The sequence below is a fragment of the Glycine soja genome, chromosome 13 (assembly GCF_004193775.1).
Source record: "Glycine soja cultivar W05 chromosome 13, ASM419377v2, whole genome shotgun sequence".
NCBI classification, from domain to species: domain Eukaryota; kingdom Viridiplantae; phylum Streptophyta; class Magnoliopsida; order Fabales; family Fabaceae; genus Glycine; species Glycine soja.
This window is the reverse complement of record NC_041014.1, coordinates 21191348-21298421: the sequence shown is the minus strand read 5'-3', so window position 1 is coordinate 21298421 and position 107074 is coordinate 21191348. Positions and strand designations below refer to the sequence as shown.

Genomic DNA, 107074 nt, shown 5'->3' with positions numbered 1-107074 from the left:
TATCTCAGATCAGGGATATTACTCATCAGTGTCTTAATTAAGCATTGATTAAGAAATTAATAATATTTTTTATTTCACATAATATCAGAGGATATTTATTAAAAATAAATAAATAAAAACCTAGTTTCCTTCAATCCCCATATACAAACAGGCTATTAATTGGTAGTTTGGTGAGATGTTTTCTTTTTTTCATTTTTTCAAAACTTCATTAATTCCTACACCGAACTCCTTTTGGGATGTTTTCGTTGAATAACCCATAAATAACCTAAACCACCTTTTTCGCTTCTATTTTACTACTAATAACTTCCAAGTAAACCACGGTTTTGGTGTTAGAAGATAAACTCTGCATGATTAAAGAAGAGTCCTAGATTTCAACTTGCAAATTGCAATAGCTAGTAACTTCTTCAAATTGGATCTGAGGAAAGCACGCGTTGTAGCCCCACCAAGGCACAAGTCGTAAAAGAAGTAGACCCACCACCACACTTATCCACATGTCTTTTAATTTCACTTCATTTCTGGATTTGTATTCTCCCCACAAGTGTCACTTACTTTATTGTAGCAACACATTGACCAATGTCAGAATTATATACATTGACCATTATGAGACGCAAGATGCATCAAAGTATTTTTAACCTTTTATAATAATTGGATGTAAATGTTATCTTGTTATTGTTGAATGTTGAGACAGGACCGCTACGTACTGAGGATCAAACAGATTTAACTCTACTTATATATCATCACTCTCTACATTAGTAATAGTAGTAGTAGTTGTACTCACACTTCTTTTATTTATTAAAAAATAGTTATCTCTCAATTCTCATCAATCATGATCATACAAACCCATAATAGATTCCTTTCTCGAGATAAATCCAAATAAGCGCACAGTCACTTGTCGCATAAGCCTTCTCATCACCAAATTGCTGTTTTGTTCTCTTATTTTTCTTTTCTTGGCTTCTATCTGTATTAGTTCATGATTCTTAATACCTTTAAGTCTTGTCAATTTCTATATATAAATAATACTCAACTATTGGGCCATTATCGTACCCAGAGGCGGGTCCTTGTCTGCCTTGTACTTGTCCCCCATCCGTATATGTATAAATTTAATTTCTCATATCTACGAGAAGAACATGCTTAAAAAAATTACATTAACTAATATAGCTAAAGGTGCACACAATCCCATTATAATAATCTTTAATAGGATCTTAATCTTGAGCATATTTTCATTCTCAGGATGCATTAGGTGGGCCCCATCGTTTAAAAAACCAAGTGTGAATATAATTGGTCACTTCAAATTAGTTACTTGAGTTTCAACAAATGGCTGCCATATTAAGTGCCGTCATGATCCATAGATTCATAAGAATGTAACATTCACAGACATGGCTTGTGATAAGGTATGGCCAGAAAATGTTGTGTGGTATGGGGTCCAAGAAGTACGGTGGTAGTGACACTTGTAAGTCGCCCATCCATGCAAAATGGTTCTTATCACTCTTATGTTGTTTCTAAGTTCCATCGATTGGAGAGGATCTAATGGTCACTTTGTGATTTAACCTGTTTTGGGATCACTAGCTAACAGGCCTTTAGTTTGCTGATTTATAAAGCAATTGACTGTAGATTGAGCTTTTCATTCAAGCATGTTAGGTTAAAGCCTATTTTTCCTTTTCATTAATTAATTGATTAAGGCCGAAGGAGCTCATTGCTTCGTATTGATGAATCCGATAAGCTTCATGACAACTATATTAATCTCGTATAATTAATAGTGGTTAAATAAAGACATGCCACACTTGTGCACACATGTCTCACCTTTTTTTCTAAATAATAATCTATTTGTTTTCAATTTTAAATAAAACATATATTAAGTTATTAACTATATTTTAATTTGAATAATACATAAAAAATTAATAAAATAAGATCTTAAAAATAAATAAATAAATAAAAACTATATTTTAAAATTTATATTGTTTAATTATTATAATTTAAATTATTTAAATTTTATAATAATTAATTTTAATAATTATAAAAAATATTGTTGTAAAGATAAAAATTTATAATCTCTTTTAATAACTTAATATATTGCAAGTTGGATTAGAACACAAGTGTTTATATTCCTAAAATCTGTTTATATATTCAATAAAACCTCACATAAATTTTCTTAAAATCTATAATAAAAAAAATCAGACGCGATTCTGCTAAAAATAATATATTTACTGTTACTTATCGTTAAAAAGTTTAGTAATTTTACACTCAATTATCACAGGAAAGTTTTATTCCTTCTTATAAAGTTGGTGAGAAAGTCTTATTCTCACTTATTTATAAATTATAACTAGTAGAAATATATTATTCTCAAACAATATTTTTATTCTTTTCTACTAAATATGAAAAAAATATTCTCATATCACTTTTTCAAGAATATTAAAACTTTTCTTGTATTAAAATTTCTTAAGAATTTTAAAACATTTTTTATACCTAAAGATGGAAGTTACAAAATTAATAATTAATTTTTTTTATTAAAAATGTATTTATAAATATTATATTTTAAATTTAACTTTTGTTACCTTTTAACTCCTTAATTATATTCCTTTCCTTTTTCTACTTAGCAAAACCCTATAAATAAATAAAAATATTAACACTAACCCAATTTCAGGAAATTCAAAATTATTTTATTACAAAAAAATATTCGTTACACAATTTTAGATTTTTAAAGTAAAAGATTATTTCTTTATTGAGAAAAGATTACTATTTTTATTGATATATTTAACATCAGAGCAAATGCTAACAAATAATTTAGAAATATTATCTAAATGATTAAAAATAAAAATTTTATATTAAAATTTTTATTGTTATTTCTAATGCAAATTTTAATATAAAAAATATACTAATTAGCAAACTAAAATTCATTCATTCACAATCCATTAGGAACGACCTAAAGCGTTTTTTGTCAGTTTAGATGAGATCTTAGTTTTTAATCTTAACATTGTAAGGAAAAAAAAAAACTCAATCTTTTTCTGATGAATAAAAACTCTAAAATTAATTATTAAAACTGATGCCAATTAATAAAAACAATAAATAAAACATTGTTTTCAAGAGAGTAATTTTATATATCTTTGCATATATTTTTATTATTTTATAAAAATATTAAATAAAAATAAATATATTTAATACTGTTTGAGAAACAAAAACATTTTTGATATTTTTATATTTAACAAATAAAAGTTACTACTAGAAAAGAAAAGTTTTAAAATTACTATTCTTTCTCAAAAACTGAGGAGGCAAAAAAAAGATTGCATCCGATTCAGTTCTGACATTCAATGCATCAGATTCTCAGCATTAATTGTGTGTGTGTGTGTGTTTGCGACTTCCTGACCAATAAGATAAGAGGAAAATAAAACATGAAATGGATATTTAAATATCAAAAGGAACGACCATGAAAATAAAGTCAAAAAGGGGGAAAAGATTTTCTTTTGGTATAGGACAGGATTGTTTTTCCTCGGTCTAAAATATATCTGTTAAAAGTCTTCTTCCGTTAGATTATCCAGTGCACAAGTGTACACATTTCGATAAAATTTTCAAAAAATATATTTTATGATACAGTGTTTTACTTTTTCTTTCAAAATCTTATCTAATTATTTTAACCTTTTCAAAACATATCTTAGTTAAGAATACTATTATTTCTTTTACAAAGATAGCGTGAAGCAGTCCCTAATTGGAAATGTGATAGAGAAGTGAGAAAGTAGAATAAGAGTGGAGGGTAGGTCCGTAATTGTGCTTCAGAGGAAATGCACTACTACTATTTGATTTTGATGTAAATCACTCACTTGGTTGGTTGGTTAGTTGTTGTGGCAAACCCCAGTGCGTGAGGGGGCTTTTTTACCAATTGGGGGTAAAAAAATTTACAATTTTGTATTTGGGGTATATTTCAAAAAATTATCCAAAATGAGTTAAGTCGTAACAATTGTTATGACTTCTAAAGTCAGAAGTCGTAACAAATGTTACGACTTTTTAATTTTTTAGTTGAAGTCGTAAAAATATTTACAATTTCAATTTAAATATAATTTTTTTTCGACGTACTTTAAAGAAAATAAAAACTTTAAAGTCGTAAAACTGCATTTTAAAAAAAAGCTGAGGTATACAACTTCAAAGTTGTAACCTCCCTTTTTTAAAATAAAAACGCTATTTTACTATTTGCAGTCTATTTTTACTTTGTTAATCTTCTTTTTTTCATAAATTTGTTTTTTTAATTTAATAATGTTAACGATTTTATTTTTTTAAATAAATTTTTTTAAAAAATATATTTATATAACTAAACCGTAAATTAATAATAACTAAACATTAATATTCTAAAACACAAAATAATAATTTAACAAAATTAGTTTAACATGTATAATAATTTATCTATCTAAACCGAAAAATTATTAATAACTAAACATTAATATTGTAAAATACTAAACCATAAATTAATAATAACTAAGTAATATTTTTTAAATTTTCTATTTTTAAAAAATTAAATCGTATTAAATTTAAAAAAAAAACAGATTTACAAAAAAAAATGTTAACAAATTAAAAAGAGACTGCAAATAGTAAAACAGCTTTCTAAAAAAAAAAAATAAAAGAGGTTACGACTTTGAAGCCATAAACCTCAAATTTTTTTTAAAAATACATTTTGCGACTTTAAAGTCGTAAAATAAAATACGACTTTTTTTTTAAGTACAAATTTAAAGTCATAAAAAAAATTATGTTTACATTGAAGTTATAAATATTGTTACGACTTCACTTAAAAAAAATAAATTAAAAAGTCGTAACAGGTGTTACGATTTCTGACTTTAAAAGTCGTAACAACTGTTACGACTTATCCCATTTTGAGTAATTTTTTTAAATATATTTCCAAATGTAAAATTATGAATTTTTTTGTCCCCAATTGGTAAAAAAGCCGCGTGAGGGAATGAAGAGTGTTCAATGGCTGAGTGCTCCACATTCACGCCACCCTCAACTCTTATTTGTAAACTCTCTTCATCTCATTTAATTCTTTGAAAAACATTTCAAATTGATTTATGTTTTAATTTTTTAATCAGACATTCAAACATCTATTTCAACTTTATCTTGTAATAAGTAATATTGTCTTGAAAAACTTAATAATATATTTATTGAAATTAAGAAAAATAACAACTATATTTTAGTAAAATTATTCCTTAATAAATATTAATTTTTTTAGAATACTTACTTTATTGATTTATGCAAAAATACCTTAAACATAAGATATTTTGGGAGGATGAGAGTATTATTAAGAGTGTATTGAATAATAATTTGAATTTTACGTTTATATTATTAAATTTTAATAATATATGCATAGAGTTAAGCTATTTTTTTATAAATTAGTATCGTGGAAAACTTATTTTTAATAAGACGAATACAACTTATCATTTTATAAGTTGTTGCAAATATTTATACAATGTTTATCACTTCAACTGCCATTTTAACTATTGGACTTTAATTACTTCATGCGCAATTACTAATTTACTATCTTTCTTACCAAAAAATCTTTGTTTTTGTTTTTATTAGAGTGCACTGTCCTCACAGAGTTTCCGTTTCATTATTCATGTATTATAGATTTATAGTATATTGTTATATTTCATCATAAGTTCATAATGGCCGACATGGTTTGTATAGCAACATAAAATCAAGAGCAAAATAAGTCCAGGGAAATGGCCCAAAGAAGTTGTCATGGCCTAGTACCATCAAAGCCCAAACTCTCAGCAATTCAGAAAGCCCTCGTTTGTGTCTATAATGAATTTTCAACCAGAAATATAATCAGATAAATAATTATGGGAAGTAAAATTCCTGAGTGTTTAATATACATATTTAGAGTAAAAACTCAAAATTACTAATTAAACTGAAATAACCTAATGTTATTGATCCATGTGTTTGGTAATTTTGCTTCTATAATTTCTTAGGCCTTTTTGTTTTTAACTGGTTATTTATGAAATAGTTTAGTTACAACCACCTTTATGCGTACAAATTATAATAGGTAGCATAATAGGCGTGGCCTTTTCAAAATGTTTAAACATTCAAAACTTATTTACAAGTCATATGCATGTTATGCTGCAACCCATAGCTGATAGTAATTGGAAATATGACTAAGAATAGGTAACAATGCACAAGAGATTAGAGCATTTGTACCTAAACAAAAGATTGTAACAAAAAGACTAGAACATTTTATATTTATATTTTTTTATTTAATGAAATATATATGTAATTTCTTATTCGATATCCAACTAATTCTCTCTTATTAGGTCAATTTATTTTAGGATAAAGTGATACCTCTAGTTATAATTTCAAGCCAACGATCAAACCTCTTATCTTAATTAAAAGAATTCAAGTAGTGAACCACTTGTGATAACAATTTTTAACATTTTATATTTATATTTAATTGTTGTAGTTGTTGCTAATCAATAAATAACTAAACTATTTAATGAAGAGTATTTAAATTTTTTCTAATGTCCCGATCTTAAAATGCTGTGAATTTGAATTTTTAAAAACATATGTTTTCTTGATTATTTTTAAATTAGTGCAAATGGAAACTTCCCTGAACGAGTATAATGTATCTCCATTGCTTCATTACATCCTGTGTAACAAGCATGTAAACCAGTGCATTAGAAAGCACAAGATTGCTTGGTTTTCAAGTATAATATCTCAAAATACATCAAACTAATAAATTGGTCACAATGGTCACCCTTCCATTCTTCTATACATCGACTTGGCACTCTTTTTTATACCGCTAGTAGTCATCATCTTCATTTCTTGACCCAAAGAATCTCCTCACAACTGCAGCGGCAGCACCAAGAAACATAAACAGAAGAATAGTGTCAAATCCACCTCCAACGCCTACAGCTACACTGGGACCTGGTGCAAAGAATGAAAATGGAGACCATCCCCAGCCACCGTAAAATGGCACACCATAACCATAGCCATAGCCACCAACTAGCGGAGGTGCCACTCGAGGATTAATATAGATATTGGTTCTGTCAATTGTCATAAATTTCAGAAACAAGATTCCCAAGTTAAGTCATCAGGTGATATGTTACATGTTTGTATGATCCATCCAATTATAAAAGACATTTCATTTCTTTCAATATGATCCCTGATGATACTCCAGGGTATGAATATCATATATCAACCCTAGTTAAATAGAATAGATTCTATCTACTTTCAGCAGAATACTAAACATTTTTGTATTTTTATGTGGAAGCCTTCAAATGATATTCTGCTAAAGTTTCCGGGGCAAAACACATTATATGCAAAGAGAAAACACAACTTACTATAGGAATGCTGTCCAATCAAGACATAGGCATTACCAGATCAACTTTTCTCCGTATACACTTGTAAGAAAAAGAAAAGATAAAATGAATTGGGTTTCTCTTACAAGTTAAAATCAACTTAACCTTAACTTGTGAAGAAGTTAAATGGAAGAACTTTTATAAAAGTAAAATGCTTGAATTAATTTTAACTTACAAGAGGTTCAATTCATTTTACTTTCTTAATTTCTTCACTTATAAATGTTTATGGAGAAATTTATCTAAACAAGACCTTAGTCTACTACTTTACTATTTGTACATACATACTATGCAAAGCAAAAAGGAGGGGGAACCCAGTACAGTTCCATAATTTAAACATCAAAGAATTAACAGTGCATGAGACATTATGTATAATCTCATCTATCTCACGTACTTTTTATTTTCTGTGTATACACAAATCTTAAAAATACACCCCCAAAATAATCAAAGGGGACAACAAAAAAGTTGTCCCATTCTGTTGTTCACAGAAAACGTTTTAATTTCCAACCCAATATGTAATCTTAACACCTTTGTGTGGATAATATATAATTTTCAGAAGGCAACAGATTCCAGGCATGACTAATGAATCAAGCAAAGCAAAACCATGTGTGAGCTAGAATGATGATTAACAAATTCAGCCTTAATTATGGGATTAGGAAGGTGATAAACCAAAAACACAAGGTGCAAAGATGAAGCACAAGTGAAGCCAATGAAAATCAGCATTTATTAATTGATCATTACCTGGAATTGTTGATTCTTGGTGAGGAGCGCGGAGCTGCTGACTTGAAGGCCTGGCCCCCGATTCTACCACCAGTCTTGGCGGCTGATGCATCATGAACTGACCCAAGTGTTAACACACCAGCAGCAAGTGCAACTATTGCCAACTTTGCTAACTTGTTCTCATTCTTCTTCCTATAAATTAATGAGACACATCAGCAAAATTCATGAAATTCCTTTTCTCTTTAAGTACCCTAATTAAGGCTTTTGGCTCTCCCATAAGAACTAATCATTGGTACGTAGTCATGCTAAAAGTAAAAGCTCATCAGCACAAGTTATGAATTCCGTCAAATTCAAACATGAAATAGTAATAGAGAGCAGATGAAGTATTAACTGTATTGATACCTTGGAGATTGTTGCTGTTCATGTTGTGGGGAACTGCAAGAGACAGTTTTGAGTGAAGAAGGGAAAGTAACAGTGGTCCTGAACTTTGGGTTGTGCGTTAGTGGAATAAGGGCGTTGGTGAGGAAGCTTTGGTGTGAGGAAGCGATGCTAGACATTTCTGGAATCAACAAAGATTCTCTTTCCGGTAATGTTCTCCGACCAACGTTTTCTTCTCTCTAAACCAAACAAACCTTCTTCTGAGGATATTTTAGTTTCTGTCTGTTTGGTTTGTACCAATATATATCAACGCTCATCCTTTTTCGTGGTTCTCCATATGCCACGCGGCACCAACTCAACTTTATTTTTATTATTATTATTATTATTCAACTTAACTGCTACAAATAAAATTTAATTTGCAATTTTTATACTATCATATATATATTCAAGCATTGTTAACTTAATTTAATCATGGTTTCTTCAGTAATAATTAATCAAATTTTAGTTTTTTTGTATTGAAATATTCATGTATAAGAAAAATGAAATAATATCATGTTAAATTAGGTCTGGAGAAATAAGAAATGGAGACAAATAATTTCAACAAGAAATAATTAGGTCTGGAGGATAATATCATGTATTAATAAATTTAAGAAGAATACTTGGTTCTAAGGATTCCTAAAATAAAGTCTCCATTTTGAGTTTTTTTAAAAAGAAATAATGTGATATATCTAAGAAGTTTTATGAAAATATTAATCAAAATTTTTAATAAAGATTAGTTATTAATAAAATTAATAATATTTTGAACAAATAATATATTGACACAAAAAAAGTATAAGACACGGATGGAGGTCATAATTTTAAAAAATACATTGTTAACAGAGATATATGGTGGGTGACTTTCTAGAGGGGAGGTTAGTAAAATATAAAATAAAAAGTATTTATTGTAAAATATTTAATATTTGAGTTTAGTATATTTACCATGTAAGTATAAAAAAATTATACTGTCAATAATTTATAAAAATTTAATATAAATTTTATAAAAATTATTTTAAAAATCAATAAATTTATACTATGTAATAATTTGTAATCATATTATTTATTTAAAAAAATTCAACAATCTTTCATTTTTGTTATTGCTAAAGTCCTATTCTTGACAACTTGACAGTATTATTGTGTGGACCAATCATTTAGAGAATTAGTCGCTCAGCTAACATTAAAACTTTTTATACCAGTCGAGAGTGTTTATATTTTATGGGGAATTGGGGATACTTCATATGTAATGGAAAAATTACATTCAACCACGATTTGGTTATTTATTCTTAACATTTTTCGTCATTATTATATCATTATGTCATTATCTATTTTGGTGACCCAAATTAATTTTGATTGATCCCTGGCCTCGTTGTTTTCTGGTCTTTAGTTTTGATCTTTAGAGTGTTGGTGCACCCAACATTCTAAATGAAAAAATTATTTTTGTTTGGTTTTCCTATTCCGGATCAATTGATCCGGAAGTCTCTTCCTATTCAACTTGATCCGGAAGAAGAAAAATTAAAATTTTGTTAATTATACAAGATATTTAAAGATATTTATTTCATTAATTATAATATAATTAAATATATTTATTTATTTTATTAATTATAATATATTTATAAATATTGATTTATTATAAATAATTAATGCTAATCAATCATAATCATAATTCATGTTAATTAATCAATTATGCTAATCAAACATAATTCCCTAAAAGAGGATATAAATAATTTCAGAGTTAGCAATCATAATGCAGTTTTTGAAATTGTTAACTCTGAAATTATTTATATCTTCTTTTAGGGAATTATGATTGATTAGCATAATTGATTGATTAGCATGAATTATGATTATGATTGATTGATTAGCATGATTGATTGATTCTGAAAATTGCTAACTCTGAAATTATTTATATCCTCTTTTAGGGAATTATGATTGATTAACATGATTGACTGATTAATATGAATTATGATTATGATTGATTAACATTAATTATTTATAATAAATCAATATTTATAAATATATTATAATTAATAAAATAAATAAATATATTTAATTATATTATAATTAATGAAATAAATATCTTTAAATATCTTGTATAATTAAAAAAAAAATTATTTTTCCTCTTCCGGATCAACTTGATCCGAAAGAGGAAAATCAAACAAGGATAATTTTATCATTTTTTTAGAATGCTGGGTGCACCTAGCAACACTCTAATCTTTATCCATTTGTAGTGGGTCACGATATTTGGGATGGGCTTACGGCTTACTTCATTTTGGGCAATGTTAAACGCATCCCCATTTCGCTAAGCCCACTCCCCTCCTTTTAAAAAATCCTAAAATTACTTTACTACCCCTAACTCCTGTGGCTCTCACACATCCATGATTTATCTTAATGTTGTGTTTAATTTAGATGATGAAAATAAAAAAAATTATATTAAAATTAAAGTGTAAAAAATATGAGATTTACATAAAATTTATATTATTTATCCTTTATTTATTTTTGTCTGTCCTCTCAACCAAACCCAGTATAAATGTTGAAACCTGAAATAATGTCACGGAGGATGAAGGCATGAAGCTGATAGCTACTCTAAAGCAGGGAAGAAAAAGATGAGGTGCTTGGACGTGAAAAGTGATTGATAGTCGCAATCTATATAGCTAATAAGGGTTGATATTGCCTCAAAAATCAAAATATTGTGATTGGAACTTAGATATCGTATCCATGACATGATTGGGTAACGCAGAAGTTTCTTAAAAAGAAAAGGTGAAGGTTCGTGCGAGTTCGCATTCTCCAAAACAAGGGAGTATATACGTTATGTTTCATTCGGGAATTCATTAATTTATAAATTATTTAATAAAAATAGAAGGGTAAAATTACATTTGTGATTTCCTGATTATAATCCAAACATGGATTTCCTGATTGGATGCATGGGAGAGTTGGTCGTACAAGTATAGCACCAAAAAAGGAGAGAAAAACAAGAACTAAAATTACATTTATGATTTATATGCTGAATTAAAACTATTTTGGTTTTTCCTGATTGAAAAGATGTTTTTCTATTGAACTAGTTTGAAATCCAAAATGTTAGCGGTAATAAATTGAGTGGGGGCGAATGTGTGATTTTCTTACCCGTGCCGTGAGTTAAAACTTATAAATGTCTAGCTACCTTGTAAAACGTTAACCCAAAATCCAAAAGTGTAGCCCCTCAGGCTCGTTATGGAAAATTTTGTCTAGTACTTGAGTACTATATATTAATGATCTGTGTTTGTTTCTTTATTATGAGGATCTTCAGAAAATGTTGATCATTTGAGCAGCTCATGAAAAAGTTAATTAAGCCAGGTTGTATCATCATTTTTTTACCTGCTGGCAAAGGTATTAATGATGCATGACTTTGCTGGTCCTAAAAGGACACTTCGTAGAATGCGTAAACATGGCTAAAGCAACTGTTCAGATAGGTCGTAGTGGGAAAACAAAGCACAAGATTATTGAACGCAATACCTTTTTCTAGTTAACTATACCTAACCCACAAATGAAATGAATAAGTTTACCTGTCATTAGTTTAATTAACTGACAACTAAACAACCGTCTAATTGCTATACTAAAGAAAACACTCGAATTAACCAAACTGCATTTTCATCCATCTTCATTTTGTGTGAATATTGTGATTAAGGGGAGGATATTTATAAACTAAAATATCTTCGTTGCTTTGGAGATATATAATAATAATATCAGAGAAAGAACCTTTGTTTATATTAATTATATCTAGACAAAAACCATATTAAAAAAAACAACAGAAAAATGAATATAGCATATAGCTTCTTCATTCAACAACTAATATATCTTAAATTTAACATAGTTTATGGCTCAATTTGTGGACAAGACATACAAATTAATCAGCGCGTGTGTGGCAGTAGAAACTGAAGAGCGTTCACCTGCATTTGCAAACAGTTTATGTAACTCTCAAGCTCTGAAACCATTTGTTCATCATCACACATCTCTTCTCCTCCAGGTATCATCCTTCTCAGCCTCTTCCACTGGTTGTTGATGTCCTCAGCTTCCTTATCATCTTCTCTGGCTAGATCCCTTTTCATTTCTGACATGTCCTTGCACTTAGACCTTGAGCTAGGGTTTGAAGAGAAATATTCCATTGGGACAACTTCATTTTTGTCATAAACATTATTCTTCGATGAACCTTCACTAGCCTTATTTTCAAGAAACCTAGTGCTTTTAGCTGCATTGACATGAACGTCATCGCTTTGAAGCTTGACTTTAAGGCCGTTACTCCATGCAAAACCTTGTGCTGACAATACCATTGCCATGTCCACTTCATACTTGACAGCATTGTTAATATTATCATTACAATGGCTGCTGCTATCTTCTTTTATAGAACCCTTTTCCTTTATCTTCACCAACGCTGGAACCAAATGGTTCAAATAATTCCTAGTAAATATAGGTTGCACTATTTGGTTTGATTCCACGGAGTATACACGTCTGCGTTTAACTACTTGCCCTCCCATTATATTTAATCAAGGAATGAAGTTGGACAACAATGCTGCCACCCAGAGAAAGAGAAACGAGTGTAATGAAATCAGAATTGAAAGACCTTTTTGTCCTCTAAAGAAAAAGAAGAAAAGAATGTAACTAGCAAAAGGGATTAGAGAGAAGAGGGTCGATGAAGAAAGATGGTTGGTGTTAGTGGAAGAAGTTGAAGGACAAAGGGGGCAAAGACAAAGCAAAGTAATAATAATAGGGCATATGGTGAAAGTAAATGAGAGATACAAAAGAAAGCTTTCTTGTCATCAGCTATATATGCTAGAGCTGAATGAAGGTAAAATGAACAATTGAAGCAAGTTGATGAAGCTAGTTATTGGCTCAGTAACTTGATATAGGGAAGGCAACAAAATAATTGGAGTGATATTAAGGAAGTCGAATTATGATTACTAGAGGAAGCAAGAACGAAGGGAGAAGCAAGGTAGCTAGCACAAAAAGGAGTGAAGAATTTGTGTGCAAAATGTTGGTAGTGGTCTACTTATTTAGAATGGCACATGGACTCACATGGTTCTTGCTTTCCGCAGAACAGAACGGAGTCTCTCATCCCATCCCATGTGCACTAGAAAACACAGACACTAAAACCCCACTATAAATGCCCTCACATGACTCCACCTCTTTAACTGGTACTCTTTCCCTTTGCTCCTCCAGGTCAGGGTCTCCCCTACTTACAAAACCCCTTTTTCCCCTCATTTCAAATCAACCAACTCATCCTACTCCAAATACTCCTATCCAAGCACTTCAACGAAATCGATTGTTCTCTTTTCTTCTCATAATAATCATAATAATAATAATTGAATTGTTATTAATCTTTTGATATTGTATTTGATAAAAAAAATGCTGTACAATATTCATGTATATATACAAATGTTAGCACAACATTTTATTTTATTCAATTTTAATCTTTAATTGTATCGTTAAATTTTATTTGCTAGTCTCCTGATAATATAATATGTGAGAATAGTTCCTTGTATGTGATGATAATATTATAAAGCACAATGATAAAACTTGGTGTCTCATGTAAATAATAAAGCCAAAATTAATGTTGTGTCATTAGAAAAAGCGAAAACAAAAAGTTCTACAGGAAGCTTGATATCTTGATAAAATCCTTGACCTTCTTGCTTATATACTAATATATATAATCACTCGTGCTACGAGAATATGCTATACCCCATTTAAATTAATCTATATTGTTTATTCCTAAGAGGAAAGTAAAACGATAAAAAAAAACAAAACTATATACTATTAAAGATGAGAAAAGGTGAAAGAAGAAGAAGAAGAAGAAGAAGGAGAATAAAAAGACGAAGAGGAAAGTTAATTCGGAATTTTCCTTTATGCTTTCAGAGGATCCTACACTAGATAGATTCCAAGTCTAAAGTAAAACTAAATGCCAACAACCCTTTGAAGTTTGTGGGACCAGTGTGCATGTGAAGAGTCTCAGAAACTCATCAGATTATTAGTGTAAGGTACGCTTTCGATTCTCGTAGTTAATAATTGTTTACTACTTACCGGTAATATATATTAGACATATATATTAGACATATACTATTCAGTATTCTTAAAATATTAATTAAGGAATTAAGAAAAACAATTATTAAAATATATAAAGGTATGATGTTCATGATTTGTTTTATGTTTTTATATAATTTCCATAATAAATATTTTTTTAATCAATACCCTGGTGAAACTGACTAATACCTTGTATATTATATCCTACACCTGAGGCAGAAACAATGAGGGTATGGATGACAGAACGGAGTGTGTGTTTTGTTTGTTGGGTAGGGCCAATTGGCATGCCAAAGTTCAAAAGCTAGCATGCAATTAGCCGTGCTAGGAAAGAAATTATAAGGCACTAACATTAATTGAATGTTGGATTGGAGTAGTAGTACTAGACAGACTAGCTATACTAGAGATTGCATTGACAAGTCATACACAATTAACAATGTTTAAACATTTCTCCACTACGTGTAATATAATGAATTAATCCGGCTATAAATATTAGTGATATAAATAAAAAGATTTAGAAGATATGGTTGGATTTTGAAGGACAGCGCACGGGGCGTTTTGTTCTTTAGCCTAGGTGTTATAGACGTATAGTTGAACAGTAGCATCACGTGCAAACCCTACAGCATATTTTTACCTCATGTCCTCAGCACAAACCCATATCATGCATTGCTGCCTAAATCACCCTCCAAACGATAGGCACTAATTCATCCACGGCCTCCAATTCTGGATCACAAAGTTGTCTGTACGAACTCCACCTTTCTGTTTTTTTCTTTTTTGTTTAGTATTTAGGATATTTTAACTTTAGAATAAGAGATTAATTTCTTGAAACAGGAAGATTTATTTAAAGAACTATTTACTTTCAATAAATATTATTTTATACACACAAATTTAAAAATCAAATCTCTCACTACAAATCTAAAGGATTTGATTATCTACTAATAATACTATACTATGCTATATGTTGTTATTTTGGCGGGTGAGATTGAAATGGTTTGTCACAAGACCATAAAGAGGTAAAATAATATTTGCTCTGGTCAGTTTTGATTTGGCAATGACTTCATTCACATGAAGATGGTTCAAGTGGCAATATCCGCATGTGTGCGTCCTTAAATATATCTCAGATTTAACAATTGGCATGGCTCCACCTAGTTAGCTAGTTAACAACTTTGATGTGTGAGGACGACTTGTGATGTGGGATAATTGGCGTTACATTGACGCCCCACACAATGGTGCCAGACCAGTAACATGGGGTACGTTCATCATATGTTGATTATGCCTTTTATCAAGGGGAGCGTTTTGACTGAAGGAATCTTAAGGTTCTTAGTATACTTTAAGCATATATAAAATACATTTGTAACATTCTAAAAAAATTATGACTCTCACCAAAATATGGTTCTTAAGATAATAATTCTTAAGAATTAAAATGATCTTGCATTCTAAGTCTTTGTTTGGAATGTCTGAAATGTAATGGAAGGGAGATGAAATAATTGAAAAGGTGAAAAATATATTATTTCCTCAAACACCGTGTTCATACATTTAAGGCACAAGTCATCCTACAAGTTTTGTGGTATTTTTTATGTTATTTTTATAAATACATTAAAATAAGTCAAATGACTATCTCTTAATTAAGACTTTTTTCATATTAAATTAAAAGGTGACGCGTGAGTATGAAGTATACTTTTTTATTTGTTGTTTTTTTCTAATATTTGTGTTTATAAATTGGTTTTTTTTTATAAAAAAATCACTAACTCAATGTAACATATCAACACGTAATGAACATACTTGCGATAATACATACACTTAAAGATTTTTTTTTTCAACAAAATAAAATACAACCTAAAAAACAAATTATAAGGAAACCAATTGGCATATAATTATAAATTAAAATCTCTCACTCTCAATAAAAGATTTTCAACACTTGAATATTTATCATCTACAATACATAAATTAAATAGGAACTAAAAGCATGAACTTACAGAAATTATATTTATATTTAAACATTTTTTTGGATCTCATTGAAATCTCATTTTGATTCTCTATTATTTTTATTCAAGCTCCGCCCTTACATCTAAGTGAAATATAAGTCTCAACTAAATCAACTTCTGTTGGTTTCTAAAATTCTTTGTAGTACGGGTAAGTTGCTACCATATATTAAAGTCAAGATTTGATTGACTTCTACCAATGCCTCCATTATTTGCATCACACCAAAGTCATGACTCCAAACATAGAAGTCTGATCAATGTATTGTCATAAAAATGATAAAATAGAGGGGAATGGGTTTGCAATTCATAAAAATTTCTCTGGATTGTCCGATTAAAAAAAGAATTTCAGATTTGTATGTCACAACTGGTTGATGAGGTAATTTGTGAAAATAAAATAAATGAATAGCATAATCATCGTGGTGCGTACATGGCTAATTCGTCCATTATCACTTATGTGTTGCCCTTCCCTGTCTTATCCTGGTCTTGTGAGTGAGAGTTAGGTCACGACGACAGAGTGAGCGGAACCTTGTCGACTTCAGCAATCGCTCCACCTTAGATTCAGTTGCCCCCTTCCATAGTCATGCATTAGCTGATCATTGTTCCAATTGATTCCGCATGATCGTATTTTCAAGTTTGGGAATTTAAATTCAACCTTTAATCATTCTAACTTTTGGTCTTGAAGAAGACACCAAACAATCATTCACAATACTCTAACTTTAAATTCAACCTTTACTCACTCTCCCCACATAAAAATAAAAAACGAAAAACACATCATAATCCAAAACTAAGTACCATAATGTACAACATACACACAATTCTACAAACACACCTCTTTCTACCTTGACCAAAAAAATTATTGTACTCGATCACATGTGGTTTCATCACACACAGATCACAACAAAATTACAGATAACACAAAAAAATAGACCGACAAAAGGATTTCTTTACACACAACTACAGTCTCCATTCATCATGGAAACCACACAATACTCACCCAACAATACAATACTAAATACTCTACCAGACCAGTTCAACACTCTACCACATAATTCTTAGTATCCACAAAAACAAACACAGGGAATAAGCTAATGCACTACTATGGAAAGGGGCAACTGAGTCTCAAGTGGAACGACTACGGGAGTTGACAAGGTTCTGCTCACTCTATCGTCATGCCCTAACTTTCACTCGCAAGACTAGGGTAAGACAAAGAAGGGACAACCCATCAACGATAATGGGCGAATTAATCACATACGCAACCCGTGGATTATGTTATTCATTTATTTTATTTTCACAAATTACCGCACCAACCAGTTGTAACATACAGATATAAAATTCTTTTTAATTGGATGGTCAAGAGAAATTTCACACCGTGAGAAAAAACTTTATCTTTCGCATGGTAGAACACGTCTTCTTCATAGTAGATATAACCATTAATATATAGAAGCGGCAAGGCCATGCAGACGAATAAGATTTTGCAAATTAAGTTTCCAAGCCTGGTGTTGAAGTTGGACATAAAACACGTAATGAGAAAACATTGATGCAGCAAATAGAAGACATATATAGTATACTTAGCCAAACCAAACACAACTACCAAAATAGCCGCAATGCGCCTCATCACATTGACAAGTCAATTGGACAAAGAGGCCAAGCTTATCCTTTTCGCTTCACTTAATGCATATCACATTATGCATGTCAACAAGGAAAATTGTTCATCAATAGTTTCACATGGAGAGATTGATGTAGCACACAGAAAAATTCAACCAAAAGTTGAATCATATTTTTTCTGTGATTGACAATTTGATTTATTCAGTTCAACAACTGAGTGGGGTCACATTTATTTTCGTGGGAATTGGCTGGTGCCTAAGTGGTTAATTAAACTTCGCCAACATTTAGTTTGACTTTGTTAGCATAATGAAGATTGAAGAAGATTTCAATGGTCTTAATAGTGTGTTCCGTGAACTTGAATGTTCAAACATTCAAACGGAAAAGTAAAGATAATTAGATAATCCCCAACAATAAAAAATAAACAATCTTAAATTATGACCTCTAAATTACTTTCTTTTATTTTTCTTAATAACTCGAGGGGATTGGCTGAAAAAATGCATAGATTTTGCATTACATTTATACGAGTATGCTTTTTGTAGAAACATGTTTTGGCAAGCGCAATGTAAATTGCATAAACTTGTTGCACACAAATATTGAAAGATGTGGTTAAAAAGTACATGGGGCAATTGAAACTTTTTTAGTTTTTTTTTATAAAAGAAAAAGGAAAATCCTAAAGTGACCTTTGTCCTATTGTCACTTGTAAAGTAGGAGGTATAGGTGCATTTTTGTCCTAAGGAAAAGTAGTGTTTCTTTTGTTCGTGTGTGTATTAGCGTTGTAATTGTTTTTAGAAAAGAAAAACTTTCCTCAATGTAAGATTGTTTTGGATATTCGTTTGCTTTCTTTTTTTTTATATGAAACTTTAGAGTTTTTATTTTGGCGTTGTGGCCTTTCTATTTGAACGGTTTGATTTTTGTTTCTTCATTTTTGTTTTTTATAATTGTCACTGTTATATCATTTGTGTGTATTCATCGAATCGATAATTGTTGTTCTTGTTGATTTCCACTTTTTCTTGACAGTAAGAACAGTTTGTAATGTTCTTGTTGATTAGAGATACTTTGCTGTACTAATTATTTTCATGGTGAAGATTTTTCTAAACTAATTGGCGCAATTGAATTTGTGAGACTAATTCGTATATTTGTCATACTTGAAAAATCCATTTGATAATATTAAAGTCTGAGAGCCTAAAATTGCAACATTATAATACTTGAAGGAATAAAAGTATAGTTAAGTCTCATTAATTGGAGAGGAAAAAAAAATTTCAACCCAAAGATGAGTTTTCAAATAAATTTCTAATGTTATTAAATAATACAATAATTAATATAATTCAAACTAGTATAATTTCATGTTTTTTTTTCTCCATCTGTCTCTATGATCTAAAATTATAATCATCTAAATTATATCAAATAATTCAATAATTGGATTTAAAATGCCTTAATTTTAGAAATAGTTATCAATCCGGTCCCACAACTTTTTTTATGATTATCAATCCGTCCCCCCACATCTTCGAAGTATAGCTTACCGAAGGCTTGTCTGTTTATTGTTTAATTGTACAAGTAGCCCAATCAGTAAGTCATTCAATGTTTAATGAGAACCTGATTCAGAATTTGTTGGCGAAGAAGGAAAACTATACTAAACTTTTTTAATACACGAAGTGTGGTAAATTCATTGTATAACTTCCACAAACAACTGGTAAGCACATCCTATTTTCTATTAGAAAATACTATTTAATATACTTCATGGTGATTTTTTATGTACCAACAACATGATTTTTAATAATAAAAAAATATTATTAATTCTTTACTGTTTTTTATGATGAGTGTCTCCTATAAATTAGACTGAAACCAAATTCATGGTTTTAAATTTTGCATGATGCTGGAAAAGAACTTCGAGAAACTCTTATTCTCCTACCTTAAAAAATCCCAATATTGACACAATATGATCACTGCCACCTAAATGTGGCATACACAACTGAGAACACAGAAATGAGGAAGCACCCAAAGCCATATGAAGGCAGGGGAAAAGTAAGGACTAAAGAAACTAACACTACTTTGGCTCTATCATGGAAGGCATAGACATCCATTTAGCCAGCACCGAAAATACATGGAGAACAAATTGGTAAAGCCTATATATGAAAGGCAAAGACATCCTAGTCTCTTGTTGTTTCAGGCATGCAACTGAATTTGGTCACTCTTGCTATCTACAATTTTCCAGTGTTTTCTCACACCGTGTAGTGCTGCTGGATTGTATCAATGTCCAAACCCTTCAGCTTCACCACAGACTCAACATGTCCCTTCAGTGTGTGAAGCTCACGAAGCCTGAAAGAATAGGTGCAATAGAAAGAAATTCCATGCATTAGTAATAAAGACACATATAATATAGAATAAATAAATATTTCAAGAGACTAATTTATATGCATTGTCAATATAATTTGTTTGGTATTATCAATCAGAAATCATGAAGGTATAACTTTTAAAATAATATTATAAAAGTCAACTAATCATACATATCAATTTGTGATTAGATGATGGTTTAAAAGTCTTTTTTTTTTTTACGTTGAATAGACTATTTACTCATTATTTCTATAGTAATTCTTACCTTGCAACTTCAGCTCTTCTCTTGGCCTGCTCAGCAATCTCAGAGAGTTCTCTATAACTGTTCTTCTCATTGAAAATGCCAGAAGTTTCTGGTGGTTGAAGTCCATGCAGGGTTCTCTGAGCATGAGCCCATTGAGCTTCCCTCTCCTCCTTACCGTAGTCTTTCTTGGTGGTGAAGGCAGTCTGTGGCACATTTTGAAACAGTCAATTCAAATCAATGTCATGAAAATTTTCACCATTAGAAAGAGAAAGCTCATAAGCAAATACATACCTTGTTTTCTAGCATGTTTACCCAAGCCTTGCCACTCAATACATAACGGGTGGCAAACTTCATGACATCAAGTGGAATATAGAAGACAATACTGTAGAGCCAGATGACTCCTGCCCAACCCCAACCAATTCCTTTCACCTTTGCGAAGCCCCAGTCAGCATATACTGCTATGATTGTAGCAATCTGCAACAAGACAGAACATATTGTCAAAATATTATTCCTCCCTTCTCTGGTTTTGGTTGCACCCCTACAAAAAATTCAGGGAGATTAAATGGAGCATCATCCTTACCAGCTGAGCAATAACGAAAGCGCAAACTAACAGCATTCCAGGGCGTTCAATAAAGGACCAGCTTCGAGAACGGGTTACAAATATCAAAGCCTGGCTGACTATACTGACTTGTAAATACAAAGCAGACATCATCTCATCATGACTCAAGTGTCTAACTCCAAATTTGTCCTGCAAAAATAATCAAAGTGGTGTTATTTATTTGACACAAAATAAGGACTTGAAAATATGTCTGTTGAATATTTCTTACAGGGAAGAAATCGGTTTCTTTCATTGCCCAAAAGAATATGACAGTCATCAGCGCCAAGTAACTTCCAAGTACAATCCCAGTAGCAAATATTTCTTGCAGTTTCCAGCTATCAGGCAAGGGAGATGGCTTCACCCTGTCCTTTGAAATTGTCATGATTGTTCCTAATAGTATGACAATTATTGTGTCAGAATTTCATAGGCATGAAGAGAACTTGAGTGTAATTCAGAGGAATATCTGCTAAAAGCCCAAGAGCCTTACCATCATTCAGAATAGCAATGATCAAAACCATAAAAGGAGAGAAGTCAAATTTCCATATCAGTGCTATGAACATGAAGCCAAACTGCATTCAGAAAATGAGAGAAGCCAAACTGATGAGTATCCACTCATTCCTTATCATGATGAATTACATATAATCATAACATACTTGTCCACTTACCACTATACGGATAGTAATAGATACTGCATATATCTGAAATACAAAGAAAACAAAGTGAACAACGTCAATTTAGAAAAAAGCTAAAACAAAAGAAATTAGGTTTATGAAGGAAGAAGACAGCAACCAACCGTGTAGTTTTTCATTCTCTGGAAAATAGCCCTGCTAGTTAAGACTGCACTAATAATAACACTCAAACCAGGTTCTGTCAAGACAATATCAGAAGCACTTCTGGCAGCATCAGTTGCATCAGCAACAGCGATTCCAATATCAGCCTTCTTCAAAGCCGGAGCGTCATTAACACCATCTCCAGTCATTCCACAGATGTGCTTCCTCTCTTGCAACTTCTTTACAATTTCATATTTGTGTTCTGCAGGTATAAATAGGAGATAATGAGGAGAGAAGAATAACATTTAGGTGAAGGAAAGAAAGTGAAAGAAAAAATAATCATTGCCGTGAACTGGTAGAGTGTCAACCTGGAAATACTCCAGCAAAACCATCTGCCTTCTCAATCAGCTCTTCTACTGGAAGTGCAGCAATACTTGCATCTTTGTCTTGACCAAGCAAAGAAGCAGATGGGTACATATTAGTTCCCATCCCCAGTCTTCGGCCGGTCTCCTTAGCTATGGCAAGTTGATCGCCTGGAGTAGAACAGAATTCAGGATATTAAGCTGAGCATGCTTGACAATAAATTACTATTTCATTGAAGAGACTCTTTGAAAAACAAAAACTGAGGAAATGAGTTACATTACTTACCAGTAATCATCTTGACATTTACACCAAGATGGAGAGCTCTACGAATAGTTTCAGCACTGTCATGTCTAGGGGGGTCGAACAGTGACAACAAACCAACAAACTGCCATGGAGCACCAGCGCTTTCTTTTGTTTTCTCAGGAACTTCCTGCAGAAGTAGAGCAGAAAGACCAAGGGAGCTTAGTTAATGGAAATGCAAAGTTTCAAAACACAAACTTCAAACATGAAGATGCTGTAAAAACCTGTCTAGCAACAGCAAGTGAACGAAGCCCTCTCTCTGCAAACTTATCAATAATAGCATGGACCTTCCTCTTTGCATCATCCCTGAGGTTACACAAGGTCATGATCTGTTCACAAAATAAACCACATTAGCATCAAAGGATGAGGCAGAAATCTAAGTTTCTGTACAAACAGAGTCATGAGGTTACCTGCTCGGGAGCACCTTTGCTTGCCCGGTGCCAATTTCCATCAGCATCAATGTAAGTCAAAGCAGTTCTCTTGTCGACAGGATTAAATGGTAAGAAGTGCACCTCTCTTACCCCAGCCCTTGCCTACACAAAGCATAAATTTGTTCATCACAAATAGTCACATCAACATTTTTTAACAATTAACTGAACTATAGAAACTGATGCAATTGAAGACAAGTTAATACCTCTTTTGGATCGGCAAGCATTCCAACAATGGCAGCATCTATTGCATCCTGGTTTTCAGTCCTGGAAGCCCTTGCAGCAAGAAGGATCACATGATCCTTTTCCACACCCTTTGCGAAGACCTCAATCAAATTCTTGTCAACACTCAGCTTGTTAAGTGTGAGTGTACCTGTCTTGTCGCTGCAAAGGACATCCATACCAGCCATTTCTTCAATGGCAGTCATTCTCTTGGTTATAGCACCCTGCTGAGAGAGCCTATGAGAACCAATGGCCATTGTCACAGACAACACAGTGGGCATAGCAATGGGAATTCCTCCAATCAAGAGGACCAAAAGGTTGTCAATTCCATCTCTGTACTTACGGTGCTGAATTGGGTACATGACTATGATCTCAGCCAACATACCAACTGCAATGGAACAAATACAGAAGTTTCCAATTGCTGTAAGCACTTTCTGGAAATGTCCAACTTGGTTGGTACTATCCACCAGGTGAGCTGCTTTGCCGAAAAATGTGTGGACACCAGTTGCAATGACAACAGCTTCAATTTCACCTTGTTTACAAGTTGAGCCAGAGAAAACTTCTTCTCCAGGACCCCTGGTTACAGGAAGTGACTCTCCTGTCAAAGCGGATTGATCAACCTTCAAAGGATCACCCTCAAGAAGACGAGCATCAGCAGGAATGATATCTCCTAGTTTGATGCTTATGATGTCTCCAGGAACTAGAATAGCCGCTTCTTCCTCAGTCCATTTACCATCTCTAAGGACCTGCAATAATGATAATTGAGTCAGTCATTAAAGCATGCTTAAACTTGTTACCCCTAATTGCACAAACAGTTCAAAATAGTATATAACATCACAGTTCATAACCATTTTTAATTTTGTTTTTCAACAAATGTAATGTAAGAACTAAGAACTCTAGTTAAACTTCAATTTATTACCTTTGTCTTGGGAGCAAGACCAGCCATAAGAGCAGCAGCTGCATTACCAGCATTATTTTCTTCAATGAAACTGATGGTGGAGTTGATCACCAACAAGCAAACAATACCCACAAAATCTTGCCAATCTGGGGGCTTCCCATCCCCATTTGCAAGAGCAATTGCCATAACAGCTGCAGCTTCCATGACCCATGACAGAGGATTCCACATGAACCCAAGAAACTTGAGAAATTTACTTTCCTATATCATTAAAATTGTTACCAATCAGCATTTGCGTTTTAATGATTGTATCATAGTCATAGAGATATATTAGCCAATCTTGATAATGGAAGGAAAGGAACCTTTTTCTCCTCTAGCTTGTTTGGCCCAAATATTTGAAGCCGATTGGCTCCTTCGTCCGAGGACAATCCTTCTCTGGTACATTTCAATTGCTGAAACACTTCCTCAATAGGAATGCGTTCCTGTGAATTAACAAATTGATATTAGAAAAATGGATCCGTAGCACATTCCCCACCACAAGAAGTAATCCTGCAAATTGAGTCACTTCTCAAGTACTACCACCATTTAGCAGTTTCTAGTTTTTGCCTTTCAAAGATTTATGAATGCAATTATTTCATCTTATTTTATTCATTAATGTTTTTGACTTTCAAAGAGCTTTTAAGTTCTTTTATTTTTGTGCACTTATTGCTACACCCTTGGTATTTGGGTACATTAACGAGATTGAATTGAAAACTTTGAGAATTGAGAGCACTTAGCGTCATAAGATCACGTTTCTTCTTGGGGTTGAGACGTGGAGATGCGTTTCAAACTTCTACTTCTGCTACGCCAAATTACCAAATTATAATAGTAAGACCGGTAGAAAGTGATGGTACAGCCAAAGACTCAAAAGGTTAGAATGGAGGACTACTTAGGTAATATTTAAAAACTACATTTATTGCTAATGTGAAATCTATTAGACGAACTACCATAGCAAATTAAGTTAAATTGTTTCCAAAAAAAATTATTAACGGGTATCCACTTCCTAAAATTATTTATAGAAACAGAATCAAAAAAATTCATTTTGATTTTTGAGTGTCAAAACAGTAAACAAATTTATTTTTTAATTTCACTAATCTATAGTTGAAGCGGAGAACAGAGAATTAGAAAAATGTGAGCCAAACGGGGCACAACACATTAGTGGCTCACGTTCAACAGAGTCCAGCATCACAAAAGCGTTGACTGACACCACCCAAGAAAGAAAGTGTTTTTTTTTGTGTCATATGGGACAGAACAACTATCCCTCCATGCGTAACACCTTGCAACGGCCTCCACATTCAATGTTTTTTGTTCACATTTCATCAACAACAACTTGAACAAAACCAAGTTGGTCTATCTACCTAGTAACAATATGGTATTTTAAGGTATTGCAAACAAAAGTCGTAAAAAGATTAACAAAAAGATCTAATAAAATACTAACTATTACTAGTATTAAATAATTCTTACCTTTTCTAAACATTTTTTATTTTTAATTAGAGGTGCAGTACTTGTACAAGAGGACGTATCTTCATTTATATTTACTATATTTTATAATATCGTAGTATTTTATAATTATAATGGTCATGTTAAAAATTGCAAAAGAAGTCGCGGGCAATAAGTGAAAAAGTGGACCCTGAGTCAGGACTAAAAAGCATCTTTAATAATGAGAATTTGTTAATGAAGGTTCTTAAGTTATTTTTTTTATGATTTTTATAGTATTTTTTTAATCTCTATAATATCATGTGATTATAAAAAAAATTCATATTTCAATATTAAAAAATTTCAATAAATTCACTTTTTTATTTTTTTTTATTTAATTATAATATTGTTATGTTTTAGATAAATATTATTTTTTATTATTAAGAAATAATTTCTTCCAGTTTCTTGTAAAAGATATCAATTTTATTTTTAAAAAACTCTAATTGTCACATAAATTTATTCTAATAAAAAAATTATAAAAAATAATTTTTTCACTTAACAAATTCTTCAAGAAACTTCAGAAATGCTCAAAGGATCGTTAAAACATAAATGTGAAAGTTACTATGAATAGGGTTAATCAGATGGGGGCAGAATGCACAAGAAATGAAAAATAAGAAAATAAAAAGTACCACGGCAAAGTACTTAAAATTCCCTCCGACCAAACACGGTGCAGAAAGTGACAGATAGGCACAGAAAATAATTATGTACACACCCTCGACAAATAAGAAAAAATAATAGACTTAAGCAAGTTGAGCAATGGATCTCTTTTGTCTCTAAACACGTTAGATCCACTAAGAACAAAAGAGATGAGCTTTCAAAATATATTTATTGAATTTTTTTATTCTGTTTTAAATAAATTATTATGTTATTTTATATTTTTCAATATTTCAACTATTAAAACATTTATAATTTAATAAAATAATTTTTAACTATTAATTAGCAAGTAACTTTTCAACTCTTACCTAATTTTTTAACTGTTATCTAACTTTGTCGAATATAGCTATAATTATTCGAAATACTTAAAATATCACGGTATTCATTCTCTGAAATATTTCTTATTACATTAGCCTCTGAAATTTTCAAAATGTCATTATATCCTTTATACAAAAATGCTAACGCAATCCTTCAAAAAAATTACTGACATAAGATTCAGGGATAAAGTTTTTTCAAAATATTAAAATGATCTTTTGTCGTAAAACATTTTGAAAGACTAACAAAACAAAACTCCAGATATAGCTTTGAAGCAACGTAACGTAATCCTTTGCTGAATAAATTTATCCGTAATTCACGTTTTCGATAAGATTTTTTTAATATATAAAAAAAACTATAATTGCGGGTTGCTTTTGGAATCATATCGTGTCCCTTTCGGAGCATGTTGCTTCACCTAAACTCGGAGCCCTCTCTATAAGTTTATACCTTAAATTCTTTTTCTCCTCAATGAAATAGTCAGGGAGAAAAAAAAATTATATACGAAAATAATATTTTTTTTCTCTTTTATTCCTCTCATATGTTAGATCAATCTCTCTAAAAAAATTGTCGTGTTAAATTCAACATATTTTGAAAGGAAAAAAACATGGTAAAAGTAAAATGACAAAGCGGAATTCAACCTCATATTCATAAATGTACACTACCTCAGAATGAGAGAATCAGAAAGAAAGAAAGAAAGAAAGAAGACTCAAAAAAAAAGAAACAGAATAGAGCAGAACAATTATTTGAGTGGGGGGGAGGAGTGTATGCTGAACATTTTGCTAGTACGATTGAGAAATCTCAACTTCTTTCAGTGTGAGAGGTGAAAGGGAAGGGGTAATCAATGAAGCGTAAACAGAAAAATCAAAACTTTATAAGATTTAGCAATAAAAAACTTGAACACAGAGCAAAAACAGAAATTGTTGAGAAAGCATACCAGATCAACGGTCTCATTCTTGATTTCCTCGAGGCTGATTGCTGCCTTGTCAGCTGCCATGAGCAGAAGAGGTGAAAGACGGGGGAATTGTGAAGAGAGAAAATGAATCAAAGAAGGGTCATGAATGAATATTAGGTTCTTGCAATGGAGAAGGGTGAGAGCAGAAGAGATACTTTGGTGTGTGTTGGTTTTATAGTACCCGAAACGAAAGAGGGCATCACAATTAAGACTCCGATTTGATTTATGACTTCTCCTTTTCCCACACGATTATGATGTTGACCGCGCTGAGATGCGCCTTGGACTTCAAAACCCCTATACTAATTAATTTCGAGGTTATGCTTTTATTTATGCCTCACGCAAGATTCAAGATTTGGTAAAACTTTGTTACTCTTGTTTTGTAGGGATGTAAATATATTCACTAACCACCCCAAGATCTCAAAATAAATACTATATGAAAAATTATTCCCTAACAGACTCCTTTTTTAAATTAATTATAGCGAGTGTGATTTGGTTGGTTATTTTTTTATATTTTAATTTTTTTCTCGGGATAGATATTATTGGTGCCCCTCAATCCATTGGGAAAAAACTCAATCTCCCTTGCAATGCATGAAATGAATATAGTCGAATTAAGAGAATAATCTTGCACGTAAAAGAAATGAAATATGGATTTTTTTCACTAAATAGATAATTCATCAACATGTAAATGCAAAAAAAAAAATCTTACGCCATTATTTCAATCCTATGAATTTTTTCTTTTTTATACTTTTGTAAAATGTAAATGTTTTGTAAAATTTTAATTGATGAGCATTTAATATATTACATGAAATGCTAATGATTTTTAGATAAATACTAATATTCTTTCTATAAAAGATATTCTTCGTGTTGAAAGTATAAAAAATATTTAAGGCTTATTTTTAAAAGTTGATGATTTTTTCTCATTAATAAGATGTTATATGTTGAAAACTCGTTCACGGATCCTTTTAAGACATTCATTGCCAAAACCTTAAATATATTGTAACTTTTAGAAGAAGAAAAAAAATACTTTTTTCATCCCATTATAATTGTTGTATAAGAGGAAAAAAATGTCTTAAAATAATTGTTATTTTAGCCTTTTAATATAATATTAATTATATTTTATTAGATAAGTGGTCTCAATAACTTAAAAGGAATGATGAATTAAGTTTTACCATTTTTGTAATAATAGCTTGTTGTATTGCAGGATTAATCTTGAAGTAATACTTATTTTTTGAAATAACCTTTTGATTTTTCTTTGGCATCAAATTATGTATTTATACATTCACACCTTTTTTCATTTATATCTTTATAATATTAACGCTAGACAGTAAAATATATAAATAAATTAATGATGATATAAGGTTAATTTTGTAAAATTATTATTTTCTTTCATTTATTTATTATTTTTTCTTGACCTATGTAAAACAACCTAGGTTGTCAATCATTTTAGGATGGAGGAAGAATTTAAATAAAAGTAATATTTTTATGATGCATTCAAATATATAGGTCTTGTAAAAAAATATAGAGGTATTAAAAATAACAAAAATCCCTTTTGAAAATTAACAAAATTTTATATTTAAATTAAAATTAAAGTATATTAACTCATTGGATCAGCCAAGAAATGAAAATTTTAAGTAAATATTTGAATTGATTTCTTGAAGAAAAAGAAAATATTTGGTTTGGTTGTGAAATCATGGTGAACTATGGTCAATCTAGTTACTCAAATTTATAATATTTAGTTATCAAAATAAAAATTACTTTTAATTGGCAAGGCTTTTGAGAAGCTCACTAACTCATTTAACTAGTCTATAAGCTTCTCTTTTTTTTTTTATTATCAAAATTTAAGTTTATTTAGTATGAGCTTATTTTAATAGTTTATTTTTTATAAGCTAGTTCAGGTAGTTTATTGTTAGTTTCAGTTTGAGTTTTTTTTTATAAATATTATATTCACTAATTTTTTTTTATAAATACTTCTTATGTTTGAGTTTTTTTTATCTACAAATGTCAAGACTTGTATGGGGTGGTTGTAAGTTTTTTGTTTTTGGTTTTAAAATGTAATTCTCAAAACAAAATGTATTTGACGGAAAGGAAACTAAAATGATTTTTAAATCAGTTTCGAAAACACTTTTATATTCATTTTCAAAATCAAGAAAAAAATGTTTTGTTAATTTGATTTAGTTTTAAAAAAATACACATTTTTTCACATTTGACAATTGCATTTTTTTGTCATCACCATTACCATTATTATCACACCGCTCATAGCATCGTCATTGTCACCACTACAACGACCATTGTCATTGTTGTCGCTGCCACCACTATCACCACTATCTTCACCATCACCATTACTATCACACCGCTCATAGCATCGTCATTATCACCACTACAACGACCATTGTCATTGTTGCTGCCGCTGTCACTATCACCACTATTATTACTAACATTACCACCACTACTATCAACGTTAATGTCACAACCATCATTATCGTCACCATCACCATCGTTATGACCACCGACATTACTACTACCATCACCATCCTCCTGTCATTGTCACCATCACCACTGCTACCACCTCTATCACCACCATTGACTGTCATCGCCGTCGCCACCATTGACATTGTTACCATCACTTCACTTGTCACTACAGTCACCATTGGTACTTTTACTATTGTTGTTGTGATACTACTACAATCATCATTGTTATCACTTCAAACAAAAACACTCTTAAAATAATTTTAATAAAATATGAAACTTTCAAAATAAATTTATTTTTAAATTTGATTTTAATTTTTTTTAAACCAGAACTAAAAGCTGATTATTATTTTTAAATTTTTCTAAACTCAAGCCTAAAATTTACCCCTACTTAATTGTTAATTGTTGTTTTTTTTAACAAAATAATTTAAATTGAATATCTCTTTTTGATTTTTTTTTTCGAATATCAATTCAACCTTATACTTTTATTAAATTTGAGTTTAATTGTCATCTTACTTAGTTAACACATTTGTCAATAAAAGTTTATCGTATTTTAAATTAAAAGTGAAATTGTATGTTTGACTCATAGAGGTAAAAAAGTACAAAATTTTCAACGCCTGAGAATATTAGCTAATTTTAAACTTTGACAACAACAAAAAAAAGAACCATTTTCGTTTGAAAAACTAACTACCAAAGCGATAAACAGTTTTATAAATCATAAATATGTATTTTAAATATTCCCCCGAAATTAATAAATATTTTAATGACCAAAATATGACGCAAAAAGTTGTATCTCAACTACTACAAAGATACTCATTTAAAAAAAACCACTACAAAGATGCTACTAATAAATTCTTATAACTATTTTCAATAAAAAAAAAATATTGTTACCATTAATTTGTGATCCGTTTTCTTAAAATAGTTATCAACATGCAAATACAAATAAAAAACTCAACAAGATTTAGGTCTAATTTAAGTTTATAAATAAATTTAGGTCTAATTTCCGTAAAAAAATATATTCTTGAGGAAGGATAAATAACTTTAAGTGTACCTAAATTTTGATTTAAAGATTAATCTTATAATTAGCATAACAGATTAAAGTTTATGGTGATATCTAAAGATTCATTCAGGAATCAAAATCCTAATTATAAAAATATATAAATCCTAACCAATATCCCAAGAATATAAATATTTATATTGGGAGACTAAAAATTACATAGTATTATCTTTTTTACATTCTTTTATAATTTATACAATTTTTTTTATATAGTTTTTTAACCAACCTTCTAAACTAAAACCATAAAAATAAGGAGAGATGGACTTAAAATAGAGTTGGTGAGCAACTGGAATTCAATGTAGAATAACCTCACAGAGATGTTGATGACGAAGAAAATTAAATTGCAGCATAGTTCCATTTCACACTCGTCACTTAGGTCAACTCAATGCCACCTATACCACGTGACGTGGCAGCAGAAACTATCAACTTGCCATGCCACGTCATAACTATTGGTTCAGAATCAGATGCGCTAAAGCCCATCGTATGTCGCCCCCTTATTGTTATTGGCCATGGCTAACTCACAAAGAGACAGGCCTTGGTTTTTGACTGAATCATTCAAATCAAACTTTCATTTTTACAGAAAAAAAAGTATAGAATTATGTATATATTATATTTTCATAACAGTTTCTATATTTTATTTTTTATTTTCTTAGTTATATTAATTAACTTTATAACATATGAAAAAATAAAAAATAAACTAAAATTATTAATTTTCAAAAGTTAAAATATTAAATATCTTTATTTTAAAATAAAAAGATCAAAATTAAAAAAATAGATAAAATAGAAGGACTAAAGTTATTTTTTCATTAATTGTTAGTTAAATTCTTCCATGTTTACAAACCATGTAAGTAAAAAATTAAACATAAGTCCTCGTGGAAATTAAGAAGAACGCGGCATCCTCATTGCTTTAATTTAAACCTTCAACCCACGTTTGAATTTCTTTTTTACTTTGAAATTTTTTTACTGACCGTTTTCTTTGTTTCTTTTATAGATCACAATATTCTATTTATTATGAATAAAAAAATATTTAAGTTGGATAAAATTATTATAGTTAATATTTTTTTAAAGTTTCAAGTATTTAACGTAATTTTATTCTTAAAATTTTAATTCAAAATTATTCATTAAACTAAAATAGCTTTGCACCAATTAATTCATGCACCCGATGCTACTTGCCGTTTACTTTCATTGTTTATCTTTCTGCAATTTTGAGTCCGGGTTGGTAGATTAGAAGTAAAAGCATTATTTCCAACTTCACCTTTGCACGTTGGCATTAAAAATAGTCAATAGTAGGCAAATGCACATTGTCAACTAGGAGACAATATTTTATTTGAATATATTAAATAATTATTATTTTTATCCCATAAAAAAGTATTGTCTCCATAAAATAATTTATATATATAAAATAATGTAAAGATAATTAAAAAATAAATAAATGAGTACTAATTTATTAAAGAGATAAATGATAGTATATTAAGAAGTTATTTAATATTTTTTTTATAAAATTTAATAAATTAATTATATTTTTTAATATCTATCGCAAAATTTTAAACGGTCAGAAAATGATAAAGTTAATAGTATGACGCTTAAAATTTTGAATATGTATGACCTTTTTGTATTTTATCAAGCAATGAGTTTCACAATGTTGAATTGGATATATATATTTTTTAACATGTTTACTTATTTAATTTAGTACGTTAGGAATAGAAAATAATTATGTATAAGGTATTGCATCGCGTCTGTTGTTATGAATCTAACTTAAGACCTCGTTGACTATATTGTCCAAGAGTATAATTTATGTGAGAAATGAGTACGTAATTAGTTGTACTTTTTATACTTCTAAATCACACATCTAATATTTGGAATCAGCAGATCAGAACATATCTCTACTTACCCATAACGATTTTCTCCTTCCTCTTCCTCTTTCTTTAATTAAATATCAACGTGAAATCTTTAATTAATTCCATGAAAGGTAGTTTACGTATGAAATTAATTTCTTTTGCTATTTTTTTCTCAGCTGTTCATGTATTGTTGATGTAGTTGTGTTAATATTTAATTTTATAATTCAATTTTAAAATCATATGATTTTTGAAGGACAACACAGGGACAACAGAGAAACCAGATCCTCTACGCATGGAATAATAAAAAAAATCACTAAATTCCACTTTTTGAACAAGGAAGAAAGGGAGTTCACGCATAGAACAATAGAGAAGTAGTTGTAAACCTCCATTTCTGGAACAAGAAAGAAATGGAAAAAACTCCTCCCTGTTAACTTGAAAATATGCGGGTCTTACAATTTTTTTTTTTTTGTGTCTTTCTCTCATCAACCGAAAAATTCTAGTGACAACTAATAGTTCATATATATTAAAGAAATACGGGATAAACGCGGCAGCTATTAATTCATATATATTAAAGAAATTGTTTAGTAATTTTATCATGTGAACAATGTAAGAAAATACCATATTTCTGACAGTTATCCATTGACAGCCACAATATTGACAATATATAAACGGTGAACCGTGAAATTACCAATGGAAAAATTACCCTAATGGACACCATTGAATAATAATTAGTTTTAATTTATTTTTAATACACGGCATTATTTTTCAAAAGAGTGGGATTTAAAACTTGTAGGACTGACAGTCTGACACATCATTATTAAAAAAAATTATATTAAACATTTCTATTTAAACTTCTAAAAATCTCAATTTCTGGCTAATAAATTAGACATGACACAAATCAGGGGTGCATTTAGATAAACAATTTAATTGAATGTTTATTGAATCAGTACTTGTTTTTAGAGTTATCGAATCAGTACTTGTATCATATACACTAATATATAAATTATTCTTTAATTATAATTAAAGAAGAACTATAAGCATATTATTTCATACAAAATGTAAGTTATTTTCATATATTGTCATTGAAAGCTTATTGAAATATGATAAAAATAAATTCAAATAAAATATAAAAAAATCTTCAAATTAAATATACAGTGATGTTCGTAATATACATAAATATTTCTGACAAGGAGACAATGTTAGGCACCAAAAAGACGATGCTGCCACAACTCCTAAATCTATAACTAAAAGAAATAAACATAAAATTAATGTTCTTCATCGACCAATTCATTACATAGCACATACCCTATGTAAAAAGGAATTTAGAAAAAATATCAACCATACAAATGACATAATTGAGTAATTTTTTAAAAATAAAATAAAACTAAATAATATAAAATGATAATATCTAAATCTTCTAGTAGCAGAATGTTATGTTATCTGACAAACATTTATGAGATTTGTATATTACGAAAGAGGGTACTCGCCAATTAGTGGCGACTGGCTAGGATCACCAGGCCCACTTTTATATTCCATATCAAGCAATTGAAAATTTTCCCCTTCTTAATGTGTGTGTGGTTCTTAACTTATCAATCACACGACGAATAGTTATCTCTTTTAACCTGTAGGAGGAATTTTCACAACGAAAGTCTCACGCAGGCATTTACAAATATAGCTGCAATTTCTGCATAAGATATATAACGTTTTTTATTTGTGGAGTTCAGTTAGTGTCAAATTCCAAGCTTCTCTTTTATTCAGTTTTTTTTTTTTCTTGTTGGCTTTCTTACGGTCAATGTGCTGTGCTGAAATGCCCACATTTTTTCAAAAAATATATATTATGTATCCATTCCTATACAACTTTATCTTAGCCAGTTACCTCATTTTATTTATTATATATTTTTTTTGTCTTTAAGGCTTACTAGTCAAAAAGAAAACTCAACCCAATTGCGGTCCTAACAAAAAAAGAAGGTTTTCAATGAGGCGTATAAAACTAATATACGTTAGAAGATAAGATGTTCCCTTCGTCAATTTTTTTAGGTTTGGTGAAAATGTCTAAATATGTTTTATGAATATCTTTATCCTGACTGAATTTCTACGATTGGGTTTAAAAATTAAATAAATGCGTGCTCAATTGACTCAAATATACATACCATCAAAGTATTAATATAAAACAAAAATGAAGATAATTCAATTCATTTGCACACACCTAGACCAATAATAGCACCCTCTCCCTCTTCGTTGCTGATCAATGATTAGTTCCAAGTTCCAACATGACAAATTACAGCTAGCGAAATGACCATAAAAAATGTAATCATAGAGGTTCATGTACATATGTATACATATAATTTGCTAATAATTCTGTCAAACTCAAGCTTACTTGGTTTGGTAGGCTATGTATGTATTTTTCCAAATAGCTAATCATGTGCTATTGAGGTAAGCCATTGAAGTGAGTGCTTACACAAGGTCATTCTTGAACCTCTTGAGTTAACGCATATCATGTTGGAGAAATAAAACTTCCACTAGTAGTAGCAATTAGCAAAGAGAATTTTTTAGTACGTTCGTGAGAGACAAATTGACTCTTGCTAAATCTCCGAGACTTGCGCATGAAATAATGATCCAATTTTAGTGCAAACAGATAAATATGTTAGCTGGATTTCTCCACACACTAACATGTTAGCATGTGCCGAGACATGCCATTGATGAATGCCTACATTTATCTCACAAAGAATTTCATTATGAGTAATGTTATATTTTTTATATAATTTGATATAAACTTTTCTAATACTTTAAAAAAAGTATTAAATGAAAAAGTAAAAATATTTAATATATTAGAAACATAAAAAATTATATATTTAACAAGTAGAAAAATTAATGATATTATAAAAAAAATAGAATTACCCATTCATTATTTGTTAAGGTAGTATTTGATGGCTGAGTATCATTTAAATAGTAGCATGCTTTTTATTGGTAGAGAACACAGTATCATCCACTATATTATGCTATATATCTTTTTTACTCTATCTTAGTAACCACTTAAAGAATTCAACTAATTCTCAAAATACAAACTGATGTACCGTGTACGGAGTATAAGAAGGTGCCCTTATTGCAGTCTATTTATTTATTGAAAAAAAAACTCACTTCTTTTAGTAAATCCTTTTTCTAAAAATAATTAACTATATTTTGTTAATAATATAACTAACATAGATTGCCACTCTCAAAAAAATATTAGCTAAAAAGTAGTCTTAAGTTCCTTTGAAGTCCGTACGACTTTGAGGGATTTATTCTTTTTCGTGGTAATTCTTGTAGGTTTTATATGAACTTTGTTTTTCCTTTTTCTGGTGAGCAAAAAGCATGATTTTCTTGGTCCAAGTCCATGTTAATGAGCATTTACCACCAAAAGTTGATTGTCCTTTGAGTCTCCCTTAATCCCATTTACTCAAATTACTCTCAATTACCCATTGGGTAGGCGAGAAGGCAAACACGAAACAATAGCAAATGGGTTGCATATATGTATCCACAACATAAGTATGCATGCTCTTAACTCTTAGTTATGATGCACTTGGTGGATTCATCCGTGTCAATGTACTTTTGTACCTTTGTTGGATCTAATTAGTTGTCTCGGGCATCGCAAACCTAACTTAGGAAGCTATACTCCCATTAAAAAATAAAAGCATTAAAGAGAAAGCAAAGCCAAAGAGGGTGTTATTGCTGCTTAAAAGCAAAGCACGTCCAATAGGAGTTTCTAGTGATTATTGTGTACGCACTCATTTGTATCTGCCTATGCTCTTTTGTAGTCATTTCATTACCCACTTTTCATTTTGGAAGATTCCACATTCGGATATGGAACTATACATTATATCGATATAGTTTAGAATATAGGAAAATAATTTGAGGATAAAAACAGAAAAGGAAATGAATTTATTGAAGATCTAGATCATTGATTTTCTATTACTAGATACGACTTTGTAAATTTGGGGGAAAGTGAGATGAACATAGCATACACTTTTCCAAGTGGCCTATTTTCTTTCTTGTTCTCTAACGCCATATAGATATTCCACTACCCTAGCATCCACCTTGTTCATTTGCAACAGGGCCTCTCAACCATCAGTGGGAATGCAAAAACATTGTTACATAATTCATATGATCAATCCATTGAAGCACAGTTAGGTATAAATATTATTATAGATATTTGGGTCCACAAGATTTTCAAGCCTGGGAATTATTGTGGTAATGCAGCAAATGGTATACGATTAAACTCAATCTACTAGCAAGTTACAATGACATAATAGGTTGGCTTTTTTCGTTCCATTACAGGAGAAGGAAAGGAAATAAAGAATGCCCACTGGACATGCCATAAGCTAAGGCAAAGATACGTTTGATTGATTGTTGCCAACAAATAAAATAAAAAGTCAATGATATTTTTAGTTTTATAATATGCTTTTCCATGAACTCTTCATGTAAAAAGTATGTTTAACAAGATAAATAAGTTATTTTTAAAATTATTTGACTAACTTAAAAATGTATTTAATAAACTAAGATAGAAGTAAAAACTTAATTTACTACTTTGTAGTACTTTTCGATAAGATACTTTACAGTAGTGTGTGTGTTTATAAGTTTTTAGGGTTATTTTTTTTTTCATTTATATCATCACCATCTTATTAACATCTCTCTTATATCATTTTATTTGTATTTAAAAAGCTCTTTACACTCTCTCGCTCTCATAAAATATAATTTTTATAATATAAAATTATCAAAAATTAAAATTATTCATATTATCTCATTTCATTTAATAAAAGTACTAATAAATGAAAAATAAACTTAAAAAATTATTATTTTAATTTTTAAGATGATAGATAATTTAAAATAGATTAAAATATCAAAATTAATTATTTTATATATAAATATAATTGTGAAATTTCAAGTTGTTATGATAAAGTAATTAAATATATATTTTTTATATCATTTTGTATTTGTCAACTAGTCTAACACTTAATTTTATTAAATATTTTTATTCCTTTAACTACCTTATTAACTTTTAGTTTCCAATTTGTTGATAGCATTCCACTGACTTTGTCAAACACCGAACACATCCAAAATGAACTTGGCTAATTAAATCAATTTTTAACTCCTTGTCTCTAATGAGTCATGACAATCATGTGGAGGCTCCTAAGTCAGTCGTGAATTGTTCGAATCAAATTACCACACGGCTACACCAACCTCACCAGTTAAATTTTAAAAAAAATGATAAATATGAGACAATGATGACTAATTACCATTTTGTTATTACAATAAATTAAAGTATTAATATCAAAATTTTCGTTACACGTAATTTTTGTTACTAATACTTATGTTATTAAAATTTTATTGACTATTTCTTAAAAATTATATGTAAATTATTTTGTCACTCATATTTGCCTTTGTAGGACCCCAATTGAAGACCTTTCTCCATCCCCATTATGAAGTTATGCATCATGCTGATTTGGTGACATATCACATTGCTTGAACTTTTATTTTATGTCTATACAGAGCACCTTTACCAAACAAAAGGACTGCACTAAAACATATGTGTCCGATTGAACCCAATGATGCTGTCCATAATCTGGGCTAGAGTTAGGCTCAAATGGCCTTTAGTGTTTGTGCAAAGCCCACATTGGCTTATATAAGAAAAATTTGCCTGTAACGGATTATAATTTCAAATAACTTTTTTTTTTTGGTGAATATTTCAAATCACTCTAGAAACTATTTTACCCAACTAACTAACCCTCTAGATTCAACGATTGGACTCCCATGTATACTTGTTAAAATATCCAATCAAATATCTAACAAAAAATAAGAATTAAAATGTTTGATAACATAACAATTTCATTTGTTTACAAACTATTTACCGGTGCAATATCCACTACGAGTTAAATATAAATCTAAGTTCTCACTCTTAAATGAGAAGCTTTTATGAATTATTATTTTTCTCATTGAACCATTCGAGTTTTGTTAAATGATCTCATTTCTTTATTTCTTTCAAAAACTATTACTATAAATTTAATTAATCTTAATTTAAATGTAAATTAAATTTAACATTTTGAATCTTAGCATATCAAATTTTCATGATTTCTTCCTCAATCATCAGAAAATATTATTTAATTCATTTTTTCCATATAATTTTATCTTTATTATTAACAACAAATTATCTCTAATATAATTTTATTTCTTATATATTTTTATTTAAATTTAAAATTTATCCAGGAATTTGCATTGAGAACTTTTTAGTTTAATCTTTTTTTGAAGACTAGACCATTCCAAACCACATAAAAGTGCTTATACACTAAATTCAATGAGTGAGATAACTTGGTCGAAAACATCTTTCAATTAGGTCTCAGATGTAAGAGGTTATAGGTTTGAATTCTCACTCATCTTTTTGGGGTGAAATAAATATAAGTATCTCTTTGAATTTGTTGAGTTAGAAGACTTTTCCTACCTTAAACCAAGGCGTCTTGTGTGTAAAATTAAAGGCAAGCTTTGCTAAGTTTTCCTTTTTCTTATTATATTCTTTAAAACTTGTCATATGACTTAAAAGTCAATAAATCACTGATTAAATAATAATTCTCCTATATAAAGTCCATATTATAAATATTCAAAGTTATTGTATCTAGTATTGTTTTCTCAAAACACATAATCTGTTAAAAATGAAATTATCTTAGAAGTAATAATGATGCTTGAACCATTAGTTTGTTAGTGTTTTTTTTTTAAATAGTAATAGTTTGAAAAAATCATTGGAGAAACCACTGAAAACAAAGCAGTAAACAAAATTTCATCCCAAAAGAAATATATCTTCATTTAAATTAGCAATTAAAAACTTAAAACTAATGTAGCGACTCCAAGCCGGCCTGTGACAAAGGCAGCACCATTTAAACAAAACTAATTCTCAAGTCAATATTGCCGCTGCATCCTCATCTAACAAAAGGAATGAGTAAGTATTCTGCATAAAATAGCTGCAATAAGAAACAAGACAGACATCAATACAAGATAGAGCAAATAATTGAAAATATACAAATAAACTGCCAATAATTCTTGTTCCCATATGTCATGTGCTTTGAACAAAGTTGAATTTTTCACTAGAAGATAAAATTCAATCAATATTATGACTAAGTTCACCAACTTAATCATAAAAATTCATGTTCCTAAAACTAATTTCACTGTAGCTAATGCTCCCTGGTGTTATGTACTTCAATTGGAATTTGAAAGACATTAGAAATCAAACAACCATTATTTTTAAAAACGGTAAACAAAATCAGATAGTTATTTGCCTATTTCTTTTGAATAATGATCTTGATTCTAGATAATGAAATGATAAACAGTCTTTAGGGTAGGAAATTACCTTCCAAATAAACATATAGAAGGATGTTATCGAAGCTTTGCTTTTCAAATCTACAGATTTGGCATGAAACCAGAGAATTGAAGCCAGAACAGCGTGTCCCAGACCCTAACACATTGGCAGAGAATAAATTTCAAAGATTGCAAAAACAAAAAATCAAAACAAGTTTACATTCGCTTGGTATCAATCTGCACAATAATAGACCTAAGCTTTCTTCCGATAGAATGCCTCCTTTAAAGATCAATTTTTACCTAAGATTAAAAATTGGGAGTATTCTATGCAACATAGACAGCTTTCCTAAAGATATGTTTCCTTATTCCAGTATAGATATTTGCCAAATTACAAGCTGATAATATTAAACAAAATTTGAGTCTGCTAGACTCCAGTAAACTCTATGCTGAATTTGCAACAGTGAAGGAGCACCTCGGTTCCGTAATTCAGAAGACAATTGTGAAAAAGACAATTGCTAAATGGCACAAGACTACCACCTAGTGGACTCCGGGGAGGGTAGATGAAGGTAGCCTCCCCCTTGCCTACAAGTGGAAAGCCTATTTTCAAGATTTGAACCTGTTACATCCAGGTCACAAGGCAATAACCTTACTGTTGTGTTGAGGCTTTCCCTCTTGATATTATCTAACACAATAAAAAATTACAGCACAAGAAGGGAGGCAAGTTTGCTAAATATTGATACTAGTCAACTAGTATACAGTAAAAATACAGCATGAGAAGGCAGGCAAGTATATAGATCAACTTCCTTTCAACTCAGTAGTCTAAACTATTAATCAAAATCACAACCCATCCCCTAGCACCATGGCACAAAAGAAATAACTGCTTAAGTTGAAGGAGGTGTAGAGTTTCAAGTCAAAAGATAAGGTGCATGCATATTGGGAATTGAATTTTTATCACTAAGGTTTAAGTGGTTTAAATGTAAAGTAGAAGATTGCATTTTACTAGATGAAGATTATTTGAATGGATGCATTGGAAGTTATTTTTGTTTCAACTTCCAAAAAAACTTATTTATTATAGTTGGTAGCAATCTTCACTATAAATAGAGACGAGAATTAGTGGAGAAACAACACATGAAGAGAGTGTGTGAGAAGAGAGATTGTGAAACAAAGTCACTTTGTTGAGAGAAAAATGTCTGTGTGAGAGTGTTATCATTTTTTGTAACCATTGAGTGGGGTACTCGAGTTTGTAGAGTGATACACTATTTGAGGTGGGTTACAATTTTATAATCATTTTTGTGATAGTGAAATACTTTTTTAGACGGTTCTGTGGACGTAAGTAAGAGGTGCCGAACCACGTTACATTCTTGTATTTGTTATTATTTTTTCTACAGTGTAATTTTTGTTGTGTTTTCACGATCTTTTGTAGGTGTGAGTAATTTTATTTGAGGGAATATTGATTACCCAACATGAGGATACAATACACCTATAACTGCAGTATATACACGAATTGACTAATAAGCAAAATACCGTGACAATTTTGCTCCAAAGACAAGGAGATGCAGCTCCCACCAGGAGGGCGACTCCATAAGCTATTTCAAGAAGGATAACACAAGTCCAGAATACCTGGCAAAGAGTAGTTAGTAACAACCAAGGGATACAGGAGGGCACAACTAATTCTGCTGAGATGGTACATTTGAACAACATACCGGCTTCTGACCTAAACGCACTGAAAAAGATTGGATGCCAAATACTTTATCTCCTTCAATGTCAGGTATATCCTATATAAAAACCCAACATTTTACATTAGGTACACATATTGAACAAAAAAATTGATGGTGAAAACAAACACATACAAGAATTTAAAGGCCTTTACCTTAAACAGTGCTATAACTACAGAGAAGAAGCTCATGAATGCAGTAGCAAAAATCAATGATCTTGAAAAGACAGGTGGCCTCTTGTATACATGAGTCTGACATTGTTTACATGAATTAGCAACCAAAAAACATCAATTATGAAATACTAGTCAAATATCATACTGCCAACACTATTGTTGTTAAAATGCACTTGTTCCTTTAAATTTTTCATTTCGTCTTAGTTTAATACTCTGGAAGGGTTATTAGAGAATATATGCCTTTCTAGGACTAGATGGTGAAAATAGATTAATTCATACAGAGGGTGGTTTCAAATAGTTTATCATGAATCCAACAAGCAAAACATAAAAATTTGAGATAAACATTTGTTATTGCTGTTAAGTATACAAAAGCTAATGCATGCTCATCCAAAAGTAGAAGTCTTTAAAAAGAACAATTAGCTAAATGACAAAACCTGGATGTGAAGGAAAAATGCAAGTTGAACTATTACTGCCCGAACAGCTAGAATGCACATCGCTGCAAGCACTGCAAACCTCTTCCATCTCAACAGAGGCACCTGAAGACAAAAATTTGTAAATATGATACTGTCACTATTAAATAATTTTAAAAAATGAAGCTTTTGTTTTTGTCATTTAACATATGATTATGATATTGTTTGCCCTCAGGATTGAACATGTGTAGAGTAAATCTCCCCAAGGATATAGTTTCAGAAAATCATAAGTAATCAATAACAAGCAAAAATGCAACTAAATTTTTTATGAGAAAAATCAATTCAGATAGCACTGCTATTGTCCTCTTAATTTACCATTTGATTAATTGCTATTGCTAAATATGAATCTCACTGTTACACAATTTCAACTAAAAAAATCCTACCTTCAGTTTGTAAAGTTTTCTTCCAAAAGGTAAATGAAACAAAAGAAATGGATATTATTTGGCATTTATTGTCATGAAATTTGACAATGCAAGTACCACGCAGAACCAATAACAAGCATGGTTTTAAAATTAAGACATATCATAACTATGGCTTTAATAATATGAGGGGAGAAAGTATGTTTAAACACAATTCAAAATAACTCACATTGATTGAATAAGCAGTTCCTAGCACAAAGCTTACAAAAAGGGCCCAAAATAATGGCCATGAACCTACAACCCAGCCAAGCCAAAAACTCTGTTGAAAAGAATAAAACAATAAGCCTCTTACATCCTGTCAGTAAATCTTGTCTTGAAAAAAGAAATGAATCTACAAGGTACCAGAATTGAAAAAGATGCAACAATAGTGACACCAGTTTCAAAGGAATATTCCCCAGATGCTAATGGAAGATACGGCTTGTTTATCTGCAATGAAACACAAAGCACGGATCAATTATAATACAACGGTAGTTCCTCTGAAAAAAAATTAAAGCTGTAAAAGGTTGCATTTTTTTTACCACATCCAAGGCTACAACAATCGGGGAAGCTAAATAAACTAACATATAAACCAGATTTCGAAGGTCAAAATTATACAAACTATTCAAATTGTGCATGATAGCACAGGGACTCTTGTATGCACTTATATGCATCTGAATATCCAAATTTAGATAAACGAGCAATTCTTTCACTACCATTTATATATATTTTTTACTGGAACAATCGGGAAGCCTGAAAAACACTGGAAAAAGAATATTTTATTAGCTATGCAGATTTCTATTATTAAGTTTCATACCTTGTCTATTTCAACATCAGACAATTGATTCAAACCAACAATATAAATATTCATAAACAGGGCAGCAACCACAGCCTGAAACATTAAAAAAAAAGAAGTCAAAAAGTATTGGTGAAGTTAGAGGGGAAGAGCAATTGGCTATTTAAATAGAAACAACATATATTTGGGTCTCACCTCCAACACACCAGTAAAAAATAATGGAGATATATCTGATATTTTCTCAACAGCAAGGAGGGACACAGAAATTATGCTTAATGCCTGCCCAAACACAGAAAAAGAGAGCCATTTTAAAACCTTCAGAATATTACTTTCATCTAGAAAAGTGATTCGTCCAAATGAATATAAGTATTTGAGGGTTCGTTCTAAGAGTAATTATGGAAAAGCTTGAACTTAACTGTGCCAATAACTGTGTGAGGTCTGGAAAACCTGTAGAAAGCATCCAAGGAATTCTTGACAGAGTCCAAAATGCTTTTTGGATCAAAAGCTTGAGGTTCAGACTCAAAAGATTTTTCAGAGGTCGCTTTCACAACAAATTTTATATTACATTTTTTACATGTACACCCTCCTTCAATGCTTTTGTAATGGTGGTTCAAACTTGGCCACCGAAACCTCAAAAAATTATATTCTTTTTGGATTTTCCTATTGTGCCATGAAGCATTTGGCAAATAAGAACCTAGGGCACCAAGTGTTGGATGTTAGTATCAGTGACCATGCATAATAAAAAATAGAAACACTTTTGTTTTAGAATGAATCAGATTCAGAGGTAAAAAAAAAAACATATACAGGGAGAGTTTTATAATCAATGTCCCAACGTCTGGAAAGGATACAAATTATTGCAGCTCTACCAAGACATATACTGTTTTCACTATACAAGTTATTGCAGCTCTAGCAAATTATCTTGAGATAGACACAAGAGATTCAACTGATTGAGACTACTATCACCAATGCTCGCTTCTCAAAGGAAACGCAAAAATGTTGCTGCCGGGGAAATTAACATCCCAGTGTTACCAATAGATAACATAATTTTAGAGTTCTTCTCAGACCAATTTCATTTCAATAATCTTTATAGGCCATAAACCTCCAATTATCAGAGAAGTGCACTTAAGAAAGTGCATGTAAGTTTCGTCACATTCAAAATTCGAAGAAATAATAAAAATAATATATAGTAGTATAATAACTATTATAATGGGAATACCTCATTTTGCATACACTTTTTTAGTTGGACTTTTTATTTTTAATTTCTATTAAGTAACTATCAGAGTTAGGCTATGTTTGGTTTCCTCCAAAAGTATGTTTGAGGCTAAAATTTAACCAGAAAAATCAGGTACTTTAACAAACTTGTTTGGCCCAAACTTAAGTTTGCAAAGTACAATCCAAAGGTGCACTTAATAGTCCATCCCAACCTCCTTTCTTTCTCTCTCAGTTTTTTTTTTAATTTTAAAAAAATATTAATATAGAAAGGAACTTCCCCTAATAATAATAATAATAATAATAATAAAGAAATAAATTAAAAAAGGGGGGTATATGCATATTTGATAATGAGACGACATACTTGCATGGTAAATGTTGGCGAAACATTTAGTTCTGCAGAAATTTCCACCAGCCAGTGGGAATATCTGTCTCAGACGGAAAACAGATCGAGAAATTATAAGCAGACATACCAGTGGTGGCGAGAGAAGAAGCGTTGTTAATATTAGGAAAAGATCGAAGAAGCATCGAATCCATATATAACAGTAGTGCTGTGGAGGCTGAGTTTGAGTTTGAGATTTGAATTTCATGAACCCAACGCACCTCACTTTATACTTGGCCCCTGGTCTGCAATTTCATCTTCAACTTTTAGTATAGTACCAAAACAGATTTTTTCTTTTTTCTTTTTCTCAACGTTCTGTGCCGTGGCGTTGTCTATTCCTAATTTTTTTCATATACACGTCACTTTCCAAAATGAAGCCAAACAAGGGTTCCACGTGTCATTGGAATATTATAATGCCAGATTCTCTTCTCCACCCGACAATTGCTGGCTCCTCTGCTCCACCACTCCGCCAAACATGTACTATTGCTTCGCCATCTTTGCATGCTTCCTTCCTACAAATATACAAAAGATAACATCAAATATAAATAAATAACGGAAAATATATATTAAGATTTTTATTTTTCTTACAAAATTAACTTCAATTTTTTAACATATTTTATCTTTAATTTTTATGATTATGTTAATATGTCACTTAAACTCAACGATTGAAGGTAAAATTTATAATTTTTTTAAATTAAAAATAAAATATGTCAAATTAATTCATTTATTATAAGTAAAATTAGTAAAAATAAAAATAAGTAGTAATAAAAAATATAATTAAGTGTAAAATTAATTGCTTTAAGTTATGGTTGAAAGAAAACTCTTTGAATTTCTGTCTAATCGTATTCTCTCCTTTCTTTTATTTGTGTAAAGAGTATAAAAAAAATAACAAAAAGAGAAGATTTAAATTATTTTATTCATATTTATCCAAACAATGAAAAACAAACTTTTCACATAATTTTTTCTTCATTCATTTTTAATCTTCTTCTCATTTTCACGCATTCCAAACAAAATGCGTTAAATCGGATAATTTTTACTTTCATGTAATTTTTAAAACATTTTTTAATAATTGAAGAGACCATGCTTTTTTATCATTTAAGAAAAAAATAAGAAAAGAATAAGAAATACAAAATATAATAAAAAAATGTTGATTTTTATTATTATATGCATATTATTCCTGTTATTAATTTAGGGTCTTTAATCATATGTTGTTATAGTTACAGTAAAAAAAGTTAAAAGTAAAAAAATCATAGAAATTAGTTAATATTTTTTAAAATAACTTAATACTTTAAATAAGATATATTTAATGTTTTCACTTAATCTATTCATGGACTTACAATAAAAAAAAAAAATCTCATTAATTTTTATGGAGTAGTTATTTAATGTGTATAAAAAAAATTAAACATAAACACAACAAAGTTATTACACTTAGCCGAGGTATCAACCAACTATTCAACTGTCCTAGTTTGTCTCTTTATTTGTGGGCCCAAGTCACATGTTACAACAGTCAATTCTCAAACTTGACTCATGAGTCATCCCTTTGCCTCTTAGTTCTAGACTTCTAGTACTTCACTTGCATTTTAATTTGCAGTTTTAATTTTTAAAAATAATTAATAAAAGTCAAATACTGATGGTAGAGATAATGTCCTTCCACGTTATTAAAACCCTTCTTTATTACATGTACTATGTCTATCATTTGTTTTTTTTTTTGAAAAATAATTAAGGATAGTAAGTCTATCATTGCCTATATGTAGAAGTTCATGCTAAAATGGGAATACAATTATTGTCTTATTGTTAAGCCATTTAATTTCTCACTTTTAACCTCTACACCAATACACGTACGGACCCTGCTGCATGTTATCTCTATCTCTAATGAATGATACAGAAGCTCACACTTTTGATCATCAGTACACGGACCCTGGTGATCTAAATTGATTTTATTATAATGGTTGGGATGAGTTGGTTCTAGTTGCTCAATAAAAACGCACTTAACTTGAACCAAACTTAAATTAATGTTTTTAATTGGTTTAGACATTTTTCACTAAACTTGAACCAAAGTAACATAATTACACCATTACTTTGCACCAATTTTTTGCTGATTTTTTGAAGTTATACATGTTATATTATATACTAATTTCTGTTTACGTGGTTCAATTTATTTTGAAAAATTAATCATTTAGTTAATTAGGGTGTGTTTGGTTTGCATTTTCATTTTCTGAAAACTGTTTTCATTTTCAAAAAATTAGAATTCTGAAAATATGTTTGGTTTGATTTCTTATTTTCTGTTTTCATAAAATAAAAAAACTGAAAATTTATGATATATTGACTTCTTGTCTTTTTGTATTTTTAGATTTATTTAAAATTGCATTCATTGTCATCACAATTTCATTTTACCTGAAATAAGGTTTTTGTTCTCAACTAAAAATGAAAATTTATTGTTTTCATTTTCTGATTGTTTCCTGTTTTCATTTTCATTAAAAATGTTTTCAGAAATCCAACCAAACACATTTTCATCACCGTTTTCTGTTTTCGGTGAAAATGAAAACAAAAAACAATCAAATCAAACACCCCCTTAATTTTTTAAGCTAGCGATTGAAGTATCATTGTCATCCTACGTTTTTGTTTGTGTTATGATACTGGAGAAAGGATCATACCCCCTCTCGCTTTTTAGTTCGAAAGAAATTATGATCCTAAAACGTATTGTGATCACCATTAATTCACCAATAATATAAATCCCTAACGTAACCTTCTGAAACTCTTCTTCCGTGAATAACTAGTGAAGGTTTTGTAGCGACATATTTGTCCTGTTTATTACAAAAATGGCAAGAACGAACCAAATTAAAAGACGATGAAAATGACAAATTAGGGTTGTTTTTTATTTTTGAGGGAAGAGTAATTTTAATTTTTGAACATGCAAACAATTTAAACGGACGAGTAACTGCACGTGCTACTTTTTATGAAAATTAAATGAAGGAAAGGTTACCTATTACAGTAGAAACTAGGAACTTAATTTATAGTTGTCAGTTGCTATCTATCTAAATAACTAATCAAATGGATCTAATTAAGAATGCCTCAACTTGCCATAAACGTCAAGCATACATTGAAAGGAGTCGTGTTGGTTTTCTCCACGTACGAAAGCAGTGGGTTTGTATTGTTCAACAGTAATTGCATCAAACTAGCACGCAATTAAACACTGCCCAAAACTGAGTGAGAAGTCCCTCTAAGCTTAAAGTTGAACAACCTGATTGTTTAGCCTTTTATATAATTTTTCATTCTGACCCGTCACATTTATGATTTATCTTATCTTCTCTCATCTTATATTTTGACCGGTAAACAAGTCCTTAAAATGATTCCAAATTGATTGATTGTTGAACTTTCAGACTGCAAACTGCAAAGTGATTCAATCTTCAATTCTACTTGTGTGTTTGAATTGAAGAAAAAATTATGATGGAGCATATTTTTTTTTCACAGCATGGTGGAGCATGATGAGGTAGGTGTCACACCGTGGTCCAAAGATAAATAAAAAAATACAATCACTACTAATCTTTTAACCTATAATTTCCGTCATCTTTTTTTCTTTTCAAATTTTTTTTTTCTCGATATTTGTTCTTTATTCTCGTCCATGGTGCATCTTCAGGGTCACTCATCCTTTAAGGTGCTGGAGATGATTTGCAAGACTTGGGATCTGGCTTCCATCTATCTTCCTCATCATCATCTGTATCTTCGTTTATGTCTCTATTATGATCATGACAGAATTAGTCTGAATCACACTCGGAACAACATCCCACATAAAATGTCAATTTAGAATATATCACAAGGGTTAAAAAACTTTTTTTGTCTTTTGAAAACTGGTTTAAAAAAATGTTTAATTTGTAAGTTTAATTATGTTATATAATTTTTTATATTTCAAAAGGTTAACCTTTTTCAATTTAATTAAATATAGAGAATCTTTTAATATTATTTAGTGCTTATAAAAATAAACTTTTACTCAGATTAGGTTTTATTGATTTAGTCTCGTTGATTCGGTCTTATTTTATCCTTTTGACGGGTAATTTTAATTATAAATATCTTTATTTGGATGTTTTTAAATAAAGAGCTATCTTCCACATATCTTCTTTTTTCGTTTCTTTCTTTGAGTTTTCAAGTTCCTCTCACTAAAAAGTTTGTTAGTTCTATTGTCTCCAATTATTTTGGAAAGAATTTGTTATATCCTATAGAACTCGTAGATCACGCGAATAAATCATTAAAAACAGTGTAAAATTATATGTCTCAGCCTTAATTTGTTCTAGTCAGACATTTATAAATCGTGATTCGTGAATGATTGGTTTATGAATAAATCACCCTTTTATGTTTTAATTTCTTTTTTATTATATTTTTTATATCTTTTAAATATTTTTTTGCTTTCTTGATAAATAATTTATCATTTAAAAATAAAGGAAAACATTTTTTTTAAGATAACCTGTATTTATTTATTTATGTTGGTTTTTTAAGATAACCTGTCTAACTACAATTTTTTTTTAAAATATTTTTTTTTAAGATAACCTGTCTAACTACAAAATTTTCCTTTTTACTCATGGTGGGCTTTCTTTTGGGCCTAGTGTTGGTTTGTTTCATGGACCAGTAATATTATTTCTTCTTCTGTTATTTTTGTTCTGAAAATGAGAAAGCCTAAGAAACGGCTCAACCCCAAAGGCCTCCTAGCCGAGAAGCGTAGCATAGCATAAAAATAACGTTATGTATTACAGCTATTGCAAATTTGAAGTAAAGGGGCCAATGCCTAAACTACAACTACATCACTGTTTGAACTAGAGCATTGGCACCCACAATATTCATTAATTTTATATTATTATTTAATCACAAACTACTACTACTGGATTAAACATTATTATTTAATCACAAACTACTACTACTGGACTGGATTAAACTTGTTGATGATTTTTATAATGATTTTTCTAAGAGGATAATAATTATCTTTTTCTTTTGCTGTAATATAGATCTTAAAAATCTGATAAAAATTAAAGTCGCCGAACAAAAAGATGATAAAAACTAAAAATTATTTGACATCTATATCCAAAGAAAAACCATGTTTAACCACTGAATTTCCTTCTGGACATATATGCATCTATCCTTCTGATTGCATTATTGATGCCTCCAACTAACCTGGCACATGGATGAGTTACTGGACATCCATTTGTATTTTTGGAACAAGTTTTAACACTTTCAATATAATTCTCTTGAACCCTTTATTTTCTTGCAAGTTTTAGGACATGCCATACATAATATATATACCCACAACTCTGCTTGCTTTATAGTAAAGGGTTTACATGAGAAAGAGCCCTCTTACATGAGAAAGGCCACCATAAGCTTTGGTCTTCAAACGATATCCCATTTATGATTTAACTTTTGTTTGGCCCGGGAAGAGAATGAACGACATATTTTATTTTCTCTGCATTAACTTTATGTTCATCTATTATTTTCTTTTCTTTTTCTAAAAAATATGTACTAGAAATGATTTTTTTTTAATCTTTTCTTTAGGGATGGCCATTGATGGGATTGGAACATGTGTACTTAATTATAACACTTTCCTGGCAGGATATGCAGGGAAGGGTTATTCACAGAAGTAGATGAACTCATGAACATATATGATAGAGCACAATCGCAGGTCCAATGAGCTCATCTGCAGGATTGTAGTTGATGTTAATTGCAAGCATTGAAATGTAAAAAGAAAAAAACAATGGAGTTTGTGTTTAAGATTATTAATAGCTCTTTAATCTAGCTTCTCCCAGTTGTTACCTTAGAAGAAATCAAATCTAGTAAAGGCAAAAGTAGGTCCTTTTCTCACTTTACACACGTTCTGACTCCAACTTAAGCCCCCACTTTCTCACTTTTAAACATCTTGTCACTTAGAGCTAAATCCAACAAAATATCAAACTTATTGGGAAATATATAATTTTTGTATATTAGTTTTAGTCTCTACAAAGGCCGCTCAGTTTTTAATCTTCGTATGCTATATGTTGAAGCACCTATCTAGAGATTAAGTTCCCTTTTATGTGTTCTGATAATTATATAATATTGACATGATATGAAATATAAATGTAATAAAGCAAAGTGGAGAAGCTCCGTGTTATGCTCAAATTCAATCATTATATTATGGCCGTCAAAATAATATTTAGGTCAGGCATCCTAGTATGGAACACTCAAGTTCACAACAGTTTATCAGCATCAGATATCAGATTCAACATTAACAGCTTATCAGGAAAGTCCAAAACGCCATATATTGCCTAAGGAATGCTATGAATGTGATGGCGCTGTGTGATTTGTAGGTGCTCAATAGATGAAACATAATTTATGCTGGAACTTGCTCTGGCTGCTTCAATGTTCAATGCTTGATTTCCATATAAGAGGTACACAGCCTCAACATGCAAAGGATTGGTATAAGCAATTTTAGTTCTTAATCTAAGTTAGTTTGCTCTTTAAATATATACTATGAATCTCCTCATTCCAATCTTTTCAATACCAATCACCGCATTTATGTCTCTTAACAACACTTTGCTTAATGATTTCTTTAGATATAATTCGCATTCGGTTGCCAAGTTCTGACACAAAATAACACATTTCTTTGTTGTGAAACACGATAACCGTACACAACTATCAACTTTCTCTTTCCAATACTCTCATTTAGCAGTATCTACTTTCCAATTTAGTGTTGTCTTATATAAATTTCAACAAAAATTGTGTATTAGATTATTATGAAGCACGGACTTTGATACAGACACAGACATTTTGATACGGCTAATGTCTAAATGTCTAAAATATAGAATACGAGATACCGCATACACACACAAATAGAGAGATCTAAATTGATGATATATTCATCTTTTTAAATAAACTTTTTATATTTTTTTCAAGTGGATTAGTTATGCAAAAGTGATGACTTAAGTGTTTAAGCCAAGAAAAAGTAATTTTTAAATCAGACAACTAATATGAAATGTGGAACAAGTGTTCCCTTCATTAATTAGAAAAATATGTTTGAGTGTATCATTAATATTTCTCTCGCACATTACAATTTCATGATTTAGTTAGATTTCATTTTCGTGGTTGCTGGCTAAGAAGATAACTTATGACTACACAAACACAAAGACAGAGAGAGAGAGAGAGAATTTATGAACAATGGTGAGGGTAAGGATCATGATTATTGATTAACTTTAGTTAATTTTGATACTAATCTCTATCTGCCAAGTGGTACATAAAGGATAAAAGAATATGGTTCTTGACAACAAGAATCAGGATTTTTTCAACCGAAAATATAACTAAGTGAAGAACTTTATTCTTAGGTTCCATTTAGATTAAAAAAATTACTTGTTCTTTGTTTGATTGCTGTTTCTTGAATCTGTACTGAAAAATGAAGTCCATATTGAATATAATCATGAGCTTTTAGACTTATCAGCTGTTGTTTGATGTTACAGATAGCTGGTAGTTGGATTTGTTTGCACTTTGCACACATCTTGATTTAGTTTGAGCAAGAGTGGTCCTTTATGTCCGAATGTTGACACTTGACACCTGGAAGCTCCAATTCTTTTCACATGTATAGATGAGCTAAATAATACCAGCAACAGTAAAACAAGGAGTTGACCATTGGTGCTGATGTTGAAAGGAAAGAAAAAGTGTGTGAGAGAGAATTGGATAGTGATGGTAAAAGGTCCGTGAAAAAAATCTGTATCAGTAATGGGATTATAGGATACTGAGGTGGGAATAATTAAGGTGACAATTATATTTGAGGTGGGTTTAGTGAGATTATAATTCCACACAATGAAAAAAATTGTAACTGAACTTGTATTTTCTTTTTTCGGTTTTCTTTCTCAAGTAATAATTTAAACAACTTGTACTAGGTATATCACCATATTGTTCTTGATCATTACTTGCTAGAAGAGTCTGGAGAGATGCTGATCGTGCAAACTAATATCTCCTTATTTTACTGTTTCTCGAGGGAGAGGGAGAGGATATTTTTGTAAGAAAATTAATGAGAGAATAATTTTGAACTACCTGTTGGCCGTTGGTCTGTCCCATCATGCATGCGATATGGTATAGTATATGCAAGGATTAATTCAGCATTAATTTATAGGAACATGAACATGAAAAAAACTGGTCACAACTTGCGACTATGTGTTTCCCTTTTTGTAAAAAACGATCGGAGATTATATCTCTATTTATTACTATTTTCTCTCTATTTGAAATATTATGCTGCTTACGGTTATGAGTTTTAGTTTAAAATAGCATTCTAAACTTGTGTGTTAATGATCTGTGTTAATGATTTAGTCTCTATTAAAAAACTCAACGTTTTTGAGCATGTTGTTGCATGAATTCCAAGATGCTTAAGTAAGAAAATTGTTCCTTTTGGAACATCATCTGTTTGAGCCACCGCAACGGTAAAGCAAACATATAGGTTTAATGTGTGTTATGATAGAAAGTTGCAAACGTACGTTTGAGGTAAATATACGTTTGCAAAAACATTATCACCTTTGCTTTTACTTTTAACTTACTTTTATCTGTTAGATTTACATAAAATCCCGTGGACTGCATTTTCAACTTAAATCTAAACATACACTTAGTCTCTCTACGAGCATTTTTTTTAGTCTATGTCATCAATTATCATGTAACTCGTTGATTTTAGGGAGACACAATCAAAATTAATGGTGTAACCTGCTTAAAAATTGAAAGCAAAGATGATTTTGATGTGCACAGCCGCCAGAAGCACTTTTTAGTGGTAGAGCCCTTCCCCTGGTATGTCATCAAATAATATATTTAATTTGCATCTTCCATCTTTCACACTTGCATAAGCATTGACAATTAATCAGGATATAATGACATTGGATTGTGACCAGTTAATATGTGATCGATTAAGCATAAAGTAATGCACAACCTTAATTGACAATTACTATAAGTGAACATAACCTTGGTCCATGGGTCAACTCCAATTCACTATTAGAACTCTCACTTTTTTTAACCCACTTGATAAGGGAATTGAAAAGTCTCCAACCCACAGAATCCCCATGTTAAGGGGGCTAGCGACAGGATTGGAGGGATTTTTACCCACAATATAACCACTTCTCACGTACCAAGACTATGTGTAAAAAAAACGATTTCATGTTTTTTTTTTTTATAGTAGTTCAATGCATTTCATTACTGATAAATACAATAGGGAATTTGTGTGTAAACAGTAGGACTAGAATTCGAAATAGCCGATTTAGCAAGGCAATGAGCAACCATATTAGATTATCTCCTAGAAAACTCTACCTGAAAGTTTAATTGAAAAAAAAGAGATAGTTTTTGCAATTTGCGATGATAGACCCCAACTCAAGGAAATCTGGCTTGGAATCATGAATGTTGTCCACCACCACTTTACAATCCAATTCAAAGATTACATAAAAACACTTTCATGTTATGACTTTTTTAGTTTCCGATTAATTTAAAATAGTGTAGGATTGTTGGGTCATTGATGAGCGTACCAAGTTGTATGATGATTAAGTAATTAATGACTCAAATTGAATCTTTTTCATTGATTAACTATAAATATAAACTAAGTGAATTAACTACAAAGTAATGAACATGAAAGATTAAAAAAATAAACTCTATAAGTATGTGATTGGTGATGAATTTAGAACGTGTTGGGACTATACTACCAGAACTTTTTTTTTTTTTTTAACACTAATATAATTATTACCCGCATCTTCTATTCTATTCTAACCAAGATCCCTTAAGTAAAAGAACCTAAATCACTAAATATTGCTTTCAATCTCTTGACGATTAATTAGTAAATGATTTGTGTTAAGAGTATAGATGCATGAATAAGCTAAAGAAGACCACTCTATCCTTAGATATAACTCACTTTAGATGTTTTTCCCAAGTTCTTAGCATACAAACATTTTTCAATATTTATATTCTAAAATAGTGCATATGGATAATCAAACCATAAATATGTGAATAAGCATATGAATGAACAATAATAACAACATTATATTAAAAGAGTTTAGAATCATTACATCAAAGAAAGTTTAATTTGCAGAGCTCTTCACAGCGGGTGATTTTAGTCTCTCATTGTCATAAGAGACTTACAAATATAAAAATGGGATGAAAGAGAAGAAAATGAAAGAGAGATGGATTGCAATAGATTGGAAGGAGCTCTGAAACTAATTTCCTTCAACAATGAATTTTTTCATGCTCCTTTGTTCCCTTTCTTCTTATTGGTTTCTTTGTTGTTAAGGAAACAATTGTTTCATTTCTTTTTATATGTTTCACCAACCGATCGATCAATTAGAACTTTCTCGTGTACTTAGCGCAACACTCGCACTAAGCTTATATGTCCAACTAGATCAAGTGGTCACGCACTAAGTGCAAGATGCACGTTTAGCGTGCTTGCTTGTGATAACTATCTTCCAATGTGGCTTCTTGCACTAAGCAACTTGCTTGGACTGAGCAGTTTTGACTTATTAAGTGCTTTTTCATGCCTCCGCTACATTTCTATACAAAATACAACCAAAATTACTATAAATTAATCAACTTTAACACCTTCTAGATAAAAATTAAGAAGTTAAGTTCTTATTGTTTCAACACAAAATAAACAATAAAAGAAAAAAAATAAAATAATTACTATGTGATTTTAATATAGAATGATGTATACATAACATTTATGAAGGATTTAAACAAATCATATACCAAAACAAAAGTTGGACCGTGTTTAAAATGAATGTGTGGCCATCATGGATCCGAGTATGATTTTTCCAAAACTACACTAACACGTGAATTGCCATAATTCACCTATGTACTGGGTATCTAGTATTGAGTATTATGGTTCATAAAAATGATACTAGCTTTGTATCGAAAATAAAAATGGCAGTATTAGCTAGAACGGATTCCTTATGCTTCCGGGGAAAACCACACAAAGTAATGGGAAATACGTTTGGTGTTCTTGTACAACACTATTTATTATACTATATCAAACATGTTACTTTCAGCCTCACTAAGAATTACATTTTTTCAAAAAATCAAATACTTGTATTACTCAACCAGAAGAGAGGTGAGATACATTAGCAGAAACAAAAGAGGGAATTAGGTAGGGTGACTCCTCTAACCAAAATCTCTCATAAAAAAAAGTGAGCAAGCTTGGACAGCTTGTTAGCAATAACATTGCAAAGTCTATTAACATGCAGGAGATTACAAAAAGAAAAGCCTTCAGCCAAGCGCTTACAATCATAAACCAGACCTGCAAAGTAACTAAGATCAAATGCTCCCTTTGACTCGCAAATCTGCCTAATGCAAACAAAATCAGTCTAAAAAATAACCCTCCTGAAGAGCAAATCTGAAACTGATAACATGGCACATCTGAAACACAAAGCCTCTTCCTTCCAACCAGTGGCGGACCTACAATCATGTGAGAGTGTGCACTTGTACCTCCTCATTTTTTAAAATTCATCAAATTTATAAATAAAATCTTATATTTTTATATTTTATTTTATCTATATTTATATAATTGAATCAACTGATTTTATTTTTTATAATTTACCCCCATTAATTTAGGGTTTTGGATCCACCACTGATTCCTACCCTTGACCTTCTTCCAAACCCTGCTCTTGACATATTGGAAAATATCCTTCTTTGATCTACCAATCAAAGTGGGTAAACCCATAGCCCTCAAAACCATTTCCAAGAACACCCACTCCTCGTTGTCGTAGGCTTTCAACATATCAAGCTTTAGAGCCATGTAACCCTTCCTCCCTTTCCTTTTTTCATCATATAGTTGAAACATTCGAAGGCCAGAATAACATTATCATCAAAACCCAACACCTTGATCAGGTGCATAAGTGCATTTGATGGAAGGCTTGGGCCACTTCCTCTCTACGTGAAATTCAGCACTAAGAATTACATTTGTTTTACTTGAAATTTTTCACATGAACACATGGAGGGATGACTTGCCCATTGCAACTTTTTCCTTAATTTGATCCTTGTTAAATCAACACTATCAAGTTATTCAGAATCCTCACAACCTAATTACTACTTCATCGATACTAGTACTACTTTATTTAGTGAACTATCTCAGAAAGTCCCCACTCCACAAAAAAGTTACCCCATTGGTATTCAATTTCTTAGCAGGAAGACAAAAAAGAGAGCAAGAGAAAGTTAAAAACAAAAAACAAAAACCTTTGCGTACGTACCACAACGGAACGGAATGGCCCAAAAACAAAACGGCTCGAACGAAGGAACCTCGCTCCGCGCGCGCACAGTGAACTGCACCCCAATATCCAAAAGTACTAAAAAGCACATATTATTTAATCACCAATTTCATATAAAAAAAACTTTTCGTTAAAGTTATTAAATTAATTTTAATAAGAGAGGCGTGTATAAAAGAAAAAATTTAAATATTTCTCCAACTTTATAGGATTTTTTTCAAAGGAACTTTATAGGAATTAGTCATAAAATTTGATTATATAGTGTGCTAATATAATTTTTTTAGAATTGATTTACGCATGGCAATTAGTTAATTTAAAGAAAAAAAAATGCTATATTTTTATTCTTGAAAGGTGAAAAAAGGGAATAAAAAGAAAACTATAATAGAATAAGACAAATCTTATATAAATAGGTTGCAAAATTGAGCCCTTAATAATCATTTTAGGGCGAGATAATTGTAAACATTTTTATAAGCTTTATTTGAATCTATTAACCTAGCTACTTTGCTTGCCTTAGACAATTTTTTTTGTTAGATTAATATTAGAGTAAAGTATCACTAATAAATAATTTCTGCTGAAAAATTTGAAGGATGCCTTTAACTTGAAATAAGATCTTACATTAAGTTGAGTTCCTCTTGATCTAATGATATGACACATGATCCAGTGTCCTTAAATTTATAAATATCAAAAAGAAAAAAAGGAAAAAAGTGGGGGTGAGAGTATAAAAGGGTGAGTGTGGCAACCAAAATCCAAGAAACCTAACAGAAAAATTGTCCAGATTTTTTCCAACAAAGCAAAGGCGGTGAGACATGTATGTGGAAGAAAGTAGCACCTCTTCTGCTTAGCTAAACCCCCGAACGCAGCTGCGCCACTCGTTTCATGCCTCAGCCTCTCGCCTCGGCGTGATTGCTACCACCTTGTTCGATTCATTCGTGTGATGTTGTATGGGTTGAACAAGGGACAGAGATTGCTTCGGGAATGGAGTGGGACAGCAATTCCGATCTGAGCGGGGACGAAGAGGAGGAAGGGTTCGTCTTCAACGACGGCGACGACGCTGGCCCTCTCCCGTTCCCCTTCCCCGTCGTCGAAAACCTCCTCCAAACGGCTCCCTGCGGCTTCGTCGTCACCGACGCGCACGAGCCTGACAACCCTATCATTTACGTCAACACCGTCTTCGAGATCGTCACCGGATACCGCGCCGAGGACGTTCTCGGCCGGAATTGGTCAGTTTCCGCTTCGGCCTCCATTCGTTGAATTAGGTTTAGGTCTTTTCAGGCCTACTCTTTATATTCCATCCTGAGCTGCTTATAAGTCAATTGCGAATGTGTTGAATTGAAATTTGATATCAGAATACATAGTTTGTGCATTTTCGTGTTTCTACCGTGATTATTTTGTTAGAATTAAGCGTTGCTTAGATTTGTAGATATTTTAGTTTTGTCCATACGTGTAACTTCTGCTCCGGTCTGGAGTAAGTCAATTGTAAGGTTAGATAATGTTGAAATGTGCAGGAGATTAAGAAACGCTTGATGAGAAAGTTGTTGATTGGTACTATGAATGTCGTGAAAGTGTATCATGACAAATGGTGTAAATGATGATTAACTTCCTTATGGTGATTAAAGGATTAGGGAAAAATAGCCTAATAATGAACTTCATTAGATATTAAACAGTGGTAGTTTTTCACCATGTGTTTGAAGCTTTTTGACTTGGACTGAATTCTGAAACTCCACTGTTCAAGAACCATGGTTAAAAGAGATTATTGAAATACAGATGAGGCTATTCCGGATGTTTTTTCTTATGTATACTGAGTCATGTGTTGAGGGATTCTCATTATTTTTCTGGCCTTCATTAGGGTTGGGAATCCAAAGGCTTAGGCTGCTTTGTGTATTGAAAGCTTTTGATTAGCTATGGGTGTTCACTGTGCAACTTATTTTGGCAATGGAATTTAGGGTTTTAGGTCTGGCCACGTTACTGTTTTCTGATGAACTGTTAATTCTGATATTTGACCACTGATGTATTGTTTTTTGTGGGGAGGACCTCAATCCTCCAAAGAAAAGATCCTATAGCCGCAAATCTACCCAACTTTCTTGCAGCCTCTGCAGTTGGTGACGGCCCATTATGGTTTCTTAGTGATTCCTTCTTTTTTGTTATCTAAAAAGCATTATTAGTTTCATATTCTATTATGTTTCAATTTCTCCTACTGCATGCCATGATTCTCCTCGTTATACTCAATTTTTCAGACTAATTTGTTCTCATTGTATTGTTGTGGGTACTTGCAAGTTGCAACTGATTTAGGACAATCATATCTGTGATTAATTGCCTGTTTCAAAAAAAAAAATTCTTTGATGAATTGCAGTGTGATTAAAAACATAATAGTACGAGTGTGTTAAACTGTTATCTCTTTAGTACAGTCTTGAGTCTCCACTGTATTAAAATTTGTCTTTGAATCCTACTGTGTGGGATAGCTATTTGGGGATTTCCTTTGGGTTCTCCAACAGAGTGAAAGAAGCATATTTCCATGGCAACTTCTTGGACTAATGAGAACTCTAAAATTGTTATATTATTTACTAGCAATTAGAAAAGAAAAAAGGATTGAATTCCAATGCTCCATGTTAGAACAAGATTTTGGATCAGCTGAAAGTTTGTCATTTCTGCTCTGCCCTCCTTTCTTTGAGTCTTCAGGCTCTTTTTATAGGGTAATTGTCACTTTTTTTGGTGTACACTGGCGGCACTGAGGAACAGGGCAATTGTCTCTGATGTATAGGTTACCATATATCTCTAATTTACCCGAGAGAAGAAGTATTAGTTTGGAAGTCTATTTTTTAGAATGTAGAGTAATTTTTTATTGCCTTGGAGGAATAAGGGGGAAAAAATTAAGCAGAAGAGCATTTTAATAAGCAAACAAACAATATTTGTTGGCCCTTTAACACATCTCTTACTTGCTCAAGTCTATGTCAGTCTGTTGCGTGATATTTATAATTCAATGTTTTTTTTTGTTTTAATCATTTCAAAATATTTGGCAGCCGTTTCTTGCAGTGTCGAGGTCCATTTGCTAAGAGAAGGCATCCGTTGGTGGACTCAACAGTAGTTTCAGAAATTAGAAGATGCCTTGAAGAGGGGATTGAATTCCAAGGTGAGTTGCTGAACTTTAGGAAAGATGGATCTCCTCTGATGAACAGATTGCGGCTGACACCTATATATGGAGATGATGAGACTATAACACATGTCATTGGAATCCAGTTCTTCACAGAGGCAAACATTGATCTTGGTCCTGTTCCGGGTTCTACAATTAAGGAATCTGCTAAATCGTCTGATCGATTTCGTTCCGTGCTTTCCTCGTTGCAGACTCTTCCAGTGGGGGGCAGGAATGTATCTCGTGGAGTTTGTGGGATTTTTCAACTGAGTGATGAGGTACTGTCTCTCAAGATACTTGCTCAATTAACTCCTAGAGATATTGCATCAGTTAGCTCTGTCTGTAGACGATTATATGAGCTGACAAAAAACGAAGACCTCTGGAGAATGGTTTGCCAAAATGCATGGGGCAGTGAGACTACACATGTTTTAGAGACTGTGCCTGGTGCAAGGAGACTTGGATGGGGTCGGCTGGCAAGGGAATTGACCACTCTTGAAGCAGCAGCATGGAGGAAGTTGACTGTTGGAGGTGCTGTTGAACCCTCACGCTGTAATTTTAGTGCTTGTGCAGTTGGTAATAGAGTTGTGCTTTTTGGTGGTGAAGGGGTTAACATGCAACCCATGAATGACACCTTTGTATTGGATCTCAATTCTAGTAATCCTGAGTGGCAACACGTCCAGGTAAGCTCTCCTCCTCCTGGTCGTTGGGGCCACACGCTTTCTTGTGTTAATGGTTCTCATTTGGTTGTATTTGGAGGCTGTGGAAGGCAGGGCTTGCTCAATGATGTGTTTGTCCTGGACCTGGATGCAAAGCCTCCAACTTGGCGTGAAATTTCTGGATTGGCACCTCCACTTCCCAGATCATGGCACAGCTCCTGTACTCTTGATGGTACTAAGTTGATAGTTTCTGGGGGATGTGCAGACTCTGGAGTTCTCTTGAGTGACACTTTCCTCCTTGATTTGTCAATGGAGAAGCCTGTCTGGAGAGAGATACCAGTGGCATGGACCCCACCATCTCGTCTGGGCCACACATTGTCTGTTTATGGTGGTAGGAAAATACTGATGTTTGGGGGTCTGGCCAAGAGTGGGCCCTTGCGTTTTCGTTCCAGTGATGTATTCACAATGGATTTAAGTGAGGAAGAACCTTGTTGGAGATGTGTGACAGGGAGTGGCATGCCTGGTGCTGGAAATCCTGGGGGCATAGCTCCTCCTCCTAGACTTGATCATGTTGCTGTTAGTCTTCCAGGTGGGAGAATTCTAATATTTGGTGGGTCTGTTGCTGGTCTTCACTCTGCCTCTCAGCTTTACATTCTTGATCCAACTGATGAGAAGCCTACATGGAGAATCCTAAATGTACCTGGGTGCCCTCCAAGATTTGCTTGGGGACACAGTACATGTGTTGTTGGAGGAACAAGAGCTATCGTACTGGGTGGTCAAACCGGGGAGGAATGGATGCTAAGCGAGCTCCATGAACTTTCCTTGGCTAGCTCTGCCATCTAAATCCAGTGAATAAACACTGCTGTATTGAAGGGAATACTACACGGCTCTGCTTGATGTCGTGAATTTGAACATAAGTTAGCGGGAAAGGTTGCATTAGCGGGAATGGATGCTAAGCATTGCTCTGGTCAGAATGTGTATATTAAGTTGTTACGACAATGCATTTGCTTGAATGGTTGGTTCTGGCTCGAGAATAACTTCTCGTTGAGTGACATGAGACGAAGTTTTTTTTGAGGTTTGTGAGACTTTGCCCTTCAGTACGCATAATGAATTATTCTTCCTGAACAGAATATTAGTGGTAATATATTAGGGTAGTTTCTCACTTGATTTTCCATGTGTTGTCTTGTTCAAATTCTGTAATTTGAATCACGATAAAGAGAAAAGAAGAAGAAAAAAAAATTGTATGTTAATTCCCGGAATTAGATCTATTATATTTGATGGAAATCTCTATTGCTATTTTATGTTTCTTAACACAGTGATCTGACATTTATGGAAAGAAGACTAAACCAACGTTGTGAAACAAGTATGCCTGAAAAATTAGTATATTGTTTATTTAGATCGTGGTGTGCCTAGTTAATACATAGGTTTCTATTTTATGCCCTTGTCGACGATATTGTAGTTTCTGTTAAATTTCAGTCTATTGGTCACAACAGAAATTCCTCGTAGTATCAAGTTGTCCCGCAATCCCACATGTTTTCTTTTCAGAATCTGGTAGCATCACCGACTCTTTTAACCATTTTTTAAGAGAACTTTTAAAATATAAATATATTTTTAATATAAAACCACTTTCAAACATATAGTTTAATTGTATTTTTTTGTATATTTAGTTTACATTTTACAATTTTAGATTTTAATTAATTTAGTCGACTAAATTTCTTTACTTTTAAAATTAAGTTTTACCATTTTTTTATACCTAAAACCCTTACATTCCCTTTTTCTCATTCATTTTTTATTAATTACATTGTTTTAAAAAGTTATTGCAAATTTATCAATTAAAACATCAAATTAACTTAATATGTACAATCTCTTGATACTAATTAATCAAATATAAAATAAAGATAATCTTGTTGTTTGATTTGAGATTTTTTATTTTTTTAATCTATTATTATAATTTAAATCTATTAACTAAACTTACATATAATTATTATATATGTTATATTTATTTTAAAAATGAATTTTGTTATTATTAAATTTTGTTTAACATATTTTAATAAAAAATTATTATTTTTATTTTTATTTAGCATTAATATAATTTTTTTTATCAATTTTTTTAACATAATAATAATTTATTCATCATTTGATATTCAATATTATTTTTAACAATAACGGTAGATCCTATTTTAACATAAAAAGTAAAATATACATGATAAACAAAGAAAAAATAATAAATTATTTAATATTTATTATTATTTATTACAATAAAAATTAATATAATTATTACATGCAGTATGATGTGTTTGGCTCAGTTTTTCATAATAAGATATGAAAATCAAATTAAACCAAAAAAATTACAATTTTTTAGATTTTTTATTTTTGTAATTTATAATTATTTTAGATTTGGTTTGGTTTTGAATATCCGGACTTTTAACACTGTATATGTCCTTTATTTATTTTTTTTCTTATTCTTCATATTGTTCTTTGTCATTTCAATTTAAAATGGCAATCGTTGCTACCCAATTTGCCTGGTTCTCGGGAAAGAGTTTTCACAAGCTTATTATATGTACAATGAAATTGAAGTAACAACCGTGTCACTTGTACTTTTTAAGTGAAAGTAATTGTAGACAAATGATAAGCTTGTATTTTTAATTATTGACAATTTTAAAAAAAATATTGAAATTTAAGTTGAAATAAAAATATTAAAATTATGGATTAAAAAAGATTAGAAGTTGAAAATTCTTAGAAACATTTTGGTTGAAGAAAAAAAATACTAAAATTCTCTCTCGCTGACAAATGACACTAAAAACGTTTTCGTTACACAGTTATGTACTATTTATTGTTTGCTTTTCATTTTCCACTGTCCTTAATATTTTATCATGCTTCTATAACTTAAGCTTGAAAGAGTTAAAAATAACAGGCAATAAAGATTAGGTTGAGAATAATTAAACGCATATAGAATAAATTAAAAACAAAGATAATCGGCAACAACTAAAAATACATTTTAACGTTAGAAAAAGTTTATTTGGCACCGTCAAAAAGATTTTGATAATTGAATAACTTTAGAAAATATAGAACAAAAAAAACGAAGTCAAAGAGAAATTCCTTCAATAAATCCTGCAGAATTTTGTTGAAAATGATAAACTCAAGTAAAGTAAATGGTGTGGTTTGTACAGGGACGGGGCATCAGCATCTCATAAAAGGTTTATTTATAATTGAAAAGCATTGAAAAATTGTCACTCAAGTTCTCACATTACCCCTTTATAAACGCCTTTATTGCAAAAAAGATAATCCAACACAGTAATAAAATAAAATAAAATAATAAAAAAACGTAGAGTTGGGAGAAAGAAAAGAATGGAACCAAACAAGTGAAGTAGTACACAACACATAGAGATAGGAAGACAAAACATTCTCACTCCGAACAAAATGTCGATTAACAGCGAATCTACGCCGCCACCGCTGATCGGCAAAATCGGGCCTTACACCGTCTTCATGACGCCGCCGTCTACACCCAAACCCTCCGACGACCACCCCGTCACCACCACCACCACCACCAAGATCGCACCTCCGCCGCCTCAGATTCCCAAAGCCGTTCCTTCCCCCAAACCCGTCTCCGACCCCGACGATTCCGTCTTCGGCTTCTTCAGAAATGCCGTTACCAAGGTCCAAACCGGTGCGTACTTGACTCTTCTCAACTCTCAGATTATGTTTTTTGTTTTCCTTATTCTAGTAAAAGGAAATGAAAGGATCCAAGTGATTGTTCCTTTATGTGTAACTGTAATGTAATACTTTTCAGTCTGGTTGAGGAAGTGCACTTTCTATTTCTAATGTTTTGGATTTCATGAGATTCTGTGGATATGCATGTATTACACCCCCCCCCCCCCCCCCCCCCCCCCCCCTTTATTTAATTGATTTCAGATCCTATAATACAATAGGACTTTGAGTTTTATATTCTTCTGACTAAATGCCCATTACCTTCCTTTTACAGCACACTCAAGTTTGGATGATCATTTGGCACGTTGGTTTGGGTTGAATCAGTCAAAGTATCAATGGGCTCTTGACGATTATTATGAGAGCAAGGGAATGGTAAGCATTTGATTGATACTTAGTGATACTAATATTTTCAAGATTAGTGTTTATATGCTTTTAGAATTGGATTTTCTTCTGCTTGTTTTGATGTGACTACTTTTGGTAGTTTGATTTGAACCAATGTTGCCAACTTTGGTGGTTTCATCTCAGAACCGTGACTTGGTTCATGTGTACCTATTTGCGGTTCGCAAATTGGGTTGCCCCCATTTTGCAATTTGATGCATCAAACATGACGAGCCAAAGTTGAGGTAGAAGATGTAGGGTTGTGGAGCCTCCAACATTGATTTTTGGGTTTGGAATTTGCTAGTTATGCTTTTGGGGTGAATGTAAAACACTGATGGTGAAGTATGAGAAGGAGAAAGAGGAGGAAAAGGTGTTTGTTGTGACCTGGAACCCTTCTCCTGTAAATTCTGAACTTCACCTACAAAAAGAAGGAAGTGGAAAGATGAGGTGAGAACAATGGACTATCTCTCACAGGCATTGTGATGATTGCCACTTCGGAGTGGCCTAGGGAGTCCAAATGGGGCTGTTGCGATAATTGACAGTGAAAAATATCATATATTTGACATGGTAACTTATCGTATATCACATACCTGTACCCATACTGGAGAGTATTGTATATCAGGTAACTATGATTTGAATTAATATGCTTTGAATCAATTTTACCCAACTTCAAAACAAGTGGGGCCTTCCCTGCTTCTTTATGGTCAAGTTAGTGATTATTTTCATATCTATTTTATTAGGCTAATTGATTTATGACTTAATCTTATGAAAGTTGGAAGGAAGTGCTCGGTTTCAGTTTTAACAATCAAAATGGTAGTTAGTGAAGTACAATTTGGAGTCTGATGAAAGATTGAAAGTGTTCAGAGAAAAGAATAGTTTGAGATAAGAGACTCTCTTGTGTTATTTCTTCTCAACATTGAGGCCCTTTATGACATGATTATATTATGGACTGTTCCCTGAATATTATGTACTAGTAAATAGGTCTTCCATAGCAATGTGCCATACTATGGTGTTCTATAATTATAACAGCGATCTGAGATCTTGAACTTTCTGGTAAGGAGTATGGTGCCTTTTCATTCTGAGGAATGAGCATTTTATTTTACTACTAAATGTGTTATTATCCAGTACCCATGATCACTCCCCCCTCTCTTTGTAAGTGAATACAAGATTTTCAGACACTATCATAGATATGCTATGTCCTCTTTGTTTCAACAGCTTAATTCAATTCTCATTTGACTTGCACAATAAAAAGTGTCAATAGTGCATATATGTGTGTATTTGTGGTGGGTTTCACTTTTAAAATTTTGAGATTTTGACTGTAGGAAAAAGGAGACATTAAAGTGAAAGAAATATCGAGCAAAGTACAGAGTGTTTGACTTGCCTAGAGTTGGTGGTAAGTAATACTACCTTTGGCTTGCAATTTTGTTATCCGTGAATTGTAAGAATGACCCTTTTAACTTAGTGATTTGTATCCTTATGCAGGATTATTCAAAAGTGAGGTGTGAAGACTCCTGCTTTGAGTATATTTATACCTTTGTATTTACATGTGGAGTAGAATGTACGCGTCTGATATGTCAAAGTTATTTGATCTAAATCCATTGATATGATTCAATGGTTATTTTCCAACTCCTGCCAGTTGAGTCTGATTGGACAGTCTCTACCTGTAATCTAATTACCAAGTTATTTTCTGGGGCAAATGTTTTGTTTTTGTATTGTAGTTTGGGTCATGTTTTTGGGCTTCTCATGATGGCTGGGTTTTCTCCTAAGCATTTTGTTTGTAATCTGAGGGGGCTAAACTCTGCAAAAACCCTATGCAAATTATTTCAAGCGATAGTGTGATTGGTTATTGAAAAAAATCGTAATTTGTCCAGTAGTTGACTAGTTCTCATCTCACCGTTTTACAATCATTTAGTTATATAAACATAAATGAATTATGTTGGGATCCTGTATGATTGTATATAAACTGTAGAAAATCTTAGCCATCAAAATGTTGGATTATGTAGTAAAAAAGATGTAAACATTATTGGAAAAAGAATAGTTGGAGCAGCAGGTGCAGCTAAATCATGAACTTGAGGATCGATATTCCGAATGTCAATTTCGGCTTACTCTTGGTATGTGCCTTTTATTTGAAGTGAGTTCGGCTTACCATATTTCAGGGATATTTGGCCAATGGTAACTAGGAAAATGGAACTATGAGGCTTAGAACATCCGCAATCCAACTTCATGAGTACTCAATCTTTTAATCCAACACCTTTCTTGAGGCTCTTAAATAGATTTTACAAAAAATCTCATATCTTTGCATTTCATCAATAAAAGGTTAAAAATATATTTTTATTATTTTTTTATTTTAAAATATGCTACTGATGCTTATTTACTTTTCACCCGAACATTTCTCCAACGGGTTATGCTAGAAGTAGATGACTATTGGTGTCAATTAATAACAACCATTAATAACCACCAACACCAAGGAAGATCATTATAAGTGATAATTTTTTTTTAATATTTAATGTAAGTAACATCTTTAAGATTCAACGAGTATATTAAGTTGGACTAGCTCCGTCTCAATTTATTCATTGGTAGTATATTATATATTAGATGGATTTTTTAAAATTTGTCTAAATTTTTTAGAACATAAACTAAAGAATTATTTAAAATTGTACGAAGTACTTGCATAATTAGTTCAGGTAAAATTAAAAAAATATATTAAATAAGATTATCTATAAATTACAATTAATTAAAAAAAATTATAAAAACAAAGAATGAAAGAATAATAAATATAAAAAATAGCTCACATATTTAATGTTGGCCATAGCATGTCTGCTTTCCTTTGGAACAACGATATGAAAACAAAAAAAAAAACATAGGAGAGGCAAAGTCTACGTTTTAAGGAGAGAAAAAAAAATACTACGTTTCTAAAAAAATACTATAATTGCATGTTTTAACTACACTGTACATCGTAATTAAAACATAGCTTAAAAACGAAATTAGGGCCCAAAAACCCTAGTAAGGGGTTTTGCCGTGAGTGCCGACCCTCTTCTCTTTCCTTCCCTTATAAACTTTAACCTTCGCACCGTTTCTATTCTTTCTCCCTCCCACTTTCACTTGCAGGCCAAACGCAGCGTTTCGGCAGCATGATACGCGGAGGCGAAAACTACGTTTCTTCCGCTCCGGCGTTCTCGAACGACGGCAAGCGCCTTCTCGTTTGCAGCGGCTCCACCGTGTCCATCTTCAGCACCGCCACCGGCTCCCTCGTTTCCTCCCTCGAAGGTCACACCGCCGCCGTCACCGCCGTCGTGGTGATCCCCTCCTCCACTGGCCTAAGCTACTGCTGGACCGCTTCCGTCGACGGAACCATCCGCCACTGGGACTTCTCCGTTCCCGAATGCGTCAAGATTATCGACCTTTGCTTACCCATCTTCTCTATGGTAACACACTCATTACCGATGTTGTCCTAAGCTAAGCATTTGTCAAATTGTTATTCGCTTCAAAACTTTTTATATTTTTATTTTTAGGTGGTGCCTTCGATTTTGTCTCCGCGGGAAGAAAACGGGAAGAAGACGGCGAATGCTATTGCTTACGTGTCTGTTCAAGTTATAAACGCACCGGACAATCGCTCCAAGCCTCTTTATGGACAGATCAGGAAGTGTAATTTGACCCACTTTCGCTCCGTTAGCCAACTTATCTTGAAAGAGGTAAATTAAATGAATGAATGTGACATTAGTGTAAGCATTGTGAATTATGAAAGTTTGAACTACGAAAATCAGCTGCACAGGTTTCAATCAATCATGTGCTTTTTCATGTTTTTGCTGCTAATTATGAATGCACAGCTTGTTTTGTTGTTTCTAAGAGTAGTTAGAGAAGACCACAAGTGAATATAATTAAGGACATTTTTGTTAAGATGAGAGAGGAGGGAGGGAGGAGTGGTGGGAGAGCAATACTCATACATTATGTCATTTGGACTGCTTGCTTTTTTATTTTTTTAATTCAGGTACTTTGTAATTAGAAAACCCCTGAAGATGGTGATTTCCAAAGCAATGTCTACTTGTACTAATTTACTCCCTCCAATCTCGAATATAAGCAACAAAAGTCCCTTATTTTTATGTCTCAAATGTAAGCAAATCTCAACTACCTATGCCTTATTTAATGAGACTATCTCCAAAATATTTTTTATTTAATAAGGTCAAAGACTTTTTTTATGCTTGATATCAAGTTCCAATAAAGGATAGTTTAGGAAAAATGTTTATTTTTTAATTGGAAATGACACAATTTAATGAAGTTAACTAATTTTCTTAATAAGTGTGAAGTATGTCTTTTTTTCCTTATAGTTAAGATTGGAGGGAGTATCTTCTAACTAGAAATTAGTTGATTTCTGTTCATCGGTTCATTCTCAGATGTTGTCAGTCAACATATATGAGAATGTGATTTAATTATTATTATTTGTTGTTGTTGCTTAAGTGCATGCATGTTCTCTCGCTTTTTGACAGACCGAACGACCAGAATCTTTAACCATTAGTCACTTGGGAAATTTTTTGGGTATAAAAGACAAGCGGAAACTTCATATATGGGCAGTTCCTAAAAAGGACTCTGATTCTGCTGTGTCTAAGAAGATTACCCTGCATCATACAAAGACCTTTACTGTTCTTGCATTCCATCCGACAGAGAGAACTGTGGCTGCCGGTGATGTAACTGGAAGAATTTTAATTTGGCATGAATTTGGTGCTCAGAAGTTCTTGAACAGTAGCGGATTAGTGAATGGAAGATCAATGGATCAGGAAAATAAGGATGGGGTAAGGCAAAATGATGATGCTGAATCAAGCGTCACACGGCATTGGCACTCTTCTGGAGTGAGGTGTCTATCTTTCTCTTCAGATGGAGCCTACCTTTACTCAGGTAAATTATATTGCTTGTAGTAAATAATAGAAGTCATTGAACTGGGGAATATGTTTGTCTGAACTCTCCTATACTCATGTCGAGCAATATAATTTATTGTTTATATGCCTTCATTTGATATCCAGGTGGGAAGGAAGGAGTTCTTGTGATTTGGCGGTTAGACACAAAAAAGAATTATTTTTTACCAAGATTTGGATCTCCACTTTTGTATTTCGTAGAATCTCCTGATCGATCACTTTTCTCAGTAAGGATTACTAATGTGTAGTTGAACATGTAATAAAATTAGAAGTCTCTGGGTCTGTCCTGACAATTAGTTCATATATCTAACTAATTAAGGGTTTGCAGATATCTCATGCAGATAATCAAGTGCTTATATTGAAGAAGCCTTCAAAGCCAATGGAAATAATAAGCTGTATTTCTGGTATCAAGGTTAGTTCCTATGTTTGTTCTCTTTGTATTCTTATTTCTAATGCACTGGAAAACCACTGATTTTGATTATCGGACAACATTTTAGAAATGATTTTCTTCATAGGAAAATTAAATTATCGACCCACATTATAGTTTTCTCCTTAATATAGGCTTGCAAGCTTGAAACATCAATGGTCAGTTTTAAGAAAATAATTGATTTTGATGAGGGAAATTTTTTAATTCACTTCCACATCAAACTATACTATGAAAATATAAGAAAACCTGTAACACCAATGAAAAGAAATTTTATTTTCTATCCATTTTATATCAATATATTAATATTTTCCCGGGTGCTTGCATAACAACTTGCATTTGCTGAAACTTGATGTAACCTTTACATTTTTTGTTTTTGCAGCCCCCTTTGCCTTCTCAAGATATATGTGAAGGTCTTTCCAGCCGAGTTGCCTTTGACTGCACTTCTGGTTTATTGGCTGTACAAACAGAGAATTATGCCATCCAATTCTACAGCTTGTTTGCTAATCGCGAAGTTTATGAGGTAATATCTTTTTATTTAAGTTTTTTTTTTTAACATTTTGAAATGTCTTGATCCAACCCCCACCCCCACCCAAAAGAAAAGGGAAAAAGGGCTTCAGTCTTTCTGCAAGGGAAATGATCAGTTGGCACTAAATTTTTATTTAAATATTTTAAGTTAAAAACCTAGTAAATAGACACTGTTGCTTTTACCTCTATATGTTGTTGGGGTAAAGTGTATTTTCATTGTATTGAGAAATTTTATTTCTACCTTTTTCTCCCTTGATTAATGTTTTAACAAGCTTCAGATATATTTCATTATGCTTAAGTTCTCATTGTTTTTTAAATATATGTTTATACTTTATATTGATCTGGTGTTTGGTTGAGTATTTCTGCCTTAATTTATAATTACTTTTAAGGTGTGATAACAGCATCAAAATTAAACACATAAAATGTATAATGTTGAAATTGGTTGCTCTGCAGGTTCAAGTTTGTGAAAGAAACCATCAACCAGTTGATGAGGTCACGGTATGTACTGGTTACATATAATTTCATCTAATGTGATATATTGACAATCTTGGTTGTTAGTATTCTCGCGTCTTGTCTCAGCTTATAAAGCATTTGATTGATTATTAATCTGTTCAATGGAATATTGTGGTTACAGGTGGTGGTGAGCTTGGTGGAGCTGTCTGTCGATGGCTCTATGATGGGTACAGTTGATGTCAAACTTCCTGAAGATGGAATAGGAGGTTTTATTTGCTTGAAGTTTTGGGATTTGGATGATAACAAGAGATTTTCATTATCTACCCTTATTTATGAACCACACAGGTTTGTCCACGGATTATTTTATCAAGGAAAATTAAAAAATCTCAAGTTTTATAAGTGGGCCCACATAATGTAGGGATATAGGTAACTTAATTGAATGGCATGACTTATTCAATTGTTCAGTGTTGGGGTTGATTTTTTGTAACTATTCTATAACTCTGTTAGAATTGCACTTCTACCTTGTCAAGCTGAATTTAGGTGTGTAGTGCCTTTAGATATATTAGAAAGTGGATTTGACACTTATATCTACTTATTGATAGGGATGCTCATATTTCTGCTGTTGCTTTCCATCCAACTCGTCCTATGGCTGTCAGCACATCCTATGGTGGAGATTTCAAGGTAATTTTGGATAAATTGTTATGTATGCTTAGGATTTGTTTCTGGTAGCACTTATTTACTTCACTTTTGCATATTTCAGATATGGGTTTGCAGGGAAGAAATTCAGCAAAAAGGCCAGATGGTTCGGAGTTCTGGTTGGAGGTGTCATGCTGTTGGGTCATACAAGTATATAATCCTACTATGATTGTTAGAATTAACCAATATTTGCTTGTGTAGGCTATAGATGTTGAAGAAAAAACCAACCAATACTTTACCGTTTAAGCTTTGCCTTCAATATGTTAACCCCAGGAACCTCTTATCCTAGTGTGTTGTGAACTTGTAAAAAAGTGGATAACTTTATTGAACAAGGTAGTTACCATTTAAATATTGGAAGGGACACAGATTATGGATATCAGATAAGAGCAAAATCGTTCTCCTAGATTTCTTTTTAAATAAAACAAACAGGATTAGTAGTAGTGGCATAAAGTTCTCTTAGGTTTCCAGATATTGCTGGATGATATATGCAGCTGTTTTATTTCCTTTATTATTTTTGTTGGTTTTGCACTTGGAAGTATATCATTTTGTTGTAATTTGGCCCCTTGACAGCACTTAAATAAGACTACTTATTTGCAAAATGAAGAAAATAATTATATTCTTTACTTCAGCAGGATGAGCAAAATATGATTTAGCCGCTGATTGCTTGTGTTTGAAATTTAGTTGATTATATGACTAACTCATTGTCATGATGTCGATACATTGTGCCTTTGCAGAAATAAAGCCATGAGAGCTGCTGCTTTTTCAGCTGATGGTTCTGTGCTGGCAGTTGCAGCAGACACTGTTATTACATTGTGGGATCCTAATAATAATGTCCTCATTGCTGTTATAGGAGAAACTCAAATGGTGATCTTCTTGAACTCTGTCATCTCTATTATTATTTTATTACTATATTAATTGTTTGTTTCGGACCTAATTTTTTATTTTATTTTTTAAAATTTTCCCTATAACAATTTAGTGGTGATGCGGCATGCATCCCCTTTTGTTATATCATCATCCATTCTAAGGTGGTATATATAGATGCATGCTATGTCATAAATAAGTGATGGTAGGAATGATTTTAAAAAAAATGAGGACCAAAACCAACAGATTTTTTTTATGAATTAATTTAGTCATATTTACAGAAGCAACATATTTTACCCTGAGAAGAAAAACATCTGAGCAAATAATTTCCTTTTGTTGTATTTGAGTGTTCATGCCTATATATGATATTGCTTTTTGGGTTCTATATTTTAGGATTCATTAATTAGTACCTATACTTGTTCCCCCCCATTATCTCTAATTTGTTGTATTTTTTCCCAGCCTATTATGAGGCTCGTCTTTGCTGGAAAGTCAGATTATCTTCTGTCTGTATGTCATGGTTCAAAACCGCAGCTGTCTGTTTGGAGTATGTCAAAGTTAGTTGCATCTTGGTCATACAGACTCCAAATAGAAGGTTTAAAGATTTTATTTCTTTTCCTATGATATACTGACTATGATTTCATGTGTCTCTTGTATTCAATTTTAGAAATCATGTATCTTTCAAATTTCTACCCTGTCTGTCTTGCAACCAGTAGAGCTTGTCTAAATTTTTGGTTGATATTTTTCACTTTTGTTTTTTGTGTATTAACAGATACTGTTTTATCTATCTAAACTTATGATTACATGATGGGAATACTGTTGATCTCACAGAATTTGATGCATATTCATGCAGCTGTCTCATCTGCAATAGATTTGTCATATTTTGCTGTCCTTGCTCTCCTTCCCGAATCGAATGAATATACATTTAAAGGTGATGGGATAATCTTATTATTCAATGTGACAGATCCTGTTCCTGTGGCTTCCTGGTCAGTTACTAAGGTACGATCCTTTTGAGTCTCTCTGAAAAATTCTGACTATAGGCCAAAAATTGAGTTATCAACTGTCAGCTTTGAGAATGGTTTGTAATGGTTTCTAAATCCACAGTGCAAAATAGACAAACATGGATTAAAAAATGTTTAGAAACAGAAAACTGAGTGAAAAAGGGAAAGAAATGAGTGAGAATTTTCAATCTATATAGTGCCTGACTGACTGCATTCTCTTTAGTATGCTTGAAGATTTATGTTGCTTGGCTTGTTCTTTCTGTCTTGCTCTTTTCATTTAGGCCAAGGGAGGAAGGCTTGCTTTTCTCAAAGGAGATCCATCAGAACAAGCAGTTATTGATGGGAAACCAACGCAGACACTGCTTGCATATATAAATGGAGATCATGAATATGCCATCTTTCATCCATCTGGCGGAAAAGCCTGTGAGCTTAGTATGACTAAGCAGGAGGATCTTGTGTTTGAAGAAACAGGTGCGATAACCTTACTTCATCTATTGTGTTTTGATCAGGTTTATACTGTTCTGCTCCATGTATATGGAAGAAGACAAGAAGTCATAGGTCCAAGTTCAATCCCATTAATATGTGTATGTATTAGGTGAAAGGAGCAAATCGTGGCCACACAATTTAAAATGAAGGGTGAAGCTTATATTTAATTGAAACGATTTTGATCATTCATGTTAATTAACTCCTCTAATGATCATACTAGAAATGTCCCATAAAGAAAGAAAGAAAGAGAGAATGAATTGAAATAGGTTGTATTGTTAAAAAACTTCCACCTTTTTGTTGTCTTATATTTTAGTTTTCTATTTTAGTGTGTTAGGTTTATGGTAAAGAAATTGTCCATAAATAGATTGTATTTTATGGCCTTGAATTTCAGGACAATTTGGATACACATCAATTTATGGAGAGCTTCCCAAGTTTGATTTGAAAAGGAAAATGGATTCATCGATTTCATCTGCTGCTTCTTCTTCCAAGAGGCCTTGGGTGACCATATTTAGTGGATTATCACAATCGTTGCCACCCCTCACTAAATTGTGCTCGGAATTTTTGGAGTCCCTGCTTGAGAAAAGGACAGCAACTGTAGAATGACATGGAACAGCATCAAGGGATGATTTTGTTTCTTTGATGCCCACCTAGCAGAGCTCAAGAGGCCTAAGGACTGGACTTGAAGTTAAGATATTTGAATGTTCCCTTCAAGACTGGTGTAAACACTACCTTCTACCCGCTGCAGGTCGGTCTGGCATTAGCAATTTGCCATTTTCGCATGATGGAACTATTTGTCAAATTAGCTGATGCAGGAAAAGATGGGACAACAAAGATTTCAGCTTTAAGTGGTTGGCTAGATGGCTTGGTATACCTGAGATGTCCCCCCTCTCTAAAACCCGATTTTGCCTTGCTAGTGTGACCTTTAGTTATAAATATTCTTTAATTTTCAATTTTTCAGTTCTTGGATGGGGCGAAATTTTTTACTGTAATGAATGATAATAGTAGTTTGCAGTGTAGCAATGTTGTAAGCTTGTAGCCACTGTCAACGAGTCTAGGTAGTGTAGCGGTGAATGCTATGGAAGCTACAGTTCCTATGTCTAAATATTATGAAATTGTGATCCTAAATATATAGTGACAATTTGCTTTTTCGTTTTTCTGAGATATGAAGCCTACACAATATCCCCACCCCGCTCCAAAATTATTTGAAGCCTGCATGCATCTCACAGCAAGAGGGCATTAATATAAGGTTTTTTAATGACTATCCTAAGTATTGATTAAAAAGAGTTTAATCAATTAATTTAGTTACTTAAAAATAAATATTAAAAAACGATTTTAAATATGATATTTGTATGTCTTGGATACTAGCATTCTCATTAAAATGAAACCTTTTTTCATAGCTGGACTACGTACGTTGATAAATGAGAGTAGATGTGATACAGATCGAACAATGGAAAGTACAAAAATGAGGATAGGAATAGGACCACGTAGCCGAACCGGATTTAATACAGCAAACGATCATCAAAGAACATTATGACATTGGTTTAATTCGTTCGACAATGACCCTCCCTGTGGTTTTTGACAGAAATTTGATAATAATAATAAAGAACAATCTAATTGCATGTCCTGATCACCTACTCTCTCGCCCTCAACAAAGCCTGAGGAATATGCCTGTATTTATTGTGTTTTTTTTCTTAAATATCATTTTCTCATTATGCCCTTCCTTGAGCAGCTTGGCTTACTTGTGCCCAGTTGTTCACCCGTTAAGTGCAAGTGAATGCATTGATTTGGGAATAAACCGTGTCATCATTTTTGTAGTTGATAAACTGACACTAAGTAGATAAGAGCTATCTATTTCTTCACCTCTTCAGGGTTTAACCATGCATAGTTTGGATATTAAATATTCACTATTGTTCGAGGATACTCTAAAAATGTTAAACGGCAAGCTAGTTTCGAAATTTCTGAATGAGCCTGTGGTCATGGAAAGACAAATGTTAAACTGCAAATTCTGGCGGCAATAATTTGCTAATTCACAAACGGAAAAATTATTATAACTAAAAAAATCTGCGAGCCATTTGTCTTATAATGATAGAAAGTCATTGCTTTACGTGACTTCCCTCTTCTTCAACATATACATTTTAGAATTGCTATTCGGAGCAACAATATCATCATGGTAAAACTATTGTAATTTGTTGGCATTACATGATTAATTGCTTTCTTAAATAACAAAATCGTTCTTGCTAAGACATTTTTATACGTAACACTACTAAGTTAACTACCACAAATGACAAAATAATATATTTTGTTAAGCAATATTAAATTATTAATATTTATCTTTCGTTGTCGTTGCATCATTAATTCCTCCTAGTCTTTTTTAAGTTGAACAACCTTCAATGTAATAGTTTTGAAAAGTAAAAGATATTTTGATAATTTGTCTAAGATTCATTCTCCTACTTGCTGAACAACTTTTGAGGCTGCTCGGGGCAACGTTCAACTAACACATACATAAATGCAAGCCTTTGATTAATTAAGTTAACTTTGAAATTATATATTTGCCGTCGGAAAACTACCACTTCATCGCCAACTTCCGCTCATTTAGTGTTATTTGTTTTTTGCAAATGTAATTTATTTTATGAGTTATGCCAACGAGTGTTTTAACAGTATTTCTTAAAGAATTAATATATAAATAAAGTTCTTACTGAAAGACATAATAGAGCGTGTTATTTTATTTGTTAAAGGATATATATATAATAACATAAACCATGTTTTATTTTACCATTCTCTCTCTTTTTTTTTTTGGATTTTTATTGTGCATGTATGGGCATATAATATGTAAGCTATAAATACAATTCATCAAATGCTTCAAGACTTTAACTTACAGATAAAAAAAAGCACTGGATGATTTTTTTAATATAATTAATACACATTTTGTCTCATATAATTTGTTTTTTAAGATAATGTGCACTTTTTAAAAAAAATATTATGATAAAATGCCTTTGTTTGATATATAAAAATACTCTTGTTAAGGGTGAAAAAATAAAAATAATTTTTTTATACTATTATTAAAAATACTCTTTTTTTCATTTTTTTAAATTTTTAGAAAAATAAAAATCAATATAATATAAATAGCAATAATCAGCTGAAAAGCCCACCCTATTCACCCATTTTATGCATTCCAGAGCGGAGTTAATGTATGCAGATAATATAGACAACGTAGTTTTTCACTAAGAAACAAAGAATCCCTTCTCCTTTGTAAATACCGTGACAAACAACAAACATATTTTTCCAATTTCGATTTTTCCTCAAAAACAAACGCAGTAGATGCAACGGAAACGAAACCAAAAACTATGTCACACTCTGTGGCCTCTGCTGTCTAGGGATTTGGTTCAGATTATATTCATGCAAATCAGTTCATGTGAACGCCCAATTGATATTCATATTAACTATAAATAATTAACGTTCTGAAGTACATGACAGCTCTACTGCCCCTTCCAATTTTCAAGTGGGGGATTGTAGCATTATGCATATGACAACTTGCGTGACAGCCAGTAAATCCATGAAACTAATTCATGTTCTGCTCTATTATATTAAAAATTTAGTCAATGTAATTTATACTCACGGTCAATCTAGTCTTTTGTATTATATAAACACAATTTATTCTATAATTATGTAAATATATCGATAATTTAGTCTTATCATCAATTTTCTTCGGTTTGCGTTAACATTTGTGACAACGTGACATGCTAAAGAACGATGTGGTAAATTCACATGGTGAAAGTGAAACGCACACACTAGGTCAGACATATGTGGATCAAATTGTCAGAAGGAGGAAATGAGTTTGTTTATCTTTTATTAAGTCACCACAAATTGATCTACTCCTCTTCCTTTTTACCTTTTTGTGAAAGAAAGACGGAAGTGTGGGTTGCTATGCTCGTTCTCGTGTTTGCTTCGCCAGTTACTGTGATGACATGGCGGCAGATGGTGGCTTTTGGTTTGTGGTTGTTGTATTCTTGACCTTTCTCCATGTGTATTGAAGACGACGAAAGATAACTTCGTAAGGCAAGGTGTTTCTTTCAATTTCTTTGTCTGCGTTAATGACCTTCATTCCGTTTTCGTAGCATTTCTCCCTGTGGCTGCCATTTTTGTTACATTTCTTGTCGATTTTTTCATTATTGTAGACAGATAAGTGATTATACACGTGTTAGGGTTTAGGGTTTGTTGATGATGCTCCAATGAAGTAAAACAATGATGCTCTGTTTTGGGTATAAAAATGAATAAATTTTATTATTAATACAATGATGTTATGTTTCATTTTTCTTTTGACTCTATTTTGTGTATTTTTTTTTCCAAAATGTCTTATAAGATTAACTTTCTGTTGCACCATAAAGGTCGATTTGTCTGAAATGATGAAGGGGTATTGGAGTATGTGGAAGGTGAAGAATGTTATCGAGAGTCATTTGAGACAAACCTGATGAACGTGTGGACTATCCATGACTTGTGTAAGGCTTGTGGTGGATATAGTGAGTTTTAAAAGGTATTTTATTTGGTACCAAGAAGAGAGTTTGAGGATGGTTTAAATTCGTTTGATAATGATGAGGATGCCTTTGCTATGTGTAACACAACTTTCCTTGATCCAGACAAGGATGTGCATATATATGTTGACCATGTGATAGATGACATGTCAGAGATTCCATTGAGGGTGTGTCTAATGTTGTTTATGAGACAATATTGGCAACACAAATGAAAAAATGACGAATGGTGAGGAAGTGGGTGTAGATGACTGAATTGGAGATGATGTTCTAAATGAAATAGATAGGATAACAAGAAACATTGCAAACTAGTGTAAATATTCCGAAGGTGGTGTGGGTAATGTGAAAAAAGGAGATGTAGTGATTGAAAAATCTGTAGAGGTTAACCATCCTTTGTATGATATTCCACTTGATTGTTGTGGACGATTTTGTCATTAAGTTATATTTGTTGGGGATCATTTTGTCACTGCATATGAAAGTATTATCAAAAAATTAGGAAGAGAAACCTTCTTTTCAACATAACTGTTACCTTTTTTTGTAAATTTTAAAATCAAAATTCAAAAACAAAAATCACCAACAATTTAGTCCAAAATATAGTTGACCCATCGCTTGGCTTCCACTTCTACCACTTGGATTTGTCACATCGTCTTTAACATGTCATATCATCATAAACGTTAACCGAAACATAGAAGAGTTTTTAAGAGGTAAGATTAAATTGTCAATACATTTGCATAATTGTGAACTACATTGTGTATTTCCATGGTACATGGATTGAATTGTTTGCCAGTGTAAACTACACAAACCAAATTAGTCATTTACCCTAAAAATAAAATACATTCATTCTCAAGAAGAAATATCTTTAACTATGAAAGATTAAATGTGTGTTTATTTTACTAGTGAACATGCGGTGACACAGTCCAACATGCATTTATCGTATAAGTAAGACAATTGATACTTTTTAGAAATGGAGATTGATCCAAACCTTAAACCTAGGTTTGGACCAAAAATCCAAACAGGAAGTTGGTTCAATCTTTAAAACTTTAGAATTTATTCCTTCAATATTCATTACTAATATTAAATAACTAACAAAATCGTTACTGTTCAAATATACCGGCTGTATTTTCCCTGCTAGTAGAAGATGACATTATAGATAAGATATAAGAAATATAATACAGTTAAAATTAATCATATTAGGATGGAATTGTCAAAAGCAAGCAAATTATTTCTATACATTGCAAACACATCGTGTGCGATGAACATGGAAGAGATAAAACGTGAAATTTTGAGACCCAGAATTTTTTTTTTAATTATTAATTATTTCGCTGTGTATCTCTTGAATAACCCAACAAGAGTTGCAGAAGGTGACTAGACGATTGGCCTAATGCTTATTTCCCTCATTATTATATTAGGCTTGGAGTTTGGACTTTGTATATAGATTTCAAATAGACTTGCCATAAAGGTAACTTGTTTTTTTTCTCTTTTCCTTATGTTAAGACATGGTCCTTAATATGTAACTCCCTTTTCTAACCAGAAATATCGCCAAATTTGCTTAAAACTTTAAAAATATGAGCCATCATTATGCACAATCTATTTCCAATGTCTCTATCTAAACGACTTATAAACCTCATATTATTGTTAGTCTAGTCACATCGTGTTGAAAAATTGCAGTGAGTGGACCTGTTGGACCCAATTATCACTGCCTTGTTTCACAAAACTTGATTATCAGTGAAATTGATTAGTGCACGAAAACAATCTTGCTGGGTCATTTCCTCTGGAATTGCCGACATAATGAATTTCAATTACAATAAATATTTCACATCCACACAAAAAAATGTTATTAGAGATTTGATTAGATAGGAGTAGCATAACCACATGAACTCCTCTCTATGAAATTTGTATATATACAAGCAATTGAAAAAGGCATGTGACTCTTGATTAAGTACTTCCAATGGAGTCAAGTAAAGACATTGAAAAGGAGCTGTCATATTCATATTCCAGATCCTCAAAACCCCAGAACTCCTCTTCTTGCTCTTTTTCTTCCTCTGGCATTTTCCACTTCTCTATATCCGTCTCTCCTTCCTCCATTATCTCTAATACCTGTTAATTCAAAAATAAATAATATTATCAATCAATTTGAAATTATGATTCACATAACTTTTAAGATAACTATTAAAACTCAGCATATTTATCGTTAATAAAAAATTATAATTAAATTACAATATAAAAAATCATTTACACTATCTTTACATACACTATTTTCTCTAGATAAAAGGCAATCTAGGATATATTATTTCTAAAGTTCCATCTAATAGTAAAGTCACTGTACACATGATCTATGCTAAAAAAAATCTGATCATTATGTACATACTGTCAACCATTATTGCTTCATGAGGGATTCACAAGAAGAAAAAGAGGCCCACAATTCCAATGAATTGAATGTCTTTCATCAGATGTTAGCACAGAGGATAAAATTAGGTAAGAGAGAACATCAAGTGATTAATAAATTTTCATGGGCAAAAAAGGGCCGCCATTGGCATTGAGAAAATAATGATGAATCTATCCTTGATCAGATTTCTGACTGCTGAAAATGATGAGCAAAGCCATGGAAATTAAATAAAATGAAAGCTGACAATAGGGTATTATATTTAGGAAGTTTGATTGTTTGAAGCCATGAAACTGATCTTAATATGTATAGTTTATTGGTAACTTGGAAACCGTCTAAAAGGCAATAATTGGATTGGTGAACACGGCACACATGCTAATAATAATAGATAATATGACAAATTGACAGATTAATAAGGTGAACTCAGCCCAACAAAGAGATTGTGCCGTTGAGAAAATAATACAATAATAATACTTTCTTTTGTTTATAAGTATTTATTATTTGAAAGCATTTTTGTTTGTTTTTTGTTGTGAGTGTGTACTTATTTTTAGTGTACTTCAATTACTTGAAACTTGGAAGCATTGCTAGTACGGGGCTATAGCAACGGGATAAAAAAAATGGCAAAGTGGAGTCGCAATCTGCTCCACGTTTCAATTGACAGAAATAAATTTCCCACACATCAAATGTGTTTTACTTGTGCAATATTGTTTGTGGTGGTTATGCCAGTCATTTTTATTGCTCCTAATTAATCTGATGACGTAATCGAAGTTGGTGATTAGTTTCCTTGGCAACAACAAAATTGATGGAAAGAACAAGCAGAGAAATGGTAGGGAGTATCTTTAAAGACTTTGATTCAAAATATATATATAAATAATTTTTAAAAATATAAATTGAATTACAAATATAAAGATATTTAATAATTTTAAGTAACTGAATTTTTTAATATAATATATCAATGCCTAAAAAAATATAGTATATTAATATTTCTTTACTGATACTCTTAAATTATGTTTGGATTTGGATAAATGGAAATAAATAAATAGAGAAAAAGAAAATGAAATAATATTTCATCTGATTTTATTTAATTTCATTCACTATTAAATATTCAATTATAACCTTAATACACTCAATAATAAGAACCTTTCCTATTTTCACTAATAATTACTAAAATATATATTATTTTATTTTTACTTTTTTTATGAGTATTTTATTTTTACTTTATCTTTCATTTCCAAAGATTTGTCGAGAAAAACAGTAAAAACATTTCTTGTTAAAAATGAGGGGAGATGACATTTTTAATTTATTTATAAAAATATTTCTTTAATCTAAACTTGTAACTTTCCAAATACGTTGTTATTCTTGCTAGCATTGGTCTTGGTCCCATCAAGAGTAGAGGTAGAGCCCAAGATCCCAGGAGATTGAATCCATAACATGGCTTGGGAACTATCACTTTGCCAACCAAATAATAAGCTTTAAAAATATATTTTTTTAATGATATATTTTTATTTTTTTAAAAAATGATTTTTTTTAAAGATTCTTGCTCATTTAAAAATTATATATAACTAATATAAATTAGTTAAACATACTTTTAAATAAAAAGTATATTCTCTCTATTAAAAAATAACTGATGTTTAATCATTTTCACATTTTAAGAATAACAGTAAACAAGTTACTTGTTGGAATAATTTTATTAAAATATTCTTAATATTTATAAACGTATCACTTGTAACTATTAAGTGATTAATGTTAAAAAATTGATAAGCACATTAGGTGATGTAATTTATTAGGAGTAAATTTGGAATAAATTTTTTAATATTTCAATTAAACCAATAAACATCAGTCAATATAATTATTTTAATGCCAAAACATCAATTATTTTGGAATGAAAGAAATACTTCTTTTTAATAAATGCTAATCAACATTTTAAAGATACTAAATAAGAATTTAAAAATAATTTTATCAAATAGATATTATCAATACATCATCACCGTAATTTTAAAAAAATGTTAGCAACACAATTTCTATCACATTATTTTTACTATTGTGTAAAATTTATTAGAAATCACCAAAAATATGTAAGTCCCATTTTTTATTAAATAAGCTTTAATTATGATTTTGCAGTTTGAAATGAAATTTAACTAATTTCTAATATATTCTAAACATAACGTTCAACAATTTTTTTATTATTATTAATCTCTTAATCTATGTTTTTTTTGTTGGTGGTGGGTAATTTCTTAATGTATGTATTATTGTAAAAGAAGGCAAAGAAGCGAATCCAAATACAAGAAACAAGTGTAAGGTGGTACCTCACTCATGGTAGGTCGCCAAGTTGAAGATGCCCGAATACAAAGAGAGGCAGCGCAGGCAAAACTTTTTAACTGAGTCACATCATAAGCCCCCTCAAGCCTTGGATCCACCAACTCTTCTATCTCTCCCTTGTTCAAAATTGGTTTAGCCTATTTATTCAATATACATGACATGGTTAATTAATGCACCAAAAACGTTTAATTAATGAGTAATGACTTAACCAATGTTAAAAGTCACACCATTAGAGTATGCAAATTCTAGAAGAAACCAAAAGGCATTTCCAATGGAACACGCCAAGTTCACAAAGGCAAAAGGGGGGATACTTACCCAGCTATGTAAGCTTTGGTGAGACCCATCCACTGGTTTTCTGCCAGAGATTACTTCTAACAAGAACACACCAAAGGCAAACACATCTGTCTTCTCATCAACAACTCCATGCAAGTAGTACTCTGGGGCCAAATGTCTGCAAAAATATGGAAATCATATCCATTTTCATAACCATTCATATATTTTTAAAAATTTACTATCAAATGCTATCATTGAAGGGTCCATGAAAAGATGAGTACCCAAATGTCCCTTCTATAGGGGCAATTGAATGATGAGTCCATTGAGATGGAAGCCACTTTGCTAGTCCAAAATCAGATATCTGCCACAATCATATAACATAGTAACTTTTGGTAAAAAAATAAAAAATAAACCTATAGAAAAAACACTGTATTTGAAATATTGATTAAACTAAAATAGGTAAGGCAACTAAAGTGCAGATTAAAAGGACCTGTGGTTCAAAATCCTTTGTTAACAAAATGTTTGAAGCCTTAATGTCCCGGTGGATTATCCTCCTCTTGCAACCTTTATGCAAGTAGTGAAGGCCTCGTGCAGTTCCGATGGCTATCTTGTGCCTCGTTTTCCAATCTAAGGGAGGCAATCTTTCATCTACAAAGAAAATTCACACACTATTAGAAACCATTTTTTTTTTTTGCAAAACCAGAATACATGACATGTTTTGCTGCCAAATTTTCAATTTTTATGAGAAAAAAATACTAGTTTTTTTTAGAAAAGAAAAGAAAAAGTACCATGAAGAAGAGATGCAACAGAACCTGTGGAAGATAACTCAAAAACAAGGTAAAGGCCATTGTCAATACAACACCCCAAAAGAGGCAAAACGTTGGAATGGTTCACATGACCAATTGTACCAATCTCTGTCAAAAATTCCTTCTCCTTTCTCTCATCCCTTGAAGTTTTTGTGAGTCTCTTCACAGCAATTTCCTCACTACCACTCATGGTTCCTTTGTAAACCTCTGCATACCCTCCTTTTCCCACCAAATTTTCTGCAACAAGAAGAAACATAAAACACATTAACTTCCAATTCCCCAAAACTAGAAGAAAAAGCAAAAACAAACCTTAATTTTTAAAACCTGAGCTGAAGCCATTGGTGGCATCAAACAACTCTTCATAAGAGAAGCACTTCCAAGAGGGTCTTCGAGAAGGTTCTTCTTCATGCGGAAAAATCTCATAGTTTTCTTCACCCTTACTGTTAGGACTCAGAATCTGTTCCCTTGAACTGCGTCTTCTGAATGAGAAGAGCCTCTTGAAGCTGTTGCTCCGAATATACCTCATTGCAATGAACAATCCAACAAGGGACTCTGTTGCATGCAGAGCAGAGAAATTCAAAACAGAGGACAAGTGAGGAAGAAGTAAGACCGCGTTTGGGTCTCAAACATAAAGACACTCGTAGGTTTTTGTTTTGTTTTGTTGGTTTAGTTGAAAGGTGTGGCGTGAGCAAGTGCCATGTACTAGGAGGGACCGTTAGAGGAGCTTAAATGCTTTGTATCGATTATCCATGCTTTTCTCAAAAAAACCTGACCTGTGTGCACTTGTGCAGAGAAACAAAGAAAGATGGATTAAAAGGGTTGCAATTTTGGTGCGTGTAGGATGAGGTGACCCTATTTTCCTCTCTATTTAATTTGCCTTGAATATTGCTAATTCATCTCATTAATTAATTCCCACTAGAGACCCATGCTTGTGACAAACATGGGTTTCTCAATATCTATCTTGTTCTTAATCTCCTCTTGTGTTCGATGACTACTTCCATTAATGATGTAATGAAATAATTTGCTAATACTATATACTAATAAAAAGTTTTTATATTTTTATTTAATCATAAATTTATATGTATAGTAAAATAGTTTATTTTTTATCATAATTATCTTTATTCTTAATTAGTTGGCAATATTTTTTTATTTATAGAAATTAGTTTATTGTTAACAGAGTCAATCCTTATCAAATGCTAGTATATAAAAAGCTTTATATACAAAATAAATTTTTTGTTTATTTATTTTTGTTATTTATTTCCCTTTAAAAATAATGCGGATGTTCATATAAACTCATGTTTTTGGATGAAAAGGAAAAATTGGAGGGAACTATCACCCCATGTGTCAGAAAGTTTCTGAGTGTGCTACTATCGGTGCTATAGTAGATATAGCCATATCCAACTAAGGTAATGGTTCAGGTAAACTACTTCGCATTTATGACGGAAAACGAGCTGTAATGATAAAGTAGCTTTAATTATTGTCAAATTATTTTCAGACCAAGTTTATTGTTAAAAGCGATATTTATTGTATCACCGCTCCGTTTTATGAAATGTCTCTAGATATTGGAAGCTTAAGCTATGCTGAGATTAGTCAAAACGGTTACGATAATTATCTTTTAAAAAGTAAAATTCACTTTATATACTTAAAAAAAGGTTGATGTCGGTGCCCATCTAACAATTAGATTTTGAGATTCACTCTTTGTTGTACGAGAAAAAAAAATGCGAAATAAAATGGAGGGTTGAATGAATGAAATCCTACATGATACATGCTATGATATATCATCATCATTGTTCATTTTCTTATAATTTTACCCTTAATTTTTATAATTACCAAACACCTTATTAGTTTTGCTGATTTCTTGATGATAAAACTGAGAATTATGTTCATTATTGTTTGGATTTGGATTTTTTTGCTCTTTTCGAAGCTGGAAAATTGATGTTGATCATGCCAACGGTTCCATGTGCCATGGTCCATAATTAGGTGGGACTTAAGAACATGTGACAAATTATTAATCCAAAAACCAGACTAATATAATGCTACTTGAAGAAGCTGTACCTTATTGTTTTTCGGATGAACCGTACCCTTTGGCAGAAATTAAACCATCTTCATAAAGTGAAAGAGGGAAAATATTAAAATAGGAAATACACTTAAACAGAAAAAATAAAGTCCAATGACTGTATTTAAACGGTGGGGGAATAAACACCTAACCCCTTTTTATGTGAAGCAGTTAAATCACAAATCCTTTTTTTCTTCTTAAGAGCAGCAGTGTTACAGAATAATCAAATTAATCTCACACCACCAAACTAAAAGATTCTACACAGTCATCATTAGCTAATAACAGCACTGGGCAATTACCAACTTCAAATGTAATCAATTCGTACGTAGATATTGAACTGGTTCAGTACGTTATAGGCAATGCATGTGTTCATTTCAAGTAACAAAGGACATGTCATCCGTTTATCATTAAACAAAAGAGAAAGGGTCTAGCATAATATAAAACAAACAAGCAAGCAAGCAAACAAAAGTAGATTTCATCCATTTAATTATCTACTCTCTTGATGATTTGTTAAATTTACAATCCGTGACATCAATCAATTATTTGAACCTCTCATTATTTAAATTAATATTATAAGGAGAACGATGCATTAATTTTTTATTTCTGTGGATGATTGATGATGGTTTTGCGGTTTTGGCATATGATATATATGGTGACATATGATACATATTTTTTAGATTTGTCATGATGCAGTTATGTAGACGCTACAGAGACAAGTGAAGATACTCGAAGAAGACGACATTAGCATCCAAAGGCCAAAAGTGAAGATACGCTAAGCATTGATCCTATAATAGTTTTCTCGAAACATTGGTCAATCTTGCGTCAACAAATTAAGGATTGGCGTGCTTATAATGTTATTTCCCTCCCTCTTTTTGAAGCCATCAAAATGGTCTTAGATTGTGAAAGGTTACGCTGAGTAACTTGTTTCTTTTACTTTCAAGTTAATTGCTGAAATAAATTGTAACATGATTTTCTTAAGCAATAATGCGAAAATAAGAAAAAGACTTGAAGACTTGTAATTCACCATTTTTTCTCATACTTGGATTTCAATCCTTCATCACCTTATTTTTGGTCCCTACGTCACTTTTTTGTGCATTTTTATTTGAACAATCTAGTATAAAGAAAAACAAGTTATCATTCAAATTCAATTTGAAATCAATAGAGTCACGAGCTTTGACATATATACTTTTCGAAATATATGATATTTTCTCAATATATAAGTGCATGACAGGACCACTGATGAATCAATGGTGATATTTAGTTTTTCTTCTACCATAATCTTGGAAGTTGGAAGCGACAAAGTTCCTTTCTAGCCAACTACTTATATGTAAACATGAACGTGTGGTCACATTTAGCCATTAAAGTTCCTCAGCTAGGAGCACATGAACAATCTCCAATGAAAATTTAAACAGAAACTGCAAGGCATGCTATGACATGCTCTTTTCTATGATCTGCTTTGCTCCCTCTTCACGAGCTTCACATATACTATACTTCCCTCTCTAGGTGCCTTGCTCTATTTTAATCTCCCGAAGGAACAAAAATTTTGAGAGGCCCAAAATTTGGAAAACAACTAATCAATCACGGTCTCTTTAAATAATAAGGTACTATCAACGAGGATTTGTAGAGAACAATAAGAACAAACTGGGATGAAATCAATGCACTATGTCATTGAGATGTTAAAATGTGAACTTTGACTTTCATTTGTTTCTTTCCTTTAATTTTATTCATTAGCCTTTGGTACGTGGTCAAAAATATCATTGGCTAAAGACAAAGAGTGAGATAAAATAATGAGATTTTTAATATCAGAGTTTCTTTGTGTTGGAAATTACCGTTGGATGGATAAATATGGTTTACCAGCTTTACACTTAAGTGTTGTACCCAAGATTCGGGTTTCTTGTGTTCATCAATATAACCAACAAGTATCAGAAACTGAATTACGCGTGCAAGAAATGCTTTCGCTAGCATTTACTATTCAATGCACAATTCTCCATCCCTTGTGTATAGTTTTTTTATCGGTAAATGTTAATTTTTTTTATTTTTGTTTGAAATGTTAATTTAAAAAAATTCAAACCCTTGAAATCTTCTCTTTTCTTATTTCATCATTCTCCGATCACTACTTCAATTTTATATATCTTCTATGTCCTGCATAGTGTGTGTACACTCTTTTAAATAAAGGCCCTTTTTGTTTGCATAATGCGAAATCCAATCATTTTTTTATTTTAAAAAATAATTCAGTTGACAAATAGACTATTGAAAAAATTACATCATAAACAACACTGTGTATGACACTGTAAATCAGTATTTTATTCATCTAACAACTATATAACGAACGAGTATAAATGTTAAATTTCTACGAATATACCTTCTGCAAGCGTTGCAAATTTACACTAATCGAAAATGACTGATTTGAGAAAAATAAATGTGTCGTTTAGTTGCTGAAAAACTCACAGTCCACAAGCAAACAGATGTGTATATCATGTATGTATGTGTGTATATCACAATTCACACATTTATTTAAACTAAATGAAAATGATATGATTTTAAGAAAATAAGAAACTTTTGTCTGTTATTGGACAAGTCTTTTTTCCGTGTTTGTATCTGATATCCATCCCTGCCTACCAGTTTTGTTTTTCTTTTCCACTTTTCTTTCGTTGGTCAACTTGGCAGGCCAGAGATTATCTGAATTCAATTTAATGGCGTAATGGTTTATACAATATAGGCACGGGTCTTATATATTATGATTGTCACTGCTCAATTAAATTCTGTCCAAGTTTGGAGAATTGAAGGATGAATATGAAACCCACACCAAACCTTAGGCACCGTTAAGTTTCAGCCTAACTCACCTTTGAAAATGGGCTTTACAAAATTAGCAATTCTTCATGGTTGACCAGTAACTACCTGTGATTGCAACGATAAAGAAAACGTACTAATTATCAACATGTCATTTGTCTACTTGAACTAGTTTGAATCCCTTTAGCAATTAATTAATGTTGAGTTTGAGCGTTGTCAATAAAAAAATATAATTTAGAAAAGAAAGTCTATTAAAATTAGTCAAATTCTTTGACGAAAATTCATCACTAATGTCATAATACCCTAGCAAAAGGCTAATCTAATTAAAATTAAAAGAAAAAAAATGAAAAATTATTGAATTCTAGCTATGTAAAAGATATATGTGCAGTATCTGTATTGATCTCCCAAATCAGACTTAATTTGAAGAAATCAAGAAATGGTTTATAACTGTACGAGATAAGACTTATTTAAGGAACGATTCAGAAATGGTGAGTAAAGGGACTGTGGGAGAACAACAGACTTAACTGGGGAAATCTCTAAATGATGATTTGTATCTTTGACTCAATTGATTTACTTTTCTTATTCTGCTAGTTATAATAGTTTAACAAAAAATTATTAGATATCCGTATAAAAGAAGTAAGACAAACAAAAAATCTAATTCAAATTAATTAGGTCAAATGTAATTTATTAATAGAACAAATTGGTCGTATAATATTATTCAAATACTAAATAAATTATTTTGATTATTTTTTTCCAAAATTGATCCGATAGAGTCTACAGATTTTCTTATTAGTTATTTGCAGCTGATGGAGTGGCTTAGTTAGTTAAGGACCAAAATATTTCACTCCAACAAAGACTTTGATTTACTTCTCTCTTTATTAGTTTTTGAAATACACCTCAAGGTTCCCATTAAAAAAGAAGAAGTATAAACACGGTTTTCAGAAAATGATTTGAATGCTTAAAAAAAATTATTTGAAAGGAGCCTTCGTCATGAGTTTTCTATGTTCCACGTTACTTAATTTTTATTTTGCAGCTGTATCTGTCACATTGTTAAAATAAAAAATCAGATAATCAAGATGAAAAAGTCAAAACTAATTTATTTGTAGGTGGCTTCTCGAATGCTACTTTTTTTTAATCGTTGGGCTGATTTACTTACATTTTGTAGCCATCAATGTAAACTATAATATGCTATAAAATAATTGAAAATTTAACTCAAAAACCAATTTGGTCGTGTTCTCAAGTATAATAATATGTACTTTAATTCGTCACAAAAATTAAAACGAAGGCATGTTAAATGAAAATGATGAAGTTACAACCACTTCCAATAACGAATTCTTAATAATGGTCTTTGAATTCAAACGAATTGAGTGTAGGACTCAATAAACTTCTAATACATCACTTGCATGGCTAGTGCCATCTTCATTATATAGTTCACGTCATGCCTTTTGTTGTTGGGGGTGGAATGTTCCAATAAAAACCTCCTACGGGATCTTAGATAAACAAATTTGATTAAATTAATGAGTGCATGCATGTGCAAGTGTGCACGCACCTTCGTGGGTAAATTAAGCAAAGTGATATAAAAACCAAAATAGTCCTGGATCATGAACTGCACGCCCTGTAGTTTAGTGAATCTCGATCGATCACACCTGTTCAAACGCATTAAAGGATATTCATGTTATTCTCTTGTCAACTAAGTATGCATTTTTTTTTTATAAAAAAAAGTGGAAAATAATTTTTTTTAAAATTTTAAATGTAGTACTTTCTCGTTTCTCTCAGTGAAAAACTTCTTTCCCGCAAAATTGAAGACCTTGGTTGCAAGGGACTTTCAGCACCTTCACCTTTGTAACTTTCTTGCTTCTACACTAGTTCACTTCATTGCTTGTAAATTGGCCTAAATTTTCCATCTTTTAAGATTTTTTGTGTACGTACTTTACTTTTTTTGGTAAGAATTTAATTAGTCTGATTGTTACAATTGCAAGTAGAATAGGATTTCAAGAAGCTAGAATTTTCAAGACCATTTTTATTGAGTAAGTTTTTAACAAATAAGATAGTTTAATTATCTTGAAGACAAATGACTTTGATTCCTTTAATAAAATATTAAAAATTAATTAAGCAACAAAAAAATTGCATGAAGTTGTGTCTTTATGTATATTTTGTTTGAATATTTTAATCATTCAATCCTATTATCTTTTTTTTTCAATATATATTTCATACAAAGAAAAACTGACCTAAACCTTCTATGCAAGTTAATTGTGAGCTGAGCCGGAAAGGAATACAATTTGATAACCCAAATGTTACTTGGGAATTTTGGGTTGCTTATAGGCCCAAAATTTGATTCGTGTTAGGAGACATTTTTATTTTTAATTTCAGAGGAAGATGTTAGGAGACATTGGTCTAATAAGTATAAAAAGATTTAAATAATAAGTTCTTATAGATTTGTAAGTTGCAAAGAATGTAGTAGTACACTAACTATATAAAATTTCCTAACATTTATTTTGAATCAATTTTATTTTTCCCTTTTACCTAGCTTAAGGTGAGTAGTATTAATGTTATTGACGATTCAAGTTTTACCTTAATAATCAATATTAGTTTTAAATGTCCATGAATTGTTTAGATAAAATTTCAATTGTATATTAACATCAAAAGTTTTGCGCCTAAGTTTTTTCTTTTATCTTTTTATAGTTTAGAAGATGCTAATAATTATTTTAGAATCTAAAAAATTAGAAATTAAAAAAATGTAAAAAATAAAATATTTCTAAAAACTTATTAGATTGTGATTAAATAACACTGCACAATCAATTATAAAAATTAACCATCATTGTATTTTTTGATAAAGTTTATTTATTTTTTCTATAAAAATATTATTTATTGTTTTTTTTAACCACTGAAGTGACTAAGTAAGAAGCAAGAAGCAAGAAGCAGTAGTAGTAGCATGGAGTGGTTTAGAACCATAACTTAAACTGAACCTCAATCTCCACCTTCACACCTTCCACCATGACGGATCGTGACCGTGATCGAGACCGAGACCGAACTCGCGACAGAGAAAGAGAACGAAGAAGAGATAAGGACGACCGTGATCGCGACCGTGACCGAGCACGCAGCAAGAGATCTCGTTCGCGTTCGCCTGACCGTGGCCGCTCCCGCCACCTGCGCTCTCCCTCTCCCAGCGAACGCTCCCACCGCCGGCGGCACCACCGGACGCCGTCCCCTGACCCGCCGCGGAAGCGCCACCGGAGAGACTCGACGGAGGAGGAGCACAAGGAGACGAAGAAAGCGGTATCGGACTTCGTGGACGGCATCGTGAAGGAGCAGCAGCAGAAGCAGCAGAAGGATAACGGAGACGGAGGAGGAGAAGCTGAGGGGAACGAGGACGAGTTGGAGATGATGAAGATGTTTGGGATTCCCACCGGATTTGACTCCACCAAGGGGAAACCGGTTCCCGGTGCTGACGTCAGCGGCGTCAGAGCCGTCACCAAGCGCCAACCGCGCCAGTATATGAATCGCCGCGGCGGATTTAATCGCCCATTGCCTGCTGAGAAGAATCGCTAGGGTTTTCTTTTATTCAGGTCTGTTCAATTTTCTTTTCTTTTTAATTATTAATCGTGGATTAGGGTTTGGTTTGAATTTGATGGTTGCCACTTGCAATTAGATTCGGATTTAGCTTAATTCAGCATATGATTGAAAATTAAATTGTTTTCCTCTTCCAGACGGTGACGATTAATTGCAAATTAGCAACAACAGTGTGTGTGGATTTGTGATGATAGCTATTATTCATGTTGTTGGAGTGTGCCGTTATTTTCGTATATTGTTCAGTTTAGTATTCATGCGTAGCATGAGGTTAGCTCAATTTTATTTGTGGTTATATAGCTCTCTTGCGATGCTAGAGTGTTTTGTCTTGAACATTGATTCGGTAGTGTTTTATTATCTGTAATCTTATCCAGGAGATGAGTCCTGATATTCCCATTTTTTATCTCCTGTCATCTTACACCTTGACAATGAAAACTATTACACCCAAAATGGAGAGTTTCGTATCCATGATAAATTACTCTCATTTTTCCCCTAGGCTAACAATCACAAGTCAATTAGTAAAATATTTCTCCCCTAAAAACTAACCCCTATTTGTCTTCAATCATGCTTATCCTTAGAGTAAATTACTCCCACCTTGCCTATATTTTACCCTTCTTCACAAATCACTATCCTCCCTTCCCTCTGATGTTTTTAAATATATTTTTTCAAATTTCACAAATCTTGTTTATGAGGTTAATTTGAATTTTCAATATATAGGAGAGATTGATGTAATCGGAGATGAATGGGAGAGGTGATCGTAGTCAGATAATATAATTGTAGACTCTTGTCCTAATATGTATAGTAATTTGAATTTCCCTAGCAATATGAATCAATTTTCATGTTTTGCAGTTTTACAATGTGAGTAATATCACAGTGGCAGAGTTTTTAATGATTGTTAAAGAAAAGTATGTTGCGTAGTTATTCGGTGTGGAGGACTTTGACACACTTTGTCACTTCCACTCATGGTAGCAATAAGAAAATTTGAATATGTGTAACATGATTCAAGTTTGGTGATTGAAAACAGATAATGGATGATCCTTAAGAGATGAGAATTCACCCGAAGCCTCAATTCACCAACAGAATTCGTCCATACCCTTCCCATAACAGATTTGTCCCCTGTATACCTACCTTGTCACCTTAATTCTCTCTTCTATATGCCTTATGGACTAGCAGTCTTTCACATCCTCACATGCTTCTCTCCCTTCTTTCAGCAAAACACCTCTAGCTTCTCTTGTATACATTCCCAAACTTAGGCCTAGGCTCTTTGGCTACTTGGGTTGTTGATGATTGATCCATTTAGTAATGCAGGTTGCTAAACAGATTATTGATCAAAGAATTGGCAGGCATGTTGGATGGAAGTTATGAGTTATGAAGAGAAGGGAATGTGAAGTATTTGTTATTTATGGCTCTGATTGTAGAAAAACTTATCTTTTTATAAGCCTTGTCTAAGATTGGAGACTATAAACTGTAAAGAGATTTCAACCACAACTGGTTAGACTGTGGAACGTGAATTGTGATTGGATATAATAGCAATAGTAACTATATATTTGCTCTGATAAAGCAGATATTATATAATTTGAGATTGAGCTCACTGCTGGAGTGCACTTATTTTGTTTGTAGAACAGAAATACGGTATGTTAGTATGTTTGCTTTTCAAAGGGATAAGCTGTGCCAATTTAACTTAGAAATAGCATTATAGGAAATAAGGATGATGGTAATTTACTGTCACTTCTATGAAATCCCTGTTTAGAAAAAGCCACCCCTAAGCTTATGAATGAGTCAGTCATTATTTTCATTTTCATTCAGAACGGCAAATGCATTATTCCTCATTTTACTTGTTGGTAGGAAATATCTTCACACTACTAAGTATTTTCCTTTGCCTGCTTAATCGACTATTGCCATTTTTCATTGCAGACGAGTAATATCCTTTGGTGGTTGTTTAATCATGTGGATATTGGAGCCAGAAACCCTTGGTGGGACCCAAAATGAAAGCTTGCAAGCGTTCCACCAGTTACTTGTGTCGTTCATTTAATATACCGTGCTACCTTCAGCTCAATATATCCTGTGTAATTGGTGTTAGGCATGTTTCATTTTTTACCCATCTAATTATCTAGTTACATTCATAGAATTTGCCAAATTTTCATGCGGTATGTACATTTATCTGCATGCCTTACGCCTTGGGATGCACATGCTTTATGTAATCAAGTGATTCTAGGTGTGCGAGTTTGTTAACTCTCTGCCCTAAACTATTAGTTTTAATGCTTATATCTATGCTGATACACATTTAATGTACAAAGCAAGAGTAATCTTTTGATCTAGGAGTACCTAAGAATTCCCCACAAACTGGTGATAATAGCAGCAATTATATCATGAGTCACGAGGTCTGATTATGGAACTTTCTGTACTCAATATCCTGACCAAGGGATGTGGATGTTTATTAACTCTGACTCAAACTATTGTTGCTCCTCCCTGTTGAATAGCCCTCAGTGGTGACTGGTGAGCTAGCGGGACAAAAGGGCATGACTTTCGATTTTCGAATCCTGCCATGCAATCTCAAAATCCCCTCCCCGGGACGAACTAGAAAAATCAATTTCGCTCGAGTATGAACGAGAAAGAAAACAATAATTTCTGGCTATTATGTCAAGACATATCCTTCTCCCCCTTAGTAGACTCAAGGGGAGAATAGCATACATGCCCTATTCGGGGACTTAAATCATAATCTTTAATACCGAGAGATGTTTAATTATGAGTTTACTTTTGATACTTTGTTGGGACAATCTTTAATAATAGTCAATTGATTAAAAATTATTTTTAATATAATTTTTAAAATAATTATTATAGAAAGTCACTAGTAAAAAATATGGCGATTCATGATTAGATGATATTGCAAATTATTTCTTTACCAAGTATATATTTTAATTAAATTATGAAATTATTTTCTTCTTATTTTAAAATATATAATTGATCTCCTTGAAGGATAAATATGTTACATTTAATCCAATGTAGATGAACTTTTTGGAGTTTTTTGTGTGACTTTTCAACATAATTAACTAATAATTTTAAAGAGTTGCTATAAATTTTGTGATCTTAAAGATAAAATAAAGATTTTAGATGAAAAAATGAAGTTGGTAATATATAAAAGGCTTAATTATGAATTTGGTCATCAAATTATTTCAAATAGTTAAATTTGGTTTCCAAATTTTAAAGATTTAATTTGATACTTAAATTCTTAAAAATGAATCAATTTGATCTTTAAATTTTTAAAAGATTTAATTTGGTATTCAGGTTGTTAAAGATGAATTAATCTGGTCTTTACATTTTGAAAAATAAATCAATTTAGTTATCAAATTTTGAAGAACTTAAGAACAAAGGGAACCATTTAAAATAATAAAGCCTATATAAAACTCCAAACTTCATTTAAACTTTTAAAATATTAAAATCAATTATAGAATGATTGAAAATAGTTATTAATGTCATTCAAAGCTATGCATGATACAAAATATAATTAAGAGGCACACATATAATTATTTGGTGTTGTTAATGGAGTCGTTTATATTGAAATGAACTAAGTTTAATTCAAGTTCTGAGTTTATATTTTAAAATAGGATGGTAGAGAAGGATAAACACAACAAATTTTTTTCAAAACATAGTCAAACTTGAAGAACTAGATTAAGTATACCACTGAAAATTCGTGATGAAATAATTTTCTTCATGTCAAGCATTTTAGTTTACTTGTCTTTTTTTAAGAAAAAAATCTCAAAATTAACAGCCATTTAAAGTGAAAATTCTTGTGCATGTTGACCGAAGTGACATGTTCCGGTGCTATACTGACAACCAAGTCTGGAATCGGCTCTATTGTGAATTTTGAATCGCAATCAAAAGGAAGAAACGCAAAGGATAAACCCGAACATCTTATGCAGTGCAAAAACTAAGTGATGCAGGTCTTTGAACTTAAAAGAGGAACCATAAGATAGATATAGGACTCACATTTGGATAGCAATGGGTGTAAGATGTTACGTACGCATTCTGGTCCCTACTTCAACTTCTCCTTAGTGTGTTTGGTTTAAAAAATAAAAATAAAATAGAAATTTTTTAATTCAAGTATAATGTAAAAAGTGTGGATAAAAATAATAAAAATTTCTCTCTTTTTTACCTAACACATCATTTAGGCTCGGTTGCAAATCTTCGAATGAGTCTTATCCTAACAGATTGAGTTTATTGTTTTGTGAAGGAATTTGTTCTATCCTCATATTCCATTCAAAACGAGAATAATATACAAGAGTGTCTGCTTTAATTCAAGGCTGCAAATAAACTAATTTCTTAATATCAAAGATATTAAAAATATTTACGTGCCAACTTAATTCAAGGCTGCAAAAAGGCTAATTGTCTATATAAAAGATATACAAAGATATTGAAAATATTTATAAGAATATTTACAGATTCGATCATACAATCGCAGTCGAAGCGAGAGGTTCTCGTACAATGAGATAGGCTCAAAAATCATCAAAAAGTATGTGCAAAAGCCCTTTAGTGAAAATGTCAGCTATTTGATAGCGAGAGGGAACATGAAGGACACGAACGTGTCCACGAGCAACTTTCTCACATACAAAATGTATATCCATCTCAACATGTTTAGTGCGCTGATGTTGAACAGGGTTACTGAAGAGATATATCGCAGTCACGTTATCATAGTACATCAATGTAGCCTTGTGGATTGGACAATGAAGTTCTAGAAGTAGATTACAAATCCAACAAGACTCGGAAACAACATTTTCTACTCCTCTATACTCGGCTTCGACACTCGACCGAGACAAAACGGGTTGTCGTTTAGAGAAACAAGAGATCAAATTATCTATAAAAAAACGCAATAACCAGAAGTGGATCGTCTAGTGTTGGGACATCCACCCCAATCGGCATCAGTGTATGAAATGGGAGAAAAAAAATGATGATTTGTACAAATGTAAGCCAAAGTCTAGGGTGCCTTTTACATAACACGTAATTCGTTTAAGGGAATTCATATGTTCAATCTTTGGATCATGCATGTGTAAATATACTAGTTGTACAATATATGATATATTAGGTCTCGTAAAAGTAAGGTACTGTAATGCTCTTGCTAAACTGCGATAATAAGTTGAATCCTCGTATAGAGAACCTGAGGAGACACTAAGCTTAGCTTTGCTGTCCATTGGTGTTGGAGTAGGTTTACAAGAAGTCATGCCAGCTTTATCTATGATCTCCTCAGCATATTTTCGTTGGGAAAGAAATAAACCACCTACATGTTTAGTTATTGCAATGCCCAAAAATAGCCGAGAAGACAGGAAAGTTCCCTAGGTCTCGTGATACCATGAAGGAATTTGTTCCGTCCCCATATTCCATTCAAAACAGGAATAATATACAAGAGTGACTGCTTAAATCAAGGTTGCAAATAGACTAATGGCCAAATATCAAAGATATTAAAAATATTTATAAGAATATTTATCGGTTCTATCATTTTGTGGTATGCCCGCCATGGTTTCTACCTTTCTGGACCTAAACAGTGGTAAATCTTGGACAAATTTGGTGCAGCTAAATTATATGGTTTTACAATTTATTTGTGTTTTTCCCCTGATTAATAGAAGAGGTAACATCAAATTTGTTTGGAATTTGGGAAAGTTGCTTATCCTATTTTCAATTCTTGGACTTTGAGCATCAAAATTAAGTATTCTAATGGATGAAAATGTTCATGATATGATTTATACTTATCAACACCATATTAAAAAATGACTCAATTATTTTATATCTGGACAAAAATGTTGAGGATGTATGATTTATCACCTTATTAAAAAATGACTCAATTATTTTATATCCCTGCCTCACTTTTATATATTCTTAAATAAAAAAGTACAACTTCCAATCACTTGAAATTTTTGTATGACATATAATCAATCATTAAGAATTACAATTATCTAGCAACCATTTTTAGATCACAACAGAAAAGTGTTAATTGTATACTATGGTTTCTAGGCATGGTATATGTTGGTGAAAGGAGCAATCAGGCGACGTATTTTTTCCGAATGCCTAAGTCTTGAATGACGGGAAATTTCGGTAAGCTAGCTTAGTAAAGTAGTATAGTTTATTAGTTATACATGTGATGTTGCCAAAAGAAAAATGGAAGGGGGAGGGGGAAAGGGACAATGGGACACGGCCTCACGTGTCCCTTAGGTAATTTGGCGTTGGCACTTGGCACAAAGAACACTATAATATTAGAGAAAATCGATTGTTTAATGGTGATTTACTCGTACCATAGTCAACAAGGACCACATTCATGCTTCACTTCCTAAGAAACTAGGGGCTTAGAGATCAAATCAATGATCTCTCCTAACCCACTAACTCGATTGCTTAGGCAAAATATTCTTGTTTGTGATCCGCAATCATACATGCACACAAATTGACACTTTAAATCAAGGGATACATGCTGAAATCTATGGGCTAGTTTTGCAAAAATATAAGAAAATACTAATAATAATACAAATAAAAATCCTCCAATCCTTCTTGATCCAAAAAAGAGAAATCCATCCCTCGATCCTTGTACACGGAATAAACCATGTGTGTGGAACCTATGCAGAGGCCAGATCATTTTTGCCTACCATAATGGATTATGTTTTTAAGCAAAAGAAGGATGTGACAGAAGTTGGTGATTGTTTTTATCCCAACCAAGTTGGCACCAAAACAACCCCCAGCAAAACCTGCACCACCCAATATCATTCAACAAAAGAATAAAAAGAAAGCAACAAAGAACCAAGGGGGGACATGGAGCTAAACCCTTAGAATGCCAAACTAAACTCTACTTAAACCTGTAGTAAGATAGAGCGGTTCTGTCCTGTACAAAAGTTTAGTAATAAAAGCGAGAATGTAGTTTCACCAACAAAAAGTGTCTAAGTTAGTGCCCTCACGGAATATGTGACCCACTATAAATGACATGGAGTTAGTCAAATTCACATAACGATTTTGATAAAAGGTAAAAAGGAAACACCATATTAAATAAAACTATGATTACAGTATGCAACTAAAACAAAAAAGTATATTTGCCCTTAATTTAAGAAATACAGCGTGATGGTAATCAATTGCAAGCTAAATGTGTGGTAGAATTATAACTTCAAAATGAAAACAAACTCAATAACGTCTTTACGTTCTATTCAAACAAACGGCTGCGACTTCCAATTCCATCTTATTCATACCGCTAGATAAGTAAACAGCAAAGTTCATATTACATTTTTTTAAAGAGAGAGAAATTGGGGAAATGAAGATAAATTAACAAGAGCAAAAAGGCTCAAGTGGTAGTAGTGATATCAGGTTTGTGAACGATAAAAGCCATGGACTGCATGTGACGCTGGTTATCAAATGCTAAGCAACGTATATATGCATTTGGATACACTCTTCTGCATTCATGGATCTCCTTCAGCACTTGCGAAGAGTCACTGCAACCAAACATTGGTAGCTTCCACAATGTCCAATACCTACCGTCATAGTACCCTGGCATATGGCTGTTTTCTCTACGAACACACCCCAACTAATTTCATGTTCCAAACAACACAGTTCCATGTTACTAGGATATACAACCATCTTTATAAAACCAAAGCATCAATGGAAAAACATAAATATATATAAAATTCTCCATGATACAACGACACAGAATCAGCCTAGCCTAGATTAGATCAAAGCTCGTAACAATTATAAAGTTTTACATCCAACCCCTTAAAGTAAAAAATATATATATATTTGAGAGAATAAATTGCATTTATTATGGTTGACCAACAAATCAACCATTGAAATTGCAAAAAAAATAAAATAAAATGTGTACAAATAAACTTTGAGTTTAGTTACTATCTTAACTGCTGATTTTTTAATCAATGGTTATTAATGTATTTTATTATCTGAGATGCACTTCCTTTACTTGACAGAAGTCAAATCCGTAAGTTTTATTTATTCTCGATGGCATGAGAATTGCTAGTCTTTTATACGTATTTTAGATGAATCAATATAAACAATTCTAATGTAAATATAATTTCTTTCTCCAAAGGAAATTAAAGAAAAAGCATAAATCTACAACATAATAATCTAAATTTATCTGAAGCTAACCTCATCAAATTCAAGGCAAGGGATCCATCCCTTCTTGAGCATGTAGTCAATCTCCTTTGCAATGGATTCATCTGAAAGGGGTGGCAGGTAGGACAGTGTTTCAAACTTCTTATTGTTGATGGGATTCCATGTCTGTTGGAAGTATAAACTCAATAGATTAAATCATGTTATAGTTTAAACACATCATATATATGGACAATGAATTTGATCACTTCACCTTCATGCAGTAAGTTTTAGAACCATTTGAAACAATCTTCCTTTTCCATCCTATGGATCCAGTACTGGGGCAAAGATTTGATGAGTTGGACTTCAAGCCTACAAAGCCAGCCCCAGCAATATGAGCTGCAAAAGTTGCAGCAGACATTTTATTCAACTATAAGTGTTGAATGGAAGGTTTCGATTAAAAAAAGAGATATGACAAGGGCTATGCAACTAAGAATCAATGTTTGATCTTGAACGAGGTAGAGTTAGACATAACATAAGGACTAAAGAAATAGGCTTTGGTGATCCTTAAATAATGTGTATAGTATAAGTAGACGGTGGGCACAAGAAAAGGGAGAGTTTGATTATCTCTTTACACAATTTTATTAACACTTGCGGTGCTGACAGGGGCCCGCCAATTCCTGGTGCTGAGTAAATTGTGCCAACAAGTTGAAATAAAATAAACAAACGATTCCTCCACTTTTTCATATGGCCTTTCTAGTGCACATTATAAAATTATGTTTGGCTGGATGTGGACATCGTAGGAATCCAAACAACCTTCTCTACTAGCCAAATAAAAAATGACTTCAAATTGCACTGGCAAAACCAACTTACAGCACACTGGTGTCTCTCTTGAACATGTCTTATGAGTCTGAAATCTATGTGAACCAAACTGTACTACTTCAAATAGTAAGAATAAAAATAAAGTGTATCTTGTTATATTGAAATCCTCGAGCTACTTTCCTATACTACTTCAACATTGTGGACGATTTGATCAATTTCTAAGAAACTCCTAGCAATTACCCATTATGGCACAATGTCGTACTTCCTTCCATTATATTTTGATATTTTTGAGGCCTTAATTCCTTCTAATACTTCCCATTTCCCTGTCCTTTCTAGTGCATATTACGTTATTGAACATATCATCCTTTTTAATTTGTTCACCTTGACTCAAAATATCAACCATGCATCTATAGTGATCAACGGATGGTGGGACACCATATACATTATGCATCTTCATGCAATAGATATTTGTGATTGCAAAGCACTATGCCAATTGACAACAATTTGTTTGAGTCAAACCTTTGCCAATTGATTATTTATAGGCCATCTAGTCCTAGTATTCATAGATTTCAATCAATGCGGTACGGAGCTCAAAAGTTCCTATTCAACCGCAGCTGCACCCGCATTAGCAACACCCAATAAGAGATGTGTTGAGCTTCACATTTGTACAATTCTTCAACTCACGGAAAAAGGTCAATTCCCTCGTTCAAATACACACATACCATTGTGATATGTCAAATTGCACCAAATAAATCCAAAACCAACAAGGCTCAACACACATTGGTAGATAGTTGAGTTCTTAAAGTATGTTAATCAAGATTCAATTCTTGACTTTATGTATAAAAATCTTTTGTTGAAGACATACTTCAGTGAATGTATATGGTTTGAAAAGGATTAATCAATCCAGTCATCAACTCGTGTGAGATAAGTTGGAAAACGAAAAACAAAACAGATAAATCAAATTCTGTGATTCATTAACCAACTCATTGCTGCAATAATCACTGGCGAGACTGGTCCAACAAACCATAATATTATTCTTGCGACAGGAACTTTCGTTAAACACGCGACTATTATTAACTTTCATCCTTTCATGATTGACAACACAACTCAACTAACCTCTGATAAAATTCCCTAAGATAGTGAAACACATGCTTTAAGCAGCAGCGTAAGAGTTCAGACATTTATAAAAGTGAGATTAACTTGCGGAATAATTCTGAATTTCTGGATAAATCATTAACTTTTACTAAGTATTACTCCATCAATGATTAGCTTTAATTATTGCTCACTAATGATGTGTCAAAATATCGTCCACTTAATCTCCACGATTACATAGTCAACACTAAAATTGTTAGAAGATTAAAGATCCACGCCAATAATAGACCTTCAATTCATGGGTCGAAAAACTTTTAACAAATTGAGAGCCTCGTCAGCTAGAGAAGACTAAAACTATAGATAAATTAATTTAGTATAAATTCTTCAATGTTACCTACCAAAAAGTGTATCGATGACCGAGTTGCAAATTGGAAAAAAAAATTATCAATTTAAATAGTAATTGTATAATAAAAGTAAATCTAAAATTCTTACATCATCATATGAATGATAATGTTGAAATAAATATATGTATTTGAACTGTCTAAATGAAGAATATATTAAAAATCTAAAGAATTACTGCATGGCAAGCTTGCGGCTAGTAGCTGGACCTACAAAATCTGGTCAATGCCAAAGCTTCATGCAGAACCCCGCTGGCACAACTGATGTTCTCTTGCTGGACAAACATTCCGAGAAGGTGTCCACAAGTTGCTCTGCAAGAGATGCAGGATCTTCAAGAAATGTATCAATGTATATTTTCACAATCCTAACTTCTTGAGGGGTGGCTCTTAAGCTGTACCAAGTCAGAAATTTCTGCCTGAAGTTCTTTTCTATGTGACCTTCACACTCTAACCACCTAATCACCTTCACATAATACTCAAAATCACGATCCGAAAAGCCATTTGCAACACGGCCCTCCTCTTGCCTTTCTCCACTTCTCTTCTTGGATGTGCTTCCATCTTGGGGACCCTCCCTTTTCCCGGATACATTTTCTTGATCTTTGCCACTGGACTTAGATCTTTTATTCTTTCCAGGTCCATCCTTAAGTGTTTCCAACTTGCAGGGAGTATTAGGCAAGCCTCCTTCCGAGCTACCCACTAACGGCACACATTCCCTCCCTGTTAGAGCTGGGGAAATCAACCCATCATCGGTGCTCATGTCCTCAGTGATTTGTTCCTCTGGTGAATGCTTGTTTTCGAGCTTTAGCACATCAGAACTAGGTATGGAGGCAGTCGTTCCTCCAGCATGCTGTTTGTCTGACAAAGAATCTGCATCAGGAGGAAGTCCCACACCACCTAGATTGGAACAGTTAATAGCATCATTGGATAAATTTCCAGAAGCAAGTTTGTTGCTATCCTTGTGATAAGAAGGATAATGGTCTGCTCGGTTATCAGTCAGGTCACTATATGGATTACAGTTATTAGTTTCATCTTCCACGGATGATGGATTGGAAAGGCTGCTACAGTTGGTTACCGGGCTCTGACTTCTTTCAGTTGCTGAGCAATTAGGGACTTCTTCCTCACCATGCTCTGTTGAGACTTGAACTTCGCACATACCTGACTCCCTCAAATCATTGGAAACAACTTTGAAACTGTATTCTGTACCTGGAATTAGGCCCGAGACACTGAACCTTCTATTTGGTAAGAGCGAGGTGCAAGTTGGGTCCGTGGGATAGTCCACATCATCAACTTTGCGATGCCACAAGGTGTAACCAGCAAGAATTTCACCAGAGGGTTCTTCAGAACCCAAAATAATAGTGAGGGTAGTGGCAGTGACATCTTCAAACCTCAACATATTTGGAGCGAGCAAATATGCATCTGAAAATGTAAAGTATGTACACAGAGATCAATATTATTACATTCTTTGAGAATCTAGACCCAGTGACAAAAAAATAATAAGCTGATAACTGTTCTATGTTTGCATCCAATACCATAGTTATGTACCTTGAAATAGAATCCAATACAAGTTCATATACAAAAAAAAAAAAAAAAAAAACCTAGGAAGTTGGTCATGTCCCATGTTTGGCTGCTGATCCCAGAAATAGTTTTGGGTCCCAAAATAAATTAACATTATTACATGTGGTCAAAAGTAATTTTGGTATCTCCACCAATTATCCAAAGTTACTTTTGGGAGACCATTCCAAACATAAATCTCCGTATAAAATCATTTCTTCTTTACACTCAAGTATTTCAATATCTGTACCAATTACCAAATAAGAGATCAAAATTAAGATAAAATAAACGGAAGCAGTAAAGTAGTCAGTTCCATATATAAAACAAACCACAAGTGAAATTGTAAATGATATAGATCCACAAGGGAAATTGAGCAAAAAAAAAAAAAAAGATGATCACCTTGATTTGTTGGCTTGGGTGACAAAGGCAAGATCCTTTTCGATAATGAATCAAGTGATTCCAGAGCAAAACCACAGAGTTTCTGAACCTCAGGTCCCGAAGAAAGCCTGTTCACAATCCCCCTTCCAATCTTCACCGGTGAGCCAGTGAGTGGACCCACTTCAGGTTCAAGTTTCTTCACTGCTTCATCAACAATTTTATAAAGTTCTTCATACATTTCAGTTCCTTGTAAAAGTCTTTGGCTTAAGGAGACACGATAACAGAGTATATCTACGCGTCTAGTATCCTTTGCTACCATCAGTTGTTTTCTCCAGCATCTAATACATTTTAAGAAACAAGCCAAGATGAGATTGATCTTACCTTACATATTTCCCAAATTTCATCCTAAAAGGAATATGGCACATACACCACACATTAAAAGAACAACTTTACCATCTTTTGATTGAGCAATCACAATATCTTGGTCATAATGTTGAGTAGAGTGTCTTACCATAGCTAAGCAATCAAAAATAACATTCAACAAATAATGAATCTCTCTCTTTCACAAAACTGATCATGCCTAATATTCATCTTGAAATATCAGTCCTAATGAACTAAATAAAGCCATGCTACAATTTTCTATTATACACAACCTAAAGCTTTTTATGAACTCAGCAAAAGAAAAGGGAGGGAGGAGATTTTTTATTTTATTTTTTAAAAATAATACTTGGTCGTGAGGAATATTATTGACTCATTTCATACAGTTAAACTGGACAATTCTGCTAACCGATATTTAATTGGTCATGAGAATTCTAAGACTTTAACATGACGAAGGACAAGATTTTAACTTGCATGAAGAGTATTCTAAGACAACTCAGTTGACTTTTTCCACATTATTGTCTATTTTGGAAGTCTTTTGATGCATTTTGTAAACAAGTGACCAAATACAATCTTCTAGAACCCTATTACATGCTAAGAATTTGCATGTGTAGTAAGTTTATAGCATAGAAGACCTTCCAAGATATAGGAAAAAAAGAGGCAGAAATTTTTAAATGGATACATGATGTCATCCAAGAAGCTGAAAAGTGAAAAGCATCAGCATGATTACCC

At 32.0% G+C, this 107074-nt stretch overlaps 12 protein-coding genes and 1 long non-coding RNA gene across 15 annotated transcripts in view; 5 read left to right on the top strand and 8 right to left on the bottom strand.

The window, feature by feature from the left end:
• Positions 1-6573: 6573 nt before the first annotated feature.
• Positions 6574-8702, bottom strand: LOC114382591. The gene is made up of 3 exons (XM_028342115.1): positions 8448-8702; positions 8067-8237; positions 6574-7013 (listed from the first exon to the last, which is right to left on the bottom strand). Exons 1-3 carry the CDS (start codon positions 8600-8602, stop codon positions 6770-6772), a joined length of 570 nt encoding a protein of 189 aa, XP_028197916.1. The 5' UTR covers positions 8603-8702; the 3' UTR covers positions 6574-6769.
• A 3473-nt stretch (positions 8703-12175) lies between these two features.
• Positions 12176-13630, bottom strand: LOC114381849 (transcription factor bHLH146-like). Its single transcript, XM_028341072.1, has one exon. The coding sequence runs from the start codon at positions 12962-12964 to the stop codon at positions 12341-12343; it is 624 nt and encodes a 207-aa protein (XP_028196873.1). The 5' UTR covers positions 12965-13630; the 3' UTR covers positions 12176-12340.
• Positions 13631-19959: 6329 nt separating this feature from the next.
• On the bottom strand, positions 19960-27977 carry LOC114381848 (plasma membrane ATPase 4). The gene is made up of 16 exons (XM_028341071.1): positions 27658-27977; positions 24602-24721; positions 24264-24500; positions 23329-24090; positions 23105-23227; positions 22919-23023; positions 22680-22824; positions 22400-22564; positions 22055-22293; positions 21927-21959; positions 21749-21830; positions 21491-21651; positions 21244-21411; positions 20955-21137; positions 20685-20866; positions 19960-20404 (listed from the first exon to the last, which is right to left on the bottom strand). Exons 1-16 carry the CDS (start codon positions 27715-27717, stop codon positions 20308-20310), a joined length of 2862 nt encoding a protein of 953 aa, XP_028196872.1. The 5' UTR covers positions 27718-27977; the 3' UTR covers positions 19960-20307.
• Positions 27978-29928: 1951 nt separating this feature from the next.
• LOC114381700 (AP2/ERF domain-containing protein PFD0985w-like) lies at positions 29929-30323 on the bottom strand. The gene is made up of 2 exons (XM_028340927.1): positions 30294-30323; positions 29929-30210 (listed from the first exon to the last, which is right to left on the bottom strand). The coding sequence occupies exons 1-2, from the start codon at positions 30321-30323 to the stop codon at positions 29929-29931; spliced, it is 312 nt and encodes a 103-aa protein (XP_028196728.1).
• Positions 30324-39816: 9493 nt separating this feature from the next.
• Positions 39817-45930, bottom strand: LOC114382547 (homogentisate phytyltransferase 1, chloroplastic-like). Of its 2 annotated transcripts, none has more exons than XM_028342049.1 (12): positions 45479-45930; positions 44322-44599; positions 44101-44184; positions 43927-44001; positions 43476-43559; positions 43303-43392; positions 42679-42780; positions 42227-42322; positions 42060-42131; positions 41881-41976; positions 40409-40513; positions 39817-40022 (listed from the first exon to the last, which is right to left on the bottom strand). In XM_028342049.1, exons 1-12 carry the CDS (start codon positions 45702-45704, stop codon positions 39981-39983), a joined length of 1350 nt encoding a protein of 449 aa, XP_028197850.1. In that variant the 5' UTR covers positions 45705-45930; the 3' UTR covers positions 39817-39980. The 2 variants fall into 2 exon arrangements, with proteins under 2 accessions (XP_028197850.1, XP_028197851.1); XM_028342050.1 differs by having other exon boundaries at positions 45588-45930.
• Positions 45931-48835: 2905 nt separating this feature from the next.
• LOC114382147 lies at positions 48836-53487 on the top strand. The gene is made up of 3 exons (XR_003660189.1): positions 48836-48986; positions 51032-51900; positions 52963-53487. It is a non-coding gene; the product is annotated as an uncharacterized LOC114382147 (long non-coding RNA).
• Positions 53488-58450: 4963 nt separating this feature from the next.
• LOC114380849 (adagio protein 1) lies at positions 58451-62802 on the top strand. Its single transcript, XM_028339933.1, has 2 exons — positions 58451-58940; positions 60738-62802. The coding sequence occupies exons 1-2, from the start codon at positions 58696-58698 to the stop codon at positions 62344-62346; spliced, it is 1854 nt and encodes a 617-aa protein (XP_028195734.1). The 5' UTR covers positions 58451-58695; the 3' UTR covers positions 62347-62802.
• A 2022-nt stretch (positions 62803-64824) lies between these two features.
• On the top strand, positions 64825-67462 carry LOC114381037. The gene is made up of 4 exons (XM_028340211.1): positions 64825-65170; positions 65486-65583; positions 66912-66982; positions 67072-67462. The coding sequence occupies exons 1-3, from the start codon at positions 64924-64926 to the stop codon at positions 66963-66965; spliced, it is 399 nt and encodes a 132-aa protein (XP_028196012.1). The 5' UTR covers positions 64825-64923; the 3' UTR covers positions 66966-66982; positions 67072-67462.
• A 1118-nt stretch (positions 67463-68580) lies between these two features.
• Positions 68581-76103, top strand: LOC114382510 (WD repeat-containing protein 75-like). The gene is made up of 15 exons (XM_028341981.1): positions 68581-69014; positions 69102-69281; positions 70074-70479; positions 70605-70723; positions 70825-70908; positions 71303-71443; positions 71902-71946; positions 72083-72246; positions 72504-72582; positions 72662-72747; positions 73332-73461; positions 73918-74050; positions 74309-74454; positions 74738-74927; positions 75334-76103. Exons 1-15 carry the CDS (start codon positions 68721-68723, stop codon positions 75543-75545), a joined length of 2409 nt encoding a protein of 802 aa, XP_028197782.1. The 5' UTR covers positions 68581-68720; the 3' UTR covers positions 75546-76103.
• A 5100-nt stretch (positions 76104-81203) lies between these two features.
• LOC114380966 (probable receptor-like serine/threonine-protein kinase At5g57670) lies at positions 81204-86248 on the bottom strand. 2 transcript variants are annotated; one of them, XM_028340123.1, is made up of 7 exons: positions 85574-86248; positions 85232-85486; positions 84934-85091; positions 84725-84804; positions 84486-84621; positions 84158-84307; positions 81204-81565 (listed from the first exon to the last, which is right to left on the bottom strand). In XM_028340123.1, the coding sequence occupies exons 1-7, from the start codon at positions 85773-85775 to the stop codon at positions 81404-81406; spliced, it is 1143 nt and encodes a 380-aa protein (XP_028195924.1). In that variant the 5' UTR covers positions 85776-86248; the 3' UTR covers positions 81204-81403. The 2 variants fall into 2 exon arrangements, with proteins under 2 accessions (XP_028195924.1, XP_028195925.1); XM_028340124.1 differs by having other exon boundaries at positions 85256-85486.
• Positions 86249-92993: 6745 nt separating this feature from the next.
• LOC114382714 (U4/U6.U5 small nuclear ribonucleoprotein 27 kDa protein-like) lies at positions 92994-95954 on the top strand. The gene is made up of 2 exons (XM_028342294.1): positions 92994-93661; positions 95577-95954. The coding sequence occupies exon 1, from the start codon at positions 93090-93092 to the stop codon at positions 93642-93644; it is 555 nt and encodes a 184-aa protein (XP_028198095.1). The 5' UTR covers positions 92994-93089; the 3' UTR covers positions 93645-93661; positions 95577-95954.
• Positions 95955-100765: 4811 nt separating this feature from the next.
• On the bottom strand, positions 100766-102317 carry LOC114381256 (ribulose bisphosphate carboxylase small chain clone 512-like). Its single transcript, XM_028340475.1, has 3 exons — positions 101998-102317; positions 101781-101912; positions 100766-101211 (listed from the first exon to the last, which is right to left on the bottom strand). The coding sequence occupies exons 1-3, from the start codon at positions 102142-102144 to the stop codon at positions 100972-100974; spliced, it is 519 nt and encodes a 172-aa protein (XP_028196276.1). The 5' UTR covers positions 102145-102317; the 3' UTR covers positions 100766-100971.
• A 1748-nt stretch (positions 102318-104065) lies between these two features.
• Positions 104066-107074, bottom strand: part of LOC114381166 (VIN3-like protein 2) — a 5181-nt gene continuing 2172 nt past the window's right edge. The window contains exons 3-5 of the mRNA XM_028340353.1: positions 107073-107074; positions 105986-106302; positions 104066-105451 (exon numbers count right to left, since the gene is read on the bottom strand). The exon at positions 107073-107074 is cut by the window's right edge and continues 674 nt beyond it. Coding sequence (XP_028196154.1) covers positions 104259-105451; positions 105986-106302; positions 107073-107074 — 1512 coding nt within the window. The 3' untranslated portion in view covers positions 104066-104258. The remainder of the gene's footprint in view (positions 105452-105985; positions 106303-107072) is intronic.

Bases quoted from the DNA above. Each gene is read 5' to 3' on its own strand.
- LOC114382510 (XM_028341981.1), top strand. From the start codon at position 68,721: ATGATACGCGGAGGCGAAAACTACGTTTCTTCCGCTCCGGCGTTCTCG. The intron at 69,015-69,101 runs GTAACACACTCA...TTTTATTTTTAG, and splicing joins GCTTACCCATCTTCTCTATG to GTGGTGCCTTCGATTTTGTC. The intron at 72,247-72,503 runs GTTTGTCCACGG...ACTTATTGATAG, and splicing joins CTTATTTATGAACCACACAG to GGATGCTCATATTTCTGCTG.
- LOC114381848 (XM_028341071.1), bottom strand. From the start codon at position 27,717: ATGGCAGCTGACAAGGCAGCAATCAGCCTCGAGGAAATCAAGAATGAG. The intron at 23,024-23,104 runs GTAACCTCATGA...TTTTGTGAACAG, and splicing joins GCAAAGGTGCTCCCGAGCAG to ATCATGACCTTGTGTAACCT. The intron at 21,652-21,748 runs GTAAGGCTCTTG...TCATACTATTAG, and splicing joins CATTGCTATTCTGAATGATG to GAACAATCATGACAATTTCA.
- LOC114381700 (XM_028340927.1), bottom strand. From the start codon at position 30,323: ATGGTGACTGTAGTGACAAGTGAAGTGATG. The intron at 30,211-30,293 runs GTAACAATGTCA...TGACAATGACAG, and splicing joins TAGTGACAAGTGAAGTGATG to GAGGATGGTGATGGTAGTAG.
- LOC114382591 (XM_028342115.1), bottom strand. From the start codon at position 8,602: ATGTCTAGCATCGCTTCCTCACACCAAAGCTTCCTCACCAACGCCCTT. The intron at 8,238-8,447 runs GTATCAATACAG...ATTAATTTATAG, and splicing joins GAACAGCAACAATCTCCAAG to GAAGAAGAATGAGAACAAGT. The intron at 7,014-8,066 runs GTAATGATCAAT...GACAATTGACAG, and splicing joins CCAAGAATCAACAATTCCAG to AACCAATATCTATATTAATC.
- LOC114380849 (XM_028339933.1), top strand. From the start codon at position 58,696: ATGGAGTGGGACAGCAATTCCGATCTGAGCGGGGACGAAGAGGAGGAA. The intron at 58,941-60,737 runs GTCAGTTTCCGC...AATATTTGGCAG, and splicing joins GACGTTCTCGGCCGGAATTG to CCGTTTCTTGCAGTGTCGAG.
- LOC114381037 (XM_028340211.1), top strand. From the start codon at position 64,924: ATGTCGATTAACAGCGAATCTACGCCGCCACCGCTGATCGGCAAAATC. The intron at 65,171-65,485 runs GTGCGTACTTGA...TTCCTTTTACAG, and splicing joins CGTTACCAAGGTCCAAACCG to CACACTCAAGTTTGGATGAT. The intron at 65,584-66,911 runs GTAAGCATTTGA...TTTTGACTGTAG, and splicing joins ATTATGAGAGCAAGGGAATG to GAAAAAGGAGACATTAAAGT.
- LOC114382547 (XM_028342049.1), bottom strand. From the start codon at position 45,704: ATGAAATTCAAATCTCAAACTCAAACTCAGCCTCCACAGCACTACTGT. The intron at 44,600-45,478 runs GTATGTCGTCTC...TTGGTGCCCTAG, and splicing joins CGCCAACATTTACCATGCAA to GTTCTTATTTGCCAAATGCT. The intron at 44,185-44,321 runs GTTAAGTTCAAG...GTGTTTGGGCAG, and splicing joins CTCACACAGTTATTGGCACA to GCATTAAGCATAATTTCTGT.
- LOC114380966 (XM_028340123.1), bottom strand. From the start codon at position 85,775: ATGAGGTATATTCGGAGCAACAGCTTCAAGAGGCTCTTCTCATTCAGA. The intron at 84,622-84,724 runs GTACTCATCTTT...ATATTTTTGCAG, and splicing joins CCTATAGAAGGGACATTTGG to ACATTTGGCCCCAGAGTACT. The intron at 81,566-84,157 runs GTACCACCTTAC...TTGAATTAACAG, and splicing joins GGCGACCTACCATGAGTGAG to GTATTAGAGATAATGGAGGA.
- LOC114382714 (XM_028342294.1), top strand. From the start codon at position 93,090: ATGACGGATCGTGACCGTGATCGAGACCGAGACCGAACTCGCGACAGA.
- LOC114381256 (XM_028340475.1), bottom strand. From the start codon at position 102,144: ATGTCTGCTGCAACTTTTGCAGCTCATATTGCTGGGGCTGGCTTTGTA. The intron at 101,913-101,997 runs GTGAAGTGATCA...TACTTCCAACAG, and splicing joins CTAAAACTTACTGCATGAAG to ACATGGAATCCCATCAACAA. The intron at 101,212-101,780 runs GTTAGCTTCAGA...ACATGAAATTAG, and splicing joins CTTGCCTTGAATTTGATGAG to TTGGGGTGTGTTCGTAGAGA.
- LOC114381849 (XM_028341072.1), bottom strand. From the start codon at position 12,964: ATGGGAGGGCAAGTAGTTAAACGCAGACGTGTATACTCCGTGGAATCA.